Source organism: Salarias fasciatus, chromosome 6, assembly GCF_902148845.1.
Source record: "Salarias fasciatus chromosome 6, fSalaFa1.1, whole genome shotgun sequence".
NCBI classification, from domain to species: domain Eukaryota; kingdom Metazoa; phylum Chordata; class Actinopteri; order Blenniiformes; family Blenniidae; genus Salarias; species Salarias fasciatus.
In genome coordinates this window covers 26113959-26258137 of record NC_043750.1, presented here as the reverse complement: position 1 = coordinate 26258137, position 144179 = coordinate 26113959, and the positions used below count along the sequence as shown (strand labels likewise).

General features: G+C 42.4%; 7 protein-coding genes across 7 annotated transcripts; 4 read left to right on the top strand and 3 right to left on the bottom strand.

Moving 5' to 3' along the window:
• Window positions 1-40614: 40614 nt before the first annotated feature.
• On the bottom strand, window positions 40615-43982 carry LOC115389788 (CD209 antigen-like). Its single transcript, XM_030093364.1, has 5 exons — window positions 43895-43982; window positions 41502-41647; window positions 41299-41399; window positions 41101-41191; window positions 40615-40626 (listed from the first exon to the last, which is right to left on the bottom strand). Exons 1-5 carry the CDS (start codon window positions 43980-43982, stop codon window positions 40615-40617), a joined length of 438 nt encoding a protein of 145 aa, XP_029949224.1.
• A 19029-nt stretch (window positions 43983-63011) lies between these two features.
• Window positions 63012-66370, bottom strand: LOC115390712 (CD209 antigen-like protein C). Its single transcript, XM_030094691.1, has 6 exons — window positions 66185-66370; window positions 65970-66059; window positions 64631-64702; window positions 63627-63769; window positions 63431-63531; window positions 63012-63269 (listed from the first exon to the last, which is right to left on the bottom strand). The coding sequence occupies exons 1-6, from the start codon at window positions 66276-66278 to the stop codon at window positions 63122-63124; spliced, it is 648 nt and encodes a 215-aa protein (XP_029950551.1). The 5' UTR covers window positions 66279-66370; the 3' UTR covers window positions 63012-63121.
• Window positions 66371-68976: 2606 nt separating this feature from the next.
• On the top strand, window positions 68977-73770 carry LOC115390707 (C-type lectin domain family 10 member A-like). The gene is made up of 6 exons (XM_030094686.1): window positions 68977-69071; window positions 69909-69995; window positions 70078-70314; window positions 71361-71524; window positions 71628-71734; window positions 72062-73770. The coding sequence occupies exons 1-6, from the start codon at window positions 68990-68992 to the stop codon at window positions 72231-72233; spliced, it is 849 nt and encodes a 282-aa protein (XP_029950546.1). The 5' UTR covers window positions 68977-68989; the 3' UTR covers window positions 72234-73770.
• A 7932-nt stretch (window positions 73771-81702) lies between these two features.
• On the top strand, window positions 81703-93525 carry LOC115389786 (uncharacterized). The gene is made up of 10 exons (XM_030093363.1): window positions 81703-81889; window positions 82078-82191; window positions 82579-82740; window positions 84508-84650; window positions 89793-89997; window positions 90198-90311; window positions 90686-90847; window positions 92413-92555; window positions 92651-92751; window positions 92898-93525. The coding sequence occupies exons 1-10, from the start codon at window positions 81703-81705 to the stop codon at window positions 93040-93042; spliced, it is 1476 nt and encodes a 491-aa protein (XP_029949223.1). The 3' UTR covers window positions 93043-93525.
• A 20911-nt stretch (window positions 93526-114436) lies between these two features.
• Window positions 114437-115977, bottom strand: lrrc18b (leucine rich repeat containing 18b). Its single transcript, XM_030093362.1, has 2 exons — window positions 115717-115977; window positions 114437-114853 (listed from the first exon to the last, which is right to left on the bottom strand). The coding sequence occupies exons 1-2, from the start codon at window positions 115975-115977 to the stop codon at window positions 114437-114439; spliced, it is 678 nt and encodes a 225-aa protein (XP_029949222.1).
• A 2006-nt stretch (window positions 115978-117983) lies between these two features.
• LOC115390692 (probable ATP-dependent RNA helicase DDX5) lies at window positions 117984-126039 on the top strand. Its single transcript, XM_030094654.1, has 13 exons — window positions 117984-118189; window positions 119415-119595; window positions 119734-119830; window positions 119915-120048; window positions 120426-120491; window positions 121238-121379; window positions 121462-121622; window positions 121868-122040; window positions 122165-122275; window positions 122428-122489; window positions 122602-122661; window positions 124126-124347; window positions 125221-126039. The coding sequence occupies exons 1-13, from the start codon at window positions 118149-118151 to the stop codon at window positions 125667-125669; spliced, it is 1899 nt and encodes a 632-aa protein (XP_029950514.1). The 5' UTR covers window positions 117984-118148; the 3' UTR covers window positions 125670-126039.
• A 600-nt stretch (window positions 126040-126639) lies between these two features.
• On the top strand, window positions 126640-130129 carry polg2 (polymerase (DNA directed), gamma 2, accessory subunit). Its single transcript, XM_030094672.1, has 8 exons — window positions 126640-127272; window positions 127730-127835; window positions 128019-128124; window positions 128337-128522; window positions 128922-129059; window positions 129336-129416; window positions 129566-129666; window positions 129760-130129. The coding sequence occupies exons 1-8, from the start codon at window positions 126810-126812 to the stop codon at window positions 129923-129925; spliced, it is 1347 nt and encodes a 448-aa protein (XP_029950532.1). The 5' UTR covers window positions 126640-126809; the 3' UTR covers window positions 129926-130129.
• Window positions 130130-144179: the final 14050 nt, after the last annotated feature.

Sequence of the window (144179 nt, the reverse complement as noted above, 5' to 3'; positions counted from 1 at the left end):
GCGGCTCGCGCTCTGCAGTGCGCCTGCTCCGCTTTGTTGTAATTTTCACGCGACGCGAGCGCCGAGAGTGCGCTTGGCCGAGAGTGCGCTTGGCAACGCGCGCACAGAACCAGGGTCAGTGCACGCCATTGACATGTACGCACAGGGGGCAGGTCGAACGGCGAAGGGATTTGATTGGTTTAAAAAAAAGGTGTCCCGGCAAGACTATTGGTTGCTGTTTTTCCCATTTTACTCCTGCTGTAGATAGCGGATATTTTCCGCTCTATTTTAAAAACACGCTATGAATTGCTTCCCATCGGGTCACAAAGTTCATTTTAACCAGTATTTAAAAAAATGTATCTCATTCAGATCACCAACCCTAGCTTTAACCCCAGCCTCCCACCATGTGGAACCGGCTCCCAATTCTGCCTCTTTCTCTTGTTTCAATGTAATTTCACTCTATTACTATGTGTCACTGATGACTGTTCCACTTGTAGCCTATGTAATCTCTGTTTATACATGAAATGTATGTAGATACAAGAAACTGTGTCCTATCTCCTTCTCTTTCTGTCCCCTCAACCCAACCGGAATTGCAGAAAGCCGCCACCTCTGAGCCTGGTTCTGCAAAGGTTTCTTCCTGTTAAAAGGGAGTTTTTCCTTTCCACAGTCGCTTATGCTTGCTCATGCGGATCTGTTGATTTTGCTTTGTAAAAGTGTCTTGAAATGACTATTGAAATTGAATTGAATATTGGGTGTATTCTAAAGGTGCAGCTTTTAGTTCATATGAGTTTTGGCAGAAACATGTTCAAATCAACAGGTTTGTTCAAAGTGCTCAGAATAATGTGCATAGTCTGAAAAAAGTTTATTCCTGAAAACAGAAGGGGTGGCAATGTCTGCTTTACTGTCAGAAGTGATAAACAAATTAACAAAACAGACTCACTGAGAGGAGGTCTCAAGGAAATGTTGAGAACAACCTGAAGGATGCAGAGGAGACCAAAAGACACAGCAACACACACAAACCACTTCAGACCTACACACACACACACACAGACACACACAGACACACACACACACACACACACACACACACACACACACACACACACACACACACACACACACACACACACACACACACACACACAAGGTTCAGATCAAGATCTAAAACAAACACATATTGCACCACATACTGAAAAAGCAAAACAGGAATATCTTTTGCATCAAGGATTTATTTCAGTGTTGGTGGTCTAAAGCAGATATCAAAGTTACACAAAAATTCAAATGATTTCACATTTTCAATCGGTGAATAAGACATGAGCACATTGTGCAAAATTACACCCAAGAAATGTAAAAATAAAAGCATCAAGTTTTTGAACAACAGGAAAAAATTCATAACTTAAGTCTTGAAAGAAACACTCAAACACTCAGCACAATACTTTTCCATGTATTTAATCAAGAGAGCTTTATTGTTGAGTTGATGTTTCTTTGCCATATTATCTATGTGGAGTTTAAAAGTGAGAGAGTCATCAAGCCAGACACCAAGATATTTGTACGTGTGAACCACTTCTATAAAACTCCCTTCATGAGTGGACATTGGTGGAATAGTAAAAGAGGCCTCCTTCATGTTAGCTTTTGAGAACAACATTAATTTGGTCTTGTCAGCATTTAGGACAAGTTTTAGTGACAGAAGTGTGTGCTGAACCACATAAAAAGCTTTCTGCGGGGACCCAATGGCTTTGGCAGCTGTTGATCCACAACAGTAGATAATAGTGTCATCAGCATATGGATGAATATTGGCATCAGACACATTTTGTCCCAGATCATTGATGTGCATAATAAACAACAGGGGTCCCAATACTGACCCCCTTAGGCACCCCCTTGCGGACATTCTCAAGGCCAGAACAAAGTTCATCATACTTGATACAATGAGTCCAGATAGTTTGTGAACCAGGCATCAGCATCATTTGACAAACCCAAACAGACAAGCCTATGGTTTAGGTGGTCCACAGTGTCAAAAGCTTTTGACAGATCAATAAAAAGTGAAGTACAGTACAGTTTTTTTATCAGGACCTACACATATGTCACTGACCACTTTAGTAGCTGCAGTGATGGTACTGTGTATTTTCCTGAAGCCTGATTACAACTTTGACAGAAGTTCATTTGAGGATAGGAATTCTTTTAGCTGATCACTGACAAGGGATTCAAGAATTTTTGACAGGACACACAAGTTTTAAAATGGCCTGTAATTGGTTAAGATTGAAGAGTCTCCTTCTTTTAATAAGGGAAAAACACAACTTTGTTTTCAATCGTCAATCAAAGGTTAAAAAGAACTGTAAGAGGTGGTGCTACAGAGGTCCAATCCCCTTTCTCTTTTTATCCCTACCCCTTAGCCCTGCCCCTTGCCCCTACCCCTTTGAAACGGAATGCTAAGGGGTAGGGCCGAAAGTAAACCCCTCCGAAAATCGCGTACATCATTAGTAGTTGCCGCTGCCGATGACGTAGGCAGATGCGACAATTGTTTGCCGAAGAAGAATGTTTTACTTACATTTTAAAACTTTTTTCATTGATAAAATACTTACATTTATGAACTTCTTTCGTTGCGGATGCCGCCATCTTGCCAATCTTGCAAGGCTTTCTGGGAAATATGTTATATCCCTCCGTTTGGAGTGTGCCTCGGGAGAATCTCCATTTGGAGGGGTAAATAGCCCTACCACTTCCCCCTACCCCTCCATCATAATGACAATTGGGACACCCTAGCCCTCCACGTCAACGCGCAAAACGGAGGGGTAGGGCCAAGGGGCAGGGCTAATAGGTGAAATGGGATTCAGCCAAAGTCTGCTGCCATTTTTAAAAAGTAGGGCTCTATCAAGTCAGGTCCACGAGGTTTTCTGTGGTCTAAAGCTTTAAGGGCTTTATGTACTTGCTGCACGGTAAAAGGCACAAAAATAAAAGGAACTCCAGAAAACATAGGAGTGTTAGAGCAGGACGTGACAGGGGAAGCCTGTGACGAATCAAACAAAGAGCCAGATGATACAAAGTGCTTATTAAAGCAGTTCAAGATCTCACTTCTGTCATAAACTGGAACTGAGTCTTTAGAAACAAATGTTGGAAGACTTTGAGAAGTTTTAAAGACTTTATTGCTCTCCAAAATTTATGTGGATTGGATTGTTGAGGTTGTCAGTTGTCACGGATAAGTAGTATTTGGATTTAGATTTTTTGATTAAAGATGTGCACTTGTTCCTCAGTTCCTCTGAAAGATAGCCCATCAGTGGCAGAACCACTTTTCCTGACTTTGGCCCATGCCCAGTCACGCTGATGGATAGCATCAGACAACTCAGGGGAAAACCAGGGGTTGTTTCGTCCTTTCACTCTGAATTTCCTAAAAGGAGCATGTTTACACTTTTTTCAAAACTTTCTTTAAAAAATGCCCATGCAAGCTCAATTTCTGGCAACAAACATATACGGTCCCAGTTGACCAAGGACAGATCGTGACCGTCAAACATTTTTAAATTTCTCTAAAAAACAATTACAATGATCACAAACAATGATCACTTACATAATTGGAGAAGATACCCAAAGAGGAGAATTTATGTGAGAAATTAGAGACATTAGTGAGAATTAAACCAATCAAAATTGAATTATGAGGTATATGAAGATTTGGCCTTGTTGGCAGGTTGACCAACTGGCAAAGGGAAGACTCAAGAAAACAAAAGGAGATGCAGCAGCAGAGAGTCAGAAGAGGCAGTCTTGCACCCCAGTCTGAGCACCCTTCAAACGACCAAAATAGCAGCAGCACCCCCAGACTGTGATGACCGGGACCAGGGGTGTGTTAACAGGAGCTGTGCACCTGCAATTCAGGTTAACGTCCCAGGTCAAAATGCTCAATTTCAGAGGCAACAGATCAGTCAACCAGCTTCAGTTTTCCAGGAAGGACATTTGGAAAAGAAACATTTTGTTGTTCATTCAATATTATCTGGTTTACCAAATGGAGATGGCTGCATTATATTGAGGACAGTGATTGCGTTGTTTGTTTCAGCTGTATCAAAATGGTGGAGAAAGGTCTAATTAATGAAGAGAGTGTACAGTTAGCTGTTTTGTCAAGGGAGGCTTCACAAACTGGCGTAAAGCCACAGAAAAATTCAAATACCCTGAGAAGTCATGGACAGCTGTGGCAAATTACTGCTGTCAAGATGATCAGCACCATGGACAGTTACATGCCCACTGCGCAAAAAGACGTTGAATCAACGTCTATTTAAGGTCATTGTTGGACGTCCCAGCAAGGTACCCACAAGGTACAGAATGTAACGCCAGATGACTTTTTTTTTTTTTTACGTAACTGCGACGTCAGGTATCGACGTCACCGGGACCTCCAGACAAGGGCCAAAAAAAGTGGGGAAAATATAAATTAAGTTGACCAAAATCTAACCACTGGGTTTGTAGTCTGAGCTTCCGGCTTATTCTCTCTGTCATTTCAGCATTTCATTGCAGATGGGTGACAAACGAGATTCGAACTCACGACTTACTGTTCCGCGATCCTCAGCCTTACCTGTTGAGCTGTTAATTTACTGAATTAATAATTTGTAAACGGGAGGGTGACCACTAGTTTCCAGAAAATTATTTATCCTGAAATACAGTGCAATACACACGAAACAAAGTGGGGGTTTAAAAAATGTTTTTGTGTTTCTCCAAAGTTCACAATTTCATGAAATTACGTACTAAATTTAACCGCTTGGGCGGCTCTTTTATTAGACATAATTCTATCTTTATGAGACAATGAAAACAGACTCAAAGAAAAGGAAATACAAGGCGGGGTTAACATTCACATAAACACTTTTCCAGTGGTAAATTATTATTATTAATACTGCTTAAATAAAGTCCCATTGTAGAAGGTGACATGCTTGCCAAGGTTATTTTCCTATTAGAATAGAATAGAATAGAATAGACTTTATTGTCATTGCACGGGGGGGTACAACGAAATTACATGGGAGCTCATTTACAGCTACAATTCACCTAGATTAAAAAGTCAAGGACAAGAAAACTTAGGAAAGACATCAGAGACAAAACAGAAAACAACACAGACATTAGGTAACAACAGAAAAAATACAAGGGCAGGTATAATTTGCATAAGCGCATCCACAAGATGCAAGAGTAATAAATAACAGTGTAACAGAGTGGTGATCATGCTACATGAGGCACAAACTCTTAAAGTGCGAGGAGATAGTTGGGTGATTTAGTCCATGGGGGGGGGTTATGGGAGACTGTTCATAAGTGAGTGTGCGTTTCTGTATCCGTGGGTGTTTGCAATGCGTATGGCCCAGGGGAAGAAGCTGTTTGTCAGTCTGCTGGTGTGTGATTTTATTGACCTGTAGCGTCTACCAGAGGGCAGAAGATCAAACAGGGAGTGGGCAGGGTGTGAGGGGTCTCCGGTGATGGCTTTGGTCCTTCTGAGGCAGCAGGATGTGGAGATGTGCTCCAGAGTGGGCAGGGTGCAGCCAATGATCTTTTGGGCAGTGTTTATGACCCTCTGCACCGCCTTCCTGTCCCCAACTGTGGAGCCTGCATACCACACACTCAGACAGTACGTTAGTACGCTCTCCACAGAGGAGTGATAGAAGGCCAGCAGCAGCTTTGTGCTCAGGTTGTTCTTCCTGAGCACACGGAGGAAATGTAGCCGCTGCTGTGCCTTTTTGACCATGGCTCTGATGTTGTCAGACCAGGAGTGGTCTGCGGAGATGTGGGTGCCCAGAAACCTAAAGGTGGTGACAGTCTCCACCTGTTCTCCATTTATGAGGAGGGGTGTGCGGACCTGTCTAGTCCTCCTGAAGTCCATGATCAGTTCTTTAGTTTTTAGGACATTCAGGGTCAGGTTATTTACTGAGCACCAGCGTGAGAGCTCCTCCACCTCGGCCCTGTACGCTGTCTCATCCTCGCCTCAGATGAGTCCAACCACAGTGGTGTCATCCGCATACTTGATGATGCGGTTGGTTGGGTGGGTGGGAGAGCAGTCGTGGGTGTACAGGGCGTACAGAAGAGGGCTCAGAACACAGCCTTGGGGGGAACCAGTGCTGAGTGTGATTGTGGATGAGTGGTGGGGACCGAGTCTCACAGACTGTGGGCGTCCAGTCAGGAAGTTTTTAATCCAGTGACAGGTGAGGAGGGGGATTTGTAGTTTGAGCAGTTTGGTGGTGAGGATGTCTGGGATGATGGTGTTAAATGCTGAGCTATAGTCCACGAAGAGCATCCTCACGTAGCTGTTCTTGTTCTCCAGGTGGCTCAGCGCTGTGTGGAGTGTGATGGCGATGGCATCCTCAGTAGACCTGTTTGGCCTGTAGGCAAACTGGTGAGGGTCGAGCGAGGGAGGGAGGCAGTCTCTAATATGCTGGGAGACTGATCGCTCGAAGCACTTCATGACTACAGACGTCAGAGCGATGGGTCTGTAATCATTTAGGTTGGCTATGACCGGTTTTTTGGGGATGGGGACAATAATGGAGGCCTTCAGACATGTGGGGACAGTGGCATGTGTCAGAGAGAGATTGAAAAGTCTGGTGAGTACCTCTGTCAGTTGGTCTGCACATGCCTTGATCACTGCCCCAGGGATCCCATCAGGACCAGCAGCTTTTCTGGGGTTCACCGCTCTCAGGTTATTCCTCACCTCATGCTCCTGGAGAGAGAGAGGAGGATTGCTGGAACCGGGGGGGAGAGGGGTCAGTGACTGCTGATGGGAGGAGTTGGTTGTCTCGAACCGAGCAAAGAAACTGTTTAGCTCCTCTGCCAGTGTGCTGCTGTTGCTGCTGGAGGACATAGAAGGGGGGTTACCTTTGTAGTTGGTTAGGGCCTGGATGCCCCTCCACATCTGACGCGGGTTGTTGTCCGTCAGATAACCCTCCATTTTCCTCCTGTAGGACTCCTTGGCCTGTTTGATGCCCCTCCTCAGATCGGCTCTTGCGATGCTGTAGAGAGCTCTGTCCCCCGCCCTGTAGGCTGAGTCACGAGCTCTGATCAGGGTCTGGACTTCCGTTGTCATCCAGGGTTTCCTGTTTGGAAAGACCCGGATGCGTATTACTTCATTTGAATCAATCACCAGCAGATGCTAACTCGAAATGCATAAAGACGGCATCTGATATGGAATAATGCTTTGTTTTCAAAGTTCTCAGGAACACAGTGTGAAGGCCGCTCTGTTTTGTCTGAAGTCACTTGGAAACAGCGTCTGCTAGTCTCGTGAGATCTAGCTATATGACCTGGCATGGCCGGAAGTCATGCCAGAGTTGGGTTGGATTCTCCTCGGAGCAACAGCCTTGCTCTCAATCAGCTGATTTGTGTGCGCTTCCTCTGCAATCCTCAATAAATCCTCCTTGTGCAGCGTCAACACCTTGACTCGTCATCTTTGGCTCTGATTCACCAAAAATTCCACAACAGTTTGGGGGCTCGTCCGGGATCTAAATACAACATAAACGAGGTGAGTGCAAATGTTTCCTCTGTTAAATATTTAACTCAGGAAGTAATGCCTTACCTGTGGGGATGTTTGACTAGATAAAAGAACTATTTCATAGTTGATTGGAATTGTAAATGCAAATTTCTAAACATAAAGAGCCAAAGATGTCCCTAAATTTTTGATTGATTCTTCTCAATCAATTGCTAATGATTAGTAACAATTGGGTTGTAATAATAATTTAATTCTAACTTGGAACTGTGGCTGAGAGAGCTTAGGAAGAGTTTCTAGACTTGGAGTCTGGACGGCCCTGGGGGCCACTGGCGTGGAAGGGCTGAGTCCCTGAAGCGACTTTGTTTTCACTCGGATTGGATCCGATCCGAGATTGACGCACCGCAGAGCTTGGGGGGTATCTTAATATAGCCTCTTCACCAGGGCGGGCCTGGTGCATGTAACAGAAGGGTTGATGATTTCCCTAACGGGCTGACCTGCACTGTTGCAACTGTAGGTGGCGTCGCGTGTGGAAGTTTCTACTGGTGAAACTTTTTGAAAACTGGGTGAGTGTGATTCTGCAGGTCACACCTCACGATTCTGACTCTCTCTTTCACGTTAAAAAAAGGGGGTGAATAAAGAAGAAGGTCATGATGCTGGGAGGTTGTTTAGGTTTGTAGAGGACATGTGTTGCTGTTTGTGTTGCTGTTTTGTGTGCAGTTATTGTTTGTGCTAAACGTTTGGTAAACACCAAAGTGTTAAACATAGGAAAAGAAGAGACAGGAAGTAGAACAGCACGGCGTGGTCTGATCCCATTGAAAGTTTTCAGCAACTATTCGATAAGTTCACACCGGTCGGGGTGGTCGGCAGGACCAAGATATTGGAATGTTTAGAAGAGTCACAATCTACGGCCCGAGCGATGATTTCTGGCTGGTTACGCAGACCACCGAGTGATCTGAGAACACCGAGAGAATTAAATTGCGACTCCTCACTGGTGCCACAAAACCGGTTGTTGAAGAGAAGTGTGAGGATAGAAATGCTGAAGAGAGAGAGACAGGCAGAGAGAGAGAGAAAGAGGTAGAGAGAGAGAGTGAGAGAGACAGGCAGAGAGAGAGAGAAAGAGGTAGAGAGAGAGAGAGGGAGAGAGGCAGAGCAGGTAGAGAGAGACAGAACAGAGAGACAGGCAGGGTGAGAGAGAGAGAGACAGAGAGAGAGACAGGGCAGAGAGAAAGACAGGCAGAGAGAGAGAGAGAGGCAGAGAGAGAGCGGCAGAGTGAAGTGAAGAGATGAAGGGTTTGATGAACAGGGAGGAAGAACAGGAAGTTAAGAAAAATAAGCAGGGTTTTAACCAAAGGGAAAGGTTTTCAACCTGTTTGTTTTGTTTCCTGTTTTTTACATGTTTAAAATAAGGAATCCATCAACGAGTCAACAAAGTTGCTTGTTGAACATGTAATCTACTCCACTATTTTTAACCTGAAGTCTACTGAGGACACCCAAAATTTGAATTTATATTCAAATCATTGAATCTAATAGCCTGTCTGATCACGACGGGGTTGATTAATCTATGATGTGATTGATGATTGGTTCTCTGAGAGAGATTCACTCTGCAATCTTAAAAATTGATTTATCTAAAAATCGAATTCAACTGCAGATTAAACCAAAATAAAGGAAAAACAGTAACCTTTTCCTAAAGAGAGGGAATACAATAGAAATAGATTCCTGCTTATATCTACATTTGGTCACAAGACAAGCCGTCTTGGCATAGTTTTTCATTATTCCTCTGAGGAACAAACTTTGAATGCAGTATTTTATCAGAAGAATCAAATAAGATGTCTGCTACTGACAACACAAAACATCCATTGGTTAAAAGTAACAATACTTTGAGCAGTTTGTCTAGAGACATGCTTTGCACTCATAAGTATTTTCTGATACTGGTACTTTTACGGGTCATTGAGCATTAATCAATGTAGCAGTATTTGTACTTCAGTGCTAAATTTTCAGAAACCTCCACCTCTGGAAATTTGTCAAAATAAGTTTCTTTTCTTTTCCATCTTCAGTAGGTGGGCAGAGGCCAGAAGTTCCACCTGTGAACCGTTTCCTGGATAATGCTGTAGAGCATGTGATTCAGGCCTGTTTGAGAGAAAACTGATTTCTCCAAGACTGCCAGCTGTGTGCAGGGTCAGAGGTCACTGCTTGAGCCATTGACAGGTTTGAGGATGGTTCCCTGAGGTCAAACTCTCAGGATGATTATTCATGATTGTGTTAAAGAGAAAAGACAACCTGAATTTGCTGAATTTGAGAGGCAGTCTATTTTCTTTGACAAAATTTCCACACTATTTTAAACCCTCCAAAGTGAACTGACAAGAAGCAGTTCTTTCAGTGGTTCTTATCAGACTGCTGAGGAGCCGAGGACCCTGAACAGAAAACAATCCAGAGAAAATATCAGCACTAGTGAGAGAATGGAGACGAAGGTCCACCAGTCACACTGTTTGATAGACAAATATGATAATATACTAATATGTTTTTCTCTCTTGAGTGTTTGTTTTGTTATAAAGTCCTGTACAGGCACTCGCCGCTCCGATCCACAGCCCCGATCCTCACGGCCAGCTACACTGCGCCAGCCAACCGGGAGGGAGAAGCTCGGTCAGCAGCGGGAAGTGCAGACATACACACGCACACACACAGGAGTGATGAAACTCAGATTTTAGCGAGAAAATTGGTTTTTCTATGATGATGACATGTGTGGTGATTCTCTGTTCTTCTGTTCTGCTGAGACTTTCCATACAGGAGGGGAGATGTTGTGACTGCGAAAGCAGTGGACACATTCTTGGAGACGGCTGCTCCTGGTGGCTGGGTGGCTGGCTGGGAGGAGGCTGTGGAGGCGGTGGGTTTGATTACGATGTGAAAACATCGGACGTGAAAACATCGGACGTGATAACGGCGTACTGCAACGTGATGAAAAATATGAGGCAGCATGACCGCGACAAGGTCAGGCCATGAACACACACTGGGGGGAAGAGAGATTAGACTTTAAAGAGTTTTAAATTCCTTACTTTTTTAGCTTTTGAATGAATTATGTGTTTTGTTTGTTTTATAAGTCACTAGGAAGATATCAGTGGGTCGACGGGCTGAACCGTCCTGATCAGACTGAACCAGAGGCAGCAGGAAGCCTCCATGATGGTCACTTCTCCCCCACATCACTGTAACCTGAACACAGGGTGTGGGGCTTTAGTGAAATGGTTTTAATTATCGACCAATTGCTCAGATGGGTGAAGAATTAAAGTGAATTAATTAAATGAATTTGTTTCAATACAGTTTCAATGAAATGACTTGGAGGTCACATTCCGGGTTTTCAAACTGAGGGAAGGGGGAGACAGAAGCAACAGGTTTATCTCGACCTTCCCCTTCGACATAACAAAACTAGCATGACAATGTTTTTACATGACTGTGCTACAAGAATTTGTTACTGTCTATGAATCTACATTCCTAACTTTGAAATCTACTGAAATGAATTACATTTGCACCTTTATTTGATTTAGTTGGAGAATTTGTGGACTAACTATAAAGAGATTACTCAGATTTAGCATCGACTAAACCTCACAGAATCACACGGGAGCTAAATGTCTAACTGATACAGATAGACAATAGAATGTTTGTCCAGAAGTCATGGGAGGTATTGAATGTTTTATGAAGTCATTGAATGATTCAGTGATGTTTAGTACCGACTCTTTCTACACCAAGAAGAGGAGGACCTGATGGGTGGACATTTTTCCAAGATTTTATAGAAATCAACTGAACTGTACTATCTGCTACTTCAAAATCTACTGATTTTAAAATCATTTTGTCTTTTGGACCTCTGACTCATGCTACTATCCAGTCGTTGACCTGTCTGACCTGTCTGCTGCATTATTTTCACTCAGATTGGATCCTGAAAGGCAATATTTGCCTGCATTCACCTAAAAAGGTAAATAATGCTTCACATTTGGCCCAGGACTTTGTCTCTAGTCTGGGAGTTCGTGCATCGGCAGTGAGGGGATCTGGATCTGGACCTGTCAGGTGGAACTCTGATACAGTATGAGGTTGATGTTTTCGCACCAAAAGGTTGAAGGAAGCTTGAAGAGCCTGACAATGTTCTACTCCTGAACCGTCTTCCTGAGGAAGGCCACCGAGCATCCTGAGCCCAGCTGCAGCTAAAAGTGACGTTCCTTGGACACGTTCTGGAGGAGAGGATCTGGAGGAGAAGAACCGGTCCTGGTCTTCGGGAAGACCTGAACTGTGGTCTAATCTGCCGCTACAGACTAAAAGAAGAGACGTTGTCTTTTCTAGGTCTGGCAGAATGCTGTCGTCACTGGATTTTTGGTTTGCAGCTGTAGACTCTGTGTTCGAAACAACCACACAAGGGTGTTTCTGCAGGACTGGAGTGAACAGAGACAATGTCACGTGAGGGTTAACATCTGGAAGAAGACTAAACATCAGCCTCTGGTCTGGGATTACCTGGCTACGGACCGCCCTGTCATCTCTATTCCAAGAGAGGGGACGGTTCTCTACAGGTATTCTGGTTTGGACACATGGATCACGGTTTCACCCTGATGCTTATTTCTCTTGCAGACTCCTGACTGTGATCCTGGGCTCCTAAATAGTCTGTGAGCAGCTGATGCTCCAGCAGAGATTATCATTGCAGCAGGTTTTGGTTCGGGGCGACGGATGCGTAGTACATGCGTCACATTCTGCTGCTGGTGAATAAAGCACAGAGTGCCTGTCAGCAGGGGGGTCGGGGTGTGAAGCCATGTTCTGTGGTTTTACTTTTACCTTTGAAATATCTGCTCAATTGAATATGTGTGAATGTGACTATGACTGTGTTACGGCTGACAAACTAACTTACTAACAAACTAACATTGACATTGATGACTGACTTTGAGAACGACCAGGTGTTCAGTGTTTTATGGTGGTGTTCAATGTTTTTGCTGATTTTAATGGTTTTTCTTTCTTTTCTTAGTTTAGCTTGATTGGACACATCGCGGCCACTGATTGTCTTTTGCCTTCCTGGTTGATCGGCCTGGACCAGGATTGATTGTTTGGCATGAAGGTATTTTCAGCTGTCACTGTCCCATGGGTTGCTGGTTTGTTTAAATTGTGCATCCATGACTGAGTGCTGCTTGTTGTTTTTTTGTGACAGTGGATCAGTTGGAAATGGTCGTTGAAACATAGGTAACTTAGGACATATAAAATAAAAATGACAATGCACTTGGAGGAACTGATCTTATTGATGTTTATGGAGAACATTAATATTGACGTGTGACACAAATAAAAAGTGGTTTTACTTTGTCTGGCTTTACTGTTTCCAATAGTGAGTTAGATTATTGTTAAAATTCGAATTTATTTTGTGTCTGGTTTTGTTTAAATTGAAATTTAACAACAGGAGGAATTGATATGGAATAATGCTTTGTTTTCAAAGTTCTCAGGAACACAGTGTGAAGGCCGCTCTGTTTTGTCTGAAGTCACTTGGAAACAGCGTCTGCTAGTCTCGTGAGATCTAGCTATATGACCTGGCATGGCCGGAAGTCATGCCAGAGTTGGGTTGGATTCTCCTCGGAGCAACAGCCTTGCTCTCAATCAGCTGATTTGTGTGCGCTTCCTCTGCAATCCTCAATAAATCCTCCTTGTGCAGCGTCAACACCTTGACTCGTCATCTTTGGCTCTGATTCACCAAAAATTCCACAACAGCATCCAACCTGCTGATAAGCCAAAATTCACAGGTACAGGAAACTACGATCACAATCCAATTCTTTTTAAACAGATTTCATTGCAAAAACCTCACAGTACTCAAATACCGGACCAGTGACGAATCTGCAGCTAACTCTTCCTCCGCATCCCTGTGCCAGAATGTTATGGTGCTGATTGCCCTCAAAAGGGACTGTGACTGGCCAGTCCAAGGTGGCTCCAGACTACCGTCGGTCCACAAAACAGGAATCAGGTTTCCCCGACAACTGCTGGACTAGCGATTAAGGGAAAAATACTTAATTAGCCCGACAGCAGCGTCTCCAGCTCAATGGCTTTCGCAGTAAAGTGTACACATCTGACACACCTCCACTTCCGGGTTCACTCAGTCAAGTTAAAGGGGACGTTGATCAGTGGACCTCTTTTTTAAACCTGTAAACACTATTAAATAGTCTGATACCAATGTTAAACGACACCAAAGTGTCAAGCAATGCGGTTCATGTCTTTGCCCGCAAGCCCTGAAAAATGTTCTGCCTGGCTGTGAAGGCTCTGTTTCACTGAGTTTTTTTCAAGCCGGGACCGTTGTGACATAGATGTGATCCGGGCTTCCATATATGGTCATGCTCAGACTCGGCCCTGGCTTCTCTGTGCCTGGTGTGTGTGTGTTGGTGTTAGATCCAGAGAACATGGCTCCCAGAAAATATTTATTTGGATATCCTGGAAAGGCAGTTTTATTTGGCTTTCCTGAAGACAAAATCGGCCAGGTAGCAGTGGAATTTATTTCTTTTTCCGGGTCAGAAGAAGACAAACACTCCAGTCTTTGTCTGCCAGCGGCATTTTGCACGGCACTGTTTTGCAAGCGGTAAGTTAGAACTTGTGTTTATTTTGTGTGAGCTATAAAAGTTATTTTAGATGGTAAGGTTGGGTGCTCGAAGATATCATCAGCTGATAGGGGAATAGCGCAAAAAAAGTTAGAATTACCACCAACGTCCGAAATTAACAGCCGCAAACGGCAGATGAATTTTCTCTTTGGCGAGTAAATAGCAGGGTTATTTGCCACACGGGGCAAGCGGCTGAATGTTTTCTACCATAATAATAACAATAATAGTAAGCGTTTTGGGACGCAAAGTGTGGGATCACTACAAGTTGAAATGAACAGACAGTGCAGCATGTCTGTGGTGCATTGGAGTTATCCTAGCATAATAGCACATCGTATGCTACACCAAGACGTAGCATGTTTATTATCAGAGCAGCGTCACTGCAGCAGATTACTGAAAATACAATCGTCCCATAAGGGTTTCCGCCAGACCTTTTCAGTCCTGGCGCCCCGCTCGCGCTAAAATCTGCAGCACCCGGACAGCGGACAGGAAAAAAAAAATAAAAAAATAGCGCCGCGTTTGCAGCTAATTAGCAGTTGTGCACCGCGGAGCAGCAGCGGCGGCCGCTTGGACACTCCGTGTGAGCAGCGCACTGCTCTGCAACGCTCGTCCGCCCATACACACATTCCCCCCTGGCTAAACTTTTATCCTGCAGGAAACATTGTAGATGCAAATAAATATTTTTAGAATCAGCTGTTTACACGTCTGAGTCACAGAGGAAAGCCAGCAGTCGTCACCAACTGTCTTTGAATGCACCACACCACCGGGGAGGTCCTTGAACGCAACGCAAAATTAAATGGAAGTGATTACACAAAAGAGGCACAATATGTTCAAAAAGTTAAGGCTGGATTTCTGAAGAACGTGCCATTTCACAAACAGCTGATATGGCAACGCTTGTCAGTTATCTCGACTTCCGTACCAGTAAAGTGGGTGTGAGCAATCACAGCGAGTGGAATGCGCACACGGATGAGGCTGGGAAGGAGTCAACTGAACAGAGCGTTTTCGGAGGAGGGAGGAAATGCAAGGAAGCGGCGCAGTAAAAGACACAGATCTAAGAAGCTTTCAGTGCCGGTTATCCTGTATAGGCCCTCTGGGGGGGGCTAGAAATTAAATACGAATGAGCAAAACCGGCCGATCAACGTCCCCTTTAATAAACACTATGGCAGCCAATAAGCGAACACACACACAGAACTTTCTGTCTGTCGCCCTTCAAAATAAAACAAAAATACAATGCATCAAAACCCATTTCATACATAATATGTCATTCATCATCTCGTTCAGATGTTAAACATTTTTAATCAAGGAACATAAAGTTTCCCCGACTTTCAAATGTTCAACCGCATGTTGACGTCGATATTGGGTCCTAATTTAGACGTCCAGATCTTCAACGTCATCTAGACGTCAAAATTGGGTAATAATAAGACGTCCAAATACCGCACCTATTTTGGATGTTGAAAATAGGTCTATAATTGGTCTTGGACGGACGGACACAATATGGACATGATCTGGACGTCCATACGACGTCCAATGTTTAAGGGGTGGACTCAGACATAAATTATAATTCCCTTTATTGTTGTGTGTTTTGCAGGCTTAATTAATGTGGTCGATGCTCCTGGTTCAGCTCTGAATTATCTGTGAATTAAAAGTCCTTTTCGGTTTTTGATTGAGAACTCAACTGATCCAACATTTCATTGTGTTTTGTTTAATGATTTTATCTTTATTTCTTTATTGTAAAGCAGAATTCACCAAGCGTTGTATTGTTCACCCACTAATAGGGAACGTGAGCTGGGCTTAGACCGTCGTGAGACAGGTTAGTTTTACCCTACTGATGATGTGTTGTTGCAATGAGTATACTGCATGTATAAGCCACAGTGTGTATATATATATATACATATATATATATATATATATATATATATATATATATATATATATATATATATATATATATATATATATACAGTAGCGGCCCGTGGCGCGGGGCGAAGGTGGTGAGAGAGCTTGTTTTGTCCGCCCACACCGCCAGCCGTGGGCGATGCGGTGTTAATTCACTTCCGCATTGACGGGAGCGCTCGTTTCCACACCCGCGCATTCAAGGCGCATTCCAAACAACACAACAGGTAGGCAACGATTATTTTTAATAAACTGGTTTCTTCAACACTGCCCGCCTGGAATGCGCGGGTATGGAAACGAGCGCTTCCGCCAATGCGGAAGTGAATTAACGCCACACCACCCGCCGCTGACGGTCTAGGCAAACGAAACAAACACTCCCGCCACCTGCGCCCCGCTCCACCGGCCGCTACTGTATATATATATATATATATATATATATACATATATATATATATATATATATATATATATATATATATATATATATATATATATATACATATATATATATATATATATATGTATACATAAGTGCTGTCAGTTTTAATCGCATTGATCGCAATTAATCGTGATTAATTCATGGAGAACTGTCAACAATTAACCTTTTTTAAAGTTGAGATTAATTGCAATGAAGAATCTAATCCTCATAAATCAGTCCCAATGTCAAGAAAAAACACTATTATCCTCTAGTTCTTTTCTTTGACCCAATTGGCAGACCTCAATGGATTAATCGCGATTAAAATTGACAGCACTAATATATATACATGTATATATATATATATATATATATATATATATATATATATATATATATATTAGGGGTGGGACTCGATTAAAAAAATTAATCTAATTAATTAGGGCCTTTGTAATTAATTAATCTCAATTAATCGCATATCGATATTTGACCCGAGATCAGTGAGAACCTTTCTTTTTCAAATGGATTTTGGTATAGTGAATCAATATAGTGATACATGAGCTTAAGCAACAAAACACTGTTCATTTTTTCAGCAAGGAAGGAGGAATTTAACCAAGACAAATAAACCAATACACACTGATTAGTGCAACTTTTGTTGGGCTGGGCGAGGGTCCTTGAAGTAGTCGGAGTGACGTCCTCTTCAACTCTAGCTGTATGCCAGGCTTGCGTGTTGGTCGCTGCTGCGACATGCTTAGCATTCAGTTGATATAGCAGGCTCGATGTGCTGCGATGGTATGCAAATTCTTTGCTGCACAATGTGCATACAGCTTTGGTTTTATCCACGCTGCCATCCGCTGGCTTTTTAAATCTAAATTTTCTGTGCATGAGACCAAGTAGTGCGCTGTCGTCAGGAGCAGTGTTGCCAACTCCCCAGTAAGGAAAGTCACTATTGGCTGTCCTAAAAGTCGCCAGAAGTCGCTAGATGAGGTCGTTACCTAATTTGCAATTTGCATGTAATTGTAATGGACGCTGTAGGAGAGAGGAATAACGTCATGGGAGAAGCAAAATGTGAGTTAAAAAAACACCCTAAATATGTTTAGAACTGCAAATGAATTTTCTTCTGTTTATTCTTGGTTTGTCAGCAAGTGAGCAGTGGCGTATTTGTGCACACGCGATTCATTTGAAGTGTGGAGGAGTGGTGTGGGTCTCCTCTCTGCTCTGACTGCAGCAGGGAGCGCTGCTGAGACTGGCCGCCTGTGAGTGCTTTGGGACGGGGGAGGGGCTCACGCAGCACCGCGGCTCATTGAGGACAGCAGCTGCAGAACGAGACGTCCTGTCACGTCTCCAGAGCACCAGAAAAAGTCGCTAAATTTGTTGCTAGTCGCTTTTGACAAAAAAAGTCGCCAGGAGGCTTTGGAAAGTCGCCAGATTTAACTAGAAACTCACCAAGTCGGGAGCTGTTCCGTTGTTGTGTCACAGCGAAATATGTCCGGGTGAAACTCGTCCGGTGACAAACGTTCCGCGACAATTTGCGATAATTTTTTTATCGCGTTAAAATTTCTGTAATTAATTAATCGTAACTAACGCGTTAAAGTCACAGCCTTAATATATATATATATATATATATGTTGTTGTTTTTTTTAATCAGTGTCGGGAGTTGCGAGTTAAGTGCAGCACTGAGCTTTTTTTCTCAGCACCCCCTGCTGAGAATACATTAACGCGACTATGACTGCAAGCCCCAAACGGTAGCTTTTTCAGGTCAGACAACCAACTGAAGGCTTCAGTGCAACATATTCTTGGACCATTTCTCACCTTACGGCTGGCACAAACTACAGGAGTCTTCAGACTTTCAACAAGTTGGAGACCACACACGAAGATAACAGTGTGTAGTGTGCACAACGGAGCACTCCACACACTAACAGATTTTTCAGCATAGTATTAGGTTCTTCAATATTTTAAATCTCACGCAGATTCCGATTAGTTTTCATTCGTTCATCTCTGTCGGCATCTGCACCACTCCTGACATATTTTCACACATTTTCATTTGACTCCACTATTAACAATTAGTGAGGATGCTCATTCTCTTAGTTCATTTATTCACCTTTATAATGAGATTAATCTGCTCACTGTCCACGACGATGTGAGATGAACACAAGATCAGACCAAACTATAGAACAGTAATGAGCGACATCCCTCCACCAGCTCTGCGCAACTGTACAACATCGATCTGAGGTTTTACGTGACTTAGTCACGCTGCATTCTGCACAATCAGTCCACCAGCACTGTGAGAACATTCCGACAGTGATGTGGCATCAGTGTACAGACACAAGTTCCTTGTCTTTTTTTTTTCTTTTTCAACGAGAATTCACTTCAGAACTTCATACTGTCGTGTACTGCAGTCCACAGTGATCTGCAGACCTCGATGGATTCAATGCGACAGTGTGGATGGGGTGTTACTCAGGGACTGACAGTGCTGACCTGTCAGCAGGGGGATACGACAATCCTGCAAGCTTCTGATCCTAAGCCCCCTTTTCTAACCTTCTGGCCACCACAGCCCTGGCATTTCAAAAATCAATGCAAAAAGTGTCATCAGATTGTACTCAATGAAACAAGAGTTGGACTTTGACTGCACCAGACAAGGTTGCCTTCATCAAAAATTTAGGCTGACTCTGTAAAGGTCGAGAGGAAGTGGATAAAGGGAAGTTGGAAAAAGAAATGTTGAAACAGACCCAGTTTTGTTGTACACTGAGTAGTTGACTCTATGGGTCAGGAAATACACTGTGGCTGAGCAATAAAAATGACTTACTTCAGCAATTCCCCTGCTGGGCTGTTTTTACCCCGTGGGAAAAAAATGTAGTACAGTATAGTATTTAGCTGAGATGCAGATGCTAATAAATTAGGACTTCTTCACCCACTTCCTCTTATTCCAGTGACTCACTTCTCTTGAGATGATTTTACAAAAAATTGGACATTTTGCAATTTTTCATTTTTAAATCATGTTTGCTTTGTGTTAAATGTATTGTTTGGAAATGATTCACAATCTTCACAATGCATGTACACCAGTGGCGGACCGTGCATTTCACATTAAGGCCTTAAGAAAAGATCGCCTGAACCAATCCACCTCTCAATAACTATTTTGTCTACAAAAAAAATCTCATTATGCAGATATGCACATAAAGAGTTGTTACACAGCAGATAGATACTTGTGCAGCCAGAATAAATGCCTTTACTGAAGTGCACAATTCTCCTACTACATCTGTGCACATACAATGCGCATCAACAACGTAATAAAACAGCAATATTATTTAGGAAAAGAGGAACATTTTACTCACCAAAATCCCGATTATTTGGAAACAAAATCGATCCTCCTTTCCTTCCTCAAAAAGAGTTCAACTGCTCTGTCATATAGATTATTAGTTTCAGTTCCATAAAGCCAGAGCTGAAAGTCCAGCTTGCCCTGTCTTATTTCTGGCATAAGTTTTATTTCTCTTCAGGTCTTCTTCTTCTTCTTCTTTGGAATAATTGAGGTAGGCGACTAACAACTTAGGTGCATACCGCCCCCTACTGTATCTCTTGGTGAATGTAAATCAGAGGGCCTGGATATGCTGTTGTTAGAAGCTAGAAGGCGCTGAGTCGCCAACTCGAAATCTGATTGGTTGAAGCAACTGTCTGATTGGTTGAAGCAGCTGTCTGTTTGACGCTTCACTTTACTTCACTGTGCCATCAGGAACGAATAGCGAAGGCCTCAGGCAGATTTCTTTGACCCTAGCAACAGATGATGCCTGAAATCTGATTGGTTAAATGATTTAATATGAAAAAAACATGCCTGGAAGCAGCACAACCACGGGAAAACTATGAAAGGAACCAGAACATACCGTTTGGAATCATTTATTAATTATTTATGGACAAAATATAATTTACATCAGTCTGTAATTCAGAAGATAATTTTTAGGCCAGCAGAGAAGGCTTTGCAGGCACTGACGGCCCACCACTGATGTACACAGTATATTCAAATGAGTTTCAGTCATCAACACCAAAACATTTTTGTCACAATTATTTAACACATTATATATGTTATCAAATATTGTTGTGTTTTTAAGCAAAAATGAGCATCAATATAATTTTTATACTTAAATTTGAAATGGCACAGATCATGAGGACCATCAGGACAGTCATTCATCCACATTTTGCACTGCTTTGTTTAATTCATAGTTATGACTTGTAATGCATCAGAGCTGATCTGGGCTTCCAGTGGGCGACAGCAAGGACCAAACTCCACAGCGGTGGGGGCGTGGTCTCCTCAGCAGCATGTCAGTGGCTTTATCCGTGGTTTCCTCACTGCGTTTCTCGTGCAACCTTGCAAGGTGCTAGTTCAGGCTGGCTTGTATGTCCATGTGTAAATATATGTAAATGTCTATATCATATGAGTCTATGGTGGTTGTCCACCACTGGCATCGTGCCACTAAGATGAGAACCTTTGAGCCAGGCGAGTCCCATCTACCCATTCCCAAATCCCATCTCTCTTGGACAGGCCAATCCACATCAGGTTTTGCACCAATCCTTTAATGAATTCAATAAAGAAAAATAAGAGTGTTATCAATCAAATATGAGATGTCAGTATATCAACTGCATTTCACTCTCTGTTATGTGATTTTAAAAACTACTTCTATGTGTAGTTTATGTACACACCTGCTCTTCTCTGCAGTTGATAATCACCAGATCTGCGCCTCTTTGCAAACAGTCATTCCTACTGTCGTGCCATGTTTTCTTGATTTGAGAAATATAGTAGAAACTTTGGCTGAAATACAGCCATCCATTATGGGACCCGTGAGCTTCGATGAAAAAAAGTGAGTAAAGCTTCAGACAACACTGAAGACAGTACAAGCCTTTTCAATATCATGGACATGTTAAAATACACAAAGCATTAGATCAGGGGTCGGCAACTGGCAGCCCGTGGGCCAAATTCGTACCGCCGAACCGTCCAATCCAGCCTGCGACTGGATTCCAAGACACGCACGCACGCACGCACGCACGCACGCACGCACGCACGCACTCCCCCCTGTCTGAAACAGCCTCAACAGTCTGAAACGGAGTTTGATCTTTTGCATATGAGTTAAAATCACGTTATATTGTTTCAGAGTTAGAGATGAGATCAATCATGTTGAATTGTTTCCTGTTGAATTGTTACCTGTTGAATTGTTTCAGCATGCACAGTAACTTATTCAGGATGTGGTTGAGTTGATAATAAAGTCATGAAGGTATTGGTGAATTATTTTCATCACTACACTCAGAAACAGACTGAAGCTTTAAATGCTTTGAAATTGTCTCATAGTCAAGGACAAAATAGATCCTTTCAACCAATGGTTCATATCGACGAAGTGGTTCAGTGCAAAGTCCTTGTTGAAGATGTCTTCATGAGTAAACAGAAAATTCACATTTCTAATTGGGAATCAATAAAACTGCAAAACAGGGAACTCGAGAAAAGAAGCTCACATGCATCATGACTTGTTTTCCAGTGAGGTTGCTTCAGTATTCTTCAGTTTCAATTTCTGAAATAAAACTGATTTTCCTTAATTTGGTGTATTTTAAACAAAACAAACAAGAGAATCACATTGTTTCAGTTATGTCTTGTATCAGATCAGTCTTGTACTGTATGAAACAAAAAGTCGATTAAACAAACAAGTGAGCAGACAAGGCCACAACAACAAAAGGAGGTGTAGAGAAGGAAGGAAGTGCAAGAACACCACAAACCTTTTTTTTTTTTTTTTTTTGCAGAATATAGCTAGTAGTAAACTGGGGGGCGTGCAAACTGAGAGATCGAGTATGAAATTACACCGGAGCATGAAGAGAAGTCTACTACAGATCACCATTAGTCTAACCCACCACAAGAAGACAAGGTAACTGAGTCCACTGGTAGAATGTGAAGAGTGATTAAAAATTAGCGTGGTCATGCAAATGTGACAACGATAGTGATAGTGTTTCGTGCAGAGCCGAGAGCCCCCAGCACCAAACCCTCCACCCCCACCCCCACTCAGGCAGAGGGCCATGACTTTACCCAGGAGAACTGGCCCACATGGGTGACGTTGCTATTTTCAGACAGGGGGATGAGTTCAGTTTTGCAGTTCAATTATTGATCGGCGTTTGTCCAATAGCAGGAGGGAGAAGCAAAGCTAAATAAAAGACTGTGAGCAGAGGCGGAGCGTGGGTCTCAGAGGGGGCGGAACATTCTTGAAGGGCCTTTTTGATAGTTTTACCATTTTACCATTCAAACAATACCTCATGCTACCATCAAACAACACATTAATGCTCACTTTTACTGAGCCAAACAAACCTATATGCCTCAGAAAGCAGAATAAAGTCACGAACCAGTTCACAAACTTGTTCTGAAGAACAAATACACATACACATGCACACACACACACACACACACACACACAGACAACTGCAGCCTGACAGGTGTCAATCTCAGGGCGTCCGCTGTCCATGGTGCTGAAAACTCAGATCAAAACTCACTGGCTAAATCTGTACCATCTCTGATACAGCTTAAATATAAAATGAGCACAGCTGGTCTAAAATTACACAATCTATTCAGATAGATATAGACACAGATATCTATATCTTTTGGAATTCACGTATATTAGGGAAAAAATAGACTCGGCGGTCTCTTATAGTTGAGAGCAACACAAGGCACATTCAAATAGGCAGGTGTTTAAGACCACAGCATTCTGATAAAGATAATATTTTTGAAGGTTTCACTGACTCACCAGTGGCTCCGTGTTAGGTTTTGGGTAGTACCGCTAGCGGCTAGTATAGTGTTTAGCATACTGTTGAACTTCCCTCCAAAGAGTACAGATCAAATGCAAAAGAAAAAAACTCGTTCATGCCGCACAGCCAATCAGCGCTGGCTTACAGATCTGATGCATTCATGGACAGTCGTAATGTAAGAATTGGAAAATTGGAGCCCACAATCATATGCGTATACTTTCTCGCACACACTGCACATTTTATTATAATAATTTATTTACGAGTAAATGTGAACACATCACATGAAACGGGGCCCTATGACCTTGTGGGCCCTGGGGCGACCGCCCCCTTGCCCCCACTCTGGCTCTGCTACAGGCTGTGAGGTTTATACATCTTTGAAATGCAGGAGTTCACATGACACTAACAGTTCTGCTTTCACATATTACACACTGAGGGTCTAAATGCATGCCCACATTTTGCCCACCCTTAATTTTGCTTCCATCCTAGAATGATTTGCAAATAACTCGTTGTGACGGAGGAGAACCCACATGTGAAATTCAACATTTAGCATAAGTTAATCAGCTGAAGTCAAACTATGTCTTATCTTGGACTAATTTTCTCTTCCGTCTTCTGGTTCCGTCCTTCCATCCTCCCTTTTCAACTCCGTTTTCTTGGAATCATACCAATCCAGCCACTTCTTCCAGTTCCATGAACTGTTCAGTTGCTCCTCTCATTGCCAGCCCAGGTGGCAGCTTGACCTCGTCAACACAGATGAGGTCTTCAGCATCAGCTGATTGGTTTAAAAGCACTGCTCACACCACAGCACGTTCCTTATCTGCCACAGAAGACGCAGTTGTTCTTATCACTCACAGTCACACTCACGGGTGCTTCAGAGTCACTGGTTAACGTAAATGCACTCAAAAGGAGAACTTCCATTTTATTTATTTTTTTTTCCAATTCTTTTATTGATTTTAACAAACACGACATACAATAATAGCAGTTATAAAATTGCAAAATTTCAAGTATAATTGTATGTCTTTAAACTCCCTAACCCCACCCTTGAACTCACCCTCACCCAGGTCTAGACTCACAAAGACAACATGTACACTTAAAAAAAAAAAAAAAACAAGCAGACAACACGCAGTACGCACACTCTTACATACACATAGAAAGTAATTTGTTAATCTGCCTCAGGAAGAATAGTTAGGGTATCAACTAACAATAGAATTGAATGCCAAGTCTTCTTAAATTTAGAAATAGAACCTTTTACAGAAAATCTAAGTTTTTCTAACTTTAAGTTGAATAGTACATCCTTCACCCAATGATCATGAGATGGAGGGTGGGGAAGCTTCCATTTTTGCAGAATTAATCTACAAGCCAACAAGGTGGTAAAAGCCAAAGTCTGTTTGAGGGGGGCAGATACATTTACATCTGGAGGTATGCCAAAAAATAGCTGTTAGCGAATTTGTAGGAATGGTTTGGCCATATGCTTGGCTAAGTGTATTGAAAATGTCATACCAAAATGTCTTCAGTTTAGGGCAAGCCCAAAACATGTGAGTATGATTGGCTGGTGACTGCCCACATCTATTACAAGCATCGCTGACTCCTGAGTAAATTTTAGACAATTTTAAATTTGTATAATGCACTCTATGGAAAACTTTACATTGGATCAAGGCATGTCGAGCAAATATTGAGGACGAATGAATTAACTTCAAAGCTAATTCCATCTGCTGTTCAGACAAGGTCGTCTGCAATTCTTCTTCCCATCTTGCTTTGGTAAGAGAAATTGTTTTAGGAACCATTTTATCAATGATCTGGTATAAAACTGAAATACATCTCCTCTGTTGAGGGTCAGTTTCCAAAATAGTATCAAGATGGGATTCAGGAGGCCTGTTTGGGAAGTAAGGGAACAGCTTCTTGACAAAATCTCTAGCCTGGAGATAGCGGAAGAAATTTGATTTTGGCAAGTCATATTTAGAAGACAGATCAGCAAATGATAAAAATACATAATTTTGGTTCAGGTCCTTTACCGTCCTAATTCCCTTGTTGTGCCACATTCTAAAAGTCAAATCAGTAATTGAGGGTATAAAATTACAGTTTTTTTTAATGAAGGAGTCAGCACAGAAGGTCCCAGAAGTCCAAAGTGCTTTCTAAACTGTTTCCAGATAGCTACAGTTTTCTTTGCTATAGGATTGTCTCCAGTAAGAGATAATGATAACGGAAGCGACAAGCTGAGTATTGATGATAGGGAGTAGCGACAAGATGCCTTTTTTTATTTGTACCCAGGCAGATTGGGCATTATCGTCACTGCAACACCAGTATAGAAGTTTTTGTATATTTGCCGCCTTGTCTAAAACTTGGCAGGCCAAGACCACCATCAGTCTTAGAGGATTTGAGAACAGACTTACGGAGTCTGGCAGGCTTCCCGTTCCATAAAAAAAGTGAAATAGCTCTATCTAACTTATCTTAAAAAGACTTAGCAAGGAGAATGGGCACATGCTGAAATAAGTACAAGAACTTGGGAAGAACGGTCATCTTGATCAAATTTACACGACCTACTAAAGACAAAGGTAACGAAGACCAACGTTCAAAATCTTTTCCAATATTCTCCAATAAAGATAAAAAGTTCTGCTTCATTATTTCGGATTTGGAGGGGGAAATAAAAACACCGAGGTATCGAAATCCGGTTTCTGCCCACTTAAAAGGTAAGGCTAAAGAATTAATGGGGAGCAATTCACTTTTTGATCGTTAAGTTTATAGCCAGACACTATACTATACTGGCCTAATATATTAAAAAGAACAGGGATCGAGTTCAGAGGGTCAGAAATGTATAAAAGTAAATCATCAGCATAAAGAGATACTTTATGAGTTACACCCAGTCTAGTAATACCTTTACACCCTTCCTCTGAGCGCAGCCGAATAGCAAGAGGCTCAATAGCAATGGCAAATAAGAGAGGTGAGAGCGGGCACCCTTGCCTAGTGCCCCTCTTCAGTAAAAAAGGGGAAGATATGGTATTATTTGTATGAATCGAAGCTGACGGCGAGGAGTATAACAACTTAACCCAGAGTACAAAATCTTTACCCAGACCGAATCTATTCATCACTTCATAGAGAAAGCTCCACTCAACGCGGTCGAAGGCTTTCTCCACATCTAAAGAGAGGACAATCTCTGGAAGTAAACTAGATGGTGAATGAATGATATTCAAAAGGCGTCTAGAATTGTGGTATGAATGACGATGATGATGAATGAGAACTTCCGTTTTAAAGTACAGCATATATTACCGCATCTGTCTTCTATAACTCTTTGTCCAGTTCATAGTCGTGGGCTCTTGTTGCTGATCCAGGGCAGAGACAATATATAGCCCGGACAGGCTGCAAGTTCATCAAACCTTTTTGATAACTGTGCTTCCATCCATCTATTACCTTGTGAAAGGCTGTGGGGTGCTGGAATCAATCCCAACCAATGATGTTTGAGGGCAGGGTACACCCTGGGTAAGTCACCAGTCCATCACACTGAGCTTCCTTTTTATTTAAATAAACAGATTCTGATGCTGACTATAATCAGACCCTGACAATAGTGTGTATGTGAGTGTGTTAAAACAACAGACCCAGAACTGGTGAACTCAGATGCACTTGACTTTTATTAGTTTAAGTCATTTAAGCCAGAATTCTTAATGCTCTCAAAGGTTTGTCTGATGACTGATCCAGTAGAAAATAACTGAATTAAAATGAAGGAAGGAATGAAAAGCAGTGAACCAACAACAGACTCACTGATGCATTCTGGGAGTGCAGACTGGCCTGTGTGGTTCAATCCAATAGATGAGCTGCTGTAGCTAAAGCTGAACTTGATGCTGGCTGCAACTGAGAAACAACAAAATGCCACAATGTTCAGTGGTCACAGTGTGTTGTGCTCTGCAGAGCTGTTAAGCAGTCAGGGTGTTCTGACTGTTACAGAACTGGAAGAAGACAAAAAAGCACTGTGATGCTTCAGGTATTTCTTTTCCAGTGCAACCGAGTGGGTGATTGAAGTGTTCTGTGAGCGGAGGGGCCTTGAACGCACCACCCGGTCCCCTCCCTCTCTTCATGCTACTTAATCAGCTGATTGACCACTGGTGGGTTAGGTTCGGCGTTTGAGAGCTCGGGTGCAGGCTGCGGTCGTGTCGAGCTGAACGTAAGTTTGCTTATTAAATCTACAAAAACACGGATGTTTAGGCAATCGGCTGGTTTTTCATAAACATTCTTCTGTTTGTAGCTGGCCGCTGCTGTTCTTGAAGTTCTAAATATGATTTCCTTAAGCTCTCTAATTCCAGTACTGTCTTAAAGTAACTATTGTTTTAAAAGAAGGATATCTCTAATAAATAAATTAATTCCCTCGTCCCCCTTAACACTGATAGCCTGTCTCAATTCTGTAGTGTTTAGTGTTTTCTTTGAGTTAACAACGGGAATGTTTTTTTGGGTTTTGTGGTTTAGTGTTTAGTATTTTAACATCTACCTCAAACTAAAAGCACTTTACCCTTTGCCCATTTGCACAGTGTGCACAGACTCAAAGCACTTTAACACCTCAAGCACTTTAAGCACTACAGCACTTTAAAATAGAAGAAGATATGGGTTTTGGAATTCTTTTTGGTTTGCCATTAATTGTTTGATTTGGAGTTTCTTTACTAATTTTGTGTATTAAATTTGTTTAATTTCTGAATCCCATGTTTACTTTTTGACTATTTGGGCTATGGTGCTTATTAAAAGATTTTATCTAAATTGTTACCCTTCAGCAAAAGTCTAAAATAAAAGTACTATATTTTGCCATCACTGCCTTGGTTTTCTTTAATGCTGGATCACGTAACTGTGCATGTGAAATTCAAAAAGGGGTTTATTGTTCGGTCATTGTACCACACCAGTAAAACCTTGTATCCTGTCATCTGAAACAAAACATCTAACTAATTTATTATTATTTAACATTTTCACGATAACAGCATTATCTGATGGCAGAGGTCTTTTTCAGCAGGTAATGCACAAGGACACAAAGAAACGATGGTTTGTGGTTTTCTATATAAATATAGGTGAGCTGAGACCAGTAAAGTTGCATTTATTAATGAAGATATTCTCAAATCAACACTTAAAAACATGTGTTCCTTTGAATCTGAGGAGAGCTGCATTGTGCACAACAGAATAACAAAAGAACTTATTTGACTGCATCTGATTTGATCTCATCTGATGAAGAGCTCCTCAGCCCGGAATGCTGACTTATGGAGCCACTTTCTTCTCACAGATCCAGCGGTTTTGATGGTCACATGCTACGTCTTTCCAGCTGCCACTTGGATGTGTCTTTGCACAATCTTCCCCTTTAACCATGTGATTGTTGTCAGGCTGTCCAGGGAGCCAGTAGCTGCAAAAACAAAACAACAATGTATCTTTTTTTTTCTTTTTTCTTTAATCTACAAAAATTCAACAAGCAAGGATTAAGATGCAGAAGTAATAAATTAGTGGTTACTTGTTCACTTATTCAAGGTCTTTAAACTTAATGTCAGTTGATAGACTGATTTATATCTGAACCTTGTGTTCAGCAGAGTCCCGTCCACCCATCGCCACTTCCCTTCCTGGGCTCTGTCAGTCAGTCCAATCCACATTACCTTGGAAAGTCTTCTTAAGAAGTCCTTACAGAGAAAGTAATTGATCGTTAGACATTGGTCCGATAGTGCATTTGTAACCCTGTGCAATCCTCATGAGATCTCACAGACATAAGCTACCTGTTCTTCTTGGCTGTCTACAATCATCAGGTCGGCCCCTCTGCTCAGACAGTCATCTCGACTCTTCTGCCAGGTTTTCCTGGTATACGAAATGTAATAGAAGCTGGAATGGAAATACACCCATTCTTCTTGAAGAAGTTGATCTGAGAAGGAAAGAACAGCATAATATTGTTACATTAACAGTTGCATTATGATTTTCTTTTGTATATGAGGACACTGCTCCTTTTTCAACTGTGCATCTATTGCAGGGGTGGCGAACTCCAGTCCTCAAGAGCCGCAGCCCTGCATGTTTTCCATGTCTCCCTGCCTCAACACACCTGAATCATCAACTGTGTTGAAGCAGGGAGACATTGAAAACATGCAGGGCTGCAGCTCTCAAGGACTGGAGTTCACCACCCCTGATCTATTGAGTATTTGTCTATTCATGGTTAATCCACAATATCAGAGTTTGTACGATTGTTGGGGAGAATTTGAATGTGTTTTCTCCATCACCAGCAGCTCATAACAGACACTTGGGAAGCAGTATTTGTGCTGTTTGATTCTCTAAAATCGAATTCAAAATTGTCACAAGATCAAACCTGTGAAGACCTTTCGATGGAAATTAAAGCTTTTTTTCGTTTGATTTTTATTCAATCTTTCATACATGTGCCGCCCAGGTGTAGATCACCCATCTTAGACATTCATATCTTTCTGACAGCTTCAAGTTAAATGCTCTCTCACACAACAGAACCTTTTTAAATGCCTTCAGGTCAGGAGTTATGTGAGAGCACACCTCCCAAATTCTACCACTGGGAAAGATAAATTGGCCTTGCTACTATGAGAAATTAGAAAGATGCTGCCCATAAAATGTTTGGATATTTGTTTCACAATGGATATAGTGTTATGAATAATTCAGTTATTGTTAGAGTTCACTTTGCTTAGTGGCACTTGTAGGGTCGCCAGACGTCCACTTTGTGTTTCGACGGTCCCGCATTTTCATGACTTTTCACACGTACCGCATGCCAAGATGCTGTCCCGCATTATTATAATCACACCCCGTCCTGTGTTAAACCTGGTATTTTTAAGCTGCTTGTGTGGCAAAGCAGTGACAGCTGTCATGTCAAACAGCCTGGGTCTGGCTGATTTGATCAAAAAAAAAACAAAACATCCAATTAGGAGGTGGAGACTTCTTATGATTTATGAGTTATGAATTACTTTCGTCTGATTGTACTTGAACGCCACTCCCGAGCCCATGCAGACTTGATAGTGCCTCGTGTTCAGGGAAGTTCTCTTCATCCTACACATCATCCCCGGACCCCTCTCTGCCCCCGCTCTCTTTCCTACACACGTAAGGTCTTGGGAGGTGAGCTCATCATGCTGTGTGTGATGGAGGGGGTCATCTAAGTGGCCTCAATCACTGCACCCTTTGGTGGCTCGCCTCTGTTTTAATTACACCTAGTCATCGAACATGACCAAATATGTACAACACACACCTGGGGGATTTTGCCGCATTGAGGGGTGCTGCTCTTTTGGCCTTGCTCACGGCATGGTGTGATCACTGCCCCTCAATTTTAATTGCAAACAACATATACAGCTTCATCACGACTCATCAGTGGGGGAGGAGAGGACAATGGGGTCTTTCCACACCCCTATTTCTGGTCCCGTCCTGTTCGGGGGGCGCTTAAAGGGGACTGTGTCCACAAAGTCCCCTTTAAGGGATAAGAGATGACTGTGCTGTATGTGGCGCTACAAAGATAAAATAAAATTTTACCAATTTTTACATGTTACCTTGGATCTGTCTGTTATGAGAGTGAATTGATAGGCGCTATCCTCTAGCGCCCTCTTGTGGTTCTGGGGGGGGCAAGGTTATGTTCAGAGAAATAAATGGCTGCCAGTACGTTACGAGTCGACGAGTCTCCTTCATTCCGCCGTCCCTCCAGCCAACACCCACCAAGACATGGTGTCAGAAGTCGTCCGGGACAGCGGGTAAAGTAATGAAGAACCTTCTGCTGTTATCCGGAGGGAACTCGCGCGGTAAGCCACAAGGGATCGGGTGCTAACGAGGAGAGCTAACCTGTTAGCATTGGCCGCTAACTAGCATGGCGGAAGACGGCGCCGTAGCAGCAGCAGTCCCTATGGCCTTTCAAGTCCCGCCGCCACCAAAGTTTGACTTTAAAAAGCCAGAGGAGTGGCCAAAGTGGATTAAACGGTTCGAAAGATTCAGGATAGCTTCTGGACTCGAGCAACAGCCGGAGGAAAGCCAAGTGAACACGTTAATCTACACAATGGGAGAAGAGGCAGAGGATGTGATTACATCATTGAACCTTACAGATGCAGAACAGAGCGACTACAAAACAATGGTGGACAAGCTGGAGAAACACTTTGTCGTAAGAAGAAATGTTATTTTTGAACGTGCAAAGTTTAACCAAAGACAACAGGAGTTAGGAGAGACCGCTGATAGCTTCATTACATCGCTGTACACCCTGGCAGAGCACTGTGGCTATGGTGCACTGCACAGTGAAATGATCAGGGATAGACTCGTGGTTGGGATACGTGACAAGCGGCTCTCGGAGTCCCTGCAGATGGACCCAGAGCTCACACTGGAAAAAGCAGTCTTGAAAATCCGCCAGAGTGAGCTGGTGAAGAAACAGCAGGATCTTTTGAAGAACAACTTCAAACAAGAAAACCCTTGCAACGTGGACAGCATCAAGGTTAAAACAAAACCGTCTACAAAAACTTTTAACAAACCAGTGAAGACAACAAACCAAACCCAGGAGAGAAATACTAAACGTGACACTCAACAGTGCAGCAGATGTGGGAAAACGCCCTACCACAGCAAACACATTTGCCCAGCCAGAGATGTATTCTGCAATCAATGCAAGAAAAAAGGACACTACGCACGAGTGTGTAGGTCAGGAGGGGTAAGAGAAGTTCAGGCTACAGGTGATGATGACAGTGACTGTGAAGTGGCATTTTTAGGCTCTATAGCTTCAGATAAGTCAGATGATGCATGGTTGACTACAGTAAAGGTTAACAACTTGGATTGTGTGCTCAAAATAGACACTGGTGCGGACGTAACAGTACTTCCAGAAAGTGTGTACAAAACTTTAGCAGAGAAACCACAACTACAGCCAACAAAACTGAAACTGTATGGAGCAGGCATGTCACCTCTTTCAGTCAAAGGGAAGTTTACAGCTAACCTAAGCACATCTAAAAAGTCTACAGTACAAGCGGTGTATGTCGTTACAGATTTGGTGCAAGGGTTACTCAGTCGCCCAGCGAGTGTAGCTCTCGGGTTGGTGGCTAGAGTCGAGGCAGTGTCACTCACATCTGTGGAGGTGGTGAAACAGCATTTTCCAAAATTATTCAGTGGTTTAGGCAAAATGGAGGGGGAATACAAAATCGAGCTGAAAGATGATGCTAGGCCATTTGCTCTCACAACCCCACGACGTGTCCCACTACCGCTGTTACCCAAAGTCAAAAAGGAACTAGCCCGCATGGAGGAGCTTGGGGTAATCTCAAGAGTGGAACAGCCCACAGACTGGTGTGCTGGGATGGTCCCGGTCCCAAAGAAAATGGAGGACGAGGTACGTGTGTGTCGACCTTACACAGCTGAATAACTCTGTGAAACGAGAACTACACATGCTCCCGTCAGTTGAACACACCCTTGGACAGCTCCAGAACACCAAAATATTCTCAAAACTTGATGCAAACTCCGGATTTTGGCAAATTCCTTTGTCCAGGGAATCAGCACTGCTAACTACGTTTATCACACCATTTGGGAGATTCTGTTTCAACAGACTGTGTTTTGGTATTTCTTCTGCCCCTGAACATTTTCAGAAACGGATGTCACAGCTCCTGGAAGGGCTCGATGGTGTGGTCTGCCAGATGGACGACATACTGGTGTACGCAGAAACGCAGGCTCAACACGACACACGACTGGAGGCAGTTCTTCAGCGTCTCGAAAAGGCAGGAGTCACACTGAAAAGTGAGAAATGTGAGTTTTCTAAGACGTCTATTAAATTCTTGGGACAGATAATAGACAGTGCGGGAGTGAAAGCAGACCCTGATAAAGTGAAAGCAGTCAGCAATATGGAGGCTCCTACAGATGTCAGTGGCGTGAGGCCGTTCTTGGGGATGGTTAATCATTTGGGAAAATACCTTCCTCACCTTGCTGAGAAGACACAGCCACTGAGAGACCTTCTAAGCAGTAAGAACATGTGGTGCTGGGGTGAAATGCAACAGAAAGCGTTTGACACAATCAAGTCCGAACTGAGCAGTTCCCCAAACTCAACTCTATACGACCCCAGAGCTCTGACTACCATTTCTGCTGATGCATCTTCATTCGGACTCGGAGCGGTGCTACTGCAAAAACAAGAAGATGGTGCGATCAAACCTGTTGCATTTGCTTCAAGAGCACTCAGCCCAACAGAACAAAGATACGCCCAGATTGAGAAGGAGGCCCTTGCCATAACGTGGGCATGTGAGCGGTTCTCAGACTTCCTGATTGGCATTGAGTTCCACATTGAAACTGATCATAAGCCCTTAGTACCACTTTTGGGCTCAAAGAATCTTGATGAGCTACCACCACGCGTACAAAGACTCAGGATGAGATTGATGAGGTATTCTTTTTCCATCTCACATGTACCGGGTAAAAGCATAGCGACAGCAGATGTGCTGTCCAGAGCACCTGACAAGACTTAGTGTGACGAAACACTTCGAGACGAAATTGATTTGTATGCCCATCAAATCATCACAAATCTTCCTGCTACAGGGAAAAGATTAGAACAAATACGGGAACACCAAGATAAAGACGACGTTGTAAAACAAGTGAAACACTACTGCGGGAATGGATGGCCAGACAAACACAGAATACCAGGACCATGCTTCCCCTTTCACCAACACGCTGGCGACCTCACTATTGAAGATGGCCTACTGTTAAAGGGGACACGCATAGTCATTCCCAAGTCACTACAAAAAGACATTTTGGAACGTTTACACACAGGTCACCAAGGCATCGCAAAGTCCAGAGAGCGAGCAAGGCAATCAGTATGGTGGCCAGGACTCAGCGCACAACTACAGAAGCTTGTATCTGAATGTGACACATGTGCAAAGGAGAGACCACTCCACAGAGAAACCCTGCTGCCCACAGAGTTCCCAACACATCCGTGGCAGTTGGTTGGTGTTGATCTCTTTGATTGGAATAACAGTCAGTACTTGCTCTTAGTGGACTATTTCAGCAGATTCATAGAAGTGGCTAAGTTAACACATACTACTTCTACTGCTGTGATTGAAAACATGAAGTCCATATTTGCAAGACATGGCATCCCAATGGAGGTTCGGAGTGACAATGGCCCACAGTTTTCGTCTGATACTTTCCAACAATTTGCTTCAGAGTGGGGCTTTGCTCACACCACCTCGAGTCCAAGATTTCCGCAAAGCAATGGCGAAGCTGAAAGAGCTGTGAGAACGGTGAAAAACCTTCTGAAAAAAGAGAGTGACCCCTATCTTGCGCTCATGGCATATCGGGCCGCTCCACTCTCAAATGGCCACAGCCCCACAGAACTTCTGATGGGAAGAAAACTCCGTACTACAGTGCCCATCCTTCCAGCCTGTCTCGTTCCTGGGTGGACAGACATCTCTGCTCTGAGAGAGCGGGAAAGGACAGAGAGAAACAAGCAGCGAAAATGGTTCAACAACAGACACAGAGCATAGGATCTGTCAGAACTACATCCGGGAGATCAGGTTTGGATTACGGACATAAAAGAAAATGGGACAGTCTCAAGCAAAGCGGCCACGCCACGGTCGTACCTGGTCCAGTCCCCCAGAGGACTACTGCGACGCAACCGGAGTCATCTCATCACACTCACAGGGACTAAAACTGAACCTGAGGACTTTTCCAATCCTGTTGTGCCGGAGCATAACAACTCAACCCTGCAGACATTGGATGTTCCACGACGCCTTACTTCAAATGACAACGCAGGCGAAAGGCGCTATCCTACCAGAGAGAGAAATCCTCCGAGGTACCTTAAGGTCTTTGACTAGGTAGAAGGTACTCTCGAACACCTGAGTGACCGGCCCGGGGCAGAATAATCCCCTCACTCAGTTGAAGGCATGGGAAGTCTACCCCACCTTCATAGTTAGTTCATGGCTTCAGAAAATGTAAATATTATTTGTTGACACTGGAGTTACATTGCAAACATTAAAAGAATGTAATTATTTTCCAGTTAACACAAAGTTACAGTAAAGCAAGAATGTTCAGAAATACTTTGAATGAGACAGAATGTGTATAAATTGTGTTTAAATATTTTGATGTGACATTATTGCACATACTGTACTCAGAAAGGGGGATGTTATGAGAGTGAATTGATAGGCGCTATCCTCTAGCGCCCTCTTGTGGTTCTGGGGGGGCAAGGTTATGTTCAGAGAAATAAATGGCTGCCAGTACGTTATGAGTCGACGAGTCTCCTTCATTCCGCCGTCCCTCCAGCCAACACCCACCAAGACACTGTCTGCAACAGTGTTGCGTCCCAATTATACTTACTAGAGTTATCCAGCTTCCTCTTCAGCTCATGTCTCACTTCAGTGAGGTTTTTGTTTCTGGTTTCATAGTCTGAAACAGAGTTTGTGTGATCTTTTGCATCAGCCTCAAAATAATGAATTAAAATGACAAGTCAATCAGTGCGTTTATATGGGACTTTTTATTCCTGTTTAAATCTGAATCAAGCTTAATTCCACTCTAAAACAACCATGTGAATGCCTGGAAATTTTGTTCAGAAATAAGTTTAAAATAATTCCAAATAATCCAATCTTCTTTCGTGAGCAGAACTATATGTAAATTTGGCACAACTTTTTTCCGGTCGTTCTGCACATGCTCATCTGTTGCAATGATGCAATATTCCAAGATGGAGGTGTGCGGCCCGCGGTTTGACTTGTGTGGAGTTAAAGAGGATTCAATCCTTCATTTGTCTCTTGTGAACATGAAGCTCATGAATATAATTCTGAATTGCTTAGTTTGGAATAAACCAAATCCAAATTAAAAATACCCATGGAACCACACTGATTATGTCAGAGTTAAGTGTTGAGATCAATCAACCTGTTGAATTTTTTCATCATGTAGTCAATTATTTGGAATGGGGTTGGGATGATGTTGATGAAGTCAAGAATTTATTGGTGAACTATGTTGATCACTACACTTGGAAACCTTTTCAACAGACTGAAGATTACAGTGTGTTGCGACTGTCTCTTGGTAATGGACCAATACATCATATGATCTCAGGTCTCTGATAGACAAAGTGGCTCAGGGCCTTGTTGATGGTGTGTCTGTGAGTAAACAAAAAAGTGGAAAGTTCTCACTTGGGAATAAGAAAAAACTGCATAACTGAGATCTCAAGCTCAGAGGCTCACATGTTTCCTAACTTGTTGTCCAGTGAGGGTGAGTCCTCGAGATCAGTTTGACACTGATGTTTCTTAACTTGGTGTGTTTTAAAGAAAATTAACAAGATAATAACATAATGCGCACAGTCTGTGGAAAATATTTAGATTCAGATTCAGATTTAATTTATTCGTCCCCGTGGGGAAATTTGTCTTCACCGACTGAGACATACAACAACACACATTATACATCACAGACAAGAAAAACTACAGTGGGGGAAGACATAACAGTTGACATAACATTGATGACAAAGTTAATTTCTGAAACAGAGGAGGTGACAATGTCTGCTTTACTGTGTCAGAAGTGACATGTAAACAAATAAACAAAAAAGACTCACTGAGGGTCAGTCTCAAGGAAATGTTGAGAGCAACTTGAAGGATGCAGAGGAAACCAAAAGACACAGCAACACATCTGAGCAACTTCAGACCTGCACACACACACACATGCAAATAATTCAGGCGAATTTGTAAAAGCAAACAATGTGTATTGCATCAATCATACCAAACAAAATAAAACATGGATATTTTTCTATTATTGTGCACCTCTTCAACATCAAAGATTTATTTCAATGTTTGTGGTCTGAAACAGATATTACATTTCCATAAAATTTTAAAACATTTCAAAAATTTCAATCATTGAAAAAGTCATGACCACATCTTGCAAAATTACATCTCAGAAATGCAAAAAAATATAGCATCAAGTTTTTGAAAAAAAATGTTTTCATAACTTCACTTAACAGTGAGACCTTGTAAGAAACACTGACAAACACTCAGCACATTATTTAAACACTACAATACTCATTCAATGTATTCAATAAGGAGAAGTTTAATGTTGAGTTGATGTTGGTGTTTGTCTCTCACCTGGTGCTGCAGATGTGTCTCTGTTGCCTTTATTGGAGATGTTTTCCATCAGTACTTCAGGTTCATTTTCAAGGACAACCATCTCCATGTTACTGAGGCTGAGAGTGATAGGCTGCTGAGGGTTTTCCGTGGTACTGAATGTATGGATGTACGTACTCTACTGAACTTTAAGGCAAATCTATATTTATATTTCCTTCCGGTTACAACATCCGTACCTCCTAAGGTTCATTAAACCTTGCAGATGCAACTCAAACATGAGATAACCTGAAATACAGGGGGTCAAAGGATATCTTTGGCACCATCTGTCTGAATGTTTTTTTTATATTTTGACCACAGTTGTCCAGCTTCCTTCCTAAAAATGTTTTTGCAACAACTCATTGTGACAGAGGAGAACCAGTAAATGAAATGAAAACAATAAACCAGCATGAAGTTCTGCATTGAACACAACTACAGTCAGTTAAAGTAAAATTATATTATATTACCCTGAGCTAATTTCTTTTAGCTGGTTGAAACCAAAATGTACCAGTCTGTAAACAGTCTTGTCTTTAACAGACGATGAGGCTGTTGCAGGTTGTCTGCAACACTTTGTTCAGAGTGGAAGGTTCCTGTTGCTGATTCAAGCCAGAGGCAGTAAAATATCCTCAGAATTCCATCCGTTCATCCAACTATTCTGGACAGTTTCTAATCCTTCTGCAGTGTGTTTCAATTGGTGACAGTGAAGTTTTTTTGTTTGTTTGTTTTTTACCAACACAGAGACTTACACCAAACCAAACCAGGACCAATCACCCCCCCACACACACACACACACACACACACACACACACACACACACACACACACACACACACACACACACACACACACACACACACACACACACACACACACAAAGTGGAAGAAACAAAAAGTCGATGAAACAAGCCAGTGAACAGACACGGCCTTGACAACAAAAGGAGGTGTAGAGAAGAGAAGGAATTGCAAAGACACCACATACTTTTTTTTTTTTTTTTGAGACTATAGCTAGTAGTAAACTGGGGGCAAACTGAGAGATTGAGTATGAAATTACACCGGGGCATCAGATCACCATTAGTTTAACCCACCACAAGAAAACAAGGTAACTGAGTCCACCGGTAGAATGTGAAGAGTGATTAAAGATCATGCAAGCTCATGCAAATGTGATGGTGATAGTGATAGTGTTTCATGCATATATGACCTCTGACTCCTGAGAAGGCCAGAAGCAGGCCAGAGAGGCCCTCAGGGCCCACACAGCTGGCGGCCATCACAGAGCCCAGATTCAAGCCGCTCCCCCAGGCAGACATTCACGTGCCAGTCCAGAAAAGGGGCAGGGAAAGCGCGGGCCACAGGGAGCCAGGACCGGCAGGAGCCGGCCCATCCCGGGCAAGGGATGCCCGGGGCGGGCAGGGCTGAGAGCCCAAGACAGTGACAGTGAAGTAACAAAACCCTGAGAAGGATCAAGCAGGGCAGAAGATGGAAGTACAAAACCTTTTGCAAAACAAAGACACAATTTGCGGATTGAGGGCTGTGACTGTATTGTCTGTGTGACATGTAGGGGTACGGGCATGGGGGAAGCAGTCCAAGGATAGATTAGTAGATGAAAATGATCAAGTGTAAATCTTTCCACATAGTTATCGAAGCGTAGTTGACCAGAGAAACAGCTACAATGATGCGTGAATGATTTACAGACAATCCATGACAGACAGCATCCAGCAAAGGTGAATTTGCTGAAAAAAGATGTTTCTTTGTGTGTTTACCCACACACACACACACACACACACACACACACACACACACACACACACACACACACACCTGGTGATACTACAGCACACAGGCCTGTTTTTTCAGTAACAGGCAAAGGAGGCCCAGAATGTAACAATTCCAATATTGTATATCCCATTATGTTTGTTAGTTAGTGTAACAACTCCTTCTCTCTATGACAGTCCTTCAGCACAGAAGTGCCTTAACATCCACCCAGCCACCCCCCATCTGGAGCAGCAGAGCTGACCCTTTTAAACCCTGCCAGTAACTGGGAGACAGGGGGAGGGAGAACCACTGGTTAATGATCACAGGTGTTCCTCTTTACCTGTCTCCTACTGCTTCCCTGAGGTCTACTTCATGACCTCTTGTCCACAGCTGAGCTCCAAACACACCCCACCACCACAGTCAGTCGTTTAGTTAGAAGCTCTATTTTGAACATGTAAAAAAAAAAAGTGAACAGTAAAAGAAAAAAGTAATCGAGGGAGAGCATAGAGAACGGGGGATGAAAGGCAGGGGAGGCAAGGGGAACAGGAAAGGTTCGGGGGTGCGCTCAATTTTAAGGGTGGAGGTTGGGAGTCATATCTATAACATCTCGTTCCAAGCCTCTGTCTGCAGACACATGCATGCACACATGCACACAGAGCGAAAATCCTGCAACTAGAAACCTCATGTGAGGGGAACACTCAGCCTGCGGCTCGAACAGACACACACTGGCATCTGTCCGACCCATCAGACAGACAGATGCCAGAAATCAAAGCGGAAAATGTTTTCCCTCGATCCCTCCAAGCTTCCGCTATGCTGTCTATGGACATTTCAGTAACACTTTACTAGAAGCACCCAGTATAACACATTATAAGTAGTTATAAACACTCATAAATGATCACAATGCTTTAAACCCACTATACAGCATAGGATTAGGATTAGGTCCTGGCATTGTGATAATTTATGAGTGTTTATAACTATATCTACTCGTGCTATAATGGCATTATAATACTTTATAAATGTACTTATATGTTATGCCGGGTGTTTCAAGTAAAGTGTTACTGACATTTCCTCTCAGAACTGTCCATCGCTGACAGCCTGTTCCATTCTGTTCAAGACACACACCGTTTACATCTTCTTTCAAAGTTGAGATTACGTTCCAACTTGTGCTCTTGGAGTATGAACGAATCGTTCCAACTAGTTCATCGGTGTCTAACAGCTAAGCTGACTGATGCGGTAGCTAAACTAACAGCGTGCTGCTTCTGAAGACTGAGTCCCTGAAAGCAGCAGGGTGTGAACACAGCTCAACAGGTTAATCACTGGCAAAGAGGTTTTCAAACAGGTAATGGAGGAGCTGGCCACAGGTCAATGGATGATGTTACTGCGTCCATGAAGCAGGAGCCTCAGATTTCCAAAATCATCTGGCCAGCCAGATTTTCATGCACACAGACCAGTTTTGGCCCACGGGCTGCCATTTGTCTACGACTGTTCTATAACTTCATGGCCGTGGGCTCCTGTTGCTGATCCAGGGCAGAGGCTGCAGGTTCATCCAACTTTTCTAAAAACTGTGTTTCCTTCAATCCATCCATCCATGGATGGATCCATGTTTGAGGGCAGGGTACACCCTGGGCAAGTCACCAGCCCATCACACTGAGATTCCTTTTTATTTTAATGAACACTTCAGATTTCAATGCCGACTAAAATTTAGATGTAACTCTTGCAGATGGAGCTCTTCTGATATTTTATCACCATCCTGACAATAAGTGTAAATGTCAGCGTGTTAAAACCTTAGACACAAACCTGGTGGACGCAAATGCACACGACTTAATAGTTTAGCCAATTTAACTCAGAATTTATAATGCTATTAAAGCAATATCCGATAACTGTTGAAAATAAAAAAAAAATAGATCAGTAAGTCGAGAAAAGATGCTTCATAATCTTTTTAATGCTCATCAAAAAACAAAAAGACATGACGACCTAACAGGTTTTATGTAGGTAAAAACATTTATTCTGATACTTTTAATACATCATTGACACTGTGAATTTTAGCAGCATTGTGAGTTGCAGGTGGATCTTTCATGCTGCTCATTTATCACAATCATCAATTCATCAGTATTTATTGAAGTGGAATAAAGGAAGGAATAAAAAGCAGTGAACCACCTTCAGACTCACTGATGCATTTTGGGAGTGCAGACACACCATCAACATTTTGCAATTGCCGGCCTAATTCTCTGCCATTTTCTCACAGATCCAGTAGTTTAGTTTTTCACATACCCTGTCATTCCAGCCATTGTCCACATGTATCTCTGCACAATTTTCCTCTTTACCCTCATCATCATTGTTGGGCTCTCCAGGGAGCCAATAGCTGAAAAAACAATTGGAAAGGATTAAGATGCAGATGCAACATGTTACTGGTTCACTTCGTTACTCTGTAAGCTTTATGTCAGTTGATAGATTGAATTATATGTGAACCTTGTGTTCAGCAGAGTCCCATCCACCCATTGCCACGTCCCCTCCTGTGCGCTGTCTGTCAGTCCAATCCACACTTCTTGGGAAAACCTTCTTGAGAAGTCCTGACAGAGAAAATCATTGATCAGTAGACATCAGTCTGATGGTGCATTTGTAACTCCACACAAGCCTCATATATCATATCATATCACACAGACATAAGTTACCTGCTCTTCCTGGCTGTCTATGATCATCAGGTCAGCCCCTCTGCTCAGACAGTCATCTCGACTCTCCTGCCAGGTTCTCTCAGTGGAGGAAATGTAGTATAAGCTGGAACGGAAAGGCACCCATCTACCTTCATGAAGACGCTGATCTAAGAGGGGGAAAAAAAGCACAATTGTGATATTTTCAGTTGTATTTTGATTTTATGCATTAACAGGCTTTTTATTTCTTTAACTGTGAATCCATTCAGTATCCATTCCAGATCTAAAGTAGAAATTCTATCTGCAGTTACAAATCTTTTTTTTAACCTGTCCTGTTATATCCTCATAAGTATAAAGCTCCTCTTGTTACCATGCTTTCTTACTTTATTTTGTTTATTTTGAGTACTGATACATGATATTTCTGAACCTGACAGGGGGACAGAAAGACAGGTAACGAGACAGAAAATCAAAGGAACAAACAAGTCAACAGACAAGCAAAGAACAACAAAAGAGTGGAGAGAAGGAAGAGAGTGCAAAGATTCGTCGGTCTTTCAAATCAAATTCGATTGGTGTCTTGTCTCATATTATCACACAGCATCATTTCAACGATTTAGATTAATGTCAAATTTCCTGTTGGTAATTTATTCTGTCAAGTGTCCATTTATCTCATTAATCATATATTCAATTTAATAATATATAATTTAACATGCATCTTAAAGTTCCATTAAGAAGAGAACCAAATTCTTTGACATAGTTAAACTTGTTTTTTAAAGTAATGCATTAGTTACTTTGCCTACAGTTACTTTTTTGAAGAAGTGGTAACTGTCGTATAATGCATTTACATTCTAACCACTATGTTGTGATCACTCATATATCCATTGTATTAATCAAACGCTAACTCATTATGTATGATTCACTTATATACAATTTATACATATTTATAATGAACATGTATTAATTCAACTGTTGACTATATTATTATTCTTCTTGTATGCATCCTATAATTGTCTCATGATTTTAAGGCCTCCAGTATAGCAGATTGTAACTGAAAAGCTCTCTGTGCATCCTGAAGCAGTTCGAGGCCGGTCAGGGTCAAAGCAAGGAGTAGTACATAGTTTCGACTCTCCTTTAGCTGACTCCCTATTTTTCTCCTGAGAAAAAAACCTGATTATCTCCTCGAAAGTACGTGTGACCTTTATGAAACAATGGCTGTCTGTTGGTTTACGAGAAAAACAACCCTGTGACAGTCAGAGTGTTATCAAAATGTAACTATTAATCATGCAAATCTAACAGTATAACTTCCCAAGCAAAAGAGAGCTCAATGCCATTTTCTGCTGGAGACTCTGATGCTGTCAGAGCTCACGGACATGGCCCAGGACTCCTGTTTTTCTTTTATTGCTAGCATTTCGGTTATCTCCCTGTCTGATCAACTTTCTACTGAATTAAAGATCCTGTGCAAGAGACTTCAACGTTTCGAGCATTTTTAATTACTTTGTTCTTCAGTTTTCTGCTCAAGTCTCAACATAACTCTAAATAATTACATTTTAAAAGTAACTTGCCCAACACTGCCAGTCACTGATCCTCACTATCACTGTCCTCACTATCACACTTACTGAAGTCATCAAGCTTCCTCTCCAGCTCATCTCTCTCTTCAGTCAGCTGTTTGGTCCTGGCTTCACAGTCTGAAACAGAGTTTGTGTGATCTTTTGCATCACCCTCTAAACAGTTAATTAAAATCACAAGTTGTAGTGTTTTAGAGTTATAGATGAGATCAGTATGCATGCTCACTTATTCAGTATGACTTTATGTAGTTATTGGTGAACTATTTTCACCATTAAACTCTGAAACCTTTTGAACAGACTGAAGATTACAGAATGTTCACTGTAAAAACACCCCTACTTGAAATAAGCCAAAAATTCTAACATTTGATTGCATTTTCTTCTTTTCAGCAACAACAACAACAGCAAAAATCTGCCTGTGGGTTAAGCAAAATTTGAAATTTCTGGAAACAGAAGAGGTGACAATGTTTGCTTTACTGTGTCAGAAGCAAATAAAAAAGACTCACTGAGAGGAAGTCTCAAGCAAATGTTGAGAACAACCTGAATGATGCAGAGGAGACCAAAAGACACAGCAACACACCTGTACAGCTTAAGACCTACAAACAAAATTGCAAAATATGCAATATTTTATAAGATTTAGACATTTCATCAGTTGTAAAAGACGAGAGCAAATCATGTGAAATTAAATTTACAAATGTTAAAATGAAAGCATCAATTTTTTGAACAGAAAAAAAAACATTTACTTAACTAATTTCTTGAAAGAAACACTCAGCACATTACTTAAACACTACTATACTCTTCCATGAATTCAATAAGGTGAAGTTTAATGTTGAGTTGATGTTGTTGTTTGTCTCTCACCTGGTGCTGCAGACGTGTCTCTTTTGTCTTTATTGGAGATGTTTTCCATCAAGACTTCAGGTTCATTTTCAAGGACGGCCATCTCCATGTTACTGAGGCTGAGAGTGAGGAGGCTGCTGCTGAGGGTTTTCTGTAATCTGCCTTTATCTTGTCTTCTGATTAAAAGATTTATACTCCCTCTGCTTCATGACTTATCGCAGATGCAGCTCAAACATGAAAGATCCCGAAACGCATGTGATCGTATGGCGTGTTTCACACCAAAGATCTGAATGTGTTTTGAAATTTTGATCATACCTCATTTAGTTTCATTCCTAAAAAACTTTTTGAAAATGACTCATTGTGAGGAGAGTGAGCACATGAAAATCTATATTTAAAGCTTGGGTTGGCGATCTTGGAAAGCTAGCATTAGCACGTAGCATCTCCCCAAGGCTCCGCCAAGCTAGCTCCGCCCAGCTCCCACCCCATTGGAGGAGCTCCCGTTGGGAGCGGAGACGTTCGGCGCTTCCGCATTCCTGGCGTAACCTGTCCTCAGCGCTTCGTTTCTGCGTTTTTCTTTATTTGCCCTACGCCAAGTTATGGCGCACTCAACGGTAAGTCAACCCCCAACACATTCATCTCCGCTATTCTGCAACGACGCTCCGTCCTTCGACGCGCGCACTGAACCAGGGTCAGTGCACGCCATTGACATGTACGCGCAGGGGGCAGGTCGAACGGCGAAGGGATTTGATTGGTTTAAAAAAAGGTGTCCCCTCAAGACTATTGGTTGCTGTTTTTCCCGTTTTACTCCTGCTGTAGGTAGCGGATATTTTCCAAACTACTTTAAAAACACTCTATGAATATTTTCCCATCGGGTCATAAAGATCATTTTAACCAGTATTTAGAAAAATGTATCTCATTCAAATCGCCAACCCTAGCTTTAAAGGTGCATTAAGGAGTTTGCATGTTTTATGCGAACCAGCGCCCCCTGCAGGCCTGGGGCGTAATGCAGCTTAGTGAAAAACTCGTCCCTGTGGCTCGCGTGCACGGAAGAGGGGAACTCCTTCCTCGCTCGTTTAGTAGCGCTCAAGTAAAATTTAAGTTTCTTTTACCTGGTGGAGTCTGTGCTGGAGCTGTGGCAGTGCTAGAAGCCAGTCTTTTCTTACATCCTGGAAGATCCTGCTCCGTTGTTGCTTACTAAGCATCTGGCGGAGTAATGACGGACAAAGCGAAACTCATCCAGCCGGAGCGTGCATTACGTCATTCCTTTCAAATTCTCCCCAAAAAAATTCTGGTGCCGGACCGGCACTGCAACTTTCAAGTGACAATTTAGCGCTGTTAGAGGTACTTGTAACAAATATGTCAGGGCACATTGTACACATCATTAAAAATGTGTAACATGTTTATGGTGGAAATTAAGCATTGTGTCAAGCAGCGGCGAGGCAGCAAAGGAGGATTCAGTTTGCTCTTTAGTTTTCACAAGCATCAGAGTTTATTGTGACAACAATCAACCCTGTGCACACACTAGTGATGTTAACCGTGACACCGAAGCTTCGAACCATGTGTTGAAAAAATGAACCTCTTCTCAGTGGAGCTTTGTATCGGAGCTTGATTCGTTTCCTGATAATCACGTGATCCGTGACGTCTGAAGCTTCATTTGTGCACACCCACGTGACGCTTCAGCCGCTGCTTCACAGGTTTAAAACGCGCTGCAGCTGTTTGTGGGTTGTGGAGGCGGTTTGTGAGTCGAGAGAGAGTGAGAGACAGTGAATATAGATTTGATATGGAGCCTGTGGCAAAAAGAGGACGCTCTGAAGTTTGGGAACACTTTGATTTGATTTGATTTCACCCAACAGTGGTGTTATGAGCAAATGTGTTATGCCTACATTTTGTTCATTCTTAATGTTAGACTTTGAAATGTATTTGGGGTGGTTGGTTGCAAGTTGCAACAATATGTCATATGTAAAGTATTGTTTTGTCAGACCAAATCCCTTCTTTAAAAAACATTCCTCATTTGTAATTTATTTTTCTAGGTCCAGTGTGTAGTTTGTGGCCAGCATCTGCCAACGTCAATTCACTTCCACTATCTGTCATGATACCTTAATAATTACTGCGTCTCAAATGATAAGTCAGCTTGCTGCTGACTTGTTATGTGAGACACAGCAAATGTACTGGTCACTTCAAACACATTTAGTCATACATATGAACACTCTGCTTTTTCATCCCCATCTTTATTCAAGTTGGCCTATGAACAATAGAAATGCTGACATCAAAATATTAGCTATACTAGGTTTTAGTGATGTGGACAAATCATTCAATAATTTAAAAATGTAATTACTCATACATCACATTCATTCAGCTCTGACACATAACATGCTTTCCTTGACTTTCACCACCAGGGGTCCTTGTTGGGCTCTGATCTGAAAAGTTTCGAGTGCTGAACCTTTTTTCAAAACAATTGTGTTGAAAGCTTTGTTGCTTTAGTAAGCTTCAGATTGCCATCACTAGCACACACACCAGCGCCCTCCTTGGCGGTGCGCAGGCTACGTCCCTCCCCCAGAGGTCTCTCTGACCCACGGTGCGCACACAAAGAAAATAAAAGAACACAAAACAGGTGGCAACGGCACACAAACAATAAACAAAACACACGCTTAATAAATGAAACATAAATAAATGAAACAGGACACAGAAACCAGCCCCAAACAGCCCCCGAACTCAGTCCCGTTTCCCATGAGCCCTTGCGGCTCAACACAGTCTGTAGGGCAGCGGCCCTCTGGGGCCCCCTAGCGACCCCTCCATGGTCGCTACAGTATTTTTAAGGTTGTAAAACTCCCTAATGCACCTTTAACAACGCGGCAACCAATTGAAAAAAATTATAATGTCTTACCCTGAGTTAATTTGCTTTTGCTGGTTAAAACCTAAAACGTACCAGTCTGTAAAGAGTCCTTCTGTCTTTTCTTTAACAGAGGATGAGGCTGTTGCAGTTGGTCTGGAAAACTTTGTCCTGTTCACAATCATGGGCTGCTGTTGCCGATTCAGGACATATAGGAGAGGAAAATAATCAACTGCTCTGGACAGTTTCCAGTTTGTCTGCAGTGTGTCACAATTTGTGAGAGTGAAGTACAGTCTATATACAGTGGTCACAGTGTGTTGTGCTCTGCAGAGCTGTAAAGCAGTCAGGGTGCCTGATCTGACTGCTACAGAGCTGGAAGAAGACAAGAAGGCAGTGTGATGCTTCAGGTATTTCTCTTCCAGCAAAACCTTGTATCCTGTCATCTGACACAGAACATCTAACTGAGCATTATTTCACCTTTTAACAGTTACATCTGACAGCAGTGGTCTTTTTCAGCAGGTAATGCACAATTAAAAAGTCAAGATTCAAGAAACTTTATTCATCCCAAAGGTAGAAATTCAGTTTAGAGCTGTGAGGCCGTGAGGTGCGCCACACTTGAAAGAAAGATAGAACAGAGTTTGGGGGGTGGGGGGCTTGACTGGGTCAGAGGAGTAAGGGAAAAGAGTAAAGGGGAAGAGGTCAAGCTTGTATCACTGCTCTCAGGTCACAGGACAACTATCACATAGGGAACTGTCGTTTTGCACCGCCCACCTCATGTCCTTCGACAGTAAAGAAGTAGGGGGAGGGGTGGAGGCGGGGAAGATCGGGGGACTGAATATGTATGTGTGGTGAGCTTCGAGTCCAAGAGTTTGTTTGTGCAAGTGAACTATTTCTGAGGCCAGAGGGTGACTCATTCAGCTGATGTGATTCGCGATAACGGGCCTCTATCCAGCCTTCAGGGTCACAGTGTACATGGGAGGAGGTGAAGTGTGTAAAAGAGCTTCACCACGCTTAAGTCCTACACAATCCCACAAGGAAACGTTGATGTCAGGGTTTATTGAGGTTACATCAATAAGTGTGAGTTGCTAGCTTGACATAGAAAATTTGATATACTGTATTTCAAACCAGCTGGTCATCTGTGGGTTGTGATGATCACAGCAGCTCGTGGTGGTACCGCCTCACAAATTATTCAGTTTCGAGGATCGGATGCTGATTGCTGCAGATGAGTAAACTTATATTTGTTAAAAAAAAAAATAGTATTCTAAATTCAACTCTTCAAAATATATGTGCCTACAAATTTAAAGAGGGCTGCAAAGATTTGAAAATGAGCTGTTTTGATTATATCTGATTTGATCTCATTGGATGAGGACCTGAACATCAATCTGGGATGCTGACTTATGGAGCCATTTTCTTCTCACAGATCCAGTGGATTTGTCTGTCACATGGCCAGTCATTCCAGCTGTTTTCCACATCTTCGTCAATTATTTCTGCACAATCTTCCTCTCCAGACATGTCGTTGGGCGCTCCATTGTCCCAGTAGCTGAAAAGCAAAAAAAAAAAAAAAAAAAAACATTAAAAAAAAAAAAAACCTTCAAAAGGATTAATCGAAGATTATAATGCAGGGGTAACATGTTTATTGTTAAATATTGAATTCTTCAAGGTCTTTAAGTTTAATCTAATTCATTTTATTGAATTATATGTGAACCTTCTCTGAAGCAGAGTCCCGTCCACCCATCGCCACGTCCCTTCCTGTGCTCTGTCAGTCAGTCCAATCCACATATCCTTGGAAAATCTTCTTGTGAAGTCCTGACAAAGAAAATCACTGATCAGTAGACATCAGTCTGATTGTGCAATTGTTACGTCCTCGTATTAAATCACACAGACATAAGCTGTGATGTTATGTCATCTTAGAACATGTTACTGAGAGCGATGGCGTGACGACGTCTTGTCTCATCTTATTCTCCTCTTGCTTCCAGCAGAGGACTCACCTGCCTCCTCCTGCATCGAGCATCTGCTTGCTTTTCGCTCCTGAGCCTCTGACCTGCACCGTAACAATGTGCAAATAGAAAAATAACACGACACAAGCTACCTGTTCTTCTTGGCTGTCTATAATCATCAGGTCGGCCCCTCTGCTCACACAGTCATCTCGACTCTCCTGCCAGGTTTTTTCAGTGGAAGAAATGTAATAGAAGCTGGAACGGAAATGCACCCATCCTTTTTGAAAAAGCTGATCTGAGAGAGAAAAAGAAAAGCATGATGTTGTGACATTCACAGCTTCATTATGATTTTCTTTAATAGACTGTAAGAACAAACTGCTTCTTTTACTGTGCATCTGTTGAGTATCTATTCATGCTTAATACACAGTATCAAAGTTTGCATGATTGTCAAGGAAAATTTTAAATGCACTTTCCCCATGATCTGTGCCTCAAATAAAGTGATGATCAGACACTAGGAGAGCAGTTTTTATGTGCTGTGTGATTCTCTTAAGCCAGATTAAATGCAATGCAATGAAATCTATATAATGTTGCATCTCGGCTCCTTGTTTTTGCCTAAACTCATTGAAATGTTGTAAACTTGAATGCCTTGTAGGAGAGGATGTGTCTCAAACTAACAGTTCTACCCACTGATCCATCTGTCCTCATTTTGCTTTCTGTCGTGAGATCCACACTACACACTCACCAAAGTCATTCAAGGTCCCCTTCAACTCATCTCTCTCTCTGATCAGAGCATTCTGCTGGGATTCTGCCATGGCAGAGGGAAAGGAAAAACAAATGTATCAATATAGCATCATTCAGATACAAGGTAATTCACAGTGCTTTAGTAAGAAATTAAATGATTACATTAAAACAGACCATTTTAGAATCTTAATCTAAAATAAAGTGTTCACTAAAATGGGATTATCTTGAGGTCACACTGAGTTTCACCTTTGTCCAACAAAACTAATTCTCAATTCTGTAAACATTTGTCAGAAATGCTCAAGTTATCCAATTCAATTGTTCAGTTGTGACCATGAAGTGTTAAATGTGTTTGGCATTTTACTTTTTATTCATGTGAATGTCAGATGAGAGAATCTGTGACAAAATGACAGAAAGTAACCACTGATTTACTTTCATACTTACGAGACTCATCCAGTCTCCTCTTCAGCTCGTCTCTCTCTCCAGTCAGGGCTTTAATCTCGGCTTCATGACCTGAAACTAAATTTGTTTAATTTATTGAATCAAATCTTTGATATTAAAAGTTATTATTCAACATTTATTTATAGAGGAGTAACCCCTTGAGATGCATCATCTCGTTTTCAAGGGGTTCCTCTGAATGAAATGACAATTAACATAAGGAGCATGGCATAAAAAAGGGCCAACCATAATAGTCATAATACAATGAATTGACAAGAGAAATAAACAAAACCAAAAATACAAAACACAACAATAACCACGCACACACACACACACACACACACACACACACACACACACACACACACACACACACACACACACAGCTGTCGTGAATCAACCAACTCCCCAGCCACTGCCACCACCGCATCATGCACAAAGTAAGACATATGGAACCATCAGACTCCATTATATTACAGATGTGTAAGTTTTTGGCATATAATACAGTTTTTAGCATAACATTGGTTTCAAAAAAAATAAAATAGATGGTAAAACACAGATATATAAGAATATAAGGAAAAACACACACACACACACACAAAACAAGCACAACAAGATTAAGTAACAAAAGCATCAGTGCATATAAATGAATAAGTAAGTAAAGCTAAATAGAACGGGGTTTATTGTGAGCTGGGCAGAGGATCCACAGCTGCAGGCCTCCCCCCTGCCCAATGAGCAAAGGGTGACCAAGGGGAATGAAATACCCAGAACCCTCCCCAAACCTGAGAGGGTTGACAGGGGAAGTGAGGACTTGTAGAGTAGTGTAGCCAAGCCTCTGCACTCCCCTTGAAGTGTGGAGACAGTCAAGATATATCTAACTTATAAACATGAACAGACATTCCGAAGAAATGACAAAACAGAATTTCGAAACATTTGAATTGAGTTTATTGAGCGAATATGTTCGGGAAGGTTATTCCAGTCTTGAGGAGCTTTTACGCTGAATGCTAGTTTTCCAATTTCTAATCTGGTTCTAGGTACATTCAGATAAATTTGGTCATGATGACGTAAACCATAAGGAGTACTGAAAGGCACTAAGTATCTTTTCAAATAAATTGGGTAGTTGAGGTGTATACATTTGAAAATAAACTGTAACCAGTGATACTGTCTCCTCTGAGAAGGAGCAAGCCATGACAGCTGCTCATACAGCTCACAGTGGTGAGTCAGATAGGGACAGCGGAGAACAAAACGACAGAGTTTGTTGTAGACAACATCCAAAGTGTGCAAATAAGTTTGAGTCGTATTTGAATATACTATATCTGCATAGTCCAACATGGGAAGCAGCAATTGTGTAACTATTCTTTTCCTAATTTGAAAAGTGAAACAGTTTATAGATCGATATAGTGTTTTTAAACGATAATTCAATTTGTTAGTAATGTTTTGTATATGTCGTTTAAAAGAGAGATCTTGTTCCAGCCACACTCCAAGGTATTTAATGGAGTCTGTGGGTTCAAGAGGAGAGAAATCCAAAAAATGTACACTAAGGTTATTTTCCAGAGTATCTATACACCATCGCTCAAACAACATAGAGTATGATTTAGTTTTGTTAAAGAGTAATTTATTATATGACAACCACTGTTGCACAGAATCGAAATCATACTGCAGGGATTCATTTATTTCTGATAACAGGTCTGGAACAGTAGATGACTGTATAGTCTGCATAGAGATGTATATCACATTTTGTGCAGCAAAGTGGTAGGTCATTAATAAATATTGAAAATAACAGAGGCCCAAGAGAGGAACCTTGGGGAATCCCTTTATCAATTCCAATAAAATTAGATTGAGTGCCTTGAAATGACACAGATTGGCTGCGGTGGTGTAGATAAGAATTAAACCACAATGACGAAGATCTATCAAGTCCAATGGCATTTAATTTGTCTAGAAGTAAATAGTGATCTACAAGATCAAAAGCTTTAGTTAAATCGAGAAAAATAGCACCAGTGCACAAACTATTGTCAAAATTATGAAATATGTCATTAGTAAATTTCAGAAGAGCTGAAGAGGTGGAAAAATGTTTTCTAAACCCAGACTGGCATTGAGCCAACAAGTTATGTCTGGCAAGATGATTAGATAACTGATCAAAGACAATTTTCTCAAAAAGTTTTACTACACAATTAATTATTGATATAGGTCTATAATTATTAATGTTTTGCATATCTCCTCTTTTGTGCACGGGGATAACTTTACAAGCTTTCCATGCATAAGGTACTGTGCAGGTTGAAAAGGACATATTGAAAAGTTCAGCTAGAGGATGAGAGAGAGTATTTGCAGCAAGTTTGATATATTTGCTCTCAATGCCATCAGGGCCAGGTCCTGCACTTAAAGATAACTTGCCTATTGCCTCCAGGACCTCAGCTGAGGTGACATGCTTGAACATGAAAGAGCTATTGCACGGCAGAGAATGAACTATTGACTGAGTATGTGAAAGGGGAGAAACCTCTGGTGTTTGGGAAAAATGCAAGCTGTATGATACAAGAATTCTTTCGAGTGGTGCATGGAGGATAATCACTTCTGAGAACTGCAATGTGCTAAAAGACATTTCAATTGGGAAAATCTGAAATCCCCCATCAAAAGAAGAATCATAATTCCTTCATTCTGGCTGTCTGGTAATATATTTATTTAGCCCTTGAAATGGAGATGAGCTGGGAGCTCACTGGAACAGAAGAGGTATGAAAAATTTCCCATAATGCACTGCGTCCCCTGACAAGATGGAAGAGCAGAGCCGGAAGGAAACACGTAAATGCAAACAATTAAACACAATTAATTATATTAATATAAATTACACTCAAGTTTTATAAGATATCCAATCGTTTGATACTCTACATTTCAAATCGTTGGTGATATTTTGAAATCGTTTGTCAGAGCGAGTTCTGGTAAACAGTCGTTGCATCTGCCTGTGTCGCAGCCAGTGAGAGGCTCAGGGTGACGATGCAGCGGGAGGCGAGCGGCGTCTCGCTCATGTGAAATTATGTGGATTCAGAAATATGCAGTGATATGTCAGAATTTGAGGCAAAATGACAGAAAGTGAACAACTTGTACATGAGGGAATGTCTTTTTTGAACATTAACATGTTATCAATATGGTAGAAACACTGAAATGCTGAAAACAGATTCATAATGAAATTAGCAGTTATAATTCCTTCATTGTTATCATCAGCCTATGACGTCTTATCAATACACTGTGAGTGCCTGCACTTGAGGCATAATTATTGATGAGTTAAACTGCATTATTGAGGCTGGCAAACAGTGTCAAGAAATAATTCTCATCTTGTCTTTACTGTGAAACATCCATATATTTTTCAGGAAGCTTCCATGGCTGCATGTTCACGTGGTACCAGAGGGATTTGGAGTGTTCAATCCTTTCTCAACATTTTTCCACAGTCAAAAGTTTGACAAGCACAGCAGAGTGCTTACTCGCAGCCCATGATTGTGAAGAGTAAGAAGAAAGTTCTCACTTCTCTGTGGGAATAAATAAAACTGCCTGACTGAGATCTCAAGCTAAGATTCTCACATGTATTCTGACTTGTTGTCTGGAGATGTTGCTGCGATATTCTTGGAAATAAATCTCTGAAATGGAACCAATCCTCCTCAAATAGGAGTGTTGTAAAGAAAAATAAAGATGAAAATCACGTTGTTTCTCAGTTATCATGTAATCACATTACTCTGAAATGAATGTTTTGTTTTCTAAATGTGGAGCATTTAGTTTAAAGAATCTGTGGCTTAAATCCATTTGGTAAAAACACATTCAGATCAACAGGTTTGTCCAAAGTACTCAGAGCAATAATGTGCTCAGTCTTTTTAAAGAAAGTTTATTTCTGGAAACAGAAGAATTGACAGTGTCTGCTTTACTGTGATACTTAAACTATAAACACTTACCGAGAGAAAGTCTCAAGGAAATGTTGAGAACAACCTGAAGGATGCAGAGGAGACCAAACGACACACCGACACACCTGTACAGCTTCAGACCTATACACACACACACACACACACACACACACACACACACACACACAAACAAAGGTGAAAAGTAAAGAAAGTATAATAATTTTGACACTGACAGTCTGAGCAGACATTACACATTTTAAAATAAAGAGAAAAGCTCATCATTCTACTCTTCATTTACAACAAATAACTTTTTTTTTCAACAAAATGACACATAACGTCATGTCGTTACTAAAAACTCAAGACCTCAAGCTTTAGAAAAGCCCAGAAACACTGAGCACTACAGTAACCACTACAATATTGTATGTTTAAAATAAAGACAAGTTTCCTTTGACATTAGACTTTGTTTCTTACCAGGTGCAGTAGAAGTGACTTTATTGCCTCCAGCTGAAGGAATGTTTGGATCATTCCTGTCTGCAGCAGTGGAGGCGTATCCCATCGAGACTCCAGGTTTGTTTTCAAGGTCAACCCTTTCCATGTTTTTGAGGCTGAGAGTGTTGAGGCTGCTGCTGAGTGTTTTATATGGTGATGGACTTCAAAGTGAATATTTATTTCTTACTTCTGCTTTAAAGAATAGCACTTCCGAATTTTTATTCAAATTACAAATATAATTAATAGTGCTTGAATGCCTTTAACTTCCTGAAAACCTGAGATCTGTTCAAACTGTTGGATTCCTTAAATGAAAGCATCACTGTTCACTGCAGCATTCTCATTTTTCTAGATTTTAATAGTGTATGCATTCAATGGAAATCAATGAGCACTGTTTTTAATATTGTCTTTAATTCATAATCATGGATGCATTCTATTCTATTCTATTCTATTCTATTCTATTCTATTCTATTCTATTCTATTCTATTCTATTCTATTCTATTCAAAAGAGAACATGTCACCCGAATTGCATACTTAAAATAACATAAAAATTATGATTCCCAGAAAAAAAAAAAAAAAAAAAAAATCATAGGTAGACTACATGTTGTCTACTATGCAAATAGATATAATATACTTTTTTCTTATATGCATATTAGATGAAATACTGCTTCTTTGTCATTGCAGTGAAATGTTGACTATCAGATTCAAAGAAGCAGTAAAGTGCAGTTAAATATGGCAAATGGGAATGTTAAACTCTGGAGTGTCAATAACGATACTGATATGTACTTTAACACTGATGTGAAGGTTAAAACCACTGCCATGCTTTAGACAACCAGAACTGTATCACGACAGACAGCTTGGACTCAAAATGTGATAAATAAAGTAGTGAAAAGGGAAGGGAATCTTGATTGACTGTTAAAACTGGTTAAAATTGGTCACCGTTTAATGAGACGTCAGTCAACTTCTGCTTTGTCAGCCAGCAGTTTGTCTCTACATGCAGCTGGACCCATTCAGTGTGAAAATACAGGAACATCAGGCTGAGCTGAACACCGATCACACGAAGAAGGCACGGAGCCACGAGCGGAGCAACATCATGCGACGACTCAAATTAAACACGGAAGGTGCAGAGAGAAACACACCAGCTGATTCTGTAGCAGCTGGTGTGTTTCTGTGTATCAGACTCAATAAGTTAATTTCATAGCAGCATTGACACATCCAGATATCGTACCAGAACTATGTTCAGTGAAATAAGAGACTGAGGGTGACAGTGTCACTGTCCATATCTGGACTTTGCTTTTCGGGAAACACTACAGCAAAATGACATCTCAAAGTTTAATCTGATCCCGATGATGTCGTTATCAGTAAATGTATTGATGAATATACCAGACGTATTCTTGAGCTTAGTAATAAGAATCAAATATATATTCAGAACTGTGAAAAAAAAATGTAAATGTAAAAAGCTTCACTACTTCACTACTCCAACACAAATTCAGGTGATTGAGAAAAAATGTTTTCTTTTTCTGAACAGTTTGTTTTCACAATTCCCCCTTTATCATGTGTCACTTCAGAAAACTTAGCTGTGAAAAGAAGGCATTTCCTCAGAAACAGCTGATTTCACAAAGTTACTGACGTTTATCAATATGTAACCTTTCCAACCAGACAGGATAAAACCACCGAATTATAATGCAGACAATTAACATCATGCAGTTGTTGGCAACCAAACACCATGTCTACACAATGAAAATTTTAATCATGCAGCATGGTTGAAGCAGCAACTGTGCACAAACAGAGGGAAGAACTTTCTAATGAATCTATGCAGGAAGGGTAGTTTGTCTAAGAGGCGATGAGTCCTGGTGACAGTAAGCTTGAGCCAGATGCAAAAGAGATTCTGTTCACCCGACACAAAACACCAGGAACCTGGAACATGAAAGAATGCGGAACATTGTTGAAACACATACAAGTAAATAAAACCCCACAAAACTGCATGCAAAAGAAATGCAAATTAACTGAAATGGAGCATTGTGATTCTGGCCGCCAAAGTGGTATTTTGATGACAAAATAAACCCTAATTTCCCCCAATTTCCTAGCCCTGTTTTCTCAGCAAGTTTGTCATCACATTATGCTCTTGAAAATTGTAAGTCTTTCTAGACGCGCATAAGCCAGCACATTTTGCTTTCTAATGACGAAATATCACATATTTAGATTGTCTCTTGGTAACTGGGAGGGTTCCCTCTTTCCACATGTGATTCATCAGTTTCAGGATTTCCTCTGATACTTATTCACTTCCATTTTGAAACATGTCATATTTAAGACGATTCATTCCTGGGGCTGTTGATGACTCTTTTCTATGGCCAAGAGTAATTCTCCAAGTGAGAAATACAAGTTAAAAACATCAGTAATATTCTTTTCCTTTAGTCTGCTGCTTTATTGATTTAAAAGTCACGTTTCTCTTCCTTGAACCCCTCCTAACCAATGTATGGACAGCTTTGAATTGATTTAATAAACAGATTATATCCCACTGATCCATAAAATCTTAAAATCATTCATATTAAATTGCAGACATTACCAAAGTTTACCACATGAATCCACATGCTGTCCCCACACTGAGCTGGGTCTGGATAACTGTCTGTTGAAGGTGAAGAGATGGACATTGATCGTGTGTGTGTGTGTGTGTGCGTGCGTGCGTGCATGTGTGCGTGTGTGTAAAATGTGAAAATCTTTGTGAATGAAGGTGTGTCTTGCCGGGCGCGGTGGCGCGCGCCTGTAATCCAAGCTCCCGGGAGGCTGAGGCTGGAGGAAGGTTTGAGCTCAGGAGCTCTGAGCTGCAGCGAACCATGTCAATCAGGTGTCCACACTAACTTCGGTTTTGAGATGGTGATCCTGGGGGAGAACGGGACCACCAGGTCGTCTAAGGAGGGCGCATCGGCCTAGGACAGGGACGGAGCAGGTCAAAGCTCTCGTTCTGCTCAGTAGTGGGATCACGCCTGAGAACAGACGCTGCAGTGCAGCCTGAGCAACACAACCAGACCCAGTCTTTAGAGGGCTGACTACTCTCATTATCAACACTTCTGTCTTCACACATGTTCAGTACTTCTGTTTTCACTTTTTTTTTTCTTACCACCAAACCAACCTCTCAGCTTCTTCGATGCTCCACTGCCTCCACCTGGACTAAACCAGCACCTGTCTTTTTCTCAGCAATAGTTTTATGTCTATCAAGCTGACTTCTTTGCAGTGTCATTAATTGAATTATTTCCCTTTAAAAACCCAGTGATGACCTCTCATGTGGGAAAGAAACTTGCAACTCTTGAAGACCAAATCCATTTCTCCACCCTGGCAGAGGGCTTTGTTTCACACCTGAACAGGAGGAAGCTATTTACACCATGGCTGTAAAAGACAATGAAACAATACCGAGGGAGATAAATATTGCCACTACAGAGTATAACATCTATAAACATCTCAACCATTGACGGGGTGCAGAAAACACACTAAATAAGTATAAAGCATCACTGTGCACCAGTGTTCCCAGTATGTACAGGTAAAACATGCAGCATGTAGTAACTGTAGCTCAAAATGAACAGCATTGGATAGTGACACACAGCACAGTCACTGGGACCTTTACTCATTTGCTATGGCTTTAGAAAAGAAGATGAAATTTGATGGAACAGCGTCTTGTCCAAAATGAAAACGCATGTAATTAATACAATTAATTTTGTGTCTTCTGGATAGAGTATGATGGAACTTAAAGCAAGTGATCCTCTGTACAACTTCATCAAGGTTGCAATCCAACGAAATGCAAAAATCACACATTAAACCAGAGAAGAGAGAAAGTTCCCTTCGGCCCACATCTGAGATCTCCACTGATTAAAAAAGCAAATCATGACAATACTGTTTTTACTCTTAAACATTTAATCGGTAAAATTATAAACGACAGTATGCTTTGAAAAAGCACAGAAGTTGTAAACAACATGTTGTCAGCATCCCGTCCATGCTCCTGATGTCTTGGTGTGGATGCTGCCCCTGTGTGTCTCCATCATGGATCCTCTGTTCTGTGTCTCATCTTCATTCTGGATCACCTGTGAAGAACCTGCTGAGCTTCAGCTTGGCTGAGCTGAAGGCCGGGGGACCAACAGAAGCTGGATCAGGTCTTTACCTTTCCAGAGCTGTCACATCTGAGACCAGTAGGGGAGTGCAGGACCGAGACAAACTGCTTGCTACTGGATGTCTCACTGGTGCTGAAACATTTTCTGCCTTTCCTGAGAGGACAGCATGTGCTGGTCAGAACAGACAATACCACAGTGGTGGGACATATGTCAGCAGACATGGGGGGCTGCGCTCACACCACCTTCACAGTCTGATTGTGTGAAGCAGCTCTCAATTGTCGCTGAAAGCGATGCATGTCCCGGGCTTTCTGAACCGGAGGGGCAGAGGTAGGCCACTTTGCATCAGAGGAACACTCAGTGTTGACCGTATTTTTTCCTGACCAATTAGAGTACTCCTCTGGTTCTGGATGCTTTTGGCTGCGTGCCCTCCTGTACACTTTTCCTTTTAGAGCTGCTCACTCTTTTTCTTTTTACTTTGTTTATTGGGTTTTTTCCAACCAGCCATGTTCAATCACATAAGCATTTTACAGAAAAGCAAATAGCCAGTCTGTTCTAATGAAACAGTGATTATTGGCAAACTCAAACGAAATGTGACATACTAGTAAATAATATTATAGCTGGAAAACATAACCTTAGGCAAGCTTTAAGATGTTAGAACAGTCATTAAGCCACTTAAAATGTTTTGAATAAGAACAGGGCACAAATTAAAATAACTTGATTGAAAAAACAGAGAGCAAAGCTAGAAATCTATAAATATGTAACCTTTATCAAAACTATGTATGTACTACAAAACCCACAGATTGAGAAAAAGTACGCAAACACCTTAAAGGGCAACTCCGTTTTTTTTTACACCTGGACCTTATTTATAGGTGTGTGCATGCTCATATACTCACTCAGACAAACATCGTGCAGCTCAGAGTCCTTCAGAAGTTATTTAGATCCAACCAATTTAGCAGGGGCCACTGCAAGGGAGCTTCAGCGCGGGACATCTCTGCAATCTCTGCAAAATCGCTCATTTCGGCTATATATTTTCATCCATCGCCAGTGTTATCATAAAGTCAGCTCATCTACCGTCTTCAGGTGGGTCCGCTGACAGTTTTCGCTAACTTAGCCACAATTAGCTTGGGTGGGAACATTGCGGAGCTCCTCTCCCCAGCAGAAAGGCACTTTGAGTCGGCCTCGGCTGTCAAAGCGCCCGGGCGTCTGACTCGCCGTGAGGCTGCATAAAGTCAGCTCGTCTACCGGTGGGTCAGGTGGGTCAGCTGACCAAGACGGTCAGACGGGCAGGGGCGGCCGGCGCGTGGGTCCGGTCTCCCGCCTGCGGAGCCCGACCGGGCCTAGAGGCTGGGCCGCTGGGTCGGGGGAACCGTCCGCCATGGCGGCGGCGCTGGGCGCCGTGCCGGGCAGGGGGCCCCCGCGGCAGGCCCCAGGTTGCCTTTTGGTCCGGGGTTGGATGCTCAAAGCTCTGCTTTACTCTGCTCTGATGGGGTCTGCTCTGCTTCGCTCTTCTCTGACACCTCACTAACTTAGCCACAATTAGCTCAGATGGGAACGTTGTGGAGCTCCTCTCCCCAGCAGAAAGGCACTTTGAGTCAGCCTCGGTCTGTGCACAGCGCTCCTTGGCCGGCTTGGAGACCTCCAGAGACTCTCGGTGAGGAGAGACTTCCAGGAGCGCCCCGCAGCCCGGGCGCAGTGCGCCTCCGCTGGGCACCGGAGCTCCGCAGCCTCCCGGTGAGTCAGACGCCCGTGCGCCGTACATGCAGAACTATAACAGTTTTTTTTTTTTGTTGTTTTTTTTTAAATAAGAGTAGAAATATGACCAACAGTCAGATGGATACTGCTTGAGAACCCAAATCACAGAATCAATCCAAAGTGCAATGTCCGCAGTGATTAAACAACCTGAATGGTAACATCACCTGGTTATGTTAACAGGGGCTAACAGTGGCTGGAAAAATGAGTCCAAGCTTGACCTTGGGGCAGGAATGAAGCTCCCTCCTCACAGGAGTGAAGGCAGCTTATTTCTTGGCCACTGCTGGGGTGAAATCTTGAAAGACTGAAATCCTGCTGCTGTTTTACTGAAGCAGTGACAGCTTACTGGCACGGCGCAGGATTTGATTGCAGACCTGGAAGAGGTTTACCGGTATAACGAGAGGCCGCCGCGGCTCGCCCTCCCTGGGTCTTGCACACAAGGTGCGTGGAGCTTGGTCCAAACCAGGTTTGCTGTCCAACCGGAGAATAATCCACGAGGAACTGGGAGATGAGCTGAGTTGGATGGGGACCCCCTGTGCCCTCAGGCAAGCCCACCAGGCACATGGTATTCCACCTGCAGAGCCCCTCCAGGTCCTCACATTTCTTTGTCAGCACCTCAACTTGAGTGGTTAGCATAGCAGCCTTCACCTGAGGATTGGCTTGCTGATTAGCATGATCGTTAGCCGAAAGCTCAGGGTCTGCTACGTTCGTGTTATAAACTTCGAGTTTAGCTTCGAGAAGTTCCTGAACAGCGGATAATTCTCTATTTACGGTCGCAGAGATGACAGAGTCGAATTTGGAGATGATATCTGGCTCAATTGTAAGTCGGGCCTTAGCACGGCTTGTCTATTTCTGATTTCGGACAGACAATATTGTCATTGTTGCAGCTGAGCCGAAAAAAAAAATCCAAGGAATAAAACTAAGCTTTTTTAAAACGCCTAATATCCGAAAACGGTCCAAATAATGCCAAAGGATACTATTAAAAGTCACATTTCACAGAGCCGCTCCAAAGCACGTCCTGCATCGTCACTGATCACTCCTACGCTTGCCAGAGCGCGACAGAAGAGGCTGGTCCTGATTCTGATAGCTCCACACTGGCCAAAGAAGCACTGGCTGGCGGAGATTTTTCAGATGTTGTGCGGCCAACCCTGGGCTCTGCCCCTCCACAGGAACTTCCTGATGTAGGAAGTCTTCCATCCCCATGCAGAGCACATGGCTCGGCTTGGTCCGTGAAAGGTTGAACCTATTGACGGAAGGGCTTTCACATAATCTCACAGCCACTATTAAGAGCACCAGAGCCTCATTTGCACATCGTCCATATGAGGGAAAGTGGCAAGCCTTTGAGAAATGCTGCCCAAACCTGGTCTTATTGCTTTCCAGAGCCCCGTACCTGGTATCCTGACATTTCTGCAGGAGCTGTTGGATGAAGCTCTGGCCTTCTCCACTGATAAAGTATATTTAGCCTCTATATCAGCGTGTCACATTGGTTTTGGGTACAAAATGGTGGGCCAACATCCTCTCATCTGTCAGTTTATGAAAGGAGTGTGGCAGCTTCAGCCAGTATCCAGGAACTGAACTGCTCCTTGGGACTTATCTTTGTTGCTTGAAACATTTTTTCACTGACCTTTTGAGCGACTGTAACAGGTGGAACTGAAGATGTTCTCCCTAAAAACGGCCTTATTACTCGAGCTGGTATCTGCAAAGTGCGTGGGTGCCATCCATGCGCTATTGGTGAACCCTTCTTGCATGCAGTTCTTAATGGGGGATCATAAGGTTTTATTAAAACCTGACCCTGCTTTTGTGCCAAAGGTTTTTAACCAGGCATCATCTTATCGGCCTATTGAGTTGTTAGCGTTTTATCCTCCTCTTTTCTCAATACAGGAGCATGAAAAACTGAACACACTCTGCCCTGTGTGGGCAGTTGCGAGTGTATGTTGACAAAACAGCTGGACTCAGGTAGTCCGAGCAGCTGTTTGTGTCATGGGCTACATCACATCTGGGATAACCTCTCACAAACCACTGTATATCTTACTGGATCATGAACACTATTGGTGTGGCCTATGACAGCAGGAGGCTGCAGCTCCCCAGCGGACTGCATGTGCAGTCCACAGTACACGTGGTGTGGCTGCATCTTGGGCACTTTTTCGAGGAGTTTCTGTGGAAGAAATGTGTGCCGCCGCCAGCTGGGCAACACCTCACACCTTCACCAGATTCTATTAGCATTGATGTTTCAGAGAACCGGGGTTAACTTCTTCTGGGGTTCTTCTGAGGTGTTTGACTTTCCTGCTCCTTGTTTACTGCGTATGTCATCACTTCATTACATATGTAAGAGGTAACGCATGCACAGAACAAAAAATCTACCTGTACAATCTGCTCCGCTTTCAGACATGGTTTATTTGAGGCATGAGTGGAATATCAATTGGTGTATATTACCTCGTACAATCGGGTCTGAAATATAATCCACTCCAGTTGAAGCAGCTCCACTCAGGTGTTTATACGGTACATTTACAATCCAATTATAAGGAGGATGTTTTTTCCCATGAAAATGTGCCTATTCAATAGGCACAATAGGCCCTATTGTGATGCTTCAGGTATTATTTCTCCAGTAAAACCATGTATCATGTCACCTGAAACAGAACATCTAACTAAGCATTATTTCACCTTTTCATGATAACATCTGATGACAGTGGCCTTTTTTGGCTGGTAATGACAATGACTCAAAGAAACGTTGGTTCAGGGTTTATTGAGGGTTACAGCAATGAGTCTGACTTGATGACTTGACACAGAAATTCAACATATCTCAATCCAGTTGGTCATCTGAGGGTTGTGATGATCACAACAACTGTAAGACATGGTGGTCCCACCTCACAACTTGCTGAACTTGAAGGATCTGATTGTGATTACTACAGATTAGTCAACTTGCATTGGTGAAAAAAGATGTTCTTTATTTAACTCTTCAGAATTTGTGTGCCCGTGAATCTAAGGAGGGCTGCAAAGAATTGAAAAAGTTTTTTTTTTTTTTTTTTTTTTTTTTGTATCTGATCTGATCTCATCTGATGAAGAGCTCAACATCAACCTGGGACGCTGACTTATGGAGCCACTTTCTTCTCACAGATCCAGTGGTTTTGATAGTCGCATGGCCAGTCATTCCAGTTGTTTTTCACATCTCCGAAATTTGTCTCTGCACAATTTTCCTCTCTGCCAAGGTCATCGTTGGGCTCACCGGGGAACCAGTAGCTGAAATACAAAACAACAATTATCTAAACTTGCAAATGCTCAACAGACTAATTTTTAGTAATAAGTAACAGTAATAAGAAGTAATAAGTTAGTAGTGACTTGTTCACTTATTCAAGGTCTTTAGGCTTTATGTAAATTGATTGATTGAATTATATGTGAACCTTGTGTTCAGCAGAGTCCCGTCCACCCATCGCCACGTCCCCTTCTGTGCTCTTTCAGTCAGTCCAATCCACATTCTCTTAGAAATCCGTCTTAAAAAGTCCTTGCAGAGAAAATCATTGATCAGTAGACATCAGTCTGATTGTGCATTTGTAACTCTGTACACTCCTCGTATTAAATCGCACAGACATAACCTACCTGTTCTTCTTGGCTGTCTATAATCGTCAGGTCGGCCCCTCTGCTCAGACAGTCATCTCGACTCTCCTGCCAGGTTTTCTTGGTCAAGGAAATGTAATAGAAGCTGGAACGGAAATACACCCATCCTTCTTGAAAAAGCTGATCTGAGAGGGAAAAAGTAAAGCACAATGTTGTTACATTTACAGTTGCATTATGATGTTCTTGTACATGTGAAAAGTTTCCTTCTGTCTTTGTGCATTGTGCATCTATTCATGCTTAATCAATGTGTTTGATGGGTGAGATAAGTGACATATACTGGAACTGGCTTCTTCTGAGGTCTCTTGCTAAACGTATGTCTTCTGTGTATCAAACTGTGTCACTGAACAGGTGTACTTACTTGTTTTAAGCATAAGTACATTTCATTAAAGAACAAATGCAATGCAAAGTTATTTATAAGGTTGAGGGTTTGAAGGTGTCACTTTTCACACCATCTGAGCTGCATCACAGAAAAGGACGATGCAGCAGGTGCTGTCGAACTACCCATCTCAAAATAAAGTGGATGAGTCACTGTTTTTTTTATAGATTTGTACGTATTTAATAAATTTGCAAAGAAAGCTTCAATTTTTCATCTTAATTATTGACAAACTTCAGTGAAGATTCAGTGGGACACACAAGGTCACAGTCATTACTCCCAGTATCTACTCCAAGTGTATGTTCAGATGGCAATACTTCACAATACTGTAAGACTAAGTCCTCAGAAAAACTTTAATGCTGTGTTCTTTCAGACAAAGAAAACACAGATAATCCAGTTTGTTGTCAGTGGATGTTTGAAAAGGGTCAACCTACATCAAAGCACGATAAGTGTGTATTAAACCAGCTGAAGTCTATATTACAAGAGTCTGATTAGAGTCCAGACATGTAAGACACCAACAAAAATGACACAAGAACAGTCAATGTTCTGTGGATTCAACTAAAGTCTTTGTGGTTTCCACTATGACAAGAATCATCCTCGCTTTGCTACTTACTGCTCACATTCCTCAGCTCATCAGGTTCTGTCACAATTTCACAGACTGCTTTGTCTTGTTGTGTCTGATTATCTGAAAAGAGCAGGAACATTTGATACGTCATGTTATTCATTGTCGCTTCAAGTCTGCAAAGCTTCAGCTTCACCAAACTACCGGCCTTGACTTTTTGAAAAAACAAGTAATCTACACATTCATGTAAAGATTTAAAGACAAAACCATCAGCAGCAATTCAATTTATAGAGAACCTATTAAAAACAATGTTTTATAAAGTCCTTTAACAGACAGAAAAGAGAAACAATACTTTTATTTGGGTAGGTGCACAGTAAGTTATAAACAAGCATTTGTAATATGTCTTCACTTAAAAGCAAGTCAGTAAAAGTGAGTTTTCAGACACTGCGAAAGAAGGAGCACATTCTTGCAGTCTTATCTCCACAGGAAGAAGCATGTTTCAAAATTGAGGGCCTTATCTGGTTATCTTAAATTGCGCTCACATTCGTATGGCATCAGCATCACAGCCGGGGACTCAGCTCAGATATACTTCAACAGTAATATTTTGAAATCAGTTCTAAAATAGACGAGGAGCCGATGAAGAGAAGCTTCAATTGACATGACGTCTGCTAAGAGCCGTGAGGAGCCGTGCTGCTCAGTTCTGAACCGGGGGAGAACAGAAAGGGATTCTATTTAATTGACACCAGCAGGGAGAGAATTACTTCTGTCAAAATGGAAGACGATGAATGTATGGATGACTTTTTTAAGGTCAAAATCAGATAATATATATATTCAATGTTGGCAATGGACAGTCACCTCCAGCAGCTTGACTCTGTGTCGTCTGTGTAACAGTGGAAAGAGACACTGTGTTGCTTCATGATGCAGTGAAGAAGGAGCGTTTAAGTAGAAAATGAAAAAAGAGCTAAACAGGATGAGGCTGAAACCAACCAAACACTTGATGGTAGATGTGTGGTAGATTAAAATCAGTCAGCAGCATCCAAGGTTGTAGATCGAGGAGGATTTGCTGTGTGATTCTCAAAACCAGCTTTAAAACTGCGTCAAAATAAAAGCTGTGGGAATTTCTTTGGATTAAAAATTAAGTTTGGTGTAAAATTGTTTAATTCAAAGGAGTCAAAAGGAAGGTTTTTTTTTTATTTATTTTTTTTAGGAGCTGTTGTTGAAATGCTGTTGCACTGTATTTAAACTAGGTTTCAGGAATGGTTGTTTTCTTTCCAGTACTATTTTTGTCAGAAATAGAAATTTTACTTTTTTTTTTTTTTTTTTTTTTTTTTTTACTTGAACTGTCAAGGCAGAAAAATGGTTGATCAGATAGTTATTCAGATAAACTCACAGAGGAAAAGGCGAAGGGAAATGTTGAGAGCAGCCTGAAGCACACACAGGAGTCCAAAGCCAACTGCAACACGTCTGAACAGTTTCCTTTCTGAAAGGAGAAAAGAATTACACACAGAGACTTCAGAGAAGCAGGTTTTAGAAGTGAATTCACTTAGTTAGGAATTAAATTAAATTATCTAAAACACGTCATATAGTTACAAGTGTAAATGTTACCTGCTGCAGCAGAAGTCCTGGCCTCATCTTCACTGGAGTGATTTTCACTCGCCACGGTGAGTTCAATCTGCTTTTTCTGCTCGAATCTGGCCATAGTTCACCCTCTGACAAAAACAAAAGAAACAAAGAAGTTTGTGGAACACTAATATGCAATGAGGAGGACTATGACTGTCTGTGTCCCGCGATTCTTTTCCTCTTCCTCTCTGCTGACAAACTAAGGCCTCTTGGTTTATTTTAAGAAAAGCAGAACAGATTTTGGTGAAGCCACGTCACAGAAATGTGCACTTTCCTTATGCTTATTGATAAACAAATATAAGTTTAGAATTGCTTGTTGTTGTTCATATTTTCTACTTTTGAAAGAAAAGGATCTTAAAGTAATTTGTGTTGACTTGTACTTTGAGAGCAAATCCAAACAGATGAATTGAGCACTCGCCTGTTTCACATTAAAAAAACACACATTACATTTTTCTGATATACTCCATGTGATTTTTTTTTCTTTGTAACACATCATTAAAGCAGTAAAATGTTGCAGTTTTACACTCAAGTGTGACATTTTTCCAGTTCCAGTATATCAACAGCAGATCATTAGAGGCAGAGAGTGCAGATGTTGGTATGAATAAAAAGTCACCTTTAAAATTGTGAAATAGGAAAATTAAAGTCCAAACTGGACAAGACACAAGCTCAGTAAGTGAAGGTGGCTTGATGATCCTCAGTTATTCATATTTAGGAGCAAAGTTATTGTTGGGTGTATTGTATGACTTTGTAGAAACTCTAAACTTGTACAATTGTCTCTTCTGTCTTAGGATGACAGCTCAATTTCTTTTGTACATCTCCCCCATGTGTAGTTTATAGTGACACAATTATTCATGTATTTTTTTTTTTTTTTTTTGTCAGTTCAGTCTCTGAAAATCTAAAAAGCATAGCCCAGCTCCAGTTAAAAAAGATCATTCAAGATTAGGTCTCTAAATGTTTTTAAGTTGGTTATTTATTAAAGAACACACTGGAACAAGCAAGTAATTTGGGGCAAACCATAAATTTCCAGTATTACACACACCTCTTTAGTCACCTCCGGTATGTTGTCATTTTCACAAAACGAAGCAGAAGTATGACAAGCAGAAGTGAAAATGTTTTTAAACCATATTCATCAGAATCATGAGTTAAATATGTTTAAACTTGTATTAACTAATCCTAACAACCAAAAACAGTTACAATTGTGAAAAGTACAAGTTGTCAAAAGTGATTTTCATAATCTGAGGTGACCCAGATACACTGCTGAAGGGAAACATGTGTCCTTATCTCATAAATCATTGAGATTAATTGAATGGATCAATTACACAATTTCTTTTTTAATTTCTTTTGTTTATTGACAGCTGCAGTCACACTGGATAAAAGAACAACATTGTAGGAGGCTTATCCTCACACCTCTATTAAAGGTATAATGGACGATGTTTTAACCAATGAATGGCGTGATGCGAATCTCAACTACTGGTCCTCCAACATGTCAATCACGTTGGAGAAATGCTTGCCTAACGCCGTCAAGCGCGCTCGTAGGAGCAGCAGAGCAGGTAGGATGGTCTGGCGCAAAAAGCGCATAACAGACATTTGGCTTCGACTTTTTTGAGAAAATCGTCCATTATACCTTTAATCTATCCATCTATCCATCTGTCTATCTATCTATCTATCTATCTATCTATTGCACAAAATTCCTTGTGGTCATGGTCAGAGTGGTCATCCTTCAGTTTCCTGCTAAAAAGACAATTACATGTAAACTTGTGGTTTTACTTTTTCTGCTTTCTCAGCTGATTCTCCTTTGAAATTTCCATTCCTGGAAAGTTATCCAATCACTGTAAGATTAAAAAAAAAAAAAAAAAAAAAGTGAAATTTAGATTCAACTTGTCTTATTGAAAAGACAGTAAAAACATTCAATGGTTACATTTTTTATTCATGTTTTATTTCAATGATTCAAGCTTGTTTTGAAATTAAAACATCTCAAATGTTGGGACTTGGACATTGGAAATGTTTTGGACAATGAAGATAAAAATGTTTTTACCTTGAAGGCCAAAACACTGAACATCCAAGTCCCTTCAGGAGAGATTATATGTCTCTGTTGGTCTGGGAGAGGCTCTGGGGATGTTTCTCTGCTCTTCATGTTGCCAACATGACTTCACCATAAAACAGGAAAGAAGACAACAGTTTATATCTTTGAACTACACAACACTCCTATGTTAACATGTAAGGTGATTGGTGCTAAGTAAAGATAAAAGACTGATCAATGTGTTGGTTTCTTGCTTGGTTCATGAAAAGTCATAGTTGAGGAGAGCAAAATGCTTTGTTTCTGTAAATGTTGCATCTTCACCGACGCAACACATCTTCTTTTAATGTGTGAAAATTGCTGTTAATTAAATCAGATAGCAATCTCAACCATATCATCATAAAACTATTGAATTCTACGATCAAAAATAGGTGGGTTCAGTTTTTCAACAGAAATGCTTTATATAAATAGCTTTGAAGTCACTTTCAGAAAACTACATTCTATGATAACTTGAAACTCTCAACATGCAGAAAAATGAGAGATATGAACATTTCAGGTTTGTTCAGCTCAGCAACGACAAAACATACAAGTCTGTCTTTTCTATGACTTTCCATAATGTTTTCAGTTTTCTCACATCTGCTTACTTCTCCTATTTTTGTCTCTCATGTTGGTCAATTATGTCATCATGACTGTATTTCCTCCCTTCTGGTGAAGACAGACGCAGCAAGAAGCAAAAATTGGTCTGAACAGAGAAGCCACATCCAGTCGCAACAATGCAGGAACTCGAGATGGTGGACTACGATAACGACGGACCAGGACGCAGAGAGAGACCCAGAGGGCACAAAGACAAACCTGGTAATGACCTCTGTCATACTTTACTGTAATACAGTATTTATCTTTAAAACGTGTCCCGTCTGGTGGCTCAGGGAGTAAAATGTTGTCCTTGAGCATGAGGGACCTGGCTTTGAGTCCAGCAGTCACAGTGATTTATGTTGGTGATTCCTGTTACCTTGATGCTACTTTAATGTTTATATTGCATGTTTTAGTTACCTTTAAGGATTTCACCTAGTTCTGCTTTATCAGCACGGACGGTGCAGGACCCCAACAGTGAGTCATTGGTCCTTCACCCAATACTGACTGACTTTGACCCTATTTTGAAGAAAGATTTTTCGATTTTTGGAATATTTTTTATATATTTATAAAGTGCCAATTACAACATAGTCATTTCTAGGCATTTTTAAATTTACAGAGAAAACCCAACAGATCCACATGAGTAAGCATAAGTGCAGGTGGAAGGGAAAAACTCTGTTTTAAAGAAAGAACCTTTGCAGAACCAGGCTCAGACGTGGCGGCATTCTACCACTCCGGTTGGGGTGAGGGGACAGAAAGAGAAGGAGATAGGATGGACAGATCTATTTCTTGTATCGACATAAATTTCATGTTTAAACACAGATAGACTACAAGAGAGACAACGGTTAGTGACACATAGTTATGAAACATTGAATGAAAGAAAGGAGAGAAGTGAAGCAAATCTGGGACCCGGTTCCACATGGTAGGATCCCGGGGTTAAGTAAACCGCTTGCACCCACTGGGTCCGGGCTGCCTCGTTCAAGATGGTGTATAAGATTTGATAGAGATGAGAGGCTTCCATAATGCTTCCATCATGCTTCCATCATGCTTTCTATTTTGCAGAAAGAAGACTTTTTATGCCACTTTTCCTCGGCTTCGGTGTGCTGTGCATCATACAAGGCATCCTGAACATTTCTTTACGTGTTGCGTGTAAGTATCACGGCGTGTTCGGCCTGAATGTGTGAATGAAACAAAGAACATCCTAATTGTATCATGATTTATTAATTGTCAGATTACTCCTCAAAGACATCTGCTTGCAACTTAACTCATGTTGGAGGCAAACCGACGACGGCCCCGAAAGTGGCGGTGGATTGTCAGGAAATGAAAAATCGTCAGTGCAACAAACTGCAAGAAAGATTCAACGCTCTGACCGCAGACAAAAACCTGCTTGAAAACACAAACAACATACTCAACAACAGAATAAAGGAGTTGGAAGAAGAGGTTCAAAGACTGCAGATGAATACGATGGGTGAGAAGTTCTCTGGTTCGTCTTTGGGTTTTGATATTTTTGTCACATTGAAGGTGACGTGTATGCGGCTGTTTTAAGAGGAATGTTACAGTAAAACAGCATCAAGCAATGGGTGCGTTTACATGCAGTCAATAACCCTTTCTTAACCAGAATATTAGCAATAACCCGGTTGCGCACAGCCATGTAAACACGTGCAAAAACCTGAATATGCTTATATTCCGGTTTTTAAAAACCTGAATATTACCCCTGGGTTACTCCTTTTCTAACCTGAATTTCTGGTCATATAAACGCGTATCGGAATATCCCGGTCGAAAGGGACATGGAATACTGCTCTGTGCATGTTCTACCCGCAAGGAATCTCGGTCATTTGAGTCCAGGAACTACTTGTGACACAGTTTAACTGCTACTAAGTAAATAAAATGTGCCAAAACGATCATTCAGTTCTTCTCTTTTACTGAAAAAAATGGTGCATCGCATTATTAAACATATTACCACGTCTCGCTGGCTTACTTTTTTTCTAACAACATGCAGAGAGAGCCTGCAGCGCCCTTCTTCCTCTGTGGTGTCTGTGTAAAATAAGGTTGAACATGCAAACAGCACACCTAGTGGCATAAAGTGCAAATGCAGTCATGGCGTCATCTGTGCTCCGCGGTTTGAAAGGGGATATCCCTGATCATGTAAACAGGAGTAACTCTGTCTGTTTAAGCATGTAAACGGGTTATTCCAAATGATTCAGAAACCGGAATATCGACCTTAACCTGAATATTGAGTGCATGTAAACGTAGTCAATGATAGTTTTTTAGTCTGAATTTCTAGTTTTGTCCTTAGTCTTATTAATTTTAAAAAAGTGCAATTTTTGTTTATCAAAGTTGAAGATCTAAATCACTTCGATCAGCATGCATTCTCCATAGCTGATTCTTTCCTACACTTAATAGTGACATATTCTCAGAATAAGCCTAATGTTCACCATATTGCCTCATTCCTTCCATATCAATAGTTGCTTTTTGTTTGTTTGTTTGTTCTTTTTTTTTTTGCTTGTGTTGGAGACATGAGTGGGTGTACGTCCTCCCAGCGGTGTCCTACAGGCTGGAGGGAGATCAACTCAAGATGCTACTTTCTCTCTACTGAGATGAAAACATGGCAGAACAGCAGAAGACACTGCCAGAGTGAAAATGCCGACTTGGTGGTGATCAGCAGTCCAGAGGAGCAGGTGCTCTGCAGCTGATATGTGTCTCTGTGCAGCTCTATCAGTTATTGGATGAAAAGGAGAATGTCTGAGGTCTCAGTTATATTTACTGTCTGAATCTCTACAGAGGGCCATTTACCGTCTGGATGGAGAAGCGTATCTTCTGTTCTGGATCGGGTTACAAGGCACTGATGGGAACTTCAGATGGGTGGATGGATCTGCACTGACCAATCAGTAAGGCTATCAAAATGGACAATCCTTCTTGAATTTGAATGAGAAAATGTGTGTCATTGTGAGTTATACGTGATCAGTCCAGATATGAAGGAAAATAGATTGATTCAGACCGAAAGAAGCTGCTTCGCCTTTTTAGCTTCTGATGCTGGGAACACTGAGTGAACCAAATAAATCTGTGATGTACAGTATTTAGGCCAAAGACCATTCAAAGGTTTATAGACAAGAACTGAGATTTTGAGTCAATCCTGTGACTATCAGGTGGAGAGACTGAAGCATATTGCACCATATTAAGAGATGTAATAACATCAACTGATTTCTCTACTTCAGATTTTGGCAGGTTGGGCAGCCCGATCACGGTGGTCCGAACAACGTGGAGGACTGTGTGGAGATGTATCACCACAACCCTCTGCTGACCTCCTGGAACGACGCCCCCTGTGGACAAAGGAGGCGCTGGATGTGTGAGAAAGAGCCATGTCAAGTCAGCGGTGCATTGACATAAAAATGAAATACTTCCATTCTGCTGAATTCAGGATTTTTTTTTTTCTCGAAATGGCTTAGGCTTTAGAAAGATTCAACTTTCATTGTGCTTTAAAATACTACCTGACGCTCTCGCTGGTTTTGCTCTGCTCAGGGTCACTTGGTGTTCAGTGTTCTTAACATTATCGATACTTGCTGAAGCGTCAGGCTCTTCAAACTCCAGCAAAACCACAAGTTTTTCTTGTCAGGCTAAATCTAGCCATGTTGTTTACACCCAGGCGATGAAGTGATTGATAAAGTGACCATGTTTTTCTCACCCCAGTGAAAAACATGATCTACTTCCTTCCTCTCATTTCACAAGAAACTCACACTTTGGTTCTTCTTCGATGTGAAATACCTCAATGCTTGTCATTAAAAGCTAAATACACTGTTATAAGTTGTTACAATTCATTTTTAATATGATGTGATTCTTTTTGTTTTTCTCATGACACGAATACTTTTATTATGAACAAAGTGCAGCTGCAGTAAGAGATCAGTGCATTTCCTACTCCACCTCAAAACAAGAGCGTAATTGCTGAAAAGGCAACGACAACGCCAGGACACACACTGTGTTAGAGCAAAGAGAGGAAGACATCTTCCTGATAATGGATGCTTTTTATATCATTAAACAAAACAAAAGCAAATTGAAAACAAGAAAGGAGGCTCACAAAAGTTTTTGGAGTTGAAAATTCAACCATTTCAGTTCTTATGTTACAAAACTGAAAAGCTCCCAGCTCAGCCACACTGAAGAGAAACTAAAACGGCCTGGGTCCACATCTCCATGTTGCAAAGACCTTTGGAATAATCACAAGAGACAAGTTGATTCTCCGGTTATCCCACACATGGAGTCGGTTTCTTCTCACAGATCCACCGTTTTTTTCGGTCACATGATTCGTCGTTCCAGCTGAATTGTGAGTCATATTTCTTAAATTCTGCACAGTCCTCACCTCTTGGTGTGGCGTTATTGGGCTCACCAGCGGCCCAATAGCTGAAACTAAAAAGAAGAACAAGGTAAATAAGTTTGGTAACGAAATTAGCCAATTAAGAGAGAGGTTTTATTTTCAAGTTGGGTCGGTGGAGTGGAGTCTTGTAATCAGCATGTTTGACTGGATAAAAGTTTTGTTAGGGAGTGAAAGTTTTGTACTCTCCTGACAAACCATAGAGACAGAAACTGAAAAAACATGTCACGGTGATTCGGGATTTTGTGGTTTTCTCTGTTCTCGTGTTTTTCATCACCTTGTGGTTCCTGCTGTCATGTCGTTCTGGTTTCACACTCGCTGCCTGTGCTCAGCGTCTGTTTGCTCAACCTTTGTGGCTTCCTCTCCTGACCATTGCGAGTTGTGCCGTGTGTGTGTGCTAATTTGACTTGTTCTGGATTTTGTTTTGTTTCATGGAGATTTCGAGATCTGTTTGAATTAACTGTAAGAAATCAATGACTTCTTTTAATAGTTTGTGCTTTCTGTCGAATCTCAAAAGATCTTTAATGTCGAAGCACAGTGAAGGCAACACGCATGAATTAAAACCGAATAAAACTAAATTTGTTATGTTCTTTTTCATGTTTGTAGAAAGTTTTTTTGAGACTTACCTTTCTTTAAACGGAGTCCCATCCACACATGTCCAGTTCCCCTCTGCGTCTGCGTCGGTCAGTCCAATCCAAACCTGCTCTTTCAAATTTTGCGGCAAATTCCTTCCTCGACCCAACGAAACCAGCTATTAGCTATTTCATGATCCTGCTCCGTTCACTCTTTCACTCACACACGTGAACACACACCTGCTCTTCTTTGCTGTTGATAATCAGCAGATCGGCATTCCTCCGCAGACAGTCCGCTCTACTTTCACGCCAGGACTTCATGGTTGTAGATAAGTAACAGAGGCTGCCATGGACGTACACCCATTCACGATGAAACGCTGCTCATTAATTGAAAAAAAAAAAAGAAAATATAATCAAATTCTCAATTTTGAACTTGTTTCCTCAGTGGAGAACAGATGTCACTGTCCATGTCTTGTCTTCCTTGCACAGCCTAATATTCATCAAATTATCAGCGATTACTAATGAAATTACTTGTTCGCCTGGTCAAAAAAAGTTTACAAGACTTGGCAAAAAAAAAAATAACAAAAAACAAAATTCTGATATATTTTCTCCACAGATCTTAAAAAAATCAGAAAAACAAAATGGACAGTAAAACACATCAGTGAGAAGAATTGGAGAAGTGAGTTTATCAGACCTGTTTATATTTGTCACTGTGGCTTCGGCTCTTTTACCATTTTAGGATTACTGAAGCCACATCCTCAGAGCTGAAGTAGCAATTTTGGTTTTTACCATTTTTCAATAAACAGAAGTGAAACAGAGTTGAGACTTTTTAGGTTTTACTCTTATGATCCGTAAAATCTCAATGATGGTTGAAAATGCTTGATAAATGTCCCTTCAGTATTGAAGTTATTGAAAATTGAATAAATAACACCTTGAAGTTGTGCCTTAAGATCATTTCTCTCCACGTTGATCTCATCAAGCTGCTTTTGGAGCTGATCTCTGTCCTCAGTGAGGTTGTCGTATCTGTTCTGCAAGCGGTTCAGTTCTGCTGTCAGGTTGTTGTAACTGTTGCTGAGCGAGACCCTCTCTGTGTCCCACTGTGAGCTGGCTCGCGTGACTGTTCGGCATATGAACAGCAATCTCATCCTCTTTACCATCAATTGATCACTTTTTTAGCATGGTGCAGTACTTACATTTGACAGCCAGAGTAAGGAAACCAATCAGCAGGAGACAGCACAGCAGGCAGAGAAGCACTGAAGCAGCTTTACAAGCAATCCTCTTTGCAAATGCACCATCTGAGGGTGATAACCAGTTATTTATCACAAATACAATTAAGTACACTAAAACTTGTAACTGAATTGCAATGAAATTGCACAAATGGAGGACACAAGTATATTTTTCAGCTACAATCAAACACATGGTTGTGTGGTAAAGCAGTGGTTAGCGCTGTCATGGGTATAAATTGAGTAAATAGTTGTCTTGCTGTGTTTGCCCTGTGATTTGTTCGCTTTTCCAGGAAATTAATTTTTCTCCTTACCTGAGAGTTGAGGTTGGCTCCTGTCAGGCTCCAGAGTTTGGATCTTGTCTTGATCGGCATCAGTGCCGTCAGAAAGTTCCCTTGTATTGGCATACAGTTGATCCATGATGTGAAGAAGCCCCAGTAGTTAGTGTCTGGCCTGATGTGTGAAGGTCTTTAGCTCAGGAAAAGGCAAAGCACATCCTCATACATCTTTTTTTAAAGGAAACCTGAAGTCTGACCACTTTAATCAAACTGTATGAGAATGGTGTGCGACAGATGAACTAATCTTTAAAATAATAATAATAATAATGTGACTAGAGCTGTCAACAATGTTCAATAAATATTCCTTAGGAATAAGCATGCCTCCTTTGTGAAAAATTCAAGAAATGTCGTAATTAATCCTCCTACCACTGGAGGCAGAAGCACTGAACTCGCAGTTAAACTACACATGGTTCTTCTTTCAAAAAAAGAAACCAAAGGGTGAACACTTTTTTCTCTAACAGCTGCAAAAAAGTTTTATGAAATAGAAGACTTGAATATATGAGATGTACATTATCAGACCTTATTTATGTTTTAACAGTCAAGTGGACAATTGTAACACTCTCAGATTTCTCAATGAAACATGTAATGAAAATGTATTACTCCTGTTTTTTTTTTCTTCCAGCTTTTGCAGGACTTCTTTATAAATACAATTAATATCCACAGAATAATATTGCTAGTGTTTATTTCTTGTGTTGTGTTCATTTGTTGAAGGACTGGGTACCACAACACCTATCTGAAAGGCGACCTGTGAACACTATGAATGTATGTATATCATAGTTAATAAGGCCAAGCGGTTGTAGTTATTAACTTATTTATTTATTCATTTATTTTCATGCACTTGTATTTTTAGTTTTGTGTTTGGAACGCTATCTCTTAGAGATTTCTCCATTCAAACAACTCAAACTCAAACAAAACAAAAGAGATATACATACAAAAAAATCAAAGCAAGAGCCCCAAGCCACTAAAGGGCAGAGCCCTCCACTGCCCACTACAACCAAACGCTGAAAGGAAGCTAACCCAGGAGCTAACGAGATGTTATCTGGAAACAGTGCAGTCGCTGGATTATCATGCTATTACACACAGGGGCATGATGCTAAAATGCTTTGAGGCGAAGATGCTCAGAGCTAAAAGGCAAGGCGGGGCAATGAGCTTCGCAGGATGAGTCCTGAACCCGCACAAAACACAAAGCACTGTCAGCTAAAGGAAGGCATGTAAGTCAGGACCCAACCTTAAGAATAGAGTATTTGCAGCTGACGTTACACACCCGGCCTCGCAATGCATGCTGGGATATCGCCGCCATGTTGGAAGGAAAACAAACCCGGAGCCCACAGTGTTTCTGGTGTGTTCGGCAGAGAAGTCTGCATCAAAGTAGCAAAAAAATGGTTCTTAGCTGCGTAGCAGCTGGGTGTAGCGACTACAGAGGGAAAAAGGCAGGATCGCCGTTTCACAGGTTTCCGGTCGATGTAGAATGGAGAGAAAAGTGGATCGCTGCACTTCAGCGTGCTGGTGAGGAACGCACAACGGAGCAGTGGCGACCAGCAAGAACCAGTGGAACGTTTTGTGGAGGTGTGTGTGCTTTTATATATTTGCCCTCTTCCTCTGTTAAACCGATGATTGATACGATTAGGCGTCTCTTCATCTAGTACTGTTTTGTAAACCTCGCACAGACGGCAGATCCAGCCACGGCCGCATTCTGAGACCAAAAATAGATCCGCAAACAATATGCAGGCTTGAAAACTACTTTGTCTCTTCAAAAAATATGTTAAACGCATTCTGAATTGTCCGTCCTGTGTTAGTTCATGCTGATCGGAGCCTTAACCTGTCATTTTCCTCTCTTCATCGAGGCTCTTGCTCGCTTCTCTCCCCCTCCCCTCGGGTCTCCTCTGCACCCAGTAAATGTGTACCGCACGTTTAATGTCCTCATGTTAGTTGCAAAGCTGCAAGCCGCTCAGCTTTTACTTGATCCAAATGAATTAATATGGATCACGAACCAATCGTGATCCATATTAATTAATTTAGTAATATGGACTCGGTACATTAGCCTTAGCAGTGATCATAACGTTATCTGAGTGGCATATGCACTGTTTAATGTTGATTTTCTTTTTTCCCCATTTCTAAATTATTTCAGGACCTGTCAGCAACGATCCTGTCTCCTGCATACATACCATCGATCTTCCAACACCTGCCATCCCCCAAAAAACGATGAAGACAGCGAGCTCTTCAAAGCTACATGCACAGAGAGGATGCAAAAAAAAAAGAAGGGCAATTCAAAGACACACTGAAGCTGCCACAGTGTTGTTAACCATGCATGCAACTTTTCAGGATGTCCCCAGCCAGAAGACACAGTAGCAGAGACAGTGGTGGACCCGGAAATGAAAGCTGTTGGGAAAAATTGTACTTTTCTAGTCACTGTTTATATGGCTAAATGCTTACTTGTGGAATCCAGACATAAGGAACATTTTTTTTAGAACAGGTGAGAAATGACGGGGAGACTTGGAAGTACAGATGTATTTTATTGTTTGACATTTAACCCTAAAGAATGTAAAGAATGACATGACAAACACCGCAATAAATGTCATTGTTAATAAGCCACACAAGATCTGTCTTTCTCTCTCGTCACATGCTTTTTTTAGTTCTAAACAATACAGAACATTTATTAATCTGCTTATGAAAGACATGGAGACTTGAGAATATCGTTTGTCAGCAGAATGGCCTCTCAGTTGCTAATTGTTTAATTCTGTCATCTTCCCTGTAGTAGGGACACTTGATTCCAAGGATCCCTTGCCCACAACAACGGCATTTTATCATGACGTCTGGAGAGGCCCCTCAGCGTGGATGTTCTGGCAGGATGTGCAGGCCGGCATCTTCAACAACTACAGTGTCAGCTTCTTGGTGGATCTGCTGCACAACATTCTTGAACTGTGACAGGCTGTGTTTTCATGGTCACACCCCCACCTTAAAGTTTAAAACAATGAAACCTTTATAAACACATTAAAGATATCACTGGAAAGGACAAACAAGCTCCAATATATTATGCGCCCATGTAAGTTCCCCCACATATGTTATTATTACCAATTTTATGGAATACTTATCTTGTATCATTCAAATATCCAGAGAAGAAATGTAATTTAAAAAATCGACCATTATTCATGAGCATGTGCAAGACATTTGGCACTGTGGTTTCAATGTCAATATTTCAAATTATTTCACAAAACGGACACAAGTGAACTGATGTGATCTGACAGTGTTCATACCTGTTTGTCTCAGAACTGAATTTGTGCGATTCTGGGAAGGAGATTCTCTTCAGTAAAGGTGAGGAGGGATTCTGGGAGGCCCTGGCTGCTGTCACTCTGCGGCTGTGTTCAGACCAGAGTGTGTGTTGCTCTGTTCTTCACTCAGCTTCACTCTGCAGACTTTAAAAAAAACATCACCTGAATTAATAAATACTGAATGAATAAAATACCGGGAGTTACTGCGGCTGCTGTCTTCAGTCACCAATTTGTTAAATAAACTGTCTTTAAGACAACAATGTGTGAAATGTGGGAAGCGCATTATAAAAAACAATTACAGTTCTGTATTGCCAACAACTTAGGACCATTTCAGTGTTGTTGATGATCGCTTTTCCTTAGAAACGAACATATTTAAGCGCCGATTGTGAGTCTTTACATAATGAACAAGTCCATTTTGGCCTGGAGTTTAACTCTGACATGTAAGTTAGCAGATACGCACCTTAGACTTTACAGGAACTTTGTCCGTGTTGCCGATTCCATACTGTCCCAGCGCTGCCACAAAGCCAGAAAAAAAAAAAATACTTGTAGGAATCCAGGCTCTTGTACGCAGAAGAACTGTTGATTAGAAAACAGTAAATATCCGCGTCCTGCAGACGGGGAGTTCTGGAGTCTCAGCCGTGCATACGGGTCCTGCTGCAGCCTTAAATCCGTAGTTTCTCCCGGTACCGGGCTTTGGTGTGTTACGTCAAGATTGTCCACTTCATCTGACAACACAACAATATCCCGACACTCCTTATCAGTCGACATTTTCAACATTAAAGAACACCGAACGTGCACTACTCTCTATGGATGACAGTGCATATCACGGTTTGTTTTCCTTCCAACATGGCGGTGGTCCTCCGGTTGCCAACTTCACGTGACTGCAAATACTCTATAGCCCAAATACTCTATATACCTGAGACGGCACACGCCTTCACACATCTAAGTACAACTACCCAGTTGCCCCGTGTTTCCACCGGATGCGACGTAAATTTTTCATGCGATGAGATTACAAGCAAAGTCAATGTGATGACGCGATTGTCACTCAATGTAGAACGGCAGGCGACGGGCAGCAACTGATGATGTGGCCGGCGGCGAGCGTTTCCAGCGAAAGATTCATGCCCCCGTTGACTTGCACTGCCACTTGCCGGCGCCCGCCGCTCGACGATCACCGCCCGCCGCTTCATCGCTCGACGCTTGTCACTTGAGTCGAAATAGGGACAGCCTATCAGCGTGGAGGTCTTCACGGCATGCAGGGCTCCGACCACCAAAACAGTTGGCGTGATGCCAAGGTGAGCAGTGAGCGGTGAGCGACGAGCAGCATGCGCGATTTCATTTGTTCACCGCTTCTGGTGGAAACACAGCGTCGGCCTGAAGTAGCACTGGAACCAGAAGTCCGGGCGCAGCTCCCGCAGAAGACGGTGGATCTCATCGAGCGCATACCGCCTCCGTAGGATAGCATGTAGGGATGTCCCGATCCGATCACGTGTTTGCGGACTCGATTGGCATTGGACGTTACCTCCCGATCCGGACTCGGATATATGGAGAGTTATTTTCATTACTTTTTTAATCAGATCTGGAGTTCTGCGATGGTTCAGAGTGGGTCCTCTCTCCGCCACAGAGAAGGGGAAATACATGCGTCATGACATCACTTCCTTACTGTGACGCTACTGGTTACAGCGACAGTCAACATGGAAGCAGGGGGAAGCTAGTAGTGCGAGCATGTCTGATCGGACTGGGACTCGGTATCGGTATTGATTCAAAATGAAATGACTCGGATTTGGACTCGGGGGCAAAAAAACTCGGTCGGGATATCCCGAGTAGCATGTATCCAGAGGCAATGCTGGCGCCTCGCCCGCAGTCAAAGCTGATTTCTCCATGCCGAATGCAGAACAGCGATGGTGGCAGGCGGAGCCATCTCAATCTCAATCTTTATTTGTAAAAGAACTTTTCATATTCATAAAAACAACAAAGTGCTGAACAGTAAAAACAGTCATAAAAACAAAAAAGAACAAAAACTGCCCCATTGATCAGTATGCACACGCACACACACACACACACACTCACAGTACTGTGGGACAAACATCAGAAGAATCCTGCCCACTGCTGCTGTGCAGGAGATGGTGATGCCATGTTTCTGCAGGATGTTTTGTTTTGCATATTTGTACCAGCAATAAAACTCGAGCGTCGAGCACGGCGCATTTTTATCGCACGAATGAATTCACACACTAGTGATAAAACGCGTGCATCAGCGTGACGCGATCTCATTTGTCCCGCAAATGCAGTCGCGTTCAACGCGTCCAGTGGAAACACGGTGTTACAGTAGGCTGTTATCACCCTTAGTTAGCTGGGATAGGTAGATCCAACAACTACTGACTGAATAAAGTTTAAGAACAAAGCACGTTGCTTTTAAAAGAAATGAAATCACGGGTAAGAACAAAAAACCTGGAAGGTTAAGGTTCAAACCCACATCCAATGTCAAATTTATTTGTATAGCACATTTACAACTTAAAAAAAGTTCAAAGTGCTTCACAGTAGACATACAAAAAAAAAACAGCATACAATAACAGGTAAAAAAAAAAAAAAATCCATAATAAAACCTGTGGCAAGTCAACCATGGAGGCGAAGTATTAATTGTACGCTGTGGTGACCCTGGATACAAGCAGTTGTGTTTGACCACTTCAGAGCCTTTAATTTTTTTCATTTCAGTGAACTGAAGAAGCTATTGGTGATGGGTTTTTTTAGTGAATTAGTTTGTCTTAATGCAGCTGTGAGAGGCTGTATGACTCAGCAAAGGGAGCAGACTCAGTATATTCTCAGAAAGTGTGCGGTCAAACCAACAGGTCTCTCAAAACAATTACCATTGCTTCGGAAATAATGTTTTAGTCCTTCGGTAGCACGGATAATTTGCTCTGGAACCTTTTTAGTTCCCCCTTTTCTTCTTCATAATAACAGAGTGGAGAAATGATTTAATCAACTTCTCTGTTTCTAAATAGCAGATCCTCATTTCGATAACAGAGATGCCCAACTTGTCAGATTAATTAGATTAAAACTGAGAGCGCACCCAATTTAGAGAAAGTCAAACTTCAGCATGTCAGAGGATCTCTACGCCATGCCAGACATGACCAAGAAGGTCAGATTTCGGGCGGACAAAAAGGCGGATGGACCTGTGGAAATCTGTGACAGCTGCGACAACGCCACAATTTACGATAACTACTGTGCGGAAGAGCTCAAACCACCGAACGGGGAAGAAAACAGGACCCAAGATCAACAGCAAAGTATCTTAGTGTTTATATCCAAATACTGTTTTTTAAAAGGGTGTGTGTTTTATTTGCATTGCTGGAGAAAGCTTGTTTTTAATGAGCTTTAGTATACAATTTATATATTTATCTGTTTTTAATGGCTGGAGAGAGTTAAATGTATCTGATGAATGATTTTTCAGTCGGTATTTGTGTGTGTTTTCCAGCTGTTCCACAGAACATAAAGTCCAAAGAGAGGGATCTTCGTGGACCTGCTGCAGTGTTTCTGGGAATTCTGTGTCTTTTCCTCCTGATCACAGTCGTCACCCTGTTGGTCTTGTGTAAGAATACGATTTCCAAATGCATCTTTTGCAGACTGTCTTGGTTACTCATTATTCATAAACTATTCTTCGAATAGTCACTTCAACAAGAAAACTCTGAAAACCAAATGTGGAAATACAGCAGTGATCAATTGTGCCTTCACACAAAGTGATGACTGTTTTTGAGAATTCATTGCATTTTCTGTTATTTTTTGCTATTATGGTGCATTACAATACCTAGGATTACAAATATTTTTAACTGATATTAACATGAATGTGAGTGGAAGAACAATTAAAAACTATTTCATAAAAAAATCTGTAAATGCAGTGCAGTCCAGCTGAAACACTGTCATATTGTTATACATGATTTTGTACGATGCGTAACCCAGACATGGCTTTCTGTGACAGTGGTTCAGGTTGAAAAGAGCTGGACCGCTGAGAGGAATCAGCTGTATGAGGAGAAGGTCAACCTGTTCACAGAGAGAACAGAGCTGCTGAAGAATAACACCGAACTAAAGGGGCTCAACGCAAACCTCACCAGGAAGAGTGAAGAATTACAGCGGCTGAATGGTGAGTAGTTATTATATGTGAAACGAAATGATTTATTTCTTCAAAAAGTGATTAAAAAGTTGAGAATAATTTGTCATGGATTTTGACCTACATTGATCACCAAATGATCTAAGAACACATCACAAGATCTTTCAGTTTTGCACACACACACACACACACACACACACACACACACACACACACACACACACACACACGGCAGGTGCTCCACACCACAGAGAGCAAGTTCTGAAATTGAACTGACATGGATAAACAAATAAATGGGAGCTTTAAAACAAATTCACATCAAAACAGTTGAAAATTACACAAGAACTATGTATTTTTAGTCAAATTTTAGAGGTGTTTTCATGAAAAAAGTGCATTTATTTTGCAGAATTTATTGGCATATAAATTGATTTTTTTGGGGGGCCCATTTGTATATTTCTATAGTATAGTGTGTTTGCACTAAGGAGCTTCAAATAGGGGTGCAGGAACTGAATTCATGACAACATTTTCCCTAAAGTGTTTAATATTTGCTGCCAGAAGTCTCTGAGGGCTGTGCAGGACCAGAAAAATCTATTAAAATCAATGACTCATCCACTTTATTTTGAGATGGGGAGTTCGACAGCACCTGCAGCTTCATCCTTTTTTGTGATGCAGCTCAGACGGTGTGAAAATGACACCTTATCACCTTATTAATAACTTACCACTGCAGTTGACCTTACTTAGGCCCAATCCCATTTCTCTTTCTAGCCCTACCCCTTGTCCCTACCCCTTTGAAACGGAGCCCTAAGGGATAGGGCCGAAAGTAAACCCCTCCAAATTGGGACCGCTGCCGATGACGTAGGCAGATGCGACAATTGTTTGCCGAAAAATAATTTTTTCTTACATTTTTAAACTTTACTCATTGAGAAAATACTAACATTTATGAACTTCTTTCGTTGCGGACGCCGCCATCTTGTTAGTTAGTTCACTTCCGCATTGGCGGGAGCGCTCGTTTCCACACCCGCGCATTCCAGGTGGGCAGTGTTGAAGAAACCAGTTTATTGAAAATAATCGTCTATCTGTTGTGTTTGGAATGCACCTGGAATGTGCGGGTGTGGAAACGAGTGCTCCCTCCAATGCGGAAGTGAACTAACTCCGCCCGCCACTCGCGGTGTAGGTGGACAAAACAAGAGCTCTCACTGCCGCCCCTCGACATCGGCCGCCACTGGATCATACCCCTCCATTTGGAGTGTGCCTCGGGAGAATCTCCGTTTGGAGGGGTGAATAGCCCTCCCCCTTCCTCCTACCCCTCCGTCATAATGGCAGTCGGGACACCCCTACCCCTCCACGTGAACACGCAAAACGGAGGGGTAGGGCCATGGGGGAGGACTAAGGGGTGAAATGGGATTCAGCCTTACTTATGCTTAAAACAAGTATGTACACCTGTTCAATGACAGTTTGATACACAGAAGTATATGCCCCTTATCTCATCCATCACACACATTGATTAATCATGAATAGATACCGTGGTGAAACGCGATCACGGGCTTCCACAGTCGCGGGAGTGTGACGTCAGCAGAGTGCCGAGCCGCTGTTGTAGACGCGTTCGAGAGTCGTTGTGAGAGTTCAATAAATTTCACTGAATGCCTCAGCCAGTCAACTGAGTCCTCATTTCCACGTACATGAGTAAAACGTATGACAGATACACAATGCACAATTAAAGACAGAAGAACTTTTCACATGTACAAGAAAATTACAATGCAAGTGCAAATGTAACATTGTCCTTTTCTTTTTCCCTCTCAGATCAACATTTTAAAGAAGGATGGGTGTATTTCCGTTCCAGCTTCTATCATATTTCCTTCAGCAAGAAAACCTGGCGGGAGAGTCGAAATGACTGTCTGAGCAGAGGCGCTGACCTGATGATTATAGACAGCCAAGAAGAACAGGTAGGTTATGTCTGTGTGATTTAATATAAGGAGTGTACAGCGTTACAAATGCACAATCAGAATGATGCCGACTGAAAAATGATTTTCTCTGTAAGGACTTCTCAAGAAGGTTTACCAGGAAAACGTGGATTGGACTGACTGACAGAGCACGGGAGGGAACCTGGCGATGGGTGGACGGGACTCTGCTGAACATAAGGTTCACATATAATTCAATCAATCAACTTACATTAAGCTTTAAGACGTTGAACAAGTGAACAATTTAACAATCAACATGTTACTTCTGCATTAGTCTGTTGAACTTTTTTTTCGGTAATTTTTATTTTGTATTTCAGCTATTGGTCCAATGGACAGCCCAACAACTGGTGGGGAAAGGAAGATTGTGCAGAAGTAGGGACGAGTGATGCGGAAAACAACTGGAATGATGGCCGATGTGACCGTCAAAAATACTGGGTCTGTGAGAAGAAAGTGGCTCCATAAGTCAGCGTCCCAGGTTGATGTTGAGCTCCTCATCAGTTGAGATCAAATCAGACAAAATTAAAAGAAAAGCTCTTTTGCAATTCTTTGCAGCTCTCCTTAGATTTACAGGCACACACATTCTGAAGAGTTAAATAAATAACGTCTCTTTTAGCGATAACGAATGCAAGTTTATTCATCTGCAGTAATCTGTCACGCCCTGTGCCCCTCCAGCCATGTGGGGGCGCTCTGGGCCGGTTTTGGTTTTGTTTTCCCATTTTTGCATTCCCTGTCTCCCCTGCTTGTCTGTTCCTCATGTTCTCCTGCCTGGTCTCCTCCCTCCTTAGTGCCCTAATGTGCCTCACCTGTGTCTACCTTATTTCAAGCCTGCATCCCTCACTTCTCCTGGTCGGTGTGTTGTGGGTTGTCCGTGTGCTCTGTGTCCCTGCCTGCACCTCAGCTCAGCTTGCATTCCTGTTACCCTGCGTTCCTGATAATAAATGAGCTCAACTCTGCCTGGCTGCCTGCGCATGGGTCCTTCCATCCTGCAGCCGTGACATAATCAGCATCAGATCCTTCAAGTTCAATAAGTTATGAAGAGGGACCACCATGTCTTACAGCTGTTGTGATCATTACAACCCAGAGATGACTATTTGGATTGAGATATGTTGAATTTCTATGTCAAGTTAATCATTCAAACTCATTGCTGTTACCCTCAAAAAAACCTGAACTGTGATTTGTGTCATTACCTCCTGAAAAAGTCCACTGCCATCACATAATACTGTTGTCATGAAAAGGTAAATAATAATATAATTAGATAGATGTTCTGTGTCAGATGACAGGCTACAAGGTTTTACTGGAAGAGAAATACCTGAAGCATCACACTGCCTTCTTGTTTTCTTTCAGTTCTGTAAAGGTCAGAACACCCTGACTGCTTTACAGGTCTGCAGAGCACAACTTCAGCTTCAGCTATAGCAGCTCATCTATTGGATTGAACCACACAGGCCAGTCTGCACTCCCAGCATGCAACAGAGAGTCTGTTGTTGGCTCACTGCTTTATATTTGTGATGCATTAGAAGTATCGAAATAAATGCTTTAACCTAAATTAAACCTGTTTTGTTATTTGTTGTCATTTGTTGATGAATATAAAATGAACAGAGCATATTCTCCTGGGCCGGATCTACCATATGGGCAATCTGGGCACGCCCAAGGGCCCTCGGGCTCAGAGGGGCCCTCTGCTGGCATTTTTTTTTTTTTTTTTTTTTTTTTTTTGCAGTATTATTATACCTAGGGTGACCATACATCCTCTTTTACCTGGACATGTCCACTTTTTACGTCCTTTTTTTTTTTAAAGGAAAACTGACAGCTGACCATTTTAATCAAACTGCATGAGAATGGCGTGTGACAGATGAACTAATCTTTAAAAAAAAAATAAAAAAAATAATAATAATAAATAATAATAATAATAATGTGCCTAGAGCTGTCAACAATGTTCAATAAATATTCTTTAGGAATAAGCATGTCTCCTTTGTGAAAAATTCAAGAAATGTAGGAATTATTCCTCCTACCACAGGAGGCAGAAGCACTGAACTCACAGTGAAAATACACGTGGCTCTTTCAAAAAAAGAAACCAAAGGGTGAACACTTTGTTCTCTAACAGCTGCAAAAAAAGTTTTATGCCATAGAAAGACTTGAATATATGAGATTTGCTTTATCAGACCTTATTTATGTTTTTACTGTCATTTATTGGACTACTGTTCTGAGATTTCTCAATGAAAAGTGCCATGAAAATGTATTACTCCTGTTTTTTTTTTTTATTTATTTACCCTCTTCCAGCTTTTGCAGGACTTTCTTTACAAATACAATTAATATCCACAGAATAATATTACTAGTGTTTATTTCTTGTGTTCATTTGTTGAAGGACTGGGTACCACAATGCATATCTGAAAGGCAACCACTATGAATGTATACAGTAGTTAATATGGCCAAACGGTTGTAGTTATTAACTTTTCTTTTTTTTTCATGCACTTGTATTTTCAGTTTTGTGTTTGGAGCATTGTCTCTTAGAGATTTCTCCATTGCAAAATCACACAGGTATGGGCAAAAATGAATACAGCCCACAAGTATACGTTTCATTTATTCAATACATATGAAGGATACTTTCATTTTATCAATATTCTTTAACTAAGGAGAAAGCAAAACAATTGGGAGCTCCAACAGTGACCTGCAGGCCCTACAAGGCAACACAACTCAATCAAACTACAACCAAAGCCCCCCCCCCCCCCCCCCCCCCCCCCATGTTCTTCTCAGTGCTTCACACTGCACTATACATCTAACAGTAACAATGCGCCCTCTGCTGGACAGAAGGAGGTACTGCTGGACTTATGCACTGCTGTGAACTCCATATAAACAACAAATACTTAAAGGTGCCTTAAAGGAGCACAGCGCAGTTTGCTCGTTTTATGCGAAACACCGCCCCCTGCAGGCCTTAGGCGTAACTGTAGCTTAGTGAAAAGCTCGTGTCTGTGGCTTGTGCCCATGTACGTGCACAGAAGAGGGGAACTCCTTCCCCGCTCTTTTAGCAGCGTTCGAGTAAAATGTAAGTTTCTTTTACTTGGTGGGGTCTGTGCTGGAGTTGTGGCAGTGCTAGAAGCCGGTCTTTTTTCACTTTCTGGAAGCTCCATCCTCAGTACTGCTCAGTTGTTGCTGCTAAGCATCTGGCGGAGTAATGGCGGACAAATTCGCACCCGAATCACTCATATTGCTGTGCCTTCAGTGCCCTGCACAGGAAAATGGGAGCGACTGCAATCTTGCAGAAATAGCTCTTGCTGCCAGGCAAAGGTGAAAATGTGTGTGGGTGTGAATAATTGAAAATTTAATATTTAAAACTGTGCTGTACCCCTTTAAGGAGTTTGCACGTTTTATGCAAAACAGCGCCCCCTGCAGGCCTTAGGCGTAATGCAGCTTAGTGAAAAACTCGTGCCTGTGGCTCGCGTGCACGGAAGAGGGGAACTCCGTCTTCGCTCGTTTAGAAGCGCTCAAGTAAGATTTAAGTTTCTTTTACCTGGTGGAGTCTGTGCTGGAGCTGTGGCAGTGCTAGAAGCCAGTCTTTTCTTACTTTCTGGAAGCTCCTGCTCAGTTGTTTCTCACTAAGCATCTGGCGGAGTAATGGCGGACAAAATGAAACCTATCCAGCCGGAGCGCGAATTACAACATTCCTTTCAAATTCTCCCCAAAAAAATTCTGGTGCCGGACAGGCACTGCAACTTTCAAGTGACAATTTAGCGCTGTTAGAGGTACTTGTAGTGAATATGTGTAACATATTTATGGTGAAAAATAAGTATTTTTAAGGTTGAAAAACTCCTTAATTCACCTTTGAGGGGCATTTGGAGGGGGGCATTTGGGGAGAATTTGAAAGGAATGACGTAATGCTTGCTCCGGCTGGTTAAGTTTCATTTTGTCCGCCATTACTCCGCCAGATGCTTAGTGAGCAACAACTGAGCAGGAGCTTCCAGAAAGTAAGAAAAGACTGGCTTCTAGCACTGCCACAACTCCAGCAAAGACTCCACCAGGTAAAAGAAACTTCAATCTTACTTCAGCCCTACTTAGGAGACACGGTTATTGTTAAACAGGTGCAGAAGGTTACAAAAAAAATAAAAAGAGTGCCGAGGGCAGGACTAAGAAACTGTATAAAGGAGCAGACAAGATGCTGTAAGATCCGACTGGAACCGGTTCTTGACTCTGTTGCCTGTTGTAGGAATAAAAACTCATCTGCAGCCAAATCTGAGTTCTCCATCTGATTTTTGAATTGAGTTTTGACTCAATTCGGCACTATGTTCACTGCTCACAGCTCTGCACTATATTAACTCAATCTTTAGAGGACTGCTCCACACCAGCTCCTCACATACATTGTAGCAGGCATGAGCTCAGGAAGACAAAGAGAGAGAACTCAAGGGGTGGCACCTTTATGTCGTTCCACTGATTTGACTCCACCCCACCTGGCTGCTTCCTCTACTACCTGAGACGGCCCACGCCTCCACACATCTATGTACAGCCACCCGGTTACAGTCGGCTGTTTTCACCTTTAGTTAACTGGGATTGACTCCAGATAGGTAGACCCTGCAACCACTGACTGACGAAAGTTTGAGAATCCTCCAAACAAAGCATGGTGCTTTAAAAAGAAATGAAATCATGGGTAAGAACAGAAAACCTGGAAGGTTAAGGTTAAAACTCACATCCATCACAAAACCTGTGGCAAGTTTACAGTGGAGGTGAAGTATTGATTGTACGCTGTGGTGATCCTGGATACAAGCAGTCAGAAGACCATAATCATCATTGTTGGGCTTAACAACGTCCGAACCTGTACTTTTTTTTTTTTTTTTTTTATTTCACTGAACTAAGGGAGCTGGTGATGTGTTTTTTTTTAGTAAATTAGATGGTCTTAATGCATTTGTGGGAGGCTGTATGGCAATACGGAAATAACGTTCGCACCAATGTTTTGATCCTTCAGCAGCATGGATGATTTGCTCTGGAACCTTTTTAGTTCTCCATTGTTTTCTTCACAATTACACAGTGGAGAAATGATTTAATCAACTTCCCTGTTTCTAAACAGCAGATCCTCATTTTGACAATAGAGATGCACAACTTGTCAGACTAATGAGATTAAAACTGAGAGCGCACCCAATTTAGAGAAAGTCAGACTTCAGCATGTCAGAGGATCTCTACACCACGCCAGACTTCACCAAGAAGGTCAGATTTCGGGCAGAAAAAAAGGCGGATGGACCTGTGGAAATCTGTGACAGCTGCGATAACGCCACAATTTACGATAACTACTGTGCGGAAGAGCTCAAACCACCGAACGGGGAAGAAAACAGGACCCAAGATCAACAGCAAAGTATTTATCTGAGTGTCCATATCCAAATACCGTTTTTTAAAAGCGTGTGTTTTTTGCACTGCGGGAGAAAGCTTGTTTTCAATGAGCTCTAGTGGACACAGAAACAAATTATATATTTATCTCTTTTTAATTGCAGAAAAAAGCTAAATGCATCGAATGAACTGAATGATTTTCAGTCGGTATTTGTGTGTGTTTTTCAGCTGTTCCCCAGAACATAAACTCCAAAGAGAGGGATCTTCGTGGACCTGCTGCAGTGTTTCTGGGAATTCTGTGTCTTTTCCTCCTGATCACAGTCGTCACCCTGTTGGTCCTGTGTAAGAATATGATTTCTAAATGTATTTTTGCAGACTGTCTTGGTTTCTCATTATTCAAGGACTATCCGTCAAACAGTCACTTCGATAAGAAAACTCTGACCACCAAATGTGGAAATACAGCAAAGATAAATTGTTCCTCCACACCAAGTGATGACTGTTTTTGAGAATTCATTACATTTTCTGTTATTTTTTGCTATTATCGTGCATTACAATACCTAGGATTACAAATATTTTTAACTGATATTAACATGAATGTGAGTGGAAGAACAATTAAAAACTATTAAAAAAAAACATCTGTAAATGTAGTGGAGTCCAGCTCATTGTTATACATGATTTTGCACAATACGTAACCCAGACATGGCTTTCTGTGACAGTGGTTCAGGTTGAAAAGGGCTGGACCGCTGAGAGGAATCAGCTGTACGAGGAGAAGGTCAACCTGTTCACAGAGAGAACAGAGCTGCTGAAGAATAACACCGAACTAAAGGGGCTCAACGCAAACCTCACCAGGAAGAGTGAAGAATTACAGCGGCAGAATGGTGAGTAGTTATTATATGTGAAACGAAAGGTTTTTTTTTTTGTGAAACAGTGATTCAAAAGTTGAGGATAATTTAAAAGCAGTTAATATAGATTTTGAGCAATAGTACATTGATCACCGAATGATCTGAACACACTTCACAGGATCTTTCAATCTAGCGCGCGCGCACGCACACACACACACACACACACACACACACACACACACACACACACACAAAACCACTCATCCCTAAACCAAACACACTCACATTCTAACACACTCACACACACTCACATACTCACGCACACGCCAGCAAGCACACGCGCGCGCGCACACACACACACACACACACACACACACACACACACACTCATGGCTGCACAAGAACAGTCCCTTAACACAAGATCAATCGAGGCCGGGATCTACCACACCAAACACGACCCCAGGTGCAGACTGTGCAAAGAAGCCCCAGAGACAGTACAGCACAGCAGGGTGTAAGATGCTGGCAGGCAAGGCATACATGGAACGGCGCAAGCAGGTGGCGGGCATAGTGTACAGGAACTTATGTACCGAATATGGACTGGAGATCCCAGGGTCAAGATGGGAGACACCTCCAAAGGTGGTCGAGAACAATCGATCCAAGATCCTGTGGGACTTCCAGATCCAGACTGACAAGCAGGTGATGCCCAATCAACCTGACATAGTGGTGGATAAACAGCAGAAGACAGCTGTGGTGATAGATGTAGCAATCCCAAGTGATGGCAACATCAGGAAAAAGGAGCACGAGAAGGTGGAGAAATACCAAGGGTTGAGGGAAGAAGTAGAGAGAGTGTGGCTGTGAAGGCAACAGTGATACCAGTAGTGATCGGGACACTGGGAGCAGTAACCCCCAAGCTGGGAGGATGGCTCCAGCAGATACCAGGAACAACATCTGAGATCTCTGTTCAAAAGAGCACAATCCGAGGAACAGCTAAGATCTTGATCTTGATGAGCTTGAAGGAGACAGACGCAATACCGCCAGGGTGGCAAGAACACAGTTTATATATATATATATATATATATATATATATATATATATATATATATATATATATATATATATATATATATCGCTTCTGGTTCTGTCAGTTTTTGTGTTGGTGGTCAGCTCTGTTTTGGTGTTGTCTCGATTGGGGTTTGGGATTGTTCTTAGTTGCATGTGGTGTGTCGATAACACTGTTTTGTGTTGTGAATTTGTATATAAGTTGTGCACACACCCCATAAATTACTTTGCGCTGCATTTGACCTTACATGACATGTACTTATGCTTACTACAAGTGTGTACACCTGTTCAGTGACACAGTTTGATACACAGAAGACATAAGTTTATCAACAGACCTCAGAGGAGGTCAGTTCCAGAATATGTCACTTATCTCACCCATTTTCCTTTTTTTTTCAAAAACTTATCTCACCCATCAGACACACTGATTAAGCATGAATAGATACACAATGCACAATTAAAGACAGAAGAACTGTTCACATGTACAAGAAAATTATAATGCAAGTGTAAATGTAACGACATTTTGCTTTTCTTTTCCCACTCAGATCGGCTATTTCAAGAAGGATGGGTGCATTTCCGTTCCAGCTTTTATTACATTTCCTCCACTGAGAAAACCTGGCAGAAGAGTCAAGATGACTGTCTGAGCAGAGGGGCTGACCTGACGATTGTAGACAGCCGAGAAGAACAGGTATTTTATGTCTGTGTGATTTAATACGAGGAGTGTGCAGATTTACAAATGCACAATCAGACAGATATCTACTGATCAATGACTTTCTCTGTAAGGACTTCTTAAGAAGACTTTCCAAGGTAATGTGGATTGGACTGACTGACAGAGCAGAGGAAAGGACGTGGCGATGGGTGGACGGGACTGTGCTGAACACAAGGTTTACATATAAATAATTCAATTAATCAACTTACTTTAATCTAAAAGACCTTGAATAGGTGAAGAAGTCACTACTAACATTCCTTCTGCATCTTAAAAATTACTCTGTTGAACTTATTTTTCAATAATTGTTATTTTGTATTTTAGCTACTGGTCCGATCGACAGCCCAACAACTGGCGGGGAAAGCAAGATTGTGCAGAAGTACAGACGAGTGATGTGGAAAACAACTGGAATGATGCTCGATGTGATAGTCAAAATTACTGGGTTTGTGAGAAGAAAGTGGCTCCATAAGGCAGCATCCCAGGTTGATGTTGAGCTCTTCATCAGTTGAGATCAAACCAGACAGAATAAAAAAATGAAGCTCTTTTGCAATTCTCTGCAGTCCTCCTTAGATTTACAGGCACACAAATTTTGAAGAGTTAAATAAAGAATGTCTTTTTTACCAGTATGTTAGAGTAAAGAGAGGAAGGCATCTTCCTGATAATGGATGCTTTTGATACTGTAGTGGAGCCAGAGTGGGGGCAAGGGGGCAGTCATCCCAGGGCTCACAAGGTCATAGGACCCGGTTTCATGTGATGTGTTCACATTTAACTGGAAATAAATTATTATAATAAAATGTGCAGTGTGTGTGAGAAGGTATACGCATGTGTGGGTTCCAATTTGCCAATTCTTACATTACAACTGTCCATGAATACATCAGAGCTGTAAGCCAGCACTAATTGGCTGTGTGGCATTAACAAGTTTTTTCGTTGCACTTGATCTGAACTCTTTGGAGGGAACACTATGCTAACTGCTACCAGTACTACCCAAAACCTAACATCGGAGCCACTGGTGAGTCAGTGAAACCTTCAAAAATATTACCTTGATCAGAATGCTGTGGTCTTAAACACCTGTCTATTTGAATGTGCCTTGTGTACAAGAGACCGCCGAGTCTATTTTTTTTCTCATATACGTGAATTCCAAAAGATATAGATAGCTGTGTCTATATCTATCTGAATAGACTGTGTCATTTTAGACCAGCTGTGTTCATTTCATATTTAAACTGTATCAAAGATGGTACAGATGTAGCCCGTGACTTTTTATCTGAGCTTTCAGCACCATGGACAGCGGACGTTCTGAGATTGACACCTGTCAGGCTGCATTTGTATGTGTGTGGGTGTGTGTGTGTGTGTGTGTGTGCGCGCGCGCGCACAAGTGGTTTGTGACTCTATTCTGCTTTCTGTGGCATATAGGTTTGCTTGTCCAGTCCAGTCCAGTTTATTTATAAAGCACTGTTAAAAACAAAAAAGTTGACCAAAGTGCCATACAGAGATAATATAAAAAAACAAACAAACCTGCCACTTTAAAGTGGTGAGGGAGTTTGAGTGCCCACATGATCCCAGGAGCTATGTTGTCCGGGGCTTTATGCCCCTGGTAGGGTCTCCCATGACAAACAGGTCCTGGGTGACGGGCCAGACCAAGGGCAGGTCAACAGCCCTTATGAATATATTACAATCAAGGTCCGTGACGTCGCCCGATATGGCACAGCCCGGGCCCCACCCTGGAGCCAGGCCTGGGGTTGGGGCTCACAAGCGAGCGCCTGCTGGCCGGGCCTTTGCCCACGGGGCCTGGCCGGGCTCAGCCCCAAGGGCAACGTGGGCCGACCCTCCGGTGGACCCACCACCTGCCGAGGGAATCGTAGGGGCCGGGTGCAATGTGGATTGGGTGGCAACCAACTGCAGGGTGCCCGGCGACCCGATCCTCAGACACAGAGACGAGCTCTAGGGACATGGAATGTCACCTCATTGGGGGGGAAGGAACCCGAGCTTGTAAGGGAGGTTGAGAGATACCGGCTAGATATAGTCGGGCTCACCTCCACACATAGCCTGGGCTCTGGAACCCAACCTCTCGAGAAGGGCTGGACTCTCCACTTCTCTGGCGTTGCCCGTGGTGGGATGGCGGCGGGCTGGTGTGGGTTTGCTTATAGCCCCACAGCTCAGCCGCCATGTGTTGGAGTTCACCCCAGTGAACGAGAGGGTCGCGTCCCTGCGCCTTCAGATCGGGGATAGGTGCCTCAGTGTTGTTTCAGCTTATGGGCCGAGCAGCAGTGCAGAGTACCCGGCCTTCTTGGAGTCCCTGGGAGGGGTTCTGGACAGTGCTCCAACTGGGGACTCCATTGTTCTACTGGGGGACTTCAACGCCCACGTGGGTAGTGACAGTGAGACCTGGAAGGGGGTGATTGGATCGCATGGCCTCTCTGATCTGAACCTGAGTGGTGTTCTGTTATTGGACTTCTGTGCTAGTCACAGTTTGTCCATAACAAACACCATGTTCGAGCACAGGGGTGTCCATAAGTGCACTTGGCACCAGGACACCCTAGGTCGGAGGTCGATGATCGACTTTGTTGTCGTGTCATCTGACCTCCGGCCGCGTGTTTTGGACACTCGGGTGAAGAGAGGAGCAGAGCTGTGGACCGATCACCACCTGGTGGTGAGTTGGATTCGCTGGCGGAGGAGAAAACCAGACAGACTTGACAGACCCAAACGTGTTGTGAGGGTCTGCTGGGAACATCTGGTGGAACCCTCTGTCAGCATGGTTTTCAAATCCCACCCCCGGGAGAGCTTCTCTCACATCCCGAGGGAGGCTGGGGACATTGAGTCCGAGTGGACCATGTTCTCCACCTCCATTATCGAAGCAGCTGCCCGGAGCTGTGGTCGTAAGGTCTCCGGTGCCTGTCGTGGTGGCAACCCGCGAACCCGGTGGTGGACACCGGAAGTAAGGGCTGCCATCAAGCTAAAGAAGGAGTCCTATCAAGCCTTGTTGGCTCATGGGACTCCAGAAGCAGCTGACAGCTACCGGCAGGCCAAGCGAACTGCAGCCCGAGTGGTTGTGGAGCCAAAAACTCGGGTCTGGGAGGAGTTCGGGGAGGCCATGGAGGAAGACTATCGGTCGGCCTCGAAGAAATTCTGGCAAACCGTCCGGCGCCTCAGAAGGGGAAAGCAGGTTTCCGCCAACACTGTTTACAGTGGAGGTGGGGAGTTGCTGACCTCAACTGGGCATATCATAGGACGGTGGAAGGAATACTTCGAGGGCCTCCTCTATCCCGTCGTGACGTCTTCCGTGGAGGAAGCAGAGGCTAAGGACTCAGAGGTGGACTCGTCCATCACCCAAGCCGAAGTCACCGAGGTGATTGGTAAGCTCCTCGGTGGCAAGGCACCGGGGGTGGACGAGATTCGCCCTGAGTACCTCAAGTCTCTGGATATGCAGGGACTGTCATGGTTGACACATCTCTGCAACATCCTGTGGCGGTCGGGGACAGTGCCTCTGGATTGGCAGACCGGGGTGGTGGTCCCCCTGTTTAAAAAGGGGGACCGGAGGATGTGCTCCAACTACAGGGGGATCACACTCCTCAGCCTCCCTGGGAAAATCTATTCCAGGGGAGGAGGATCCGACCGATAGTCGAATCTTGGATCCAGGAGGAACAATGTGGTTTTCGTCCTGGTTGTGGAACAGTGGACCAGCTCTACACCCTCCATAGGGTGCTCGAGGGCTCGTGGGAGTTTGCCCAACCAGTCCACATGTGTTTTGTGGACTTGGAGAAGGCGTTCGGCCGCGTCCCTCGTGGCGTCTTGTGAGGGGTGCTCCTGGAATACGGAGTCCGGGGCCCCTTGTTAACAGTCGTCCGTTCTCTGTATGACCGGAGTAGGAGTCTGGTCCGCATTGCCGTCAGTAAGTCGGACCTTTTCCCGGTGCATGTTGGACTCCGGCAGGGCTGCCCTTTGTCACCGGTTCTGTTCATAATTTTTATGGACAGAATTTCTAGGTGCAGCCAGGGGCCGGAGGGGGTCCGGTTCGGGGACCACAGGATTTCATCTCTGCTTTTTGCAGATGATGTTGTTCTGTTGGCTTCATCGAACTCGGACCTACAGCATGCACTATGGCAGTTCGCTGCCGAGTGTGAAGCGACAGGGATGAGGATCAGCACCTCCAAATCCAAGGCCATGGTCCTCAACCGGAACAAGGTGGCTTGCCCTCTCCAGGTAGGTGGAGAGACCCTAGCCCAGGTGGAGGAGTTTAAGTATCTTGGGGTCTTGTTCACGAGTGGGGGACGGATGGAGCGTGAGATTGACAGGCGGATCGGTGCAGCAGCTGCAGTGGTGCAGTCGTTGTGTCGGTCCATTGTGGTGAAGAGGGAGCTGAGCCGAAAGGCGAAGCTCTCGATTTACCGGTCAATCTGCGTTCCCACCCTCACCTATGGTCATGAGCTTTGGGTCATGACCGAAAGGACAAGATCCCGGATACAATCGGCCGAAATGAGCTTCCTCTGTAGGGTGGCTGGGCGCTCCTTTAGAGATAGGGTGAGGAGCTAAGTCACCAGGGAGGAGCTCGGAGTAGAGCCGCTTCTCCTCCACATCGAGAGGGGCCAGCTGAGGTGGCTCGGGCATCTCTTCAGGATGCCTCCTGGACGCCTCCCTGGGGAGGTTTTCCGGGCATGTCCCACCGGGAGGAGACCCCGGGAAAGACCCAGGACACGCTGGAGAGACTATGTCTCTCGGCTGGCCTGGGAACACCTTGGGATCCTCCCGGAAGAGCTGGAGGAAGTGTCTGGGGACAGGGAAGTCTGGGCATCTCTGCTGAGACTGCTGCCCCCAACGACCCGGCCCCGGATAAGCGGTTGAAGATGGATGGATGGATGGACAAAAAAAAAAAAAAAAAAATATATATATATATATATATATATATATATATATATATATATATATATATATATATATATCAGTGGTGGGCCATCAGGGCCTGCTAAGCCTTCTCTGCTGGCCTAAAAATTATCTGAATTACAGACTGATGTAAATTATATTTTGTCCATAAATAATTAATAAATGATTCCAAACGGTATGTTCCGGTTCCTTTCATAGTTTTCCCGTGGTTGCGCTGACATGTTTTTTTCATATTAAATCATTTAACCAATCAGATTTCAGGCATCATCTGTTGCTCGGGTCAAAGAAATCTGCCCGAGGCCTTCGCTATCCGTTCCCGATGGCGCAGTGAAGTAAAGTGAAGCGTCAAACAGACAGCTGTTTCAACCAATCAGACAGTTGCTTCAACCAATCAGATTTCGAGTTGGCGACTCAGCGCCTTCTAGCTTCTAACAACAGCATATCCAGGCCCTCTGATTTACATTCACCAAGAGATACAGTAGGTGGCGGTATGCACCTAAGTTGTTGGTCGCCTACCGCAATTATTCCAAAGAAGAAGAAGAAGAAGACCTGAAGAGAATTAAAAGTTAGGTCAGAAATACCACAGGGCAAGCTTGACTTTCAGCCCTGGCTTTATGGAACTGAAACGCACGGATAATCTATATGACAGAACAATTTAACTCTTTTTGAGGAAGGAAAGGAGGATGGATTTTGTTTGCAAATAATCAAGATTTTGGTGAGTAAAATGTTCCTCTTTTCCTAAATAATATTGCTGTTTTATTAAGTTGTTGATGCTCATTGTATGTGCACAGATGTAGTAGGAGAATTGCGCACTTCAGCAAAGGCATTTATTCTGGCTGCACAAGTATCTATCTGCTGTGCAACAACTCTTTATGTGCATATCTGCACAATAAGATTTTTTTTTTTGACAAAATAGTTATTGAGAGGTGGATTGGTTCAGGCGAATCTGTTCTGAAGGCCTTAGTGTGAAATGCACGGTCAGCCACTGATATGTGTGTGTGTATATATATATATATATATATATATATATATATATATATATATATATATATATATATATATATATATACACAGCTTGTGTATTTGATGAGTTTGGCGAGGGAAGCAAACGTACCATCCACTTCCATTATGTCCGGAGTGAAGCTCTCCTCAGACTCACCACTGAATAAACAACAGCTCACCCTCACAAAAAAAGTAAGTAGGCTGTTCTAAATGACTAGGGAATTGCCCTAAATGCTCCAATTTGCCAAAATGTTGAAGTATCGCTTTAACAACACGACAGCAACGCGCAGGAGCGCACGGTTTAACTGAGTTGCACAAGAAAGGCACACTAAAGAGAATTGGCATATGATCTGAAAACACAGCATCACAAACTTCCAAGTCACATATTGAAAGACCGTACGACAATACGAGGTCTAATGTGTGTCCGTGTTCCTGCGTCGGTCCGAAGACAGACTGCACAAAGTTAAAAGTCTCAATAATCTCCAAAAAGTCTTTCGCCATAGGTTTATCAGTGCAGCACACATGGATATTAAAGTCACCAACAATCAGTATGCGGTCATATTTGAGCAATATCTCTGCCAAAAAGCTCAATAAAAGTGAGCATTAGTGTGTTGTTTGATGGTAGGATGTGGTATTTTTTTAATGGTATAATTACTATCATAAGGGCCCATCGAGAATACTCCGCCCCCTCTGGACTGAGACCCACGCTCCGCCTCTGTTTTTATACCAATAAACTAAACAAAAGCAAATAGAAAACAAGAAATGACGCAAAAAAAGGTTTTCGTAGTTGGAAATAAAACCATTTCAGTTCTTATGTTACAAAACTGAACAGCTCCCAGCTCAGCCACATTGAAGAGAAACTAAAACAGCCTGGGTCCACATCTCCATGTTGCAAAGACCTTTGGAATAATCACAAGAGACAAGTTGATTCTCTGGTTATCCCACACATGGAGTCGGTTTCTTCTCACAGATCCACCGTTTTTTTCGGTCACATGATTCGTCGTTCCAGCTGAATTGTGAGTCATATTTCTTAAATTCTGCACAGTCCTCACTTCTTGGTGTGGCGTTATTGGGCTCACCAGCGGCCCAATAGCTGAAACTAAAAAGAAGAACAAGGTAAATAAGTTTGGCAATGAAATTAGCCAATTAGGAGAGAGGTTTTATTATCAAGTTGGGTCGGTGGAGTGGAGTCTTGTAATCAGCATGTTTGACTGGATAAAAGTTTTGTTCAGGAGTGAAAGTTTTGTACTCTCCTGACAAACCATAGAGACAACAACTGAAAAAACATGTCACGGTTATTCAGGATTTTGTGGTTTTCTCTGATGTTTTTCTTCACCTTGTGGTTCCTGCTGTCATGTCATTCTGGTTTCACACTCCCTGCCTGGTCTCAGCGTCTGTTTGCTCAACCTTTGTGGCTTCCTCTCCTGACCATTGCGAGTTGTGCCGTGTGTGTGTGCTAATTTGACTTGTTCTGGATTTTGTTTTGTTTCATGGAGATTTCGAGATCTGTTTGAATTAACTGTAAGAAATCAATGACTTCTTTTAATAGTTTGTGCTTTCTGTCGAATCTCAAAAGATTATCTTTAATATCGAAGCACAGTGAAAGCAACACGCATGAAATAAAACCAAATAAAACTAAATTTGTTATATTCTTTTTCATGTTTGTAGAAAGTTTTTGTGAGATTTACCTTTCTTTAAACGGAGTCCCGTCCACACATGTCCAGTTCTCCTCTGCGTCTGCGTCGGTCAGTCCAATCCAAACCCGCTCTTTCAAATTTGCAGCAAATTCCTTCCTCAACTCAACGAAACCAGCTATTAGCTATTTCATGATCCTGCTCCGTTCACTCTTTCATTCACACACGTGAACACACACCTGCTCTTCTTTGCTGTTGATAATCAGCAGATCGGCATTCCTCCGCAGACAGTCCGCTCTACTTTCACGCCAGGACTTCATGGTTGTAGATAAGTAATAGAGGCTGCCATGGACGTAGACCCATTCACGATGAAACGCTGCTCATTAATTGAAAAAAAGAAAAAAAAATCTGATCAGATTTTCCATTTTGAACTTGTTTCCTCAGTGGAGAACAGATCTCATGTCCATGACTTGTCTTCCTTGCACAGACTAATACTCATCAAATTATCAGTAAGAACTAATGAAATTACTTCAGTTCATCAGGTCAAAAAACTAAACAAGACTTTTGTTTTGACAGAACAAAATGAAGACATTGAAAGATCTATCTTATACTAATCTTTGTGCCAAAGTTTGTTCCTGAAAGTTTAGATGAGGCAAAACGGAGGAGCTTTTCCCTGGAAAACCATCATCAGCTCTTTTACTGAAATTGTGAAAAAGTGATGCAGTGAGACGACTGACTAAGAGGAAACTGCAAGCGGTTCAGTTCTGCTGTCAGGTTGTTGTAACTGTTGCTGAGCGAGACCCTCTCTGTGTCCCACTGGGAGTTGGCTCGCGTGACTGTTTGGCATATGAACATCAACTAATCTCATCCTCTTTACCAATTGATCGTTTTTTTTAGCATTGTGCAGTACTTACATTTGACAGCTAGAGTAAGGAAACCAATCAGCAGGAGACAACACAGCAGGCAGAGAAGCACTGAAGCAGCTTCACAAGCAATCCTCTTTGCAAATGCACCATCTGAGGGTGATAACCAGTTATTTATCACAAATACATTTAAGTACACTAAAACCTGTAACTGAACTGCAATGAGATTGCAGGTGATTGATGCACAAATGGAGGACACAAGTATATTTTTCAACTTCAATCAAATAGTGGTGAGTGGCAAAGCAGTGGTTAGCGCTGTCATGGGTATAAACTGAGTTAATAGTTGTCTTGCTGTGATTTGTTTGCTTTTCCAGAAAATTCACTTTTCTCCTTACCTGAGAGTTGAGGTTGGCTCCTGTCAGGCTCCACAGTTTGGATCTTGTCTTGATCAGCGTCAGTGCCAGCAAAAAGTTCCTTTGTATTGGCATACAGCTGATCCATGATGTGAAGAAGCCCCAGTAGTTGGTGTCTGGCCTGATGTGTGAAGGTCTTTAGCTCAGGAAAAGGCAAAGCACATCCTTATACATCTTTTTTTTTTTTTTTTTAAACAGAAACCTGAAGGCTGACCACTTTAATCAAACTGCATGAGAATGGTGTGCGACAGATGAAGTAATTTTTAGAAAATAATAATAATGTGACTAGAGCTGTCAACAATGTTCAGTAAATATTCCTTAGGAGTAAGCATGTCTCCTTAAGGCCTCCACACACTACAGGATAATCGGGCCGAATTTTGCCCCGATCTTCTCCTCCCGATCGAAGCCGACAGGGTCCGATTGTCGGGAGTATGCAAATGAGTTCGGGTCCGATCTTCGTGTAGTGTGCGGTGTGTTCCGAGGGATTTTTTCCGGTCGGAGCCTCTCGGGAGGCGTCGGAAGGGAAGATAGTAGATAATGAACACGTTTAATATTTCCGATCGCAAATCCTGTAGTGTGTGGTGCGCTCCGAGAGGCGCCGATCAGCTCCGAGTAGAGCTGTCCACACCCTCGAAATAAAGCTTCCTGATTGGATGAACAGCTCCGTCTCACCAAGGTGCCGCCGATTAAAAAAATCCACTCATAGCTGGATGAATATATGTCTGTGAAATATATTCACTATATATGACAGTGAAACAGAAAAGCCAGAGCTCCTAAACTCAGCTGTGCAGAAAGTGATGGTTAATCCTGTCGCTCCTGGATGAACTGGATTTCCTCCATTCAGACCCAAACTCCGATCTAATATCCTCATCTCCGCTAGTCCTGCAATAATCCCAATGTTTTAATTAATCTCCGTTATTAACCATCATGGAAGAATGGGGAAGAAAAAAAAAATAAAAGAAAAAAAAAACTTTCCACTGACTCTGTGCCTTCAGAGACAGAGCGGACTATAATGAAACTAAAGCTCAACATGTTTTTATTCTGGTGTAAACTATCAAATCTGTGGACGTAAAGAATGATTTAAGATATTTGGTGATTTAAAAAAGTAGCTTTTATTTGACACGATCTGCTAATAACTTTATTCTACTGCTCCACTCCGGATTCAAAAGTAAAAAAAAAAACAATAAAAAAAACCACACACACACACACACACACACACACACACAAACAGATTAACTAATAAGATGAATTATTATTAAATGTGGAGGGTAAATTATAAATTATAATAAAATGATCTGAAACTATGTTTCCCTCTTCTGTACTGGAACATTCAATTTTCTGACAAGGTGCTGACAGTCCGTGCTCCGTGCGCACTGGGGGTGGGGGTCTTCACCGAAGGAGCGATGCCGATGTGAATGAATGAACTGAGGGAATTAATGAGTTCTCCACTTATTATTGAAAGTGGAGATGAATGTAAAAACAGCAATGAAGGGAAACAGCACAAAGTCACGTTGGACGACGCGAGATTTGGAGGAGTGAGGAGCCGATTCTCGGCTGAAGAACCTGCTAGTGTGTGGTCTGCTCCAGAGTGACACCACACACTAGAAGATCAGGAGAGGAAGATCGGGTGCGATCTGTCCTCTGTTGTCTTGTAGTGTGTAGTGTCTGAATCGGGGAAGATTGAAAAAATCCTGTAGTGTGTGCCGGGCTTTAGAGAAAAGTTCAAGAAATGTAGTAATTAATCCTCCTATCACTGGAGGCAGAAGCACTGAACTCACAGTGAAACTACACGTGGTTCTTGAAAAAAAAAAAAAAAAAAAAAAAAAAAGAAGAAACCAAAGGGTGAACACTTTGTTCTCTAACAGCTGCAAAACGTTTTAGGCCATAGAAAGACTTGAATATATGAGATTTGCATTATCAGACCTTATTTATGTTTTTACAGTCATTTATTGGGCTATGGTAACACTCTGAGATGTCTCGATGAAAAGTGCATGAAAATGTATTATTCCTGATTTTTTTTTAACTACCCTCTTCAAGCTTTTGCAGGACTTTCTTTACAAATACAATTAATATCCACAGAATAATATTACTAGTGTTTATTTCTTGTGTTGTGTTCATTTTGTTGAAGGACTGGGTACCACAACACCTATCTGAAAGGCAACCTGTGAACACTATGAATGTATACCATAGTTAATATGGCCAAACGGTTTTAGTTAAGTTATTTATTGTATTTTTTTTCACGCACTTGCGTTTTTAGTTTTGTGTTTGGAACATTATCTCTCAGAGATTTCTCCATTGCAAAATCACACAGGTATGGGCAAAAATGAATACAGCCCAGAAGAAGAAATTTATTCAGGAGTACATATGAAGGATACTTTCATTTTAGCAATCAATATTCTAAAAAAAGGAGAAAACAAGACAATTGAGAGCTCCAACAGTGACCTGTAGACCCTACAAGGCAATACAACACAAACAAAAACAAGAAATATGTACAAAGAAATCAAAGCAAGAGCCCCAAGCCACTAAGGGACAGAGCACTCCACTATCCATTACAACCAAACGCCAAAAGGAAGCTAACCCAGGAGCTAACTCCATTCTGTCTGGAAGCAGAGCAGTCGCTGGATGATAATGCTATCACACACAGGGGCATGATGCTAAAATGGTTTGAGGCTCAGATGCTAAGAACTAAAAGGCAAAGGAGGGCAATGAGCTTCGCAGGATGAGTCATAAACCCACACAACACAAAAAGCACTGTGAGCGAGAGAAAGGCATCTCACTCAGGACTCAACCTGAAGAATAAATCCTTCCCCCCCGCATCATATGATAGTTTTTACAATGGTTTTATTGGTGCTACCAGGGATGTGAAATCAGACAAGGGAAGGGAACGTTCCGAAATGGATCTTAGGAGACACGGTTTTTGATAAACAGGTGCAGAAGGTTACAAACAAATAAAAAGAGTGCCGAGGGCAGGACTAAGAAACTGTATAAAGGAACATACAAGACGCTGTAAGATCAGACTGGAACCACTTCTTGACTCTGTTGCCTGTTGTAGGAATAAAACTCATCTGCAGCCAAATCTGAGTTCTCCATCTGATTTTTGAATTGAGTTTTGACTCAATTCGGCACTATGTTCACTGCTCACAGCTCTGCACTATATTAACTCAATCTTTAGAGGACGCTCCACACCAGCGCCTCACATACATTGCAGCAGGCATGAGCTCAGGAAGACAAAGAGAGGGAGAACTCAACGGGTGTCACCTTTATGCAGTTCCACTGATTTAGACTCCACCCCACCTGGCCGCTTCCTCTACTACCTGAGACGGCACACGCCTCCACACATCTATGTACAGCCACCCGGTTACAGTCAGCTGTTTTCACCTTCAGTTAACTGGGATTGACTCCAGATAGGCAGACCCTACAACCACTGACTGACGAAAGTTTAAGAATCCTCCGAACAAAGCATGGTGCTTTAAAAAGAATGAAATTACATTTAAGAAGATAAAACCTGAAAGGTTAAGGTTCAAATCACATCCATCATAAAACCTGTGGCAAGTCGACCATGGAGGGGAAGTATTGATTGTACGCTGTGGTGATCCTGGATACAAGCAGTCAGAAGACCATAATCATCATTGTTGGGCTTGACAACGTCAAAACCAGTCCTTTTTTCATTTTTTCATTTCACTGAGCTGAAGAAGCTGGTGATGGTTGCTTTTAGTGAATTAGCTCGTCGTAATAATGCAGCTGTGGGAGGCTGTGGGGAAGCGTCAGTATATTCTCATTAGAGAGTGTGCAGTCAAACCTGCAGGTCTCTAAAAAACAATTACCATTGCTTCGGAAATCACATTCAAACTCATGTTTCAGTCCTTCCGTAGCTTGGATAATTTGCTCTGAAACCTTTTTAGTTCCCCCTTTTTTTTCTTCATAATAACAGAGTTGAGAAATGACTTAATTAACTTCTCTGTTTCTGAACAGCAGATCCTCATTTCGATAATAGAGATGCCCAAGTTGTCAGATTAATGGTATTAAAACTGAGAGCACATCAAACTTAAAGAAAGTCAGACTTCAGCATGTCAGAGGATCTCTACGCCACGCCAGACTTCACCAAGAAGGTCAGATTTCAGGCGGACAAAAAGGCGGATGGACCTGTGGAAATCTGTGACAGCTGCGACAACGCCACAATTTACGATAACTACTGTGCGAAAGAGCTCAAACCACCGAACGGGGAAGAAAACAGGACCCAAGATCAACAGCAAAGTATCTATCTGAGTGTCCATATCCAAATACTGTTTTTAAAAACTATGTGTGTTTTTTTGCACTGCTGGAGAAAGCTTGTTTTTAATGAGATCTAGTATACAATTTATATATTTATCTGTTTTTAATGGCAGAAGAGAGTTAAATGCATCTAATGAAGGATTTTCAGTCAGTATTTGTGTGTGTTTTTCAGCTGTTCCACAGAACATAAACTCCAAAGAGAGGGATCTTCGTGGACCTACTGCGGTGTTTCTGGGAATTCTGTGTCTTTTCCTCCTGATCACAGTCGTCACCCTGTTGATCCTGTGTGAGAATATGATTTCTAAATGCATCTTTAGCAGACTGTCTTGGTTTCTCATTATTCAAGGACTATTCTTAAAACAGTCACTTTGATAAGAAAACTCTGACCACCAAATGTGGAAATACAGCAAAGATAAATTGTTCCTCCACACAAAGTGATGATTTTTTTGAGATTTAATTGCATTTTCTGTTTTTTTTTTTTTTTTGGTTTTTTTTTTTTTTGGTTTTTTTTTGTTTTGTTTTTCTATTATGGTGCATTACAGTACCTAGGATTACAAATATGTTTTAACTGATATTAACATGAATGTGAGTGGAGGAACAATTAAAAACTATTAAAAAAAAAAAACATCTGTAAATGCAGTGGAGTTCAGCTGAAACACTGTCATATTGTTATACATGATTTTGCACAATGCGTAACCCAGACATGGCTTTCTGTGACAGTGGTTCAGGTTGAAAAGGGCTGGACCGCTGAGAGGAATCAGCTGTACGAGGAGAAGGTCAACCTGTTCACAGAGAGAACAGAGCTGCTGAAGAATATCACCGAACTAAAGGGGCTCAACGCAAACCTCACCAGGAAGAGTGAAGAATTACAGCGGCAGAATGGTGAGTAATTATGATATGTGAAACGAAATGATTTCTTTCTTCAAAAAGTGATTCAAAAGTTGAGGATACTTTTAAAAGCAGTTGACATGGATTTTGAGCAATAGTACATTGATCACCAAATGATCTGAACACACTTCACAGGATCTTTCAATCTCGCACACACACACACACACACACACACACACACACACACACACACACACACACACACACACACACACACACACACACACACACTTACATCCGAGGCTCTGACCAGGTCGATGGAGCTGTTGTTCCAGGCCTCCCCCTGGCACTTCCTGCGCTGAAGCTCCTGCTGGATGCTCTTTGCAGCTAGCTCCACCAGACTATGAACACACACACACACACACACACACACACACACACACACACACACACACACACACACACAACCACTCATCCCTAAACCAAACACACTCAGATTCTAACACACTCTCTCTCACACACACACACACACACACACACACACACACATCACCCTACGGAAGGTGCTCCACACCACAGAGAGCAAGTTACTGAAATTAAACTGACATAGAGAAGCAAATAAATGGGAGCTTTAATACAAATTTACATCAAAACAGTTGAAAATTACAAAAGAAATATGCATCTTTAGTCAAATTTTAGAGGTGTTTTCCTGAAAAAAGCGCATTTATTTTGCAGAATCTATTGGCATATAAATTTGTTCATTGGGCCCATTTGTACATTTCAGTATTTATTTTTAATTATGGCAGTTAAGGTCCTCCACTAGACTCCCCCTATTTCACCAAGTCTACAGGTGGACTCACTTGAAGAAATTGGTGGAGTCTGATGTTCTCCTGTTTGGTTGGAACAAAAACCAGGAGCCACAGCGTCCCTTTCTGGACCAGTTAGGAGACCTCTGGACTATAGTGTCTAAACCTCAACTTTTAGCTTCTTATTTCACAAAAAGAGCAGTCCTTCAGTGGCGCTAAATCACAGTTGTGTGTGAACATTTTATCCAAATCTACACAAACAGGATTGGAAATTGAATTTGGCAACATCTGTAGAGGTTGCAATAACCCAAGCAATATATTCCTTTTGAGCACACTAATCTTACCCAGGCAGGAAACAGGTAGCGTTCTCCATCTGTGCAAGTCTTCCTTAATGCCTGTCATAACTGGATTGAGGTTAAGTTTATTCAGAGAAGGACCAATTCTCCTTGGGTGATCACAGAAAAGGGAAGTCAGATGGTGGGTCACAGCCTGTCACACACAGCTTTTATACAGTTTAATCGGTATTAAATGAGTTACATATAGAAAAAGGAACATATTAACCCTTTTAAAGTAGCCCACCCACACCTTCTGGTATACTCATAACCCCTTCGCTCACCTCCCATCCACCTAGCCCTCATTATCCTTTCTGTCACCAATCCAACCAACCCATTTAAGGAGTTGCATGTGAGAAATGATATGTCCCCCGGACAATCAGACAAACTAAACTAAATCAAAAACAAAAACATAAACAAAAAAGCCCACACACAAAGAACTAAACAGGCAAAACAAGATCGGAAGTACATTAATAATAATAATAAATGGCTTCACTCAGAAAGTCAAGAAAAGGATTCCACAAAGAATTGTGTAGATGCTTCTGAGATCTCAGTGTGAAATGGATCTTTTAAAGTTTTATGTGATTTAAAACCTCTCTAAGCCAGATACTGCGCGTTGGAGGAACAGTGTGCTTGTACTGAGGAGCTCCAAATGGGGGTTCATGAACAGAATTCATGATAAAAAATTTTCCCTGAAGTGTTAAATATTTGCTGCCAGAAGTCTCTGAGGGCTGTGCAGGACCTGACAAATCTATAAAAATCAGTGACCCATCCAATTTATTTTGAGATGGGGAGTTCGACAGCATCTGCAGCTTCGTCCTTTTCTGTGATGCAGCTCAGATGGTGTGAAAAGTGAAACCTTATCAACCTTATAAATTACTTTGCGCTGCATTTGACCTTACGTGACATGTACTTATGCTTAATACAAGTGTGTACACCTGTTCAATGACACAGTTTGATACACAGAAGACATAAGTTTATCAACAGACCTCAGAAGAGGTCAGTTCCAGAATATGTCACTTATCTCACCCATTTTCCATTTTTTTTCCAAAACTTATCTCACCCATCAGACACATCGAATAGATACACAATGCACAATTAAAGACAGAAGAACTGTTCACATGTACAAGAAAATTATAATGCAAATGTAAATTAACGGCATTTTCCTTTTCTTTTCCCTCTCAGATATTCTCCAAGAGGGATGGGAGCATTTCCGTTCCAGCTTCTATTACATTTCCTCCACTATGAAAACCTGGCAGAAGAGTCGAGATGACTGTCTGAGCAGAGGGGCCGACCTGACGATTGTAGACAGCCGAGAAGAACAGGTTGGTTATGTCTGTGTGATTTAATACGAGTGTGCAGAGTTACAAATGCACAATCAGAATGATGTCGACTGAAAAATGATTTTCTCTGCAAGGACTTTTTAAGAAGAAATTCCAAGGCAATGTGGATTGGACTGACTGACAGAGTAGAGGACACAACGTGGCGATGGGTGGACGGAACTCTGCTGAACACAAGGTTTACATATAAATAATTCAATTAATCAACTTACTTTAATCTAAAAGACCTTGAATAGGCGAAGAAGTCACTACTAACATTGCTTCTGCATCTTAAAAATTAGTCTGTTGAACTTTTGTTTCAATAATTGTTGTTTTGTATTTCAGCTACTGGTACGATGGAGAGCCCAACAACTACCCAAATGAAGATTGTGCAGAAGTAACAACTCGTAATGAGGAAAACAACTGGAATGATGCTCGATGTGACCGTCGAAAATACTGGGTCTGTGAAAAGAAAGTGGCTCCATAAGTCAACATCCCAGATTGATGTTGAGCTCTTCATCAGTTAAGATCAAACCATTCAGAAAAAAAAAAAATGAAGCTCTTTTGCAATTCTCTGCAGTCCTCCTTAAATGTACAGGCACACAAATTCTGAAGAATGTCTTTTTTAACTAATGCAGGTTTACTAATCTGCAGTAATCAACATCAGATCCTTTAAGTTCAATAAGTTATGAAGTGGTACCACCATGTGTTACGGCTGTTGTGATCATCACAACCCACTGACGACTAATTGGATTGAGATATGTTGAATTTCTGTTGAGTCAACAAGTCAAAATCGTTGCTGTAACCCTTAATAAACCCTGAACTGTTGTTTGTGTCATTACCTGCTGAAAAAAAAACACTGCCATCAGATAATACAGTTGTCATGAAAAGGTGAAATAATGCTTAATTAGATGTTCTGTGTCAGATGTTCTGTCTCAATCACCACCACAAAGTGAGATTTCCATTTGCCTCTTCATTTACACAAACATTAAGCTCCTTTCTGCAATATATTTCACCAATTCATATATTCTTCTCTTTGCATGTTTTACACTCACGAGATGCATGTTTTAATATAGTGTCTTTATATATTAGTTTATTTTGAAACACAAATACATATAAAAACAGATATGGAAGCAAATTTTTGCAAAAAGTGCCCAAAATAGTACATTACCTGTAGATTATTTGTGTGTCAATTTAAACAATACAATTGCATTTTTCTGTGGCGACCAAACAGGAGCAACCAGAGGTCATCGTCTCTATGACATGACTACTGATACACAGCCCACATTTTCCTTATCTTGGTGCTGAGGGAGCAGTTATACCCTGTGTCATTCAGATGCTCATTTATACTTGATTAAAATGAATAAAACTGACATTCATCGATAGAACTGTATCAACATATGCAATTTAGAGAGGTTTTATTGTACGCGTGTTAAGGTTACTCACTAATGTGAATTGTGTTTATTTCTAGATTCTGGATGTCAAGGTGGCCCACATGAAAAAAACAACTGTTTTGTAATTTTCCCTTAATAATCCACAATTCTTAAACTGGAAGATTGTTAGTTATCGGTCCAAATGTTTCTTCATCTGTGAGAAAGTGCATTAGGTAGACAGATTTGTGACAACAAGCAGCTGAGGCAGAGCACAACATCTGGTGGGCTTTCATGAAGTCCTTCAGCTCCTGTCACTTGCCTCAGACTGTTACACCTGACAGCAAACCGTCAATAGTGCTGCTTCCTCTTCGAGACACACCCAGGGCCAGCTTCCAGGGAAGATGTCAGAGGAGCAAGAATCCCGCAGCACCAGACACCAACCACACCTCAACCTGCCACCACTGCAGCTGGGCCTGCAGACCCCCTACCAGCCCGGTCAGTCAGGGGCGCTCTTGTAGTCGACCTCAACCACCACGTTCAAAGCCGCACCATCATGACACTACTCATTTCAGTTATTACATTTTCAAAGGATTTTACTGGTAAAACCACACACACACACACACACACACATACGCACACACTAAGACTGCTGAACAACTTCATCCAGTAAGCTGAACCCTGCCCACGACGGCCTCCTCTGCCCCTCAACTGTAACATTCACACAAAAACATCCATTACATCATTTTTTTATTGTTATATCTTGTTTTGTTTTTTTATTTCATTTTAATAAGATGAGAGAAAATGGCATTTTTATTCTCCTATATGTCCTTGACACTAAGAGGGCTGACAATTCAAAAACACATATGTTGATGGGGTGAAGTAAAATGGATTAATGTTTAAATTACACTTTCTTTCAATGTTGAACTTTTTTCAACATGTACAGTGCAATATTGCAACTGAAGGAGGAAGCCCTAATCGATTTATAGTTTTCCCTATGTTTGCATACAGTTTATACTTTTTATATTTCTATTGTGTTTTTAAGGATTGTTCATTCATCTCGAATGCATATGATGAAACACATGAATGTTATATGACTACAACAATGACTTTATGTACACTGTCATAAATTTTAATATCAATATGTATCTTTTAATGAGTGTTAATGAACTGTTGGGCTTCTTATTAATCTTTTTCACCTTTTCTGGGCCTTATAAAAGAAGAGATTTATCTCTAATTTCATTCGCAACTTGACGGTTTAACATAGTGTGAAATTCTCTCTAAATCAGATAATTCCTAATAATCTTTTTTGTTTTCATTTTTGATTACTGTATGAGCCTTTTTCTTTATAGAATTAGTTTTTAGTTTATTATGTTTAAATAGTCAATTGCCTCTGAGTTTGTTCACCTGACTCCACTGACATTTATATTTGACATGTAAGAGGTCCATTTGTGAGCTTTGTCAGCTGTTGTTCCTCATTTATGGTTCGTCTCACAAAATCCAGTGTTTTTTAATGAACAGGTTGACTTCCTGTTTTCGTGTTCTTCTGCTTTTGCACCCCAGGTGTCCAGACACACCGCAACAAACCAATCATGACTGTGCAGAAAGCTGACGAACTGAGCGTTTAACATCAAGCATCAATCTGAAAATCATGTCGAACAGACAGCACGCTCAAACTGAGGTCATGAATGTTCCTGGTCATAAGGACGGCAAGGAAAATGGAATGGACATCTACGTAAGTGCAGAAAGTCTCAGAGTGTATGAGAATCCCTGGGTGGAGTCCTCACCGTCTGCACCGCCTCAGCACACAGGTATGGACACAACAAGACAGCCTCTGAATTCAACTCTATTTATTGAACTTGACCTCGTTAGTGCTTGTGGTTGTGAATGTGAGTGTGTAATATGGTTTGTCGATCGTCTGGACAGATCTCCACTTTGTGTGTGTGTGTGAAGACAGTTTTATTCGGGCAGAAAACTAGTCAACAAAAAATGACTTGCTCAGAGAGCTGTATTTCAATACCTTCAGTGTGTTTTTTTTTTAAAGAAAGAAATCTTTTTGTTGTTGTTGTTTGTTTTTAGTGCCTTATCTGATAGAAAACTCTGGAAAGAGGAGACACTGCCGGACGGACTTGGTGATTCTGGGTATCTTTTGTTTTCTCCTCGTGATCGGCATCGTCTCTCTTGGAGTAGAAAGTACTTTTCTTTTCTGTTTTGGATTTGGATTGATATTGCAACGTGACAACAGAAAAACTTACACCTCACCGCTATGCCACCCGCCTTCCTTTAACAGTGAAAAAAGAAACCACTGAGCTGAGGACAACAATCGACCAGTTGTGGGCTGACAAGTTCACACTGTGCAAGATTTTCTGTGGTAAGCAGAGTATTATTCTCCTGTCAAATTATAAAGGTCATAGGTGATTTAAGTCTTGGGAGTATATTAATGTGCAATTTTTTTATTTTTTTTTTTTTTTTTTGCTTTTTGCTTTTTTTCTTACTAGCATCACCATTTTTAAAGGTGATGTGTGAAACAAACAGAAGGAAATGGGGGAAGTGCTCACACTGCACAGCTTTTCCTCTGGTTTAAACACTGCTGATGAGAACACAGTTTCTCCTGTAGACTCTTAACAGACAGGATTCCTCTTTCTTCTTCTTCCTTTTTGATGGAATACAAAATGGCACCACGCTGGTACGTCAACTCTAATGAATAGCTAGTCCTATTTCTGATTGCACTTGCAGGAATGGTGCTTTAGTCTCGAAGCCACATCGTTTACAGTCACCTACCTTTACATGGTTTCTGTTGTGACTGACCAGACACAAGACCTCGCCATGTCTCCGGTTTTAAGCGGTTGATATTTTCATATTTTAGCAGGCACTGTGCTGTAGTTGAATTCAAGCCATGGTAAAAAAAATCTCAACTGACCCGATGTTTCTTCCTCACAGCCAAGAAGAAGAAATTGGAGACATGTAAGACCTGCAACCCGACAAGCTGACATCAAGATCTGACAAGGACTTGAAGGGATGCCACTCACAACAGGACAGAGGATCCTATAGACAAATTGAAGAGGAATTCTAAAATCCAATTTGTAAAATTGGTAAACTATGTATGATTTTTGGACAATGTTGCAATTTTGTCTGTACTGTTTTTTAGCGCTTTGTTTGTGTCTGTGTGACCTGAAAGGACGTTAAATAGCCACACTGTACGCATGTACTCCACAAACCATTCCCAGCATTCATAAACACAAAACGCACAAAACTATTCACTGTTGTAATTATTACAGTTGAGTAGAATATTTTTAAAAAGAAAGAACAAAGCTATGAACAGTGTGCTGATTGTTTGCAGCATGTTGCAATTACCTTTAAATTCAGTCAACTTTTCCTTCTATTGCACTTCATTAGCATTGGAAGGAGCTGGAGCTGATCCAGGTGAGGACGGACTGAAGCAGTATCAATGATGTTTTGATGTTTTGCTGTACTCTTAAATAGGCATGACTCCTCTTGACTGTTTGTTGAATGTTCTTTTCTTTATTGGTGCTCTCACATCAGGCTTCCATTGATGATCAGTCCAAGGAACAAAAAAAAAAAAAAAAAATTGAGGATTGCTATAAAGCAGATTAGTGTCTTGTTGTCTGGCTCAAAACAGTATGTTTCACTATTGTTTTCAATATAGGTCATTAAAGAAACATAGCATGTTAACAATGAAACCAACGTGTTTTTCTATACAAAAAATCAATTACATCTCCTATAATGTTTCCAGGTCATAACGCTTATATGCTAAATGGTAAAATGTACACGGCTATAATGCTACCATGCTGTGATGCTACAATGCAATGATTCAATGATGCTACGATGTTATGATGCAATAATGTAATGAGTTTGTGGCGCAAAGATGCAACAATACTGCTATTCTATGGGGAAATAATGCAATGGCACTCTGCTGTTTTGCTGTTACATCATGTTGTGCACAGTGCATCTATGTGCTCAAATTGTTGAAATGTCAGCGTGGAAACAGCAGGTGGTGCTGTAGTCTTAGCTCAAACAGTCAAAGGTTTACAGTGCAGTGAAAGGAGACGAATTCACACAAGTGAGAATAAAATCTGAGCTGAACTTTGACAGAAGGTGTTATTGATGGTGAGGGTCATTCCCAGGATTTCAGGGGCTTTCACTCTCTCCCAGCTGTCTGTCAGTCTTGCACTTGTTCAGACAGTCCAGACACAAGAAGCTCTCTTTCACCAGGTGGAAGTCCTGACTTATTGTGACCGTCTCCGCGCCGGACGTCTGCTTGGCGTCGATGGGATTCCGGTCCAGGTTGACCCTCTCCAGCTTGCTCAGCCTGCTGAGGCAGCTGGGGACTCGGGTGAAGCGGTTGTCGGACAGGCCGAGGCTGCGGAGCTCCTTCAGGGCGCCGACGGAGCTGGGGAGGGCCTCCAGCCGGTTGAGACCCAGGCTGAGCGTGTGGAGTTTGGCCAGCAGGCCGACCTCGTGGGGGAGGCTGGTCAGACGGTTGTTGCACAGGTTTAGAACCTGCAGCTTCTGGAGGCGGCCGATAATCACCGGGAGCTCCTCTATCTGCAAGGCAAGCATCAGCGTGGTAAAAACTGAGAGCATGAGGTCTGGCAAAACTGTTTAGGACAAGACAAGACGACGCCACGGAATGACTGGTGTGTCTGGAAGGTAAACATCATCAACGGGGTGAAAAAACACAAAGTGAAGAGAACTCAAACGCTTCTCATTGATGGTGAAAATCAGTCAGCAGAAAAGTCTCCATTGCAATTTTAAGAACAAAAAAAAAGACAGAGCAACAAAATCCTTTAAAAAAATGTTTAAGTTACTCTAAAAATGTTTTGTTTCATTACTGTTTCATTCACAAATCTAAAGCAATATTATGCAATTTCAAGCAACTTCTCAGCGTAAGTATCAGTGAGAGAGTGTCCGGTTTCTTTATTTACCCAAAGTTTTCAAGTGAAAATAAAACTTCAGCTGAGTTTTCACTGTGAGTTTACATGACAATGAGGCTTGGAGCAACTGAAAATGCAACTTTTTTAAATCGGCTTCTGAGGTGGAACTTTTTGAAAATGCTCCATCTCTATTCAAACAGAGGAAAACGCAACTTTTTGAAACGCTGCTAATCTTTATCGCATATTGTGGCCCTACCTAAAAAACAACACTGTCGTCAGTGTTTCTGGCGCTGTCATGTAAAATTACATCTTTTTCATAATGCTGCAGTGGAAAAGTGAAACTTTTCAGAAACAATAATGCAAAAATGATGGGTTTGATCTGGAAATGATGTTGTGTGAACAACTACAAATAAAACAACAAACAGCATATGTTACTGAATCAAAATGTAATGTGATCATACCATTTTGATTGACAATGCAGTGAACATGCAGGATACATGAAGAAAGCAGAGACAGTAATGCAGTAATGCTCACATAGTTGCTGTGCAGATCCAAAACACAGAGGCTGGTGAACTGATCAATAAAAGAAGGAACCTTTGTGATCAGATTCCTGCTCAGGTCCAGTTCATCCACGTGACACAGCTTCTGGACGCACTTTGGCACGGCGGCGATCTCCTTCAAACTGAGGTCCAGCCGCTGTTTGCCGTCCAAGGTCAGCTCCACACATTTCTGAGCCGTTTTCAAGGTGACCACCTTCCCTTTGGCCTTTTTGTTGGCTTTCTTTCCTCTCGCCATGCTGCTGCAGAGACAAACAGGAACCGGTAGTTAACAGTAACCATCGAAGCTGTTTGACAACTGGGTTGACAGAGAAACTGGAACTAGAAGATGGTGTTACCAACCAGAGACCAGCCACTTGTAACAGAAGACAAGTTTTACCTTTTTCCTGAAAGGAAATATGGGTCAGGCTGGCCCTCGCTGCTCCATGACAAAGCAGATTAACATTTAACAGGGTGTGTGTGTTCAGCAGTGTTTTCAATCAAATCTTAGAAACAGAAGAAATGCATTTCTTACCAGTTTAATTATTCCTTCCCGTTCGACCTGAAAACATTTCCAAACAGAAGTGATCTCCTTCTCAAGCCTTCCTGCTAGCCTGGACTCACATGGACTTTGTTTTCCTGGGTTCCCCGGCAACTGCTGCTCAGTGTGCTGCTACTCTTGGGACAGTTTGAGCTGTTAGTGCTGTTTTCTTATGGAGGCATTTTTGAAAGATCATAACAACTGTTTCGAAGACTGTTCTGAAGCTCACTGACATGCTTTTCTCCTGTATTTTCAGTTTTTTCATGCTTCTGTTACTTTGCTGCACACTTTCTCTATGCTGATCTATTATTGTTCTACTACAGTTAGTTTCTCGTTCTTTCATTCAGACAGTTAAAGAAATGTACAGAGCATGCTTTTTGCCATTTATTCAGTGTGAACTCATTAGTAAAGCAGCTATTGGCACCTTTGACTCCCACTGTTAAGTATTTGTGACTTGTAAGATAAGTTCCAATAATATTACCTCATTGATTTCATAGATTATGATGTTTATAAGTCATTTTAACCTCATTTGAATTCTAAATTCTCTGTGTGTTCATCAATTCAAATTAAATTAGAATATTAGCAAATTCTGATTTAGGTGAGCCCCTCTACTAACAGACAAGACACTGTATCTATAACTGTGCTGTGTGTTTTTTGAGCATTTCAGAGATGGAAACTGAACAGAAAAGCTGAGAAACGACTCACATTGGTGATTTTCAATAGTTTCAAACCCTGTTTGGATGTGGAGTTTTTGCATATCAAACATTTGGAAATTACATTAATATTTCAAACTATTACAAGTTTAGATTTGTGAATTATTAATGATAACAATCACCTCCTTTCAAATTTTGGACAGCTCTTTTGCCATATTCTGATTTTGACATGCACGAAAGAATAAATAACAAATAACACCTGGATCTAAACTGTGCTGTAGATATACCACTGAAGCTGTGAACTTACGAAAGAGACAAAAACTGATTATCCCATTATAAACAAGATTTGTGATATAGAGATAATTATTATCACTCCAACCTGTGATCAGATTTGCGAAAGAGTTTAACAATTTATGACTAGGTGATGTTACTTTTTCATTCTGTGCTTTCTGGAGGAAATCTGGAAGTGACCTGCTCCTATAGGTGAAGCTGGTCAGGTGAAGAAAAGTGAGCAGTCCAGAGCTGCTGAACATGGATCAGGAACTTTGAATTACAGTACAGATGAAATATATGCATTGTGAGATAAAGAGGATTGGAGAAACTAACTGCTAAGAAAACAAACAACAGATTAAAAAAATCAAACAAATAATAGGTGACCAAAGCAGCCTGGGTTTCTATGACAGTTCAGTAGTGCCAAAGGCTCCTCCATGACATTCATGCATCAGGAGTCCCAATCAAACACTGAGTCAAGAAATAACATATTTTTCTATTGAAATATCGTGTAATTCTAAATAATTTTATGAGACACTGAATTGTATTTTTTTTTTTTTTTTTTTTTTTTTTTTTTGGAGCCACAAAAATCCAAATATCAAGAAATAGTAGCTTGAGATAATAATTCTGACTTTCACTTTTTGAAATGTATGGCAAAAAAATAATGATTTTCTTTCATGATATTCTAATTTGATTTCTTCTCATCGATATACCTATATTTTGGTGCTTGATGAGCTGCAGGGACAGAAAGTAGTGCCTGAAGCGTGGCGTGCGGCGCGGATTGATACCGCGTCATCCGCCCCGATCTGGACTCACTTCCTCCTCTGCTGTCGGGGTTTTGTGTGCCGGCATTTTATTTTTATTTTCCAGATGCAGGTTTCTGCCCTCCACTGAGCTGTCATTTTTCTAGGAGGGTCCAATATTTTTCTTTCCTCCAAAGCCTATTTCGGACAGTTTGCTTCCATTATGCCGGGGTTTGCAGACAGAGATCGCGGCAGAGATAGAGGGTGAGTCTGTCGGTTGGCTGCTAGCCGCTAGCTGTCACGGCTGTTGTTGACAACAATAAACTATCAACACAGCCCTGTCAGCATGTGCACAGCTGTCACTGAAAATCGAGTTACTGCATGTGTTCAGTCTGGGAATGACAGACCAGACGTCCCTTCTTCGAGAGTGGTATTATCAGGTTTAGTCGGCGATCGCAGTTAAAATGGCAGCTAGCGGCGGCTGGGTCCGGCCCGGAGCCGCCCGCCGCTGCTGGTTATCGGCTCATGTGACGCACACCGAGCTCTGTGTCGCAGGGGGCCCGGTTTATTTTTAACGAAAACGTTTTCCGGTACTAGCAGGAGCCCTACAACCGCGGGCCGTACTCAATCCTGTAATCATCTCTCAGTAAACCGGTCAAACTCCATTCAGCTCGGTGACAGCTTGATGACAACCTGTGCCACACACACACACACACACACACACACACACACACACACACACACCTTCAAGTCAGCTGCAAACAGGTCAGAGTTGAGCAGCAACTGACTCAGCCTGTAAACACTTCACCAAAGCCTGAGGTGCATCTTCTACTCAACAGGTATTTCAAAAGTCAATGAAGTTATTGTTTGAACTGGACCCGATGGAAAAAGACAAAAAAAGGGATTCAACCATGTTCCTAAATGTTTTTATTTATTTATCTTTTTCAGGCCTTGCAGGTGCACACTCTTAGTAGTTTTGTTTCACTTTAAAATTGAGATTATTAAGCACACTTGTCATACATCCATCCACCTTCTGTACCACTGCGTCCTGTGCACGATCGCAGGGTACACCATCCATTCCCAGCTAACTATATTAGTGACAGTTCACCGATCCATCACAGGGACCGACAACTGCTCACACACATTAACATCTAAGTTTGATTCAGGTGGCCTAGGGACTGTGGGAATAAACCGGAGTACCCAGAATCCCACACATAAACAGGAGGAACATGCAAACTCCACACATGGGCCTGGCCTGTATTTGAACCCTTGATGTTCTTGCTATGAGAACTGCTGTTCCATCATGAGGCCTTCCTTTGTCATCAGAGTTTAAAGCTCGATCCTGTCTCTCGGTCAGTGAGAGGCTCTGGCTCTGGCTGACATGGACTTTTAACTAAATTTTTGGCTCAGCCTTGTCTGGTCTGTGAAGGAGGACAAGTCCCCTCTGGCAACTGTTCAGCTGATTTGTGCTTCTTGTCTCCTTCATTAGGTATGGTGGCGGTCCTCCTCGCTTTGGAGGTGGTGGAGGAGGAAACCGGGGCGGACCTCCTCCAGGAAAATTTGGCAACCCCGGCGAGAGGCTTCGAAAGAAGCACTGGAACCTTGACGAGCTTCCAAAGTTTCAGAAGAACTTCTACCAGGAACACCCAGACACCACTCACAGACCACTCGTGAGCCCCATTTTTACTTAACCCACCTTTACCCCTCTTTTTTTCAACACATCGAATCATTTCAGATTAGGCAGAAACAGATGACTCAGTAGCAATTCCTGTGTGGTCAGTTATTTTCATTTGCTTTCTCATTTCCAGCAAGAGATTGAACAGTACCGAAGAAACAAAGAAGTCACAGTCAAAGGCAGAGATTGCCCCAAACCAATTTTACAGTTCCTCGAAGCCGCATTTCCCAGTGAGTTGCTATCACATCTTGCTATTAGTCTTTCTGTCATAAACTTCACTTTCTGAGAGTAACCAGCGTCTGTTATCTCCTCAGGCTACGTTATGGATATCATTGTTAAGCAGAACTGGACCGAACCAACTCCAATTCAGGCGCAGGGTTGGCCTGTCGCCCTGAGTGGACAAGACATGGTCGGCATCGCTCAAACTGGGTCTGGGAAAACTCTTGCAGTAAGTGGAATGTTTGTAGTTGCACTTTTTTTCTTCTATTTCTTCCTCAAACTCAAATTAAGTTTGACGTAGTCAACCTTGCTTCAGTTTCTGAACATGTAGACACTTCTAGTTTATTTGATTGGCAGTACTGATCTTCCTGAATCACTGCTATACTTGACATCTGATGTGTGTTACACTACTACCTATAGTAAGTGACATGAGATTCACTGAAGTGTGAAATGAAAGATATAAACCCATTTAAAAAAGTTGATGTTGCAATTTAAAGCAAAGTTAAAGCTCTCCCCAGTGTGATCAGTTTTGGGCATTGATATGTTTGTAGCAATCTAAATAACATTGAACTCAGCCCTCGTCCACCTTGTCTTTGTTTCTTCTAGTACCTTCTGCCTGCAATTGTTCACATCCAACATCAGCCCTTCTTGGAGCACGGGGATGGACCTATTGTAAGTATAACGATAAATTGTCATACCTAAAGAGGAATGTGTCTTGTCCTTGTCAGTGGGAACATATCTTTAGAGTGGGATGAAGCTCTTCACATTCACTGAATTCATTTAAAGTATTTGCATATGTGCAGATACAGTCACTGGTCTCTGTAAGAGCACTTCCATAGTACCAAGTTTGACTTTTTGCCCTCATACTGTGGAGGTTATCGGAGCTGAGATGAAGCCAGTTTGAGATTATCTGAGCTTTGCCACATGTTGTGGTGTCCTGCTGCTCTACCCATCAGAAGATGGGTTCACTCTAGTCCTAAAGGGATGGACACGGTCAGCAGCGTTACTCAGATCAGCTGTGGCATGTGAGCAATGCACAGCTGGTGCTACAGTGCTCCAGGTGTGACAGGCACACGTCTCTTACATTATTATAGCACCTTCAGCAGCCTGAACCATTGAAACGGTTTGTTGGGTTTCATGTTGCTCATGCCAAATTCCAAAAGTTGCAGCAGAGATCTGAATTCATCAGACCAACTTTCTACTAGACTTTCTTTGTGGGATTGTGCCAACCATAGTTTTCATCTTGTCTATACGCTGACATGTATTGAATTCCAGCCATCTGATTTGCTAACTAGTTGTTTCTTTTAAGGAGTAATTGAACAGGTGTCCCTTAGTAAGTGAGCTTACTGTTTGGTTCATGTATTGTGTGAAAAAAGTGAAACAAAAATCTGATCTATTTTTATACTGTTTCCCTGTAGTGCTTGGTGCTGGCGCCGACTCGGGAGCTGGCTCAGCAGGTGCAGCAGGTGGCTGCTGAATACGGCAGAGCTTCTCGCCTGAAGAGCACCTGCATCTACGGTGGCGCTCCCAAAGGACCTCAGATAAGGGACCTTGAGAGAGGTATGCACACCCTATGACCCCCACTCCCCCAGTGCATAAATGATACTTTGTCATTTTTATTTTTTCATTTTTGTTCTTCCAGGTGTTGAGATTTGCATCGCCACCCCGGGCCGTCTCATTGATTTCCTGGAATGTGGTAAGACTAATCTGCGCCGTTGCACCTACCTGGTGCTGGATGAAGCTGACCGCATGCTGGACATGGGATTTGAACCTCAAATCCGCAAGATCGTGGAACAAATTCGGGTAGGTTCTGCTGTTTCCTGAAGTTGACAGACTATACCTATGGTATCACTCTATCAGTGTTCACATGAAATACAGGCTCAGGTGTTTATGGAGGTACAGGAGTGTTTAAAGGGAAGGATTAAATTCATGCAAAACACAAAATGATCAAATCATAGTAACTGGTATTGGCTATTTGACTGGTCCATTCAATGCTTAAATGAATATGAAGAGTTTAAATTGCTGTGACTTTCTTCTTTTATTTCTAGCCAGACCGCCAGACTCTGATGTGGAGCGCCACCTGGCCAAAGGAAGTCCGTCAGCTGGCTGAGGACTTCCTGAAGGACTACATCCAGATCAACATTGGGGCACTGCAGCTCAGCGCCAATCACAACATCCTACAGATTGTTGATGTTTGCAGTGACATGGAGAAGGAGGACAAGTGAGTATACTTGAGAATTGCCACAATCATTTAGGTTTTGGTTACACATCTGTTGTTAAAGACGGAGAAAAAAGCTTTTCTGTTGCAGGAGCTAATTTCTTGTCTCCACCTTCTGCTCTGTCAGGCTGATCCGTTTACTGGAGGAGATCATGAGTGAAAAGGAGAACAAGACCATCATTTTTGTAGAGACCAAAAGACGTTGTGATGAGCTCACCAGGAGAATGAGGAGAGACGGGTATGGATCCCATGTTCTCAGTTCAGTTCAACAATGAGACCATTAATCAGAATACAGTGCTCCTCATTGTTGTTGGTCATCTTCCGCTGGGTTGAGGCACGCAGACGTTTGTGTAAGTTGGCAGTGTGTGACGCCCTGTCTGCGTATCACAGGTGGCCGGCAATGGGAATCCATGGAGATAAGAGCCAGCAGGAGAGGGACTGGGTCCTAAATGGTGAGCTGGAGAACATCACATTTCAAGACATGATTGAATAAATGGATCCTAATTTTAAATAATTTGCCATAGGTTGCTCTTTAAATAAGAGTTTTGTCTGTTTTTCTTTCAGAGTTCAGATATGGCAAAGCTCCAATTCTCATTGCGACAGACGTGGCCTCCCGCGGCCTCGGTCAGTATGCTCTTTGAGTAGCACCACATCAGTGTTTACACTTTTTTTAAAGAAAGTGGTTTTGCTTTCTTTAACGTTTTCTATGCATTTTCTGAGTTTTTCTCACCTTAAGGTGCAGTCTTTGTGGCAGGCGCTAGGCATGACAGTCCCAGGCCTCGAGAGGGAGAAGGATGACATATTGGAAGTGCTCAGCTGGCTTGCCACCCAGTGGGCCTAGAGAGGTGAAAGCTCTTGTGTGCCAGTGATCTTCAAAAGGCTGTGTGGCTAAGCCTTTGTCTCTGATGTTGGTCAAATACACATCTGTTCTCTGTCCATGGATTTCACCCGACAAATGCCATCCAGCTGTTTCCAACTCAAACGTCAAAAAAAAAAAAAAAAAAAACCCTGAAAAGATATGCCTGATGCTGTGACTTTTGCCTTGCATGCTGTTGTGTTAGAGAGCGCTGTATTGCAAGTCACTTGTTTGAGATTTGGAACAATCGTTACCTTTCGGAGCTTGTATCACATAGCATGGGTGTGAGCTTGTCTAAGCTTTCAGTTTTTTTTTTCTTTCTTCCCGTCAAAGTGCTGGATTTCTTGAAATGGAGAGAGCAGTTTCGAAATCTTTTTGCGTCCGAAATTCGATGAGACCTGGCACATTGTCTTTATGGGGTAGTGGGAACATCTAGTGAGAGGAGACAGAATGAGACAGCTCAAACCAAAGTTCCTCCCTCGCCTGCGTTTTATAGTCATGTCGAGACCTGCCAACGAGAGACATTTTCTCAAGTGAACACTGGCTTCTTGGAAGATCTTGCCTTGATGAGACTGATGAAACGGGTGGGGGAATTGCTCTGTGCTCTCCTAGGGGTCCCACAGGGTTCAATGCTGGGGCCTTTTTTGGGTGTTTTTTTGAGGGGGGATTCTGTTCAAATTAGCATTTGGTCTATTTTGTCTTGGCAAGACGTGCAGTTCGGCCTTTATTACCAAGCTTCTGAGGGTGTACTGGGAATAACCTGGACCTGCAAAAAAACGGACCACTCAGTAGTCCTACATATTGGCTCTTGAGGAGGCCCCAGTGCATATCGTGGCCCAACTGCGTAGAAGCTCCTGGATGTCACTTGACAATTTGTGGGGGATTTCGCTGCATTGGGAAAGGACTAGTGAATGCATACTCCTTTATGGTAAGACTTAAATCCATCCTTTTTCTCCCTTGGTAACAAAAGGGAGATTGATGTCTTTTGGATCTTTTTGATTATGGTAAGCAACTGGAGTGTGCATCGTTTCTCTCTTCCCACAGTAGTATTCCCATGGAGTAGATGTGTACACAGTCTTCTGTTGATTCACCTTTCCTCCACAGCCTAATGACCACCTTTCCTTCCCCAGCCATCCGAGTTGCTAACCTTTCCTTTTGATCTGGCTGTTGTGGTGTGCAAAATCCTGTGTGGCCTCCATGTTTTGTTTTGCCACACTGCAACACTTTCACAGATGTGGAGGATGTCAAATTTGTCATCAATTATGACTACCCTAACTCCTCTGAGGATTATATCCACCGCATTGGACGCACTGCCCGCAGTCAAAAAACGGGCACGGCCTACACCTTCTTCACCCCCAACAACATGAAACAAGCCAGTCACCTGATCTCTGTGCTCCGCGAGGCCAACCAGGCCATTAACCCCAAGCTGATTCAGATGGCAGAGGACAGAGGAGGTAAAAGCTCACATTTCCTTCCAATGTGGGGAGTCTTTAAAGTGAGATTATGTGGCTCTCTGTTTTTCCATAAGGCGCTTTAATTCGGTGATAATCTTTTTTCTGTTAGAGGATTTTGCGGTCTTAGAGATGAGGGTGGAAGAGCTTAAGCAGCATGAAGTTTGACACATACGGAGGCAGAGATATGGCTTAGCATGGCTCAGTTTGTGCCTTGTATTTACTGGACAGGATAAAGACAGCAACTCTAATAATTGGTGGTTTTTGTGTTGGTGACACACTTCAGTTGAAAATGTTAAAAATGAAAACGAGTCTTTTAAAATTGATACCCCAGATAACTGACATGTAACACAGCAAATCCTAATGGAAAAAAAATCTGGTTTATAAATGAAACTATATGCAAACATTTATAAATATAACTTTTCACTTTGTAATAAATCCATGTAAGATAACTGGGACTCAAGCTGTATTGAAAATAATCCAGTTTGTCATAATATCCCAAAATAAAAGCTGATTTTGTGTCTCCTTAAACATTGTTGAATTCAAACTGAGTCACTTTGTCTTTCAAGTCCTTTAAAATTTCATCACTTTCTCTGCAACATTGATTTAAATAGAAAATTCATAAAGGTTGCCAATACTGCACTTCAGCTTTGTGTTTAAAGCTCTTGATGTCCTCCTCCTTCAGCACATCTGTTACTAATGAATAGTTTTGTTAGGAGCTCCTGTGGATTTTCAGGAGCAGCACTGCGTTTAAATCAGATGTGTCAAACTTCCTCAACATGCAGAGCATCTTCTTCTTTGTAGCCGTTGGTTTAGAGAATCACCGACCTGCATGCCCTCTCACTGTCGCCTGTCTTCCTGTGTCTGTCTCATCAGGTCGTGGCCGGGGGGGAAGAGGTGGCTACAAGGATGACCGCCGGGATAGGTATTCTGGGGGTGGGAGGGGGAACTTTGGTGGCTACAGGGACAGGGATGGCGACAGGGGGTTTGGCGGTGGGAACAAGAGTGCCTTTGGTGGAAATAAGGCCCAGAACGGTGGCGGCTTTGGAGGCAACAGTGGTAACTCTGGCGGTAATTATGGCGGCAATTACGGCAACAGCAACGGACAGGGTAATTTCGGTGCTCCGGGAAATCAGGTGGGTGCTTTTGGTAACCAAAACTTCCAGGGTCCCCCTCAGTTCGGGGCCATGCAGAGGGCCAACCAGAATGGCATGAACCACCCACCGTTCCCATTCAATTCACAGCCTCCACCACCACAGGGCCAGCAGCCACCGCCCCCACCGCCGATGGTGCCCTACCCCATGCCCCCACCCTTCCCACAGTAGATCTGGTACAACGCACAATATATGGAACCAACATGATTTTCATTTAGTCTTGAAGTCCCGCAGTATGACTATTATGATCATTATTATCCTTTTTACTGTTTTAACTTTTCATTTGCTTACAGCAGGGTTGGAAGTATTCAGTAAACCCCGAGCATTAAATGGGAGCCACAATTAGTCTCCTGTAGTGCACTCATGATTGCCGCACTTTCCCTCCACTTTTCTCTTGTTTGTTTTGGTTACATTCCTCGGTAATTTATTTTTACTAGGTAATATGGTGTTTTCAGTTTGTGATATGTTTCAATTGATGTTATTAAGATAATATACAAAAGGGTGCGTGTAGCCCTTTTGAATAAAAAGAAGAAAATGGGAACCTCTTGTCGTGTCTTCTGTGATTTCGAGGTACATCTCGGTAACTTCGCACTTTATCACATAATTACCTGAAGTGTGAATCCTATTTCCAAATGAAGGTCATTCAGTGTAAAAACAAGCCAACTCTATAAGGTACAAGTAGAAATCCCATGTGGTAATATGACTAGGTTTGTAACTGGGTTATTAATATGTCAAGTCATCAGGAAAAATGTTATCCTGATACACTGTAGCCTACCATTCGACAAGATTTAGAGACTTAATTTTTATTCTTTTCAACTTAGGCACATATAGAAACCATAAGATAACACACTGCTAATAAGACAAAGAAACTGCACAGGGTTCATGGTGTCCTCAGCCAGAATGCATGACAAAACATTTTAAACATAGTATGTTATTAGAATGCATTAGCTGAACAAAATGAAACATTGATATATTACAGTAAATACAAATGTAACTATAGAGAAACTCTGCACTTCTACATCTGTAAATGAATATGAGGTATCCACCAGTGGAAAGATAAAGGGAATAAAACAATGCAATAAAAACACAAAGCTTTAATGTGAAGTCAATATACTTTCAATAAAGTTTGGGAATTAAAACGGAAGTGTCGCTTTTCATTTCCGGTTCACGTTTCACGTGTTTATTATGGCCGCGTGCAGACCTGCGGGGCTTCTGCTGGTAGAAAACACCGTTTCTAATGTACCAAACAGCGAGGCTCCTCTGGATGAAGGTCTCGGTGCTCTGTAGCAGCTGACCTCTGCAGCGGCCGCCATGTGGACTCGCTGTGTCAGAACCGGGCCGTGGAGGCGCGTGACCGCCGGCTCGTGCGCCCGCAGCCTCTGCAGCAGCACCCGGACCCCGGGGGGCCTGGAGCCGCTGCTGCGGCTGTGTGTGGACCGCTATTACATCTCCCCGGGCCGCGCCAACACGGAGCGGTTCCGCCGCGGGGTGCGCTGCAGCTACGGCCCTCTGGGCACCGAGCTGAGGAGGAACCTGCTGGAGCAGTGGTGGCACTCGGTGAGCCGGTCCTCGGCTCAGGTGTTTGGGATCGAGTCCGTGAGCGGCAGCGGGGACGGAGCTGGAGCTGGAGCTGGAGCCGGCCCGCTGAGGACTGTTGAATCCGAGCTGTTGACTCGATTATTGGAGCGACAGGAGCTGACCAAGGAGCAGCTCGTCCGGGAGGCTCTGCTGCTCCTGCAGAGGTCTCCCGCCGCGAGAGCCGATTTACTTCAAGGTAAACTTAACAGCGCACTTTGTAAAAGGGATCACTTCACTATAGATCCATTATTTGTGCAGCGCAATCAGTTGATCGCACCCATCACCCAAAAGCCCCTGTCAATGATACATCATGCTGACAAGAATCACATGCTTCTGTAATTATAGCTTAAAATGTGTCTAAATTACAGAAGGTTCTTACTGGACTTTATGCAAGATGCTGTTAAACACCATTCTGTTTATAAAGTTATGAAAGTAGCACCTGCCACAGTGTTTCTTATAGAAATGATACGTGTCAGGTGCATTAGGATGATGGACAAATAATGGATCTTACCCCACCTAACATCTGCATTGCTCTGTTTTCTTGTGACTTTAGAAAAAAGTGGTTAAAAGAAGTGAATCATATCCCTGTTTTATCCCAGTTTGTGTGATCTCACTTTGCCAGTTATGTTTTTGTGTGCCATGGTGTGTTTCAGGTGCTCTGGAGCAGTTTGTCCCTGCGCTGGAGCTGGTGAACAGAAAGCTGCCGTTCGGCCTGGCTGAGGCGGGTCCGTGCTTCCAGCCGTCGGATGGCTCCGGTTGGTGAGGCTTCCTGTCTGCTCTGTGTTCTGCCTGTGTTACTGCACGTTCTCAAAATTAGATGAATAATTAATGGTAAATTATTTAAGTGACAAAGTAAGTTTAGAATAACAGAGTTGCATTTGATTTTATTTCCAATTTCATAGCTGTTTCTCAAACATACGCCGTTTTGGCTGTTTGTGTCAGTCCTGCAGAGGTCACTCAGACGTCTCTGGTGTGGTTCTGCTCTCCTCGCACCTCTTCTCAGTGGCTGGATCACTGGACCCGGCAGAGGCTGAGGTGGTGGAGGAAAGTGAGTGATCGGGGCAGCATCTGTCCGCACCATTGCCTGCATATAAATATGGATAATTCTGAGCCTAACTCTATTTATATATTCCATTGTCCACACCTCAAAAGTAGACAGAAGCCTGGTGACACGATGACTGATTGATTGTTGGAAAAAGATTATTTAGGCACAATAAAGCAGGTTGAGTAACTTGGTTCTCACACTTGATCCTTTTCTAGTTTGCGCTGTCACCGTCCCACTTCAGCAGCAGCGAGGTGCCGTCCGAGGAGCTCATCGAGGCGGCTTCTCGTGGCGTGAGGATCCAGTACAGCTTCCCCTGGGGGCCGGAGACCCTGGAGACGCTGTGGAGTCGAGGAGACGCCGAGCTGCTGCACACACACCAGGGCGTCCGCTCCAAACTGCAGGTCTGCTTATAATGATAGTTTCAGCTTGGTCGCCTGTCTTCAATATGATTAATGGTTTCAGTCAAAACGTTTGTAGTGGAAAAGGTTTAAAGTTCAATAATGCATTTGATTCATGTCAACAGCCAAACACAATTTGATGAAATTGTTTGGGAAATATCCGCTGTCTTATATGAAGAAAGTCAGTGGTTCTCAAAGTGTGGCCTGGGTCTCCTCTGGGGAGCGCCAGAGAGCTGCAGTGAAGCAAAATGAAAAATTGGAGCATCAAAAGAAAGTTTTTCTCTCACATTGCATTTTTACAGTTCATTTTAAATTAAAGATTGTTTGTTTGTGTGAATACTGACAGATTACTGCTATTCCTTGTTAACTACATCCTGTGTTGTTTTGTTTTTTTAACTTCAGTGTCGAGACGGAAAAAAATCTATTCCCCACGTTGTCTCCGTGACGGGGAATTTGGACCGGGGCGTCATGGCTTTTCTGTCCAACTCGCTCCAGCAGCTAAAGCGGGAAGACAGCAAACAGAAGCTCCTGCAGAGAACGGTGACGCTCGTCAGCTAGTTCATGTTGTGTTCTTGTCTTGTGTGATCTCTGTTCATCCCAATTCCTCTGTTCTAAATGCAGACTGAGGATGTGATGTGAACGTATTTCATTCAGTTGTTTAAAAAAAGAAGAAGTATATTGAACTCTGAATAGAGATATAGAAAACAAAACAAGCACATTATTACACACTATTAGTAAGGAGCCTTGATTTAAACTTGAACTTTGGCTTCTCTTTCTTATTTTATTCTTTGTGTTTCAACTTATTTTTGATTTCAGGTTCTAAAGCTGCATCCAGTGTTGACTCCAGTCAAAGTGGCTCTAAATATAAGTCGGGGAGCCACAGTGGAGCTGCGACAGGTGAGAAAAACAATCGTGAGCAGTAAATACTAATAAATGACACTATATTAACATGCAACATAGAGAAGGAACCTCAGTTACTACAATGGAAGGGGGTAGAAAAGATGTGAAAATCATATGCAAAGAAATACATTTGAATTCTTTATTAGGTTTGTGAAGGGCTCCTGCAGGAGTTTCAGGAGGCGAAGATCTCTGCCTGGCCTGGATATCTGGAAACTCTGCCGCCATCAATGGAGCAGCTGAACGCGAAGTAAGCCTCGCTCCGTTCATTGAAACTGCAGTAATATATACGAAGAGGAATAAAGTAAATAAGAAGTAATTATTTACCCGTCTGTGGTTGCAGGTATGATGAGATGGGCGTCCTTTTCACCGTCGTGATCAGCGAGAACACTTTGGAGAGCGGCCTCCTGCAGGTCCGCAGCAGAGACACAACCATCAAGGAGACGATGCACGTCTCTGAGATCAGGAAGTTCCTGTCCAGATACATTTCTGTGGCTGACACGAACTGAAATAAAAGGCTACTGAGCAATACCTGCCTCATTCTCACATCCACACCCAATATTTCATGACTGTACCTTATCTTTCGGAATTCAAACCGGAAATGTTGGAATAGTTTATTTATTGCTCTTTTGTTATTTTTGAACACATGGTATGGTGTTTTTGGATAAATGCTATTTTTGTGCCTCACTTTTTTAATAAACAAACCAAATGTGTGTCTTTGTTGATGAAGTCATTTACTGTTCTTAATTAATATTGCTAAAAATGGCTCAACCACTTCCTTTGGTTTCAGGAACTTTGGGTTTCATTTTGACCTTCATTTCTTCATTTTTCATTCTTCAGTTTTGTATTTTATTAATGTGTCAGTAAATTCTAACTCACCCACAGTGAGTATTTATTATGTAGATGCTGTCTTTCTCATTAAAAAACAATCAAGCTTTTATTGTCATTTTAGCTTTCAGAAAAAAGTTTCTCCAGGGGGGAATAAAATACAGCACATTCATCAAATTATAGATGCCCAACTCTCCTTAGTAGACCAATTTGCACATGTTTCTTATTTGCTGGTTTTTATTAAGCTGACATTCAGTAAATCGGCAGGCTTCAAAGATCAAGTATGTGGCACCTGTCTCTCTTTCCTCTAACTCCTTCAACAAGAAGGATGTTTAATATCTAACGGGATTTAGGGGTTAGTCAGGAGTAATTATGAAGAAACTGAGCATGAGTTTTACACTTGGATACAAATAAAATAAATGATTTTTTCTAAATAAAATAAAGCTGAATATACGAGACAGGAAGCTGCAGTTGTTATTTGACATTGAGGAACACTACCTGTCCAAAGTTTGGACACACCTTCTCATTGAATGTGCTTCTTTTCTTTATTTTCATGACTATTTTCCTTTAAGAAGGCATCAAAACTATGAAAGAAGGAATATATCTGGAATTATATAATAAACATAAAGTGTGCTTTATATTTTACTTTTGTTTACAGTAGGCACCATTTGCTTTGTTGACAGCTTTGCAAACTATTGGCCTTTTCTCAATTTCAAATGAATTTGAACTTCCTTGGTACAAGAAAATTTGATGTGGCTGGGTTTTAATAAGCTGCTCATCAAGGTGTTTTCTGAGACAATGCTCAGGCCTCTGAGCACGTAAAAAATTTACAGCACATGAGCCTCATGGGCTCATCTTGGATTATATGTGTAAAATTTGGTCCACAGTTGGTGTTTTCACATTGCACCGAGACCAGAGGCGGAGTGTGGGTCTCAGTACAGAGGGGGCGGAGCATTCTCGACGGGCCCTTATGATAGTAACTTTACCATTCAAACCATACCTCATGCTACCATCAAACAACACACTAATGCTCACTTTTATTGAGCCAAGCAAACCTATATGCCTCAGAAAGCAGAATAAAGTCACAAACCAGTTCACAAATTTGTTCTGAAGAACAAATACACATACACACACACAAATGCAGCCTGGCAGCTGTCACTCAGAGGGTCCGCTGTCCATGGTGCTGAAAACACAGATTTAAAAAGTCACTTGCTAAATCTGTACCATCTTTGATACAGCTCAAATATAAAATGAACACAGCTGGTCTAAAATTACACAATCTATTCATATAGATATAGACAGCTATCTTTTGGAATTCACGTATATTAGAAAAAAATAGACTCGGCGGTCTTTTGTAGTTGAGGGCAATATGGCACATTCAAATAGCCAGGTGTTTAAGACCACGGTACGGTGGCCCTTACCACGGCATTCTGATAAAGATAATATTTTCGAAGGTTTCACTGACTCACCAGTGGCTCCGATGTTAGGTTTTGGGTAGTACCGCTAGTGGCTAGCATAGTGTTTAGCATACTGTTTAACTTCCCTCCAAAGAGTTCAGATCAAGTGCAAAAGAAAAAACTCGTTCATGCCGCACAGCCAATCAGCGCTGGCTTACAGCTCTGATGCATTCATGGACAGTCGTAACTTAAGAATTGGCAAATTGGAGCCCACACTCATATGCGTATACCTTCTCGCACACACTGCACATTTTATTATGATAATTTTAGTGCTGTCAATTTTAATCGCGATTAATACATTGAGGTCTGCCAATTGGGTTAAAGAAAAGAACTAGAGGATAACAGTGTTTTTTCCTGACATTGGGACTGATTTATGAGGATTAAATTCTTCATTACAATTAATCTCAACTTTAAAAAAGTTCATTGTTGACAGTTCTCCATGAATTAATCACGATTAATTGCGACCAATGTGATTAAATTGCGATCAATGCGATTAAAACTGACAGCACTAAATAATTTATTTACGATTAAACGTGAACACATTACATGAAGCGGGGCTCTATGACCTTGTGGGCCCTTCGGTGACCGCCTCTTGCCCCCACTCTGGCTTCGCTACATTACTTTTTGACATTACTGTCAGTGGTCAGTCTCAAAAATTGGGACTTGTGAAAATCAAATCATCTACAACAGGCCAAAACAGACTGAATCACCTGTCCAGACCCGTTGCCAGACATTCGTCTCAGGGGGGTCATATCAAGTGTATGGGGGGGCACAAATGTGCGTTCACTGGCGGTGGGGGGGTTGGGGGGGGACTCCTGCCCCTGCTTAGACCCGGCCCTGTTTGAAGCGCTGATTGTGTGACCAGCCGTCCCGTTTTCGCCTTTCTTTTGATCGGGTTTAGTTGGGGTTTTGTCTTTAGTTTGGACGAGGGATCAGCTTCTACAGCTGCATAGCAGCTGGGCTGTGACCTCGTCTTTTTCTTAAGTTTGGCTGGCGCATCTGGGCCTCCTTTCGTGTGATACTTTGTTTCATTTTGATGTAACTTATCGGGCACGGGTGAAAAGGGTTCGTTTCTCTTCCAGAGCTCCGTCAACTCATCTCATGAAGACGCCGACTCGGTGGAGAACATTAAATAAATACTTGAACCCTTATCGATGTTTTGGCCTGTGTCCTTAAAGAATGTTTGACTCTCCGGGTCATAACATGCGCCGTCAGTCAAAGGAGTAACCAACACCCCCTGCAAGAAGTTTCAATGGGCTCGTATCCAGACTAAGCTTAAAGCTAGGGTTGGCGATTTGAATGAGATACATTTTTTTAAATACTGGTTAAAATGATCTTTATGACCCGATGGGAAGCAATTCATAGAGTGTTTTTAAATTAGTTTGGAAAATATCCGCTATCTACAGCAGGAGTAAAACGGGACAAACAGCAACCAATAGTCTTGAGGGGACACCTTTTTTTAAACCAATCAAATCCCTTCGCCGTTCAACCTGCCCCCTGCGCGTACATGTACGCGTGCACTGACCCTGGTTCAGCGCGCACGTAGAAGGACAGAGTGTCGTTGCAGAACGGCGGAGACGAATGTTTGGGGTTTCACTCACCGTTCAGTGTGCCATACCTTGGCGTTGTGCAAATAAAAACGAAGAAACGAAGCTCTGAGGACAGGTTACGCCAGGAACGCACTGGCCGCGAAATGCCGCGCGCATCGCACGCGCCGCGAACATCTCCGCTGCCAACGGGAGCTCCTCCAATGGGGTGGGAGCTGGGCAGAGCTAGCAAGGCAGAGCCTTGGGGAGATGCTACATGCTAACGCTAGTTTTCCAAGATCGCCAACCCTAGCTTTAACTCCAAATCCAAATGTGGATGAGGAGTGAGTGGGTCTGGTTTACGAGGCAAATGACAATAACCCTGTAAGATTTTCAGTTGTTGCGATGGCTCTTACGGGCCCAGGATGGCCAACACGTCCGAGAACAAGAAATGAACAGCCCAAAGTCTTGCAGAGCTCTTCCATTTATTAATCACACCAGGACTCAGTGGCAGCATCTCCCCTCCACAAGCCACAGGTGACCCAGGTGTGTGTGTGCAAACCCCTTAAATAACCAGGGACTAAACCACCCAACCAAAATGCAGAGGGCCGTGCTCAGTTACATCAGTTATTGAATCAGTGGTATTTACAATTAAGTATTCTGTTTACATCATTCAACACCCGCTCTATGCACAACAAACAGTTCTATCTTCCCCATCTTAAGTAATACATTTAAGTTCCCTTTAAATCAAACATTGCAAATCCCCAAGTGAAACCTCCCCTCTCTTGGGCTCAACTTGGGCCAGTCCAATAAGGGTGATGATGTGCAGCTGGCCTGCACTCACATGGGCGTGCCTCCATGCCAGTGCCCCAGCCAATCACCTCAAAGAAAGAGAACTGGTGAGAAGTCAAAACAAACAAATGGATGTGAAAACTAAATAAGGATACAATCTTCAGTTAACACAAAACCATCTGTAAAAGAAATGCAATGTATGAACCTAAATGAACACCTAAATAAATGTGTGAAGACAAACTAAATGAAGATATACAGAATAGAATGTGGGTGGCAGAATACACCTGATTAGTGAGGGAAGGCTTCCAGCTTCCTCACATTTCCTCCCCCTTCGGAAGGCGTGACCTCCTGGCTGCGGGACAGGAAGTCCGCAACGGCGTTCTGCTTCCCAGGCACGTAGCAGATGCTGAACTTGTAAGGTTGAAATGACAGAAACCATCTTGTTATGCGACTGTTGGTGTCTTTCATTGATTCCAGCCACTGCAACACCCGATCGTCAGTTTCGAGGATGAACTCCCTCCCCAGACGATATTACTTGAAGGAGTCGATCACCCACTAGATGGCCAAGCACTCCAGCTCCACCGTAGAGTACCAAGTCTCTCGTGGGAACAGCTTCCTACTCACAAAGGCAACTGGCTTCCTGTTCTCCCCTTCACCTTGCAGGAGGACTCCACCAATTCCCCTGTGAGAGGCGTCGGTCTGAACAGTGAATGGCAGATGGAAGTCTGGACTCTGAAGAACCGGCTCATGGCACAGGGCTTCCTTGAGATTCTGGAATGCCCTCTCCTGGTCCTCCCCCCAGGTCCACTTCCCCTTACTGGTACTGGTGAGATCAGAAAGAGGCACGGCACGGGCTGAGAAGTCCTTGATGAACAGCCTGTACCAACCCACCAGGCCCAGAAAGGAACGGACCTGCTTCCTATGGTTGGCCTCCCAGCTGCTCTCACAGCCTCCACCCTGTCCTTGAGCCTGTCCAATCTGTCCGACTGTGCTCTACTCTGTGACCTGGTCACCACACAGACAGGTTTAACAGTTTGGATCAACTCCTGCAACGTTTGATATCCTGACCCAAAATCACCTGATGAACAAGGTTGGCTACCACCCCGACAGTTAACAGGTATGTATGGCCTGCCACCTCCATATACACTATGGCTGTTGGGTACATACGGTGATCCCCATGAATACATGAGATTTCCAGACATGGCCCCGCAGACTCGGACTGACCTTTTAGAACTGAGGGATTAACAAGGGTCTGTACACTTCCGGTGTCAAGTAAATCTAATGCTGGCTCCCCATTAACTTTCACCTCAGTAATTTGCTGCTTGCCCCCCCCCCCCCCCGAACCTCCTCCTTTCCTGGTCGAGGGACTGTGCAGAAATATGAATTTTTAGCCTTCCCAGTTGGACAATCTGGCTTTTTGTGCCCCTCCTGCCCACAGGAGAAACAAACTAGACCCTAGGAGGAAGGCTTAACTCTGCCAATGTTAACATTTTCCCCCCTGGCCTTAGTTACCCCTAAAACCTGATCCAGACCACCACTCATACCAGAGGCCACAGACTTACCCTGTACTACGCTGCCTTTGGAGTGGGGATCAAAGCGGAAGGTCACAAACCCAGACTCTGTCTTTCTCCCTATACTGCCCAGACCGGTTGATACTTGAGCTCCTTTTATTTATTTCTTTACAGTTGTGTTGAAACTTAAACACCTTCTCTTCTTCAGCTGAACTGATTTCCTCTTTGTAGATGGCGGACGCTGGTGCGCGTTGGCTGCCGCTCCGTCTGTGTTGCCACTAATTTAACACTGGGTGCGTTTACATGCAGTCAATAACCCTTTCTTAACCAGAATATTAGCAATAACCCGGTTGCGCACAGCCATGTAAACACGTGCAAAAACCTGAATATGCTCATATTCCGGTTTTTAAAAACCTGAATATTACCCCTGGGTTACTCCTTTTCTAACCTGAATTTCTGGTCATATAAACGCGTATCGGAATATCCCGGTCGAAAGGGACATGGAATACTGCTCTGCGCATGTTCTACCCGCAAGGAATCTCGGTCATTTGAGTCCAGGAACTACTTGTGACACAGTTTAACTGCTACTAAGTAAATAAAATGTGCCAAAACGATCATTCAGTTCTTCTCTTTTACTGAAAAAAATGGTGCATCGCATTATTAAACATATTACCACGTCTCGCTGGCTTACTTTTTTTCTAACAACATGCAGAGAGAGCCTGCAGCGCCCTTCTTCCTCTGTGGTGTCTGTGTAAAATAAGGTTGAACATGCAAACAGCACACCTAGTGGCATAAAGTGCAAATGCAGTCATGGCGTCATCTGTGCTCCGCGGTTTGAAAGGGGATATCCCTGATCATGTAAACAGGAGTAACTCTGTCTGTTTAAGCATGTAAACGGGTTATTCCAAATGATTCAGAAACCGGAATATCGACCTTAACCTGAATATTGAGTGCATGTAAACGTAGTCACTGTCACCTCTACCCTAGTTCCTGATCACGCTCTATCTGCCTCATTTTTGATGCCCAACAAACTTGGATAAGGACTTTTTACGATCATCAGGATATATCACTTCCAACAACTGGCTTACCGCTTCTGCGCCTGTCCCACGCCGGTTCCTGTCCCACCAGCTCCTGTCCGGTGGCTGTTCCACACAGCTATTCCATCTGACGGTGTCTGTCCTGTATTCTATCATCCGGAGTGGTGTCCCTTGCTGTCACGTCAATCTTGCCTCTGTCCCACTGACTGTCCGCCCAGGATCTAACGATCCCGGTGCGTTCGGTCCGGTGGTAGCACGATTGCCCCGCTGGTCCCACAGCCTTGTAGTGATACACACTCCCATGCAGACAGCCCCTCCTCACACTGGACCCCAGGCTTCGGCCTTCCACCGGACTCCTTGCTGGGCGATGACTTACATCCTGTGGACTCTTGTCAGCTCTCTTTGCCTCTCTGGATTTAATCATCAGCCTCATCCCGCCAGTATCCAGCTCCGCCGGTGTGAAGCTAATGCTACCTCCCTGCTAGCATCTGCCACTCGGAGCATGCCGCCACTGCAGTACTCCGCCTCTGCGCTCCGTGGGCTCAACAACAGCCATCGTCCGGCCTGCGCCGCCTCTCTCCAGCACCTCGGACTCCTCCGCAGCTCCTGTCCTCCTCATCGGGGATCTGGGCGCTCATTCTCCCACCACATCGCCTCTGAAAACGCCATTCCCTCCATCTGGTCTCATCGTTCAGCCACTTCCGCATTACGTCATCACAACAATCCACACGTGAGTCGGACCAATCTCCGCCCTCTCCCCCGAGACCCACAGCACACAACCAACACACGTCACCTCAGTTTCTCCCTCCTCAACACCCGCTAACTCAATAATAAGGGACTCATTCCAAATGAATATATCACTGACAATAAACTGGATTTTCTCTGTTTGACTGAAACCTGGCACAAACCCATGGATTATTTTGCACTTAATCAGGCCACACCTCCTGGATTCACCTACATTGACAAAGCCCGTTCAGATGGACGGGGTGGCGGCACTGCAGTAATTTTCAATAAAGACATTAAATCAACTCCCATATCCCTCACAAACACCCACTCCTTCGAACACACTGCCTTCAAACTGTCCGGTCCCTCTCCACTTGTCACTGCTGTCATCTACCGTCCCCCAAAGCCCAACACCTCCTTCCTATCAGAACTCACAGACTTTTTGACCCAGTTAAGTGCCATCTCCTCATCCATCCTCCTGCTCGGTGACTTCAGTTTTCACATTGACAATCCAAACTCCAAACCTGCTGCTGAATTCCTGGACCTTCTCACCTGCTTCAATATCACTCAGTATGTACATTTTCCCACACACAATCACGGCCATATTCTCGATCTCACCTGCTCCACTGGTCCCACTATACACAACTTTTCTAGCCATAACCTAAACATATTGGATCACTTAGCCATCACATTCAGCATACACATTCCCCTCACAGCCCCCAAAACAAAACGTGAAATAACCTTCAGAAACCTCAAATCCATCGATCCACCTGCACTTTCACCCTCCTCACCACCAAACTGACCACCTCCCCTCCACCACTGTCCGATAACCCCTCTGATCTGGTCTGTCATTACAACAACACTCTCTCCTCCTGCCTCAATGAACTTGCCCCCACCAAAACAAAGACCGTCTCTTTCACCCACACAGCCCCCTGGTACACCCCCGAGCTCCATCAGATGAAATCCCGCAAGCACCAGCTTAAGAGACTGTGCAAAAAATCTGGTCTTACTGTGCATTTACAAATCTACACAGAATACATTCAGCAATACAAAGATGCACTCAACTCTGCTCGGTCCTATTATTACTCCAACCTTATCCACTCCGGCTCCAATAACCCCAAGGCACTCTTCACTACCATAAACACACTTCTCAAGCCCAGTAATAACGCTTCATCCTCATTCACTACTGAAAAATGCAATAGTTTTCAGTCTTTCTTTCAGTCCAAAATTGACCCCATTTACATTTCCACTGACCTCTCTGCCGCCCCCATTGCTCCACCTGACTCTCCTCCCCCTGCTTCCTGTCCACAGTTCTCTCACTTCTCACCCATTTCCTCTGCTCAGTTAACACAAATTTTATCTGGCATTAAAACTCCAACATGCTCCCTGGATACCATTCCGTCCTCACTCATTAAAACCTGTCTTCCCATAATCTCTCCACTCATCACTCAAATCATAAACTCCTCACTCTCATCTGGATCTCTCCCACAGTCTCTCAAGCTGGCTGCCATCACCCCCATTCTCAAAAAACCTGGTCTCGACCCCGACAACCCTGCAAACTTCCGGCCCATTTCCAACCTTTCCTTTCTGTCCAAAGTCCTCGAACGAGTCATTGCTTCTCAACTCCAAACCCACCTCAGCTCAAACAGTCTATATGAACCCTTCCAGTCCGGCTTCTGTTCAAAATACAGCACTGAAACAGCTCTATTAAAAATCACTAATGATCTCCTCCTCTCCTCTGATTCTGGCCATCTTAACATCCTCATCCTCCTGGACCTCACTGCAGCTCACGACACCATCAGCCACTCCATCCTCCTGTCTCGCCTCAAATCCACCCTCAACATCACCGGCTCCGCTCTGTCCTGGTTTCAGTCATACCTCTCTGATCGTCAACAGTTTGTCCACATCAACCGCTGCTCGTCCTCCATAGCCCCCCTGCCACAGGGCGTTCCCCAAGGTTCAGTGCTTGGTCCTCTCCTCTTCATCTTCTACATCCTCCCCCTCGGCAACATCATCCGTCGTCACGGTCTCCGCTTCCACTGCTACACTGATGACATACAACTTTACATCTCCACCACATCCATACACTCCAACATCCACTCCACCCTCACCCAGTGCCTCACAGACATCAAAACATGCATGAATCACAACTTTCTCAAACTAAACAGTGACAAAACAGACATCATCATCATCGGTCCTCACAACATCACCAAATCCGCACAACAGTTCACCTTAAATTTTGATAACTCTACACTCACTCCATCCCCGCTGATCCGCAACCTTGGTGTTCTCCTCGACCCCACTCAATCATTTGACCCCCACATCAAACACATAACCTGGACTGCATTCTTCCACCTCATAAACATAGCTCAACTCTGCCCATCACTCTCTTTCTCTGCTGCTGAAACTTTAGTCCATGCTTTCATCACTTCCAGAATCGACTACTGCAACAGCATTCTTTACGGTACACCATCCAAAACCCTCAATAAACTACAGTACATTCAAAACTCCACTGCCCGCCTCCTCACCCACACCCGCTTCTGTGAACACGTCACCCCTGTCCTCCACAAGCTCCACTGGCTCCCCGTCCCTCAGCACATCCACTTCAAACTCCTCCTGATCACCTTCAATTCTCTCCATCATCTGGCCCCTCCATCTCTCACAGACCTGCTCCACCTCCACACTCCATCTCGCTCCCTCCGCTCCTCCAACTCCAACCTGCTGTCCCTGCCGTGTCGGACCAGGCTCCGAACCTGGGGAGACAGAGCCTTCTCCATCGAGCCTTCTCCATCGCCGCCCCCACCCTCTGGAACTCACTGCCCCAACCTCTCTGTGACTGCTCTGACCTCCCCACCTTCAAGAAAGAACTCAAAACCCACCTGTTCAGAATTGCTTTTGATGTTTGATGTTTTTTTTTTCTTCTGTTGATTTTATGCTGTGTTTTATTTATGTTGTTGTATTGTGAAGCGACTTTGAGTGTCTTGAAAAGCGCTATACAAATAAAATGTATTATTATTATTATTATTATTATTATTATTATTATTATTATTATTATTATTATTATTATTATTATTATTATTTCTTTCTGGCTGTTTTCTTGCTGCTTTCTGACTTTATTTCTCAGTGTTTCATTGAATGTCTGCTCATCCTGGACTTCATGTGTCTGTGACACAGAAAGAGAGCTGTATCAAGAGTCACTTTGTCCTGTCGGGATGTGGACGCCGTGACGGCTCTGTGCAAAATTTAATCCACCAATTCTGTATTTTCATACAACAAATCATTCAACTCTTCATATTTCCAGAAGATCTGAAGGTAGTCCTAGTTTCAAGATGAACTGCAGTTAGTATACACTTTGGTCTTCCTTGATTGTGCAATTTTGGCATAATAACAAACAACATAACAGTAATAAAGACTACTGTGTGATAAAACGGTCATTAAATCAGATTATCAGTGGAAAATTCAACACTCAGGGTTGGAGGATGTCTTTTCCTGTCAGAACTTCTTGTTATTTAATTACTGATTAATGATCAGGATCAAAAAAAGGTCATTTTGTTAAAAAACACATTTTAGAACAGAATTCCCTGTGATTGCAGTGGAAACAAACTAAATGGAGAAAATATGCTTCAGTGTTATAATAAACACTAATATTAAAGCATCTGAAAAACATTTGATTATTTGGCACGAGACAGAGCAGGTGTGGAGTTGGTCAAGCTGTTTGAGGGTGGAGGAACCTCCTCCCGAAGACCCTCGATGAGATCGTCTCTGTAACACCCGGCTCATGAGATCAGTTTAAAAGACGGAAACACTGTCCAAATGGTGACCTTCACATTTACTTGAATGCATTTTATAGAAACAATATTTCTTTGTAGCTTTGTAACTGAGACGTGCCTTTCATATTAAATTCAACAGCTTCGTGAGAAATTCTAAACCTGTTCCTGTTCAGATTTTAAGCTTGTGTGCATCATTCAAACGAAAGTCCAACGCTCCTCCTCCTCTTCTTGCTCCGTCAGCTCGTCTGTGGCTGAAGCCGAAGCCAAACCTCCGTTCATTCATCTTCCTCTGACTGGGAGCAGCATGGCAGGCAGGAAGTCGATGGTACTGAGGAGGATCGTCAACAAGGACGGCCACAACAACGTGCGCATCGGCAACGTGGAGGGCATGGTGAAGCTGTAACTGCACGACATCTGGACCATGGCGGTGGACATGAAGTGGTGCTACAAATAGCACTCCTCTTTCTCTCTCAGCTCACTCAGGCTCACTGCGCAGCTCCCCTTCTCCTCCTGCTGATCAGACAGACAGACTGGTTCATTAATGGCAAATTTAAGATAAGGAACAGGACCAGGAACTGTTAGGAGCTACTTCAGAGTGTCAGACAGCGAAACTGCTACCTGTGATGTATGTAAAATAAAAATAAAAACGGAAAAAAATCTTTTTTAAAAAACCTAGCAAAAAAGTATCGGTATTGGTATCGGCGATACTGGCCCAGTATTTACTTGGTATCGGATCGATACCAAAATTTTGAGTATCGCCCACCTCTAGTATGAGGTTTAGAAGCTGCAGCGCAGAAAATAGAACTTCGGGGAGGGGGTGGGTCTTGCCACAGGTTGCACACGCACACACGGCTGGCGTGTGTTTGTGTGTATGTGTGAGCTGTGACTGCACTCATGGCCCAATACAACACATTCCCCCAACAAGTATTTTAGCATAAACATCCCTGAGGTGTATCTCTACTTACTTATTCTCCGCTATTACAGGAAACTGATACAAAAGTAGTCTGTCACTCCATTCGATAACCAGATGCGTCTTTCCACTAGAATATATCCTGTTGCACTGCGTCTAATAAAGGTTGCACTTACAAAACAATACTTCAAACAATAACCTTTTTTTTTTCCACCCTGTTCCTCGTTGCATTGTTGCAACTTTTACGACGGTCTCTGCTCGATTTGGGTGATGTTGACTCATTTCACTTTCCTCGTAAACCAGCCCCGCCACCTGTTGATCAGTGTCAAGGCTGATGGTTCAATCATCATTTCTCTGGTCCATGTATTGAAGTGTGAATGTTTCGAACTGAAGCAGTAAAACATACCATAAGTGAAGTCTATTTAATACACAGAGCCTTTTAGATCATGTGAATACAGTACTTTATTGAGATAGCTTGCATACACGTTTAAAGGAAACTTAGTCTGGTAATGTGTTACATGTTGTGAATGTAACAATGACTTTCAGCTGAGAGAACATCTGAAACAAAATGACTTATGCAATTCAGTGATTAAAAAAGGGGGGGGGAAATCCAGTAAAGTATTTTTTGAGGACTTCATACTTCCATATTTAACTGTTTATTTAACTGTAACAGTCAAAAAAACACACACACAATAACACTGCGGCTTCCGTAGCTCTTGTCACACTACCGCCGAGACATATAGACATAGATATCTAGATGTAGGTGTCTAGATACGCATGGACGCCAAGTAGTACATTCAAATCGAACATATATTTGCATATATGACATATCTCGCGACACCGAGCTGTCGTGGAGGAGAGGCGTGAGCGGACCGTGATGAAATATTGGTGAAACTAATGAGTTTTTGGACAATTACAGCCGTTTTAGGAGCGGTCATATACATGCCCCATTGGCTAACAGCATAGGGATGTGCGGCGCTCAATTTTGGATCTAACTTTGTCCCGAAGCACTGTTTGGATCAGAAAAGCCTTCTTGGTGAGTATATTGTTGTACTTCATTCCATAAACAATGTGAAAACTGTTTAAACCGAACTTATCCTTTAAATGCACAAGGAAGAGCAGGAGACGACCCACAATAGGATAATTGAAAGACCAAGGAAAGTGAGGTGAGCTGGAAACGTGGAGACTCGGGGAGGAACGGCAGACTCCAACACATCCTGCAGAGCAGAGGTGGCATCAGACAGCTTCATCATCCCTGAAGACAAAAACAAAAAACAGTTTATTATAGGATATAAATATCTGGACATTTTCAAAATGACGGGGCACGTTCACTGACCATCACTGCTGTCTCCAGAGCTTCACCTCCCTTCAATGGAGAAGTTACACCACGCCTATGAAATAAGCTGATGTTAATATTATTTTGTCATCAGAGACACAAATCAAAAATATAAAAACAAGTATTTTAATAAGCGTTTCGGTTACAGGGTGAGCATCGCTTCTTTCTGTGACAGTACGAAGCAAAGCGTGCACCTGCTGGTTTAAATGACTCAAATTTAGATAAATTCTTCTATCATATAAATGAATACACAAACAGACACACTAAAATTAAGTGAATTACATCAGAAAACAACGATCTCACCTGACTTTATTTGAAAGAATGATCTGACCACCAGCAATGTAAGAAGAGAGACGGAGAGCAAAGCAGAACAAGCAGGATTAGCAGCAAAAAGCCAAACAAGCAGTTCTTCACATGGAGCTTAAAGAGTGGACAGATTTGTCATGGACGACTTCATCAGGCTCTCTGGTACAGAAGAATATGTAGAATATTTACCCAAACCTATGATGGCCAGAGGCACATTGACAGCTACTGGGATCAGGTAACCTGAAACAGCGAGAGGAAATGTCAATCACTGATCAATAAAAACAATAAGCTGCACTGTGTAAGGTGGATTTCTGCAGTCACTTACCACTGGACACCTCACCACTGGACACCTCACACATGCTGCTGAAGTCTGTTGGAGAAAAGAGAAAAAATGTTACCAAGTGTTTTTTAACATTGAATAGATACTGCTATAAGTTATAAGATACTAACTACATAACATGACTACCCCGACAAGAAAGTTTTTAGAACCGAGATGTTTATGAAATATGCAATTTCTTTCCTGTGCAGTGAGAGCAACTGTGAGGAAGAGAAGGTAGTAATAGTTAC

Excerpts from the sequence above, each read along its gene's own strand:
- LOC115390707 (XM_030094686.1), top strand. The coding sequence starts at position 68,990 with ATGCAGGAACTCGAGATGGTGGACTACGATAACGACGGACCAGGACGC. Across the intron at positions 70,315-71,360 it reads ACTGCAGATGAATACGATGG|ACATGAGTGGGTGTACGTCC; the intron begins GTGAGAAGTTCT and ends CTTGTGTTGGAG. Across the intron at positions 71,735-72,061 it reads GGATCTGCACTGACCAATCA|ATTTTGGCAGGTTGGGCAGC; the intron begins GTAAGGCTATCA and ends TCTCTACTTCAG.
- LOC115390712 (XM_030094691.1), bottom strand. The coding sequence starts at position 66,278 with ATGGCCAGATTCGAGCAGAAAAAGCAGATTGAACTCACCGTGGCGAGT. Across the intron at positions 66,060-66,184 it reads CAGGACTTCTGCTGCAGCAG|AAAGGAAACTGTTCAGACGT; the intron begins GTAACATTTACA and ends TTCTCCTTTCAG. Across the intron at positions 64,703-65,969 it reads TTCCCTTCGCCTTTTCCTCT|ATAATCAGACACAACAAGAC; the intron begins GTGAGTTTATCT and ends TGCTCTTTTCAG.
- LOC115389786 (XM_030093363.1), top strand. The coding sequence starts at position 81,703 with ATGTCAGAGGATCTCTACGCCATGCCAGACATGACCAAGAAGGTCAGA. Across the intron at positions 81,890-82,077 it reads GACCCAAGATCAACAGCAAA|CTGTTCCACAGAACATAAAG; the intron begins GTATCTTAGTGT and ends TGTGTTTTCCAG. Across the intron at positions 89,998-90,197 it reads GACCCAAGATCAACAGCAAA|CTGTTCCCCAGAACATAAAC; the intron begins GTATTTATCTGA and ends TGTGTTTTTCAG.
- LOC115390692 (XM_030094654.1), top strand. The coding sequence starts at position 118,149 with ATGCCGGGGTTTGCAGACAGAGATCGCGGCAGAGATAGAGG. Across the intron at positions 121,380-121,461 it reads GATAAGGGACCTTGAGAGAG|GTGTTGAGATTTGCATCGCC; the intron begins GTATGCACACCC and ends TTGTTCTTCCAG. Across the intron at positions 124,348-125,220 it reads GATGGCAGAGGACAGAGGAG|GTCGTGGCCGGGGGGGAAGA; the intron begins GTAAAAGCTCAC and ends CTGTCTCATCAG.
- LOC115389788 (XM_030093364.1), bottom strand. The coding sequence starts at position 43,982 with ATGGAGATGGCCGTCCTTGAAAATGAACCTGAAGTCTTGATGGAAAAC. Across the intron at positions 41,648-43,894 it reads AGACACGTCTGCAGCACCAG|ATCAGCGTCTTCATGAAGGT; the intron begins GTGAGAGACAAA and ends TCCCCCTCTTAG. Across the intron at positions 41,400-41,501 it reads TAGACAGCCAGGAAGAGCAG|GACTTCTCAAGAAGGTTTTC; the intron begins GTAACTTATGTC and ends TTTCTCTGTCAG.
- lrrc18b (XM_030093362.1), bottom strand. The coding sequence starts at position 115,977 with ATGGCGAGAGGAAAGAAAGCCAACAAAAAGGCCAAAGGGAAGGTGGTC. Across the intron at positions 114,854-115,716 it reads TGGATCTGCACAGCAACTAT|ATAGAGGAGCTCCCGGTGAT; the intron begins GTGAGCATTACT and ends CTTGCCTTGCAG.
- polg2 (XM_030094672.1), top strand. The coding sequence starts at position 126,810 with ATGTGGACTCGCTGTGTCAGAACCGGGCCGTGGAGGCGCGTGACCGCC. Across the intron at positions 127,836-128,018 it reads CCGTCGGATGGCTCCGGTTG|TCCTGCAGAGGTCACTCAGA; the intron begins GTGAGGCTTCCT and ends TGTTTGTGTCAG. Across the intron at positions 128,125-128,336 it reads GGCTGAGGTGGTGGAGGAAA|TTTGCGCTGTCACCGTCCCA; the intron begins GTGAGTGATCGG and ends ATCCTTTTCTAG.